Raw genomic sequence first — 144,179 nt, forward strand, 5'->3', positions numbered from 1 at the left:
GTTGGACTCTTAACCCACAGAGCCACCCAGGCACCCCATCACTGAACTAGGAAGGGTGTGGTAAAAGGAATCAAATTAGCTCTCATGTCATTGTTTTCCTTTCTCTTCAAGGCTTTTGATTAAACAAATTAATATTTAATATACATCATTGCTGAGCCTCTCCCAACTTGTACGTGTTACACTGAGGATTTTTTTTTCCCAATTCCTCATTCTAACCATTTTCACCATATTATGAAATTAAGGAATTTGAGTTTTAAAACGTCCAAGAGTAGGGGTGCCTGGGTGGCTCAGTTGAGCATCTGACTTCAGGTCAGGTCATCTCGAGGTTCGTGAGTTTGAGCTCCACATGGGCTTGCTGGCTGTCAGTGGGGAGCCTGCTTTGGATCCTCTATCCCTCTCTTTCTCTGCGCCCCTCCCCTGCTCACACACTCTCTCTCAAAAATAAATAAAAAACAAAAACAAAAAAACATTAAAAAATCCAAGAGTATCACCTTTTCTGTCTTCTTTGGTCTCTGAGGTCAGGTATTAAAGCTTATCAATGATGAAGCTATAGTTTTATATACTTAAGTAAAATTCAGATGAGCTATGTAACTCTTCACACGTTCTTTCCCAATCAGACCCTTTTCCTCTGTAGCTGACTCATTTCCCTTTTCATTGGATATATTACTACAGTCATCATTTTTAGGTCATATGACTATGAAATAAGAAAGATGTAGGTGGCTTTGCAAAATCAAACAGGATACACCTGGCCCTATTAATAACTTAGAGCAATCTGAATTTAACCTATCTAAAACTTAGATAGATGATACCATCTTGGAAGGAAAATACCCCTTGGCTCAGGTGGGAAATGCTGAGAAGAAATATAGCAACATTTTTCTCAGGAAAAAAGTTGTCTTTTTTCTAAATTCATCGGGTTTTGGAATAACTTCTCCCAAATAACTTGTTTTGAAAAGTTATGAGAACCAAGCTCACAATCATTGGAATGGCTACTATAAAATTTTTTTCAGAAAATAAGTGTTGGCAAGATTGTGGAGAAACTGGAACCCTTGTGTGCTGTTGGTGGGAATATAAAACAGTACAGCTGCTATGGAAAAATAGTAGGACAATTCCTAAAAAACAAAAAACAAAAACAAACAAACAAAAAAAAAAAGAATTGTCCTATGCTCTAGCAATTCCACTTCTGGGTATGTATACAAAAGAATTGAAAACAGAGACTTGTTGACATATTTGTACACCCATGTTAATAGGAGCATTATTCACAACAGTCAAGGGACAACCCAAGTGTCCAGTGACAGATGAATAAACAAAGCATGGTAAACATATAACAAAATATCATTCAGCCTTAAAAAGGAAAAAAATTCAGCAATATGCTACAACATGGATGAACTTCGAGGACATTATATTAGGTGAAATAAGGCAGTTACCAAAAATGCAAATATTGTATGATTTCACTTACATGACATACCTGGAATAGTGAAATTCATACAGGTAGAAAGTAAAATGGTGGATGTCAGGGACTGGAGCAGAGGGGAATGAGGAGTTTGTTTAATGGATAGAATTTCAGTTTTGCAAGAGTAAAAGGGTTCTGGAAATGAATGATAGTGATGGCTGCACAACAATGTGAATATGTTTAATGCCACTGAACTGTACATTTAAAAATGGTTAGGATGGAGGGATACCTGACTGGCTCAGTAGGTAGAGTATGCAACTTTGTTTTTAAAGTTTATTTATTTATTTTGAGAGAGAAACTCAGAGAACACTAGTGGGGGAAGGGCAGAGAGACAGAGGGAGAGAGAGAGAATCCCAAACAGACTCTGTACTGTCAGTGCAGAGCCCGAAGCAGGGCTTGAACCCATGAACCCTGACATCATGACCCAAGCTGAAATCAAGAGTCACTCAACCCACTGAGCCATCCAGACACCCCTGGGGTATGCAACTCTTGATTTCAGGGGGTCGTGAGTTCAAGCGCCACATTACATGTGGGGCCTACATAAAATTAAGAAAAAATTCTTTAATGTCTAGGGTGGGTTAAATAAGGGTAAGTTTTAAAAATAAGTTCAAAATAAATTTTTAGTAAATTTTGGGTGGTGGATAATTGGTTTTCCAGCTATAGAGTCATTCCAGAGGTTACAAGAGGGCCTCTAATTTCTGCCAAAGCATGTTACCTTACACATCTAAAATGTAAAAAATGTGAAAGCTTATCTTTATGGAATAGACGTGAAAGTTTATCTGTGTAAAACTGGTCAGCTGACATTTTACTAAAACTCCACCCAAATAAAAAAAAAAAACAAAACAAAAATTAAGATGGTAAATTTTATGTTATGTATAATTTGCCACAGTTAAATTTTTTAAATTTCTTTTTTTAATTATTTGGAAGGCCTAATAAGACCTGACAATTTGTAAAGATAAATGTTTATTTCACTTGTCTTTTAACTATGTGTTTGTTTCTTTGTTTTTTCTGTAAGTGCACCCAGTGCAGAGGCCCAACCTGGGGCTTGAACTCATGACCCTGAAATCAAGACCTGGGCTGAGATCAAGAGTTAGATGCTTAACCCACTGAGCCTCCCAGAAACCCCTTATTTCACTTGTCTTTTAGATAGAATTTGAGCGAATGGAAGTATTTTGGATTTTTTATATTGTTAGAATTTTAGCATTTATTGATCCTCTATTGTAGTGATTTTTTTCTAATGTTTATTTATTTATTTATTAAATGTTTATGTATTTTTGAGAGAGAGACAGAGAATGAGAGGGGGAGGGGTAGAGAGAGAGGGAGACAGAATCTGAAGCAGGTTCCAGGCTCTGAGCTGTCAGCACAGAGCCCGACTTGGCTCTGACTCACGAACCCTGAGATCACGACCTGAGTCAAAGTTGGAGGCTTAACTGAATGAACCACCCAGGGGCCCCGATTTTTTTTTTTTTTTTTTTAAGAGAGAGACAGAGTGCAGGGGAGAGGGGCAGAGGGAGAGAGAGAGAATCCCAAACAGGCTCTATACCCAGTGCAGACGCAGGGCAAGGCTGGGATGTGATCTCACAACCCTGGGACCATGATCCAGGCTAAAATCAAGAGTCAGACACTCAGCCAACTGAGCCACCCAGGCACCGCAACTGTCTATTCTAAACATAGCCAAATAGGGGCGCCTCTGTGGCTCAGCCGGTTAAATGTCCTATTTCGGCTCAGGTCATGACCTCATGTTTCGTGGAATTGAGGCCCAAGTCGGGCACTGTGCTGATAGCTCAGAGCCTGGACCCTGCTTTGGATTCTGTGTCTCCCTCTCTCTCTGCCACTCCTCGACTCACTCTCTCTCTCTCTCTCTCTCAAAAAGATGAGTAAATGTTAAATAAACAAATAAAACAAACATACCCAAATGGAAATACTTCTATCCCTTGGCTCAGGTCATGATCTCAAGTTTCATGGGTTTGAGCCCCTCATTGAGCATCTGCACTGATGGTGTGGAGCCTGCTTGGGATTCTCTCTCTCCGTCTCTCTCTCTCTCTCTCTCTCTCTCTCTGCCCCTCCCCACCCCCTCAAAATAAATAAACAAACTTAAAAAAGAAATACTTCTATCCCCAATAGAAGAATACATACTCTCTAATTGTGCTCTTCCAATGATTGGGAGCTCTCATAACCACAGAGAGCAGGCCATTTCAGCTCCTTGATGTCTACTTTGGTTTGCAACTCAAATTCTCTCTACTTTGCTGCTTTGCCACCTTTAATCTACAAGGAAAGCCCAATGAAATAGTCATCTTACTGCACCAGAGTCAGTCCTACCCTGATATCACCATTAAAATGATTACACATTGTTAATGAGTGTGCTTTTAGTGTCTGTGTTCTAACTTAAACTACTTTTTCTTCTGGTCTTCAGGAAATATCAGAGGGTCAGGGGCACATGGGTGACTAAGTCGGTTAAGTGTCTGACACTTGATCTCAGGGTCTTGAGAATACTTGAATACTCTCTCTTTTACTCTGCCCCACTCGTGCACACGTGTTCTCTCAAAATAAATAACAAACACTTAAAAATAAAAACCATAGTTTCTAGAAAAGTACAATTTGAATTAAGCTTCTTATAAAGATAGTATTTCTTTTTTCTTACTTTTTATGTTTATTTTTTAGAAAGAGAGAGAGAGAGAGAGAGAGAGAGAGAGAGAGAGAGAGAGAATGAGTGGGGGAGGGGCAGAGAGAGGGAGACACAGAATCAGAAGCAGGTTCCAGGGTCTAAGCTGTCAGCACAGAACCTGACTCAGGGCTCGAACTCGTCAACTGTGAGATCATGACCTGAGCCAAAGTCAGACACTTAACCAACTCAACCACCCAGACAAATCTGCCCCAAAAGATAGTAATTCAAAGCAGTTAGAGAATGGGATTTACATATGGTATTGTGACATCTGCTAATCACCTGGGAAATAAAAAAATAAGAAAGAATCCCTGCCTCATATCTTATTATGAGATAATTTCATAAATAAATTCAAATGAAGTAAAGATTTAAATGCCATAAAATGAAACCATAAAAACTTTTTTATAAAAATAGGCTAAGTTAATGTTACATTGTAAAAGCCTTTCCTGAAAATAAAATCCAAAAGCAAAGAAGGAAAATACATATACATTTGATTACATAAAAATGAAATCTTCTGGATGTATGATATATAAATTGTATCCCAACGAGCTATTGAAAATTTAAATCTCCTATATATCCAAACATATTCTAAAGTGAAAAAAACTGGGAAAAATATTTACAGCACATAGGATAGTTGAAAGATTAAGCTCTTTATTTTATGTAGAGTTCACACAAATGAAGAAAGAAAAGATGAACAATCCCAAAAAAAGAGGGGTAAAAAATATAAGTAGGCAAATTAGAGAAAAGCAAAAAATTTTGAAAATAATTTTTTGTTGTTGCTTTGAAAGAAAAGTTTTGAGGGCATCTGATCTTTAGAATTTATATGTGTTGCTTCTCTTTCCCAGAGCCTCTGATCCTACTTGGCCTTTGAATTGCCTGATATCTTTGTACTTTAGAGTCTGGTTAGTTTAATTAATTGGAACCTGAGTTAATGAGATATCAGTGTGACTTTTGACCCTCATTAGAATATGTCACTTCTTGGTGAGGGGAACTGTTTCATACCCCTGAACGCTGGCAACCTGACTCACAGATGTGTGCCATTATTCTCAGGAAAGCTGAGAGAAATGGTGTGTCTGGTTCATTGCAAACTGTTGAGACTACTTGAAGCACAATATCCAACTGAAGATGTTACTAAAATTATCTTCAAAATAAAAGGCATCAACACTATCAGCCTTGGAGTGATGTTTTTACTTAATGTGCATATTCGATTTTCTTTAGTTAACACACACATGTGGAGTATCTAGTGTGTATACCAGATAGACTCTTTGGTTGGACCCTAGCATCAAGGAAAATCATATTTTAGAGAAAGACACAATAAGAGTGTAAAGGTCCAAGGACAGTTTCTAACTTGGCATTTTTTTTTTTTTTTACATTTTATTTATTTTTGATAGAGCACAAGTGGGGGAGGGGCAGAGAGAGACGGAGACACAAAATCTGAATCAGGCTCCAGGCTGTCAGCACAGAGCCCGACGCGGGGCTCGAACTCACAAACCACAAGATCATGACCTGAGCCCAGGTCAGACGCTTAACCGACTGAACCACCCAGGCACCCCTGTAACTTGGCATCTTATACTCAGTTACTACCCTAGTATTAATCTATAAATTTTGTATAAGTTGCTATAGAACAGCTGATATTTCTATAGTGAAATACTCCTTCAATCAAAATTAAGTGTCATCTATGTATCAGGCACTGTCCCTACTCTCAAGAGATAGCTGGAAATATAACCCAGGCTCAGGCGTGCAAGAGCACCTGGCTCCTGGGATCCCAAATGGACCAGGTTTGGCCACTCACCGCTGACAAAATCCAAAGGTAGTGAAACAAGAAAGGAATTTATTTCAGTGAGGCCAGTACTGGGAAGACAGAGGACTGGTCTCTCAAAGACTGTCTCCAAAGCTCCGGGTTTATATAAGGAAAATGTGGAATGAAGGTCAGTGGATACGTGCAAGGTGGGTGGTAAAGATCAGGTCATCATTGACCTGAGGTCAGTCACGTGGGGTCATGCTGATTTAGGGCAGTCCTTGTTGCTTGAGGGGATAGTTTCAGTTCCCCTCATGGGATGCTTTGTCCACAGAGGCTTTTGTCTGAGTTTAGAGATAAGCAGGAAAGAAGAACTTAATCAATTAGAAAGTACAGGCTGAGGTCAAAATGGAGGCAGCTGAAGTCCTCTTTCAGGAAATTATAATTTACAAGATATATATATATATATATATATATATATATATATATATATATATATTCTTCCCCTCTTGACTTTTATAGAAGTCCTGTGAAATAGTCATGAGAAGACAGAAGCTCAGAGAGTTCCAAGAATTGCCCAGGCTTGATGATCAAGTAAGTCACAGAGTCTCCAAACAGGTTTTCTGAGGCAGAGCTCATGATACACAACAAGGATTAACAGTTAGTATCTGACCTTGGAGAGAACCTGGAGATCTGACTTATTTCTCTGTATTTCCTTTCTTTTTCCTTTCCTTTCTTTGCCTTTAGGCAAAACAAAATTTTCATTCTTAGCCAATAGTGCATTTGTACTTAATATTTTGTTTGTTTTTATTTTTTTTATGTTTAATTGATTTTGAGAGAGAGAGAGAGACAGAGAATGAGCGGGGGAGGGGCAGAGAGAGACACAGAGACACAGAAGACACAGAAGACACAGGAGACACAGAATCTGAAGCAGGCTCCAGGCTCTGAGCTGTCAGCACAGAGCAAGCCCCACGAGGGGCTCGAACTCATACCATGAGATCATGACCTGAGCTGAAGTCAGAAGTTTAACTGACTGAACCACTCAGGTGCCCCTGTACTTAATATTTTGGAGAAGCATTTATGTTCTATTTATCTCTTGAGCCTACTTAGGCAATAAGTAAAGGATCTTAAATGATAGTGTAACAACTCCAACATGCTCTTATTGGAATTTTTGTTGTTGTTATAAAACTAAATAATTTCCAGTAGAGCAGAGATGTCTTACATTTTTCTTTGTGTCTGCAATGTGTATTGTAGGTATCTAAATGTCACTTTCCCTTGGGTGTTTCAGTCACATACAAAAAACCTTTTATTACACTGAGCTTCTGTTGTGCAAGAAGCTCGTCTTATTCACCTCCGCTGTTTCCCTCTTTCCCATCTTGGCAAAATGCATATGAGGTACACAATATATCCTCATTAAAACTTCAAGTTGAAAAGAGCAAGAAAAGAGAAACTGAGTTATAAAATTCTTTTTGGATGGATAACAGCAACATTCTTCAAGGTATATCATATTTCAGATAATTTAGTTAATCCCATATTTGCAATTACAAAAACCAGTTAAGGGATCTATGAACTTCTTTCAGTGTTTAGTAAATTAAGATAATATAACTTTCTTTGTGTAAGTAAGCACATTCTGGTTTGGGTTTTGATTTGTTTTGGTTAGCATTTTCTTCTCACATAATCAGCAGTCTGAAAAACACTTCAAGGAGGAAAGAGTTTTGACTGCAGAAGGAAGTGATATGGAGGTTGAACAAGGTTGTTAACATTGACTTTGCCCTTACTTGTCTGATGTTGGCCAACCTGAAAGAGGACTTCAACTCCCTCCATTTTGACCTCAAACTCTATAATTGATTTAAGTTTTTCTTTCCAGCTTATCTCTTATCTCACACAAAAGACCCTGTGGGCAAAGCATCCTTACCCCTTCAAGCACTAAGGACTGCCCCGGGGCCAGCAAGACCTCACCCAGGATTGATCCCAAGATAATGACGACCTGACTTTTACTGTCCAACTGCACGTACACACCGACCTTTGTCCCACATTTCCCTTATATAAACCTGGAAGTAAGTGTTCCCGGCACTTTGGAGACAGTCTTTGAGACGCTAGTCCTCTGTCATCCCTGTGTTGGCCTCACTGAAATAAATCCCTTTCTTGTTTTACCACCGCTTATCTTTCTTTGGATTTTGTCAGCGGCAAGTTTTTGTCTTTGGATTTTGTCAGTGGCAAGTAGCCAAACTTGGTCTGTTTGGGATCCCTGGAGCCCGGTGCTCTTCACCCCTGTGCCCCGGCTACAGTGCCACAAGATTTTGTTGAATACCACAGCTTGAAGAAAATATGACATGTGGTAGCCAAGTTTCTTCCTAAGTGTATGCAGAGTTTATTATTATTATTATTATTATTATTACTTTAAATATTTATTTTGAGGGAGAGAGAATGAGTGGGGGAAGGACAGAGAGAGGGAGAGAGAATCCCAAACAAGCTCCATGCTGTCAGTGCAGAGCTCAGTACCAGGGCTCAATCCCATGAACCATAAGATCATAACCTAAGCCAAAATCCAACCTTGGACATTTAACCAACTGAGCTGTTCAGGTGCCTGTAGAGTTTATTATGATGTGGTCACTCAACAAATATTTGAATGTTCACATTGCGGAGACTCTAGGAATATAGTAGCAAAAAAGGCAGGCAAGGTTTCTGTTCTGAAAATCCATTCTGAAAGTTTTTTTTTTTTTTTCAACGTTTTTTTTTTTTTTTTTTTTTTAATTTATTTTTGGGACAGAGAGAGACAGAGCATGAACGGGGGAGGGGCAGAGAGAGAGGGAGACACAGAATCGGAAACAGGCTCCAGGCTCCGAGCCATCAGCCCAGAGCCTGACGCGGGGCTCGAACCCACGGACCGCGAGATCGTGACCTGGCTGAAGTCGGACGCTTAACCGACTGCGCCACCCAGGCGCCCCTCCATTCTGAAAGTTTTAATCCAAACGAGTGGGGGTTGACTGAATCGCCATGGTGTATTATCCGACTCTAAGCACCCTTTTCTCTTTTACTAACTCTCCGTGGAAAAGAACAATCTAAGCACAGAAAACATGAGTAGTGTCTCATTCTAGCTGATTAAAGGGTTTAGTATCCCTTTCCCTTCTTGGAAAAGTGACCATTCTCATTTCTTTTTTTTTTTTTTTAATGTTTATTTTTGAGAGAGAGAGGGAGAGAGAGCATGAGTGGGGGAGGAGCAGAGAGAGAGAAAGAGAGAGAGACAGAATCCGAAGCAGGCTCCCGGCTCTGAGCTGTCAGCACAGGGCTCACACTCATAAACCGTGGGACCATGACCTGAGCTGAAGTCAGATGCTTAACCAACTGAGCCGCCAAGGCGCCCCTCATTTCTATTGCCTGGAAAGAAGCAATGCCAAGTGCTACAGGCAAAAGCTATATACATGCAACATTAATCAGTTTTGTTTCTGCGCTTTGCCGTTTCCAGGATGTGCCCTCAATTGCATTTTGGAAATATAAGTTGCTTCAACTCTTATTTCTATCTTTTACACTTCTGTGTGACATCAGCAGGGAGTTGAAAAATTTTGTCTGGGAAAGACTAGGCAGTAAATATTTTCGGCTTTTTAGGCTATAGGGTTTCTGTCACAGTGACTCAATTCTGCGGTTACAGTGCAAAAGCAATCACAGATCTACCTAAATTGTTGAGCGGGACTATGCTCTAATAATTTATCTAGGGACACTGAAGTTGGCATCTCACATAATTTTCACATATCATAATATATTATTTCTCTTTTTTCCCCCAACCATCTAAAAAGGTAAAAACCAGAGTGCCTAGGTGGCTTGGTTGAGCGTCTGACTCTTGATTTGGCTCAGGTCATGATCCCCAGGTTGCGGATCAGGCCTCACATTGGGCTCCACACTGAGCATGGAGCCTACTTGAAATCCTCTCTCTCTCTCTCTCTCTCTCTCTCTCTCTCTCTCTCTCTCAAAAACAAATTAAAAAATTTTAAAAACGTAAAAACTATTCTTCGCTTCTGGGCCATATAAAAGGTGAGATTTGGCCCATGAGTCATAGTTGGGCAATCCCTCATATGAAGGACTTGGTGATGTGGCACAGGCTGTGGATTTAATCCTCATGTGGGTGACTGAACCAATGTTGCACTGGTGAACCTGTTGCAGTTTCGAGGTCCACTCAGTTCTGGCGAGTGGCTTGAAGATGCGGGCTATAGGTTGTCACGAGGAGAAGCCAGTAAACAATGCCACTTTCTGTGCTTTCGTTTCTAGCAGAGCTTACTGATGATTGTTCACACTTTCTCTGTCACTTGAGAGTTTCTGAATTCCACTTTTGCAAACCAAGGTGACACCAATTGTAGTGTATTCTTCTCACCCTCTTAGTAAGGCAGGTAAGGCAGAAATCTATTTTGTTGTCATGAAGCAAAACGAGTCACGTAAGCATTTTGGATAATTCTCTGAGAAAGTAGAACAGCTGTGCTGTGCATATTCAATATTAATTTTGAACTTTTTAGTGACCAGGATCATTTCATTCTGTAAATCAAGCAATTCCCTTAGGAATTCTCTAAGCCATTCCCTTAGGTTTGCTCTTGTACCCGGAAAGAAAAGGAGTATTTTTGCTTCCTGTTTAGGTCATTTCTAAGCACTTTTGTAAGACCTAGAACCCTGTTAACCTAAGCACTTCAGACAGCTTTGTGCTATTTTCTTATGAAAAGACATTTGTTTTCCTGAGCTAGATTCTCTTGCTCTTTGACATCTCTTAATTCTCTGCTTTTGAAATGGCTTCATTCTTGAGGTGAAGCTACTGGCCATGGGGCATTTGTAAAGTGTGTTATTCCAGCAGGGCTCTGTCACATGGCTTGTTTCCTAAACTTGATGTTACTGCGTTGAGGTTTGAAGGAATGACCCCTGTTGGATTCTGTGTGATCAATTACACCAAAAAGTTAGTACAAAAGACCTAGGCTCAATCCCATCGTGTTCAAGTCCGACAACCTGGAATCATGCCTGATACTCTTTTTCTGTTCTATTTCTTGACCCGGGCAGTGGTTATATGAGTTTATGTAGAGATTCATCAAATTCATATGCAGTTGTATAGTTTACGTAGAGTATGTGTCTTTACCTTGATAATTAAAAAAAAAAACCAAATTCACTTATCTAAAGCAGCCCTTTCTACTTTCTCATCACCCTCATTCTATTTTTATCCATAACACATATCACCTGCTGATGTATTTTATATAATTAACGTATCATTTTATTTACTATGCCTCTTTCCCACGAGGATGTAAGCTCCACGAAAGGGATGTCTGGGTTTCATTTACTGCTGTATATTAGAGCTTAGAACAATGCTTAAGCACATAAATCTCCACAACGATTTGTTAAATAATGAATTGCTATATTGTAGCTTCAGCTCTGGATGTACTTACAAATCAGTTTTTGTCTGGAACATGAGAGACTCCTCTTTCCCTATAATCAGCACTATGACTAATTTACCAACTGCTTACAAATTGTGAAATGGGCTTGGGGACAATGATGTCAACCTTTGGGTTTGAGAGGCCTGAGAAAATTAAAACTTAAAAGCTTAAGTTACGGGAAACTGAAACCTAACCAAGCTTAACCAGCTTGTTCCGCTTCTGTACAATTGCTTGGCGCGCCCATGTATTCCTGATCAATCATTGTTGCCTGGCACATCCGTATATTCCTGGTCAACCATTGTTACTTGGCACATCCGTGTACTCCTGATCAATCATTGTTGCCTGGCACATCCGTGTATTCCTGATCAATCATTGTGATACCCATACCCCCGGTTGTGGTCTGACCTAAAGGCAGGAACCAATCGAATACTGTTAAGTGTCCAACTTTAAACACCAACCAATCGCAGCTCTGTAACTGTGGAAAATTCCTGATTTCCCCATGACTTGTTTGTACCTGTCTATAAAAGGGGTGTAAAAACCTCTCTCAGGACCTCTCGGCGTCACCGGCAACGAGGGCGCAGAGGTCCAGGTTCGAACCTGCAATAAATGACCCTTGCTGCTTAGCTTTGACTCTGGACTCTGGTGGTTCGTTTTTGGGGGTCTCTTAGACTCTGGGCATTTCATTTGGTGCATTGGCCGGGAAGGCCCCCCCCAAACCCACCAGACCCCAAGTCAACGGGTCATTTCTGAGACCGATCGGTGAGTGAGCCGGCTCTGTCTGTGTCTGTGTCTGTGTCTATGTCTGTGTCTGTGTCTGTGTCTGTGTCAGTTGTCTGTCTGTTTCTGGCTCTCCCGCGCGGGATCTGTATCAGTGACTGACCTAGCCCTGGCGGACGCGCTATAGGGAAGTCAGTCGGGACCAGTAGGAGACGTCCTCTGGCTCCCGTCTGGGGCACTATTTTGGCCCATCAGAACTCTGTTCGGGTTACGGACACCCGTTCTGTATCTGGTCTCCTCTCCAAGGCACTTTCTGTTTGCCGCCGCGCTTGCGATTTAACTTGTCTTCTCTCCCCTGCAGGTATATCCACCTCGCTTCCAGAACATAAACTAACATTTATTTTTTCCTATACAGGCTATGGGACAGAAACAGAGTACACCTCTCTCCCTTCTTCTAGCTAATTTCAAGGATGTCCAGGCTGGAAGAAGGGAGAGAGGCCATAACCTAAGCCTGGACATCCGCCGGTCGAGACTCATCACTTTCTGCCAGTCTGAGTGGCCCACTTTTGGGGTGGGCTGGCCTACTGAGGGCACTTTTTGTTTGCCTATAGTTGCCAAGGTCAGGGCCACCCAGACCAGGTTCCCTACATCCTCGTCTGGCAAGATCTTGTTAAAAACCCTTCACCCTATCTTCCCCCTCCCCTTGCACCCCAGGCCCTGCCCGAAGCGGCCGCCCCACCTGTTGCCCCGCTGGTTGCCCCTCAAGGGGAACGGGGGCGGGGGGTGGGAAGCAGCAGCTGTGCCAGAACCAGGGAGGCTACAGGCAGCAGCCGTGCCAAGCCCTATTGAAAATGTAACCAACCTTAAAGGGCCAGCCGGCCAAACTCGCCGGCGCACCCAGTGTGAGCCAAGCTCTCGCCTCCCCGACTCCACTGTAGCCCTACCCCTGTGGGAAATAGGACCCCCCCGATGAAACGGGCAATCCCCGACTCCAGTATTGGCCCTTCTCCACCAGTGACCTATATAATTGAAAAACCCAAAATGCTCGGTTTTCTGATAACCCTAGAGATCTTATAGCCCTCCTAGAGAGCATAATGTTCACCCACCAGCCTACCTGGGATGACTGCCAACAGCTTTTGCGAATCCTGTTCACCACGGAAGAAAGGGAGAGAATTCAACTTGAGGCGCGGAAGCTGGTCCCCGGGGAAGATGGTCGACCCACTGTTAACCCTGACCTCACTAATGCTGTATTTTCCCTGATTCGGCCTAATTGGGACTACAACACGGCAGAAGGTAGGGGACAACTGCTCATTTATCGCCAGACTCTAATGGCGGGTCTCCGGGCTGCAGCACGCAAGCCCACCAATTTGGCCAAGGTGTACTCGGTAATACAAGGTAAGACAGAGAGGCCTGCCAACTTTTTGTTAATGGAAGCCTTTAGACAGTACACTCCCATGGACCCTGAGGCCCCTGAAAATCTGTCTTTTGTAAACCAGGCTGCCCCTGACATCAAAAAGAAACTCTAAAAAGTAGAGAATTTAGAAGAAAAACAGATCCAGGATTTACTCCGCATTGTTCAGTGGGTATATAATAATCGGGACGCTCCAGAGGATAAGCAGAAAACTCGCCCCCCTAGGCGCCCCCTAGACAAAGACCAATGCGCCTACTGTAAAAAAAAAAAAAAAAAAAAAAAAAAAAAAATGGACATTGGATTCGTGACTGTCCCAAGAAGAAGCAACTGCGCTCGGGGTCAGAGCCATGGCAAACCAAAGCGGCCCCCATCCTATTTACCCAGAACTGAGGAATTCCTGGGGTCTGTGGGATTCTGCCGGTTGTGGATCCCAGGTTTTGCTGAAATGGCCAAACCCCTTTACGCAGTCTCTAAAAACCAACCATCATTTGAATGGTCTGCGGAAGCTGATTAGGCATTCCAAGAGATAAAGAAAACTCTCCTATCGGCCCCAGCTCTAGGACCGCCCGATATCTCTAAGCCCTTCCACTTATATGTGGATGAGCATAAAGGCATAGCCAAGGCAGTGCTAACCCAGCATCTAGGTCCATGGCCCAGACCAGTGGCCTATCTCTCAAAGAAACTGGACCCTGTAGCCGCAGGATGGCCCCCTTGTCTCCGGATAATAGCGGCTACAGCCCTAATGGTTAAAGACGCCGATAAGCTGTCCCTGGGTCAAGAGTTACATGTCACCACACCCCACGCCATCAAAGGAGTACTCAAGCAGCCCCCGATAGGTGGATGAGCAATGCTCAGATGGTCCATTATCAGGGACTCCTGTTAAATCCCTTGCGGACCACATACACCCCTCCCCGAACTCTAAACCCGGCCTCGCTGCTACCCGACCCTGACCTGGACTCCCCGCTCCATGACGGTGCCGACATCCTAGCGCAGATCCATGGAACAAGGAAAGACCTACAGGACCGGCCGTTACCTGATGCTGAGGTCACCTGGTTTACTGATGGAAGCAGCTTCGTCCATCAAGGACAGAGGTATGCGGGGGCAGCAGTGACATCTGAGACTGAAGTGATATGGGCAAAGGCTCTGCCCCCAGGGACTTCTGCCCAAAGGGCAGAACTAATTGCACTGACCCAAGCACTAAGAATGGGGCGGGACCGCAAAGTGACTGTATATACAGACAGCCGGTATGCCTTTGCCACGGCCCATATACATGGGGCAATATACTGTGAGAGGGGACTACTCACTGCTAAAGGCAAAGACATCAAAAATAAAGATAAAATTCTGGCCCTATTGGCCGCTATTTGGGCCCCTAAAAAAATTGGCCATAGTACATTGCCTGGGTCACCAAAAAATAACTGATCCAGTCTCTCGAGGGAATAACCTCGCTGACCAGACTGCACGCCAGGTAGCACAAAACCCCATTCAAGTACTCCCTGCGCAGCTACCAGACCCAGGGCCCCGAGATTTACCCCCAGAGCCTGAATACGCAGAAGATGATCTTATTTGGATGCGCAAGCTCCCCATGACCCAAGTTACAGATGGATGGTGGAGGGACTCTAGAGACCGCCTTATCCTTCCCAAAAAATTGGGCCACGCAATCCTGACAAAAATACACCACTCTACCCATTTGGGGCCCCGAAGACTTCAGGATCTCCTCAGACGATCTCAACTGGTATTAAGAAACATCTCTGACCAGACAGAAAGGGTTGTGACAGCCTGTTCCACACGTCAACTCCAAAACGCGCACCCACACACCACAGCCCAAGGCCACCGAAAAAAAGGAACCATACCAGGAGCCCACTGGGAAGTGGACTTCACCGAGGTAAAGCCCGGCAAATACGGTTATAAATACTTACTAGTGTTCATAGACACTTTTTCAGGATGGACTGAAGCCTTTCCAACCAAGAAGGAAACGGCACAGATAGTAGCCAAAAAGATCCTAGAGGAAATCCTGCCCAGGTATGGTTTTCCAGTCATGATAGGGTCAGACAATGGACCTGCATTCGTCTCTAAGGTAAGTCAGGGATTGGCTTCTGTACTTGGGGCAGATTGGAAATTACATTGTGCCTACCGGCCCCAAAGCTCAGGACAAGTAGAAAAAAAATAAATAGAACATTAAAAGAGACCCTTACTAAATTGACTATGGAGACTGGCGCTAATTGGGTAAAGTTACTCCCCTACGCTCTGTACAGGGTTCACAACTCCCCATACAAGTTGGGCTTTACACCCTATAAAATCCTGTTTGGCCGACCCACGCCTATCATACCTACCTCATTCAATTAGACCAAGATAACAGCCTCTTGTCTTCTCTCAGGGCTCTACAGCGGGTTCATGAGGCCGTGTGGCCTAAACTAAAAGAACTGTATGAGACGGGGCCCCCACCCACTCCTCATCAGTATCGTCCAGGAGACTGGGTCCTCGTCAAGCGACACCGGCAGGAGAACCTTGAACCCAGGTGAAAAGGACCTTACCAAATCATCCTGACGACTCCCACCGCCATCAAGGTAGATAACCTCCCCACCTGGATTCACCACACCCACGTGAAGCCTGTCGACCCGCTGTCTGACCTCGTGGGACACACTGATAAAAATACTACTTGGACTGTAGACCGGAGTAAGAAAAAACCCCCTCAAACTAACCTTGCGCCGTGCCTCCCCTAGACATGTTCAAGATAGTAACCCTTGTCCTACTAGCCCTCAACCTCAACCTCCTGGAGGGAGGACTAAATGCCCCCGTTGACAAACAGAAATTGTACGGAGCTCTGTATAGAAGGCCCTGTGATTGCAGAGGTGGCGTAGTTAGAACCCTTACCCTGCCACATGGTAACAGACTAGTAGCCGGCTCTGTAGGAAGGGGTGGTCACTATTAGCGAAGATACACTCAAACCCAAGACTGTGGGACCACAATTGCTCACTTAACCCAGACCTATGACATCACGGGACCCCCAAAACAGCAGTGGTTATGTGTTGACAAACCTAAGCCCCTGTCCCCCCACAGCAGAATGTCCTCGCTCTACTTTCCAGGAGTCGATGCATAGCTCTTGTTATGACTCCTATCAGCAATGTATAGGGCCAGACAACTCCACTACCTACTTTACAGCTATCCTACAGAGTAACAGGGCAGCAAAAGCTAGTGATAATAATATACAACTTCAAGCTGGCTGCCGTGGCTCAGTTGGAAAAGCCGTCCGCTGGAACCCCCATGCCCATCCCTAGTTTAAACTTTGCAACTGGCAGATCCAAACGAGCTGTGGTTTTTATCCCCCTCCTGACAAGCCTAGAAATTACAGGTGCATTAACTACCGGGACAGTGGGATTAGGAGTCTCCATACACTCCTATCTGGGACTCTCTCGGCAACTAATTAACGATGTCTAGGCCTTGTCAGGGACAATCCAGGATCTGCAAGATCAACTAGATTCCCTAGCAGAAGTGGTGTTACAAAATAGAAGAGGGTTAGATCTGCTAACCGCAGAACAAGGCGGCATCTGCTTAGCCCTACAAAAAAAATGTTGCTTTTATGCCAATAAATCAGGAATAGTTCGGACCAAAATTAAACAGCTCCAAGAGGACCTCGCACGCCGACGAAAAGAACTAGCCGAGAACCCACTGTGGTCAGCACTCCATGGGTTTCTCCCTTACCTTCTCCCCCTTTTGGGCCTCCTACTAGGCCTCCTCCTCCTTTTTACCATCGGCCCTATTATATTCAACAGAATAATGAACTTTATCAGAGATAGATTAAACACCATTCAGGTTATGGTCCTTAGACCACAGTATCAGCTCCTCGACATGGAAAGCGAGTTTGATTAGGTAGCACTGTAGGACCCAAGATTGGGTCCTCAGGTACTTGAGAAAGGGGGGAATGAGAGGCCTGAGAAAATTAAAACTTAAAAGCTTAAGTTACGGGAAACTGAAACCTAACCAAGCTTAACCAGCTTGTTCCGCTTCTGTACAATTGCTTGGCGCGCCCATGTATTCCTGATCAATCATTGTTGCCTGGCACATCCGTATATTCCTGGTCAACCATTGTTACTTGGCACATCCGTGTACTCCTGATCAATCATTGTTGCCTGGCACATCCGTGTATTCCTGATCAATCATTGTGATACCCATACCCCCGGTTGTGGTCTGACCTAAAGGCAGGAACCAATCGAATACTGTTAAGTGTCCAACTTTAAACACCAACCAATCGCAGCTCTGTAACTGTGGAAAATTCCTGATTTCCCCATGACTTGTTTGTACCTGTCTATAAAAGGGGTGTAAAAACCTCTCTCAGGACCTCTTGGCGTCACCGGCAACGAGGGCGCAGAGGTCCAGGTTCGAACCTGCAATAAATGACCCTTGCTGCTTAGCTTTGACTCTGGACTCTGGTGGTTCGTTTTTGGGGGTCTCTTAGACTCTGGGCATTTCAGGTTGAGTTACAGATTTTATTGACAAAGATTTTATTGACAAACATTAGTTGGTTGACTTCTGAGCCCAAAGCTAAGAAGGCAGAAGAATGGGGAATATCAGTTCATATTTCTCACTCTCCCAAGATTGTTGAGTTGTTCAGTATTATTTTGTCAGAAGCCAGAAAAGGAAAATAGATAAGCCATTGTCTCCCTAAGCAAAATTGCTTGTGCTATAGTTGAAATCTTTGACCTTGGAGTCAGGTAGGAAGAATTAGCAAAGCAAATCTTTTTTTTTTTTTTTTTTTTTTTAACGCTTATTTTATTTTTGAGAGAGAGAGTGCAAGCAGAGGAGGGACAGAGAGAGTGGGAGACAAAAGATTCGAAGCAAGCTCTGCAATGTCAGCGCAGAGCCCAAGGTGGGGCTCAAACCTACAAACCATGAGATCATGACCTGAGGCAAAGTTGGACGCTTAACTGAGCCACCCAGCAAAGCAAATTTTAAGAAATGTGATATAGTGAAATGGACAGAATGGAGGAGATGGTCCCTCTAGACCTAGAATGCTCTTGTTGATTTGAAAGGTAAAATGCAGGGAAAGGATAAGGAACATACAACTAAAAAAAGATATTTGTCTTAAGGTAGAAGTACAAGAATGGAGACAAGAAACATGAAATGGGTAGAAGATTTTGAGAAGTACAGGACCATGAAAACGGTGATAAGTAAAAGTGCAAACTTTTCAACTATAAGCTTAATCAAGGTAGGAACTGGCATGGTTGGAAATAACATTGATTGAATAGTTATTATGTATTTAGCATTTAACAGGTTTTTCTCATTTGATCCCCACACAGATTTTTTTTTTTATTTTTCAATGTTTATTCATTTGGGAGGGGGGGCAGAGAGAGAGGGAGACACTGACTCCGAAGCAGACTCCAGGCTCTGAGCTGTCAGCACAAAGCCTGATGCGGGGCTTGAACCCACAAACCATGAGGTCAGGACCTGAGCTGAAGTTGGACACTTAACTGACTGAGCCACCCAGGAGCACCCCCACAATAGGTATTTAAATAGGTATTATTAGCTTTATTATTTTATGAGAGGTCAGGAAATTGACTTTCAAAGGGCACAAAATGTATTCACAGATGGAATTCCTACCCAGTTCTGGCTTCAAGGACAAGATTATCTTCCAATGAGGTGATAACTCCCTCTCCTGGAATGCTTACAGTTATTACCATCTGTGCCATTCATCATCACAGTATTTTACTCCTTTGTTATTTATTTGGTCTCATCACTCCACTGCCTGCAGGTTTAGCTCCCTAGGGCATGCAACACCCTTCCCAATCTGACTCCCACTATCTTTCCAATCTTCTTTCTCTCTTCCCATTCTAAGCCATCCTTGGTGACAGAATCAGTTTTGTCCAAAGCTAGTTCTGACCAAAACTGTTGCTTCAAAACCTTGGCTTAACTTGTTACTTTTCTGATAAAGTTTAAACTCCTTAACATATTATGTTTCGACTTACCATTCCAGACTCCATACCCATTCCAAATAACCAGAACTTCAGTTACACCGAACAAGTGCACTGTTCTCTGTGCAGCACTATTCAGCACCTCCTCAGTAATCCCCATTTGTTGCCTTTCCTCAACTCCTCCCCAGCGATCCCACTTTCCTGTACCTTCACACAAGTTCTTTCTGCTCCTTGAAATGCACTTTCTCCTTTCTTTGGCTGGTGAACTTTTGCTTACATAGTATCAATATTTGTTTACATTGTATGCCAAATACTACCTCCTTGATGGAGCCTTTCCTGGGGTGTTTTACTACCCAGCTTTGTATTATTTTGACCATCTATTTATTTTCCCAAAAGTCTATGAGCTCCCCAAGGGCAAGGAAACAGACATATTCATCTATGTCTTCAGAGCATGGCATACAATATATACTCAATAGACGTTGTGAACAGTGAATTACCTAACAATTCTTCTACAAGGCTAGTACATCCCTCCACTAGATTACACACTTTTTACATTAATTTATTCCTCAATGACTGACAATAACCACCGACAATGTTATAAAAAAAAAAAAAAAAAAGGACTTTGCTCTGCACTCTTCCCACCAAGGCAAACAAAAGAAAAATATCTCTGGTATCTCAGGTTAATATTAATAAGAAATTTGGGTGATGAATATATTACTAAGAAGCACAAAGAAATACCCGAATAAGTGGAGAAATAAATCATATTTCTGAAGGAGAATACTAATTAGTATAAATATACTGATATTATCAAATAAATTCTTAGTGTGGATTAGTTTCCATCCAATTCTCAAAAGAGGTTTTGGTTTTTTGTTTGTTTGTTTGTTTGTTTGTTTTCATTTGAGTTCCAAGACCAGTGTTTGAAAAGTTCATCTGGAGGGGTGCCTGGCTGGCTTTGTTGATAGAGCATACATCTGTTGATCCCAGGGGCCCTGAGTTTGAGCTCTGTGTTGTCTGTAGAGTTTACTTAAAAAAGAAAAAAAAAAAAAAAAGAAAAAGTTTGGGGCGCCTGGGCAGCTCAGTCGGTTAAGTGTCTGACTTCGGCTTGGTCATGATCTCATTGTTTGGGGGTTGGAGCCCCACAGTGGGCTCTCTGCTATCAGCACAGAGCCTGCTTCAGATCCTTTCTCTCCTCTTTCTGCTCCTTCCCCACGCACGCTGTCTCTCAAAAAATAAATAAACTTAAAAAAAATAAAGAAAAAAAGTTTATGTGGAGTGTTTATTGTGCAATTATTTCAACTTTTTTAATATCTGAGAATTTTCATTATTATGTGTAAAAACAGTCAATTTGGAAGAATGTGTAGGCAGACCAGCAAGGAAAGTATTACAAAAGGATAGTGAATGTGGGTGTGGGCTTGCTCCATCACATTTTAAAATGTTATTTCAGTAATCAAAACTAGAACAGAAGGGGGCGCCTGGGTGGCTCAGTCAGTTGGGCATCCAACTTCATGCTCTCATAGTTCGTGGGTTCGAGCCCCGCATCAGGCTCTGTGCTGACAGCTCAGTGCCTGTAACCTGCTCCGGATTCCGTGTCTCCCTCTCTCTCTGCCTCTCCCCTGCTTGTGCTCTCTCAAACAAAAAACAAAAAACGAAAACAAAACTAGAACAGAAGCGAGACAAATCAATGGAATACAAACAGATATCCTTGAAACAGATCTTAGGATAGATAAGTCTATGACACTTTCGTTATATTTGTTAAACAAACATATATACAAAGCTTACTGTTCTAGATTCTTTACATATACCTACTCATTGATACTTTAACTAATGTAACTAAAAATCGGTCTCTGGAGCCAGACTGCCTGTGTTCAGATTCTGTCCCTGCCATTTACTAGCTGTGTGACCTTGAAAAAGTTACTAAACTTCTCTGTTTCCTTAGGTACAAAATGTAGATAATAACTTAACCAATCTCATATAATTTTTAAGAGATTAAGTTAATATTTTATAAAGGATGCATCACAATAGGTAAGAAGTAATATCATCAATGGTGTAAGAAAATTGGATAAAAGTACCTAGTTGGAGTTTTGCCTCTATAAGATACTGAAAATAAATTCCAGGATTTAAAGAAATATATCAAAAAAAAAAAAATGAAAGCATAAAATATTTAGAAGAAAACACATATGCATATTTAACTAATTCTAAAAATTGATGACTTTCTAAGTAGAAAGGGAAAAAGAAATAATATATCATAAAAATTAAAAGTTTAAAAGGAACAAGTTAGAAAAAGAAAAGACTTAGAAATAGAATAAATGGGATAAATGACAGGTAGAATATACTTTTATCTCAACTTTTATAAATCAGGGAAGTATTATAGAAAAGAGGAAAATTACATAAACAATTTACAGAAGAAAAATACAAATAGTCTAATGGCTATAATTATGTAGAAAAATGTTCAATCTCACAAAGGAAGGCCATTTAAACCAATGATGTATTATTTTAAACTAGTAAATATGGTTAGGATTTAAATACAGAAATGCTTGGGGTACCTGGGTGGCTCAATTTGCTGAGCATTAAACTCTTGATTTTGGCTCAGGTCATGATCTCATGGTCATGGGATCAAACCCCCTGTTGGGCCTTGAGTTGAGTGTGGAACCTGCTTGGGATTCTCTCTCTCCCTCTCCCTCTGCCCCTTCCCTGTTCGTGCTCTTTCTCTCTCAAAATAAATAAATAAACATTAAAAATAAATAAATGGAATGCTTAATGTCAACAAATGTATCACAAGAAGGCACTCCTGTAAAGAATAAATTTGGTATGATCTTAAAAAAAATATTTTTTAATGTTTATTTATATTTGAGAGAGAGAGAGAGACAGAGCGCAAGCAGGGAAGGGGCAGAGAGACGGAGACAGAATCTGAAGCAGGCTCTGCCAGCACAGAGCCCGACGCAGGGCTTGAACTCACAAGCAGCGTGATTATGACCTGAGCTGAAGTCAGACATTTAACTGACTGAGCCACTCTGGCACCCCTAAATTTGGTATATTTTGAAGAGCATTTTAGAAAAATTCATTGATTTTGAAACTGTTCATATATGTTGATCCTGTGACCTATTTGTTATGAGTTGAATTGTTTCCATCCAAGAGATAAGTTGAGGTCCTAACCCCTTGTACTTCAGAATGTAACTTTATTTAGAAATAGGGTCATTGCAGATGTTATTAGTAAGATGAAGTCATGCTGGAATAGGAAGGGTTATTAATTCAATAGGATCAGTGTCTTATAAGAAAGGAGTATACCATGTGAAGACAAATGCACAGAGAGAAGACGACTGTGTGGCTATGGAGGCAGAGATTGGAGTTGTTTATCTACAATAGTGCCCCCCTTGTGTGTGGGAGGTATGTTCCAAGATCCCCTGTGCATGCCTGACATGGCAGATAGTATCAAATCCCATAAAAACGATGTTTTTTCCTGTGCATACCTATAACAAAGTTTAATTTACAGGCTAGGCACAGTAAAAGATTAACAACAAAGATTAATAACAAAATAAAATAATTATAATAATGTACTGTAATAAAAGTTACATGAATGTGGTTTCTCTCAAAATATCTTATTGTACTGTACTCACCCTTCTTCCTGTGATGAGGTGAGATGATAAAATGCCTATGAGATGAGACAAAGTGAGGTGAATGACGCAGGCATGTGACGCAGTGCTAGGCCGCTATGGACTTTCCCAGGATCCATTAGGAGGATCATCTGCTTCCTGCAGGTGGTTGACCTGGGGTAACTGAAACCACAGAAAGTGAAACTATGGATAAAGGGCTTATAAAAGTACTGTATCAGCCAAGGAATGCCAAGGATTGCCAGCAAACAACACAAGATAAAATTAAAAAGGCAAGAAAGAATTTTCCTCTACAGTTTTCAGAAGGAGCAGGGCCCTGCTGATTTTGGACTGTGATTTTGGACTGTGAGACAGTAAATTTCTTATTTTAAACTACCCAGTTTGTGGTAGTCTATTATGGAAGCCCTAGGAAAGTAATGCACTATCCTTGGGGAATAATTAATATGAATAAAAATATATGTTCAAGAGTACTTATTGAATTATTCATAATTGCAAAAATTTAGAAGTGATCATAATGTATAAACAATACTGGCATTATTAAATGAAATAATTTATAAGGTAGAATATTATGGTGACAATAAAAATCATATTTTTGAAAGTCTAGGTAAATGTTTTATGATATAATAGTGAGAAAGGGCAAGAAATAACAGTATATTCCATATGATTCAAATTTCATTTTAAACTTTTTTTTTTTTTTAATTTTTTTTTTTATTTATTTTTGGGACAGAGAGAGAGACAGAGCATGAACGGGGGAGGGGCAGAGAGAGAGGGAGACACAGAATCGGAAACAGGCTCCAGGCTCCGAGCCATCAGCCCAGAGCCTGACGCGGGGCTCGAACTCACGGACCGCGAGATCGTGACCTGGCTGAAGTCGGACGCTTAACCGACTGCGCCACCCAGGCGCCCCATTTTAAACTTTTTAAAAAGTCCATCTATTTATTTTTGAGAGAGAGAGCATGCATGCAGGGGAGGGGCAGAGAGAGAGAGAGGAAGAGAGAAGATTCCAAGCAGGCTCTGCACTGTCAGCTTCTGACATGGAGCTTGAACTCATGAACCATGAGATCATGACCTAAGCTGAAATCAAGAGGCTGATGCTTAACTGACTGAGTCACCCAGGTGCCCCTCAAATTTTATTAAAAAAAAAAATCATAAATTACAGGAGTCTCTGGGTGGCTCAGTTGGTTAAGTGTCTGACTCTTCATCTCAGCTCAGGTATTGATCTCTGGGTTATGGGTTCAAACCCCACATTGGGCTCCACACTGGGCTCTGTGCTGCACGTGGCACCTACTTAAAAATAATAATAATAAATAATTTAAAAATAAAAATAAAACTCATAAATTACATGTTTATAGGGAAAAAAAGCTGGTGGTAAGGGCGCCTGGCTGGCTCAGTTGGTAGAACATGTGACTCTTGATCTCAGGGTAGTAAGTTCAAGCCCCATATTGGGAGTAGAGATTACTTAAAAATGAAATCTTAAAAAAAAAAAGCTGGTGGTAAATTCTCTAAAGGTTAGATTTTTGTCTATAATTTCTACAGTTATAGCAAAGTATAGATGTTAGAAATGTCAGAAAAAAAAAGAGACAGTCTATATAAATGTGATGGTCTCAGGGGCAAAGAAAAAGAATAACAATAGTAATTTGCCTATTTACCAGGATCCATACAATGTACTTGGCATACACAATTTTGTTTAATTTTTATTTGCTTAAGCAAATCATTCTAGTCACATCGGTAGTAATGGACAGAATTGAGTTATGTACCCAGGCTGCCTAATTCCAAATTCTGTGTTATTTATTATCCATTCTATGTTGCCATATACTATTCACATTTTTGACCCTAGAATTGGATTCCTAGAAAGGTACCCTACAGACGTACTTAAAAAATTTTTTTTAATGTTTATTTATTTTTGAGAGAGACAGACTGAGAGTGGGGGAGCAGCAGAGAAAGAGGGAGACACAGAATCTGAAACAGGCTCCAGGCTCTGAGCTGTCAGCACAGAGAATGATGCGGTGCTCAAACTCATAATGGCGAGGTCATGACCTAGGCTGAAGTCAGATGCTCAACCAATTGAGCCACCCAGGCGCCCCTACCCTAAAGACATACAAAAAAAAAAAAAAAAAAAAAAAAAAAAAGCCAACAATATATAGTGCAATGTTAGAAAAGAGAATAATTTGAAACAATATAATTTTCTAACAATAGAAGAAATGACTATAGTATGGTTCACCTTCATAATGGATTATCCTAGACTTTAAAAAAAAATTTTTTTTAACGTTTATTTATTTTTGAGACAGAGAGAGACAGAGCATGAATGGGGGAGGGTCAAAGAGAGAGGGAGACACAGAATCTGAAACAGGCTCCAGGCTCTGAGCAGTCAGCACAGAGCCCGACGCGGTGCTTGAACTCACAGACTGCGAGATCATGACCTGAGCCGAAGTCGGACGCCTAACCGACTGAGCCACCCAGGCGCCCCAACTTAGACTTTATAAAAGATAATGGAGACCCTATGGATATGAAAAAAATATTTCAGATACAATATTCAGTAAAAGAAAAGCAGAATACAAAGTGGTTATATTCATTGATTGCACAAACATAAAAATATGTATGTATAGGAATGCAATTGAAAGTAGTTGTAGACTGTGGTTGTAATAGATTGGATACAATTTTTTCCCTCAGAATTGGTTAGTTTTTTAAAAATTATCTGAGGGGTTCCTCAGTAGCTCAGTTGGTTGAGTGTCCGATTTCAGCTCAGGTCATGATCTCCTGGTTTGTGAGTTCGAGCCCCACATTGGGATCCCAAGAGTCTGCTTGGGATTCTCTCTCTCCCTCTCTCTCTGCCCCTGTCCCTCCCTCCCTTTCTCTCAAAATAAATAAAATTAAAAAAAAATAAAATAAATAAAAAATTATCTGAAAAGAGTTTTTTCAAATAATCACCTTCTCAAAACACTGGCCCCCAGTCCAGTTTCTTTCTTTACCAGCACCTCTTCTGCTCAGAACAGCTTTCCATTTAGTGTTTGCTTCTGTTCAGCTCCACAGCATGATCTCTTGCCACTCATATTCATGTGAACAAGGTTGACCCAAATAGAAACTGCACATTCCTAAAAGTCACTTGACCATTTCTTCTATCTGTGCTGTGACAATGTTGAGCTGCACATTTTATTGAATAATTTGTCCTCCTTTTTTTTCTTTGCAAAACAGGGTCTCCCTCCACCCCATTATAACAGTATTTGAGCATAGCTGTAACCTTTATACACCTGTATGCTGCCATTGGTCACAGGGTTTCTCAATGTCAGCATTATTGACAAGTGGGCTCAGATAACTTTTTGCTGTGTCTTGTGCATTATAGGATGTTTAGCAGTATCTCTGGCCTCTTATTACTAGATGTCAGTAGCATTTCCCCCCAAAAGTGTGACAAACAAAGACATCTCTAGATATTGCCAAATGATCCCTGAGGCTGGGGGACAAAATCCTGGATGAGAACCACTGGACTGAAGTGGCTTAAGGTGAGAACGTGTGGTTGGCCAGTTATGCCCTTATTTCACCACCAGAGGTCTCCCTAGACCCCATTATGGTTCTAATCTGGAAAATCTAGGGCTATGGCTACCACCAAATAGGTTGATTTCATGACCAGATGGGTGATGACAGCAAAAGGTTTACAAACAAAAGCATTTGATCAATCTCCTGTGCAGAAGAATTCCAAATAAATAATATAGATATTCCATTCTAAAGGAGGGGAGCATAAATCCCAAAAGTGTGGGCTATATGCAGTGACTTCCTGCCAAAGAATATAGTATTGAAAGGGTAGTGGGGAGTAATAACAGTGGAGAGACCTGACAAACATGACCTCAACCAGGTGTTTGAGGTCAACATCAACACTGATAAATTATATTGATAGTATGTCCTTTGATATGATGTGATAAAAATGGCACTGTACCTCTATGACCTTCCTCCCCAAACCCCATAATCTCAGTCTGATCATGAGAAAAATATCAGACAAATTCAAATAGAAGGGCATCCTACAAAATACCTGACCAGAACTCCTCAAAGTTGTCAAGGTCATTAAAAACAAGGAAAGTCTGAGAAACTCACAGTCAACAGGAGCTTGGAGACACGACAACTAAACATAAGATAGTCTCCTGGATGAGATTCTGGGATAGAAAAGGACATTAGGTAAAAAGTAAGGAAATCTGAATAACTATGAACTTAAGTTAATAAAAATTATCAATTTTGGCTCATTAAATTGTAATGAATGTACCATACTAATATGAATTGTTAATAAAGGGAAATTGTGTGCAGGGGCAGGATTATATGGAAACTCTGTACTGAGCTTAATTTTTCTGTAAATCTAAAACTGCTCAAAATTAAATCTTTTGACTTAAAAAAAATTTTTTTTAAACGTTTATTTATTTTTGAGACAGAGAGAGACAGAGTGTGAACAGGGAAGGGGCAGAGAGAGGGGGAGACACAGAATCTGAAACAGGCTCCAGGCTCTGAGCTGTCAGCACAGAGCCTGACGTGGGGCTCGAACTCACAGACTGTGAGATCATGACCTGAGCCGAAGTCGGACGCTTAACCGACTGAGCCACCCAGGCGCCCCAAATCTTTTGATTTTTTAAAAAGCATCTGATCAAGCACTGTTTTGGTAAAAGAAATGAGAAAGTTTTGAAAATGGTGTGTTTGCTAGGATTCTGATGTCTGATCTAATTAGAAATGCCACCATCATGAAGCAATCAAGCCCCTCACTTTATGCAGGAGTATCAGGTAAGAAAGACAAAGATTGGTACCAAAGACAACTTAATGGAATAAAGGAGCCCAAATACTTAATAAAATTCTTGAAGATTATTTCTATACTAACAAGTAGATAAATGTGGCACAATCATATAATGAGAATATCAATTCTCATTATGTTGTATCTCATTGATACCCCTTTGAAGTTTGTACTATATTCCAGTACTGCATTCAACTGAGGAAGACTGAGTCTCAAAGAGATTATACCTTTGCTCAAGATCATAGAGCTACTAAGTAGCAAAACTAAAATTCAAATTTTTACATCTGATGTTAAAGTTTTTGCCTTTGACTCCTGTGCATTCTTTTCTGCCTATATTTGGCAGCTGAGGTTATTAACCATCACTGTAGAGTAAGTATTGCATACTTAAAAGAGTGCTGAGCAAAAAACAGAAGTCTGGGTCCTCAGCTCAGAATATCAATTTCCTTACCAAAAAATTATGGATAATAATACCTGTCCTGCTTACCTCATTGGGTTATTTTAAGAGTCGAATGAAACAATCTATGAGAAAATGTCTTGCAACCTGTGAAGTGTGGCCTTGTATCATTAACACATTTTTTACTTTTGCAGCTTTTTGCAAATATGTCTGTGAGCTAATTGCAAAATGGAATGTGAGCAGATGATTGAGTGGAGTTTCAGAACAGAAGGCTTACAAGAGAATTGTGTCAGGTTCAAATACTCCTTTTGAATGCAAGATCTTAAGTCTGTGGTCCTCATCACTGACTGCACTTCTCACCTGGGGAAGCTTTCAAAGGCATCCATGCCTACGTTGTTCTGCCCCAGACCAATTAAATTACAATTGCTAGGGGTGGGGCACTGTCAGTGTTATGTTTAAAAAACTCTCCCAGTGATTCTAATATGCCATGAAGGCTGAGAACTGCCATCCTAATTGATCTAAAGTCAGCTCAGTTCCATGGGACCCACCATACCCTTTCTGCACAGGCTGCTCCTCACTCCTGGAAATTGCTAGAGTTGGAATATTGCCATCAGGCAGCGAGGCTAATATAAAAGTCTGGTCAGCCAAGCTGCTAGGACAGCTAATGATATTGTCGTTTGACTAAAGGAAATGGATCTATTTCAGTTTCATTCAAAGAAGGAAGTGTCCAGTCTGGGGGTGGGGGTGGGGGGTGGGGGGAGAGTGCCACAGAGGCTGGCTAAGCAATTATTTAGGGCTCTGCCACAATCACCAGCCAGGATAGCAGAGGGTCTGCTCTGAGCCTTTGTAAACTTGGCTCTGCAAGTTAGTTTATCTTGGCTATCATGTTGTCTGAAGAGCCCTTGTTGGGATCCTGGGCCTTGCTGCCTATCAGACCAAAGCAACAATCAGCTTACAAATTAGTGTGTTAATAGTTCAAAACCTGAGGCCATAGAAGAAAAAGCTCTTGAGCAAGAATAACATTAGGTGTGCTACAGAGTTAATGTAATTCAGAGCTAGAAACGCCCTTCTTTTAGAAACAGGCCCAGTTTCCTAAATGTATTGCTCCATGGGACCTCCAGTGAAAGAATTTTGATTACAGCACCACCATGAGAGAGTACCAAGATGGAGAAGTCATCTGGGGGAACTGAGGGTCCCTGTCATCTAGGGTCTGGGCTACATCTTGACAAACCCAGGAACTCATTGTGTCATAACACTCAGAGGTGAGCAGTCTCTTAGGGATAAACCCACATTAACCAAGCTCACAAAAAGTCCAATCCTGAATTACACAATGATTAGACATTAATATTGGATGGTACATTCTCTACTTGTAGGAAAGACAACACATTTGAATCATAAATTAAACTTTAAAATCAAGGATACAATTAAGAAATTAGGTGATCATAAAAGATAGTATCATCAAGCTATTGTACTGGATTCATTCAATCTCTCTGTAGAGGTGACCAGTTAGGTAGAATGAAATGCTGGCACCTTCTGTCTGGATTACATTGGAGAGTCATTGACAAATTCTTGCTATTCAGGGGTCACTTTTTCAAACCAGGGGTCTCCACATTTTTCTGGTTGTGTTTTTCTTAGCAGGAAAACACAAATAAAAATTTAAAAAATTATAAATCCATTTTTCAAATCATCTGCAGATAATTTTGAATTTTTTTTTTTTTTGGTATCATCTTCTTGTCAGACCTGACAAGAATGTTATTGCTTTTACTGAATAACATATCTGACAGCTTATATTAAAGGTAAGAGAAATGTCAGCCCTACCATTTTATTTGCTTGTGTTTTAATTATTAGTATCATCTTTAACTTGTGGTTTCTTTGAAGGAATTTTGTTAAGCCCTTGTCCACTTTGTGAGAGTTAACTAAGTGAAAACTGAATACTGTACCATAATATAATCTATAAGTCCATTGAAAAGGGCTTAGTAAACTGCAAGATTCCATACCCTGTGCTGAGAGGCAAGCATGAGTGAGGCCATGGTCAACCTCCAGTTGTGGAATTCCCATTCTTCACTGGGATACTTCAGTAATGAACGAGGCAGTTCTTCAGACAATGTATAATACAATGCATTCACTCAGAGCCTAGAATATTTTACAGCTTTGGATACAATACAACACAATGTAATACAATACAATACAATACAATACAATACAATACAATACAATACAATACTATAGTTCTTAGAAATTAGGCCCTTAATCCTTAATTGGACATGGGCAGTCCTTAGTCTCTGTCTCCCCGTTTGCTGAGTAGGTGAGTCTTTTATGTAGATGTTCAATCTGTTTCATCATATTTTGATTCTCTTTATTGATATGTCTTGAGGGGAACTTTATCTGAAGTTTTGGGGGTGCCTAAGGACTATACTGCTCTATAAGAACCATAAAATGAGAATGAGGGAGCCATAGTTATCATATTTTACTATTAGGAGAATGGTTTTATTTAAATTCAGAAGCAAAACAGCTAAACTAGTTTCAAACCCCTCTCTTCAGAGACTTCACCTACAGGGTTTCCCAGGAATGGGAAGCCTTCTGCAGAGTTTGAAAATGACAGCCCTAGAACATTAAAAAATTGGTTGAGATGGAATTTTGCTATAATTAGTGCTGTGTTATAGGTAAGTCTGCAGGAACTAGAGACAAGGGGGATCCCATGTACAGTTTGTTTGCAATGAATTAAGAATAAAAAAAAATTCTTTTTAATTTTTTTTTTAAATGTTTATTTATTTTTGAGACAGAGAGAGACAGAGCATGAACGCGGGAGGGGCAGAGAGAGAGGGAGACACAGAATTGGAAGCAGGCTCCAGGCTCTGAGCCATCAGCCCAGAGCCCCACGCGGGGCTCGAACTCATGGACCGTGAGATCGTGACCTGGCTGAAGTCGGACGCTTAACCGACTGAGCCACCCAGGCGCCCCAAGAATAAAAAAAAATTCTGATCCATGTTTTATCCTAAAGATATTATAGCATAGAGTTTTAGAATTTGGACTCTATAGTCAGACAGTGTGTGTTATTCTTTTCATTTCCTCCATAGAGAACTTAATTTTATTTTGTTTTTCATTTTTTAATTTATTTATTTTTGAGAGAGAGAAAGAGAGAGAGAGAGAGCATAAGTGAGACCAAGGGAGGGACAGAGAGAATCTGAAGCAGCCTTCACACTGACAGCAGAGAGCCTGATGTGGGGCTTGAAATCAGGAACTGTGAGATCATGACCTGTGCTGAAGTCTGATGCTTGACTGACAGAGCCATCCAGGCACCCCGATTTTATTTTTTAATAGGTTAATACATACATGTGATACTATATGGTAAGGTTCCCTCCCATTCCTAACCCTCCCTCCCCTAGTTCTTCTCCCCAGCAGCAACCACAGATACAAGCTTCTTGAGCATTTTTCTAGAGGTGGTAAAGGCATATTCAAGCATACTTGTATATATACTGCATGTAAATATATATTTTAAAACAAATGGTGGCAGGGGCTCAGTCATTCAGTTGGACGTCTGACTTTTGATTTCAGTTCAGGTCAAGAACTCATGGATCATGGATTTGAGCCCCGCATCTGGCACTGTGCTGACAGTGCAGAGCCTGCTTGGGATTCTCTCTTTCCCTCTCTCTCTGTCCCTCCCCTGCTCGTGCATGTGTGCGCTCTCTCTCAAAATAAATAAATAAAACTTAAAAAATAAAACAAAACACCCCCCCCCCAAAAAAAAACCCAAAACAAATGGTGGCATACTTTATACAATTGCTCTTTACTGTGCTTTTTTTTTTTTTCCATTTAATTCTTGGAATTGGTTCACTCTTCATTCATTCAACACATATTTATTAAGCACTGTGATAGACTGGAATATTGTTCTCTACTCCTCATGATAGGGTTATACATCCTGCTCTCTGCCCTTTGACTTCAGAGACTCTTCCAGTTAGAGAAGGTATAATATACTTCTCTCTTGACTTTGGTTTTGGCCATGTTTTCTGGCCAATGGATTGTGGGTAGAAGTGACAGTGTGTCATTCTAAGTAGAGGCTTTAAGGGGCATCATATGCTTTCATGTACTTGTTGAAACTACAGTGGTCCATAAATGAGCAGATACTAGAAGCCAATTTAAACCTAACCTGTGACCCTCAGCCTAGAGCACTGCCACCATAGCTGCCCTACATATCCACAAGGGGAAAAAAAAACATGTTTTTGTATAAGGCATTGATATTTTGGGGTTGCTTGTTATCACAGCCAGGAGCAAATTAAGGCTATTATGTGCTCAAACAGTATTCTAGGTGCTTAAGTTCATTGGGAATCAGACAAAAATCCTCACCCTCATGGAGGACCTACATACGGACCTGACTTTTTAATGGCTGCATACTATTCCTTTGTATAGAGGCATCGTGATTTATTCAACCAGTCCTTTTTTTAAATTTTATTTTATTTATTTATTTTGAGAGTAGGGGCGGGGCAGAGTCTGAGAGGGAGAAGAAAATCCCAAGCAGGCTCCTTGCTATTAGTACGGAGCATGACCTGGAGCCCGAAGTCACACACCATAAGATCATGACCTGAGCCAAAATCAAGAGTAGGACACTTCATCAACTGAGCCACCCAGGTGCCCCTCAACCAGACCTTTACTGATGGATTTAGGTTATCTCAAAGCATCAGTCTCAAAAGTTGAAAAGCAAATTTCCAAAATAAATGCATAGAAAGCACATATCAAGTCTTAATTTAACTTATAATGAAGAACCCACCAGGAGGACAAAGTTGGTTCGAAAGAGAATATGAAAGTTGAATAATGTAGTCAATGGATAAAAAGAAATTCTGAAATAAAATTGTTAATTTTGATACAAAACTGGCTAATGGCCTATAGGGTAAAAATAATTTTTGAGGTTTTCTTCTACTGGACAGAAGAAATAATCATTCCCCATTGTCAGTTTTAGAGAGTTGTAAAATGTCTGGGCTTTAATCAACGGTAAAATTACATTCTCCGGAGACAGTTTTTGCTAATACTAACAATGCTACAATATCCTTTTATACTCATTTTTGTGTGCATGTGTGAGCATATTTTAAGGAAAAGTTTCTAGAAGTGAAATTTCTGAGTATATTAATTTCTACTTTTGAGAGAGGTTACCAAATTGCCCTTCATAGAAATCATACCAATTTACCTTATTTCAAACAACATATGAATGGCTGTTTCTTCATATCTTTTCTACACAATGTTATCGAAACTTTTGCTAGCTGCCAATCTGATAGAATAAAAATAGCACCTCATTATAATTTTAATTTAAATTTTTTCTTACTATTACTATGATTGATTGAATATTTTTTCATATCTTTATAAGTTATTTCTTTTTCCTCTACTATGAACTGTCACTTCATTATCTTTGCCTTCAGAAAAATGAGGCTTTATCTGTCATATGTGTTCCAAAATTTTTTTTCACAGTTTCAGACATATTTTTAATCCTATTTTCTAGCTATTTACTATTTACTAGCTGTGTGACCTTGGGCAAATTAATTAACATCTCTGAGCTTAAGTTTACTCATTTGTAAAATAGGGATAATAACATAGTCCTCAATCCCATATTTGAAATTCTGGGATACAGATTTTAATAATTTTTTTTAATGTGGGCACCTGGGTAGCTCAGTCGGTTGAGCATCCGACTTCAGCTCAGGTCACGGTCTCACGGTCTGGTCTGTGAGTTCAAGCCCTGTATCAGGCTCTCTGCTGACAGCTCAGAGCCTGGAGCCTGCTTCAGATTCTGTGTCTCCCTCTCTTTCTGTCCTTCCCCCTCTTGCACTCTGTCTCTCTCTCAAAAATAAATAAACACTTAAAAAGTTTTTTTAAATAATAAAAGAATAATTTTTTTTTAATGTTTAGTTTTGAGAGAGTGAGAGTGGGGGGAAGGGCAGAGAGAGATCAAGACACAGAATCTGAAGCAGGCTCCAGGCTCTGAACGGTCAGCACAGAACCTGATGCCAGGCTCAAACTCATGAACCAAGAGACCATGACCTGAGCCTAATTCAGATGCTTAACTGACTGAGCCCCCCAGGCATCCAGGGATAAAGATGTTTTAAATTCTAGGAGCTTTCAGTGTGCATACACTGTATGTAACGTAAAATCCCAGGGAGTGGGAGCTCTTCAAGCATTAATATTCCTATAAGAAACATATGAATATACTAGATGGGATTAATAAAGCCTGTGAATGACCTCATGTTAGTTGAAGTTTGCCATCAAATGAGCTGCATATGTTTTGTTTTGTTTTGTTTTTTTCTTAGAAAGTGGAGCATGGGAAAAATCTGCCATGGTTTATTATATTAGTTTGTTGAAAGTTAAAAAATTTTGTGCAGAAGAGAGACCTCCTCAATGGTATTGTAACTGGTTGGGAGATATATCTACTGATTAGACAAATATTGAGACTAGCCCACATGGGAAGGACTGGGTAAGAAAAGATACTCCATGAAGATGCTATTAGAAGTTTGTGAAAATAAAGTAAGGAAAATATAATTGCTTGTATTCTGTCATTTTTTTTTTACCCTACAGATTTTAATTATTGAACACTACTGCTCTGCTTTTGTTCCATATGAGCTCTGTCAAACTCACTTTTGATTTTCAGACTTTTTTGGATTTCGAACTGTGCTTAGGGTATGTAGACCTGTGGTATCTTCCTCTATAAGGTGGTTGTGAAGATTGGATTAAATTAAACAATGCATGTAAAGTGTCTATACCAGCTCCTAGAACATAGGAAGAGCAAGATAAATATTATTGTTACTGTTGTTTTTAAGATGGAAGTGCTAAGCTCTTATAAATCTTGTTTCCAGGCCCTTTAGCTTGGCAAAGGGTTTTGCTTTGCTTGATGTTCAGATACGTTTCCTTGTAAAGGTGACTGAGATATTTGAAGAGAAGAGGAGAGAAGCATTTTTATTCTTTGATGGTAGGGAATAAAGAGAATGACTGGACTTTGAAGCCAGATAGGTCAGGGTTCAAATTCCATACGATCAGCTTTAAAAAAAAGAGAGAGAAAATTACCTATCTTCCAGGTTGCTTTGAGGATTAAATATAGCTAGATAGAATAGAAACTGCTCTGTACACAATATGTGCTCAATAAATAATGGCAGTTTTTTGTTAGGGTATGTTCAGGAGGGCTGAGGTACAACACTTAACCCATTTGCAGTCTGAAAAGCATATAATCAGCCACTTTCATGACAGAAAATGAAGGAGTTGGACAAGGATCAGAGAAAGCATTTATTGTACATAAAGAAACAAAGCACTGTTACCATGATCTGTTCACAGGAAGATGGCACCAAGCCTTCCTCTGTGATGTAATGTCATGGGACTTTGGGGGTGGGTGGGGTGGGGGGAGGAGGAGGGGATATAATGAAGCCTGGGATGAGCAACTTCCCCTCCCCACACAGACAGAGGGCAGTGTTTTCCCAGGTGATATGGTAGTGTGAAAGCTTGTAGCCTTTAACCTCCAGGAACTTTCTATTGTACTGTGATTTTAAAATGTAGGTTGCCTCTATTACTATAGGATACCCTGACATTTCAGGTTTAATGTTGTCATACTACAAAGTAAGACTGCTATCTGTTGATCAGTATACTCTGAGGACCGATGCTATCCATTCCCGCTTGGATCCCTACTGGATTCAATTCAGATATAAACCTCAAGAGAGGGCCTACCATGTGCCAGGTGCTGAAAATACAAAGACATCTGATAAGGTTCCAGCCCAGGAGGCACTGGCAGAAGGGATGGATAACTGATAACTCCTACTAGGGAATGCAAAGTGTTGAGTGATATAATAGAGCTATGAATAAAGTGCTGTGAAGGTACTGAGGAGAAAAAGAATGAATTCTTCTAGGGAGGTTAAGGGAAATTCCTCCAAAGGAGTGACATTTGATCTGATCTTTGGACTGAGTCATTAAGCAAAAAGGCTTTGAGATGGAATGATGAGAAGAAAAAGCAGAGGGGGAAGGTGGGGGGTTAAGGAGAGAATAATGTTCTAAGTGAGAGAAACTGTGGAGACAAAGATGTGAGGCTGTGGACATGTTCATTCGTTTGTTCAGTTAGTTACTGAACAAACAAACATTGGTTGAGAATCAGACACTCTTCTTGGCACTAGGAATATAACAGGAAGCAAGACAGACCAAGGTCCCTGATGCTTTCATGGAGTTTACACTTTAGAGCTGGATGGGACAGAAACAGAAGACGAATAAATAAACGAACAAGGTAATTTCAGAGAGTTATATGTGTCATGAAGAAAATAAGGTGGGAGAGAGTATGATAGAAAGTACTCTGGGAGGGGGAGCAGATTGGGTAGTTGGAAGAGGCATTTGACCTGAGAACCAAGTAGCAAGGAGGCAGTCTTCTGTGGCAAAGTGTTTCCGGTGGAAGGAACAGCAAATAAAAATACTGTTAACAGGACTAGGCCTGGTGTTATTTGAGGAACAGAAAGGCAGCCATCTTGACTGTAGCAGCATGAGCAAAGGAGCTGCAGGGGAAGACCAGAGAGGTTGGCAGAGCTGGTTAGTAGGGCCTTATGGACCAACTTAAGGAGTTTGTTTTGAAAAAGTACCATTTGGTGTTGTACAGAGAATGGATTGGAAGAAGGGAGATCAGCTGTTGGTTACTCTAGGCAAGAGATGTGGGTGGTTTCACCCAGGGTGGTAGAACAGATAGATAGATCTTTTTGATCTATAGATCTGAAGATATATAGATATTTTTGAAGTAGAGCTGACAAGATCTGCTGATGGATTGGTGTGGGGATGGGGGAAAGGAACATGTATGTAAACATATGAAATAACAACGATGTGAATGTGGCAACAGTGGGAACATGGGACTGGAGAGGTTGCTGGAAAAGAATGGCTGTTAAGGCTTTGGGAATGAATGAATTTGGCCTTATGCAGAGGAGACAAGGGTACTGGGCCATTGACAAAGCCATACTGATAACCTGTCTGGGAAGCCAGGAACATCTCAAACTTTTACTGTCCGGGATTTTTTTTTTTTTTTTAAAGAGCTCTTTGGTAAAATCTGAACAACTTTTTGACTTTCCCTACATTCTCTCCATCTCATTTTTTGCCCTACAGGATAAATATCTGTCTATTCTCATACACTGTCCATTGGCCCCAGCTTCTCTCCTGGGTAGTCTTCAGAATTCTACCATCCAAGTGAAGCAGGAAGTTCTGCATGTAATAGGCACTGAGTATGTGTGTACAGAGGGGCAGTCAGAAGTGTTTGCTTTCAGTGAGGGACAGAAGTCGCTTCTACTACTTGTTCCACTTCTACCCTCATGCTTAGCAACTCACCATGCTTGGCCCTTTTGACTGGGAAGAGGTATGATCAGGCTTAGTAAATATTTTTTGTTGTTGCCATTGGCTGGCTGGCTGGTTCTATTGTCTCCTGGTCCTACTGTCTGATTCCCTTCTCCAGTCCCCTGCATACACACAGCAGGCCTGCAGGGGTCCTCAGATCTCCCTCTGAACCACTGCACCAAGCTTGTCCTCCTAAGCTAATGTTATCTTTTATTTAAACAGAAACAGTAGCCACCAATCTTGTTACATAACATCCCAGTATCCTAGGGTGTTAAACTAATGCAGCATCTACTGTTGGGAAGTGTTGATCTGGCAACACAAAAACTCTCTAGAATATTGCTGAAAAGTTGTAACAAGTTTGACTTCCTGGCTTTACTTAGAATTTTGGAGGGGAAGGGACTTTAGAGACCAGGCTATCTGGATCTTTGTTTTCAACTGTGAAAACTAAGGCCTAGAGAGACAAAGAAATTTGCCCAGGGGGCACATCGGGGCTAGAAATCAAGCTCTTGATAATCTAAAGAATCCATCACATTTTAGATAAAGGATTAAGTGTTAAACCTTTCTTGTTTGTGATTCTTTCTTATCTGAAAAGGTTTCTTTTTTCTTTTTTTTCAGCTTTAGGCTTTCCAGGTTTGTCAAATGTGAACAGTGATAGTGACATGGTGCTCCGGATTACACACCCAAACTGCAAATTTGAGACTGATACATATGTATGATGCTGATGAATTTGAGGTATTTGTGTTGTTTTTAACAAACATTTTACTGACATTAGGACTGGATTCACATCCAACCATACAAGGTATATTAACTGAACACAGTATGAATGCAATGTATAGTATCTGAATCAAATATATTTTAAAGACAGCTGGATGGAGTTGCAGGTGAAGCTACAGCCACCTGGGGATCTACCTCAGTAATATTCTTAGTTTATGTCCAAACCAGTATATGAAAGGGAGTTGAAGTCAGCGGTATCTCCAGAGGCATCTCACATCCTGAGAGCTGCTCAATAAAACATGGGGTTTCCTACTGCTCTCTGGGGAATTGCAGAACTTTAGTGGTGAAGTGAAAAGGCTGGGCTGCTCTCTTCCCCTGACCCCTGCCAGCATTCTTTCTCAAACTGACCTGTTTTCCTGCAGGGAGACTGCCCCACTCCACCCACCTGGTGCCTTCCTGGATTTCCTGACTGCCTGGGCTTATTTTTTAACCTTCTCTTACTTGAAAAGCACCACTTCACTGACCCAGAACGTGGGCTTCTCCCTCTGTTCACTGGCCATTCCACTTTTCTGGGCTAGCCATCCGCATTTCCCTTCAAAATCTTTGGAAAATCGGCAGCAATAGGGGGCTGGGCGCCTTCCAATTCCCCTCCACGTCTTTCCTACTTGTAACTCGCTGAAATTACTAGCAGAGCAGGGAGAAGTGGAGAAATGGCTTGCTTCTGAGTAGGGCCTGGGCTGGGTTGGCATTATTTTATTAAATTCAATCGGACCGGGTCCTGAGAACCTCTTAAGGTAACTTAGGCTCTGAGTTAGAGATGGCTAACGTGTAACGAGCGGGTTACTGTCTTGACCCTACAAGCACCATTACAGCTTCCCCACTCCTATTCCTAGGTTCTAGGAATCCCAGCCTTGACCTGCGGACAAACCCCAAACACAAATAAAAGGTCTCCCCTCAGGCACTGAAAGCCCACCCTGCTCAGACCCGGCACTCCGCACTCCCCGCACCCCAGCCCGGCCAGCGCCGAGGGGTGGGGGTGGGAGGCTGGGGAAGCGGGGGGCGGAGTTCCGTCCTTCGCTGATTGGCTCGGGGAGCATGGGCTGCGGCCGAGCCGGGCCAACCCGCGGCGTGTTGCTATGTGCTAGGGCGAGGGGATAGGCGCGGGGGCGCGTCCGTCACAGGGCAGCCCCCGGCCCCGACCCGGAGGGATGCGGAGTGGCGGCGGCGGCAGTGGCGGAGACTGTGGCTTTAAGAGCGCGCCCGGAGCCCGGGAGCCAGCCGGGCGGCCCTCTGCTGCTGCGCACCCCCGCAGAGCCGAGCCCCGCGCTGGCCGGACGGGGCAGCTTGCTGCCGGGTGAGCGAGCCTGGAGCGCGGCGCGGGCCGGGCGCGCGTGGGCGTGGGGCGCGCTGTCAGCGCGGGCGCGGGGCACCCGGCAGTGGGCACCGGTCCCGTGGCCCGTCCGGCCCGGCTCCCGCGAGGTGCGCTGCGCCCCCGAGGCGAGGTCCGGCGTGGGGTGCCCGTGGAGGCCGCGGGCGCGAGGGGCGGGAAGCGGGCCGCCGGGGCCACGTGACCGGTTTGTTTACAAACACTGCAGGGCCCGGGCAGCTGCCCGCGGCGGGACCCGTGGTGGCGCGGGTCCCCGGGTCGGGGCGGAGGAGCTGTGCGAGAAGCCGGGCAAGTAAGTCTAGGGTGCGCGGTTTGGCGGACGGGACTTGGACACCGGGTCGCTGCTTCTTAGCACAGTTTCTGTGCGTTCGGGCTCCGTGGGGGGTCGGGAGAGGGTGGGCTTCGGACGCTTTCTGTCCCCGGTGGCGCTGGGTCTCCGCTGGAGACACTGGGTCCGGGGCGTCGCCCCCGGGGCTCCCGCCTGTGGGGGACTGGCCGCCCTCGAAACTCCCAGGAGCGCTTGGCCGGCCCTGGGCCGAGGTAACCGCAGCCGAGTTCCTGCCTGGCCGCTTCCCGGAGCCTCCCCACTGCCCTTGCCAAGGGGGTGGGCGCCGAGTTCTCTCCTGCCCGACGGAATGCAGGGGCCTCTCCAGCGAATACCTCCCAGGAACTGGCGCTGAGGGGCAGCCCTGACCTGTCACTGCTTTAAGTTCACCCTCCTTGGCCGCCGACCTCTTGGGTGTCTTTAGTCAAGTGGTGGCTTTTCTCCCGTTGGGGGTTGGGGTAACCACCTGTTCTTTTGGACCCAGCCCAAGAGACTGCCACCTCTGACTTCACTCTCAGCATACAAGCACTTAAAAAGCCACGTGAGTGAGTGGCCTCCGTTTTTTTTTGTTTTTTTGTTTTTTTTGTTTTTTTTTTCTGCTGCAAGTAGCGGACCCTCCCACAGTCTAACCGTCACCGCCGTGAATGGCACACCAAACTGCTTCTGGGTTTTATGGGGCTTTGCTTTCTGGCCTTCTTGTCAACTTGTTGTCTTGGAGTCTTGGCTCTTTTAACTGAGTACTTGCTTCTGGTGAGTCTAAAGGCTAATCTAGCTACTCATCCTCCTTTCTTTGCCCTTCCTCTCTTGTTCCTGTCTTCTGGCCCAGCAAGATGGGTTTCCCTGACCCAGAGCATTAGGCAAGCCGCTTCTCTGTATCTCATTTGGTGAGGGAACGCTGGCAGAGCAAGGAACTCAGGGGGTTTAGAAGTTAAGTGCCTTGACCAAGGTAACTCCTGTCACTGGCTCTGCAGTAGGACTTGACCTCGCATGCTTGACGCTCTTCAGTAGTCTCCTCGTTGTGAGAACTTCAGGCCTTGCCATCAGTGGGGTTGGCTTTCCTTTGACTTCATCATTGCCACAGGATGCAAAGATGGGCCAAATCTCAGTTGTCTATTCTCCCCTCATCTCCTTAGCACTCAATACTAAGGCTGAGTCTTGCCCCTGATGAGGAACATTTTAATTCTTCTGAATTGTGACATGAATGGCTATAAGTTCTTTACCAAGGAAAAGGTCCAGCCTGAGGAGAGTTGTGCAAACTTCCCTTTGGCACCATCCCTTATCCCCATCTTCATGGTAAAGGTCTCAAGCAGGGGTGGGGGCCTTGGGTTCATCCCCCTCCTTAGCTCATATTGGTTTAGGATTTAATAATAGAATTTCTGGGATCTGTCTTGATATCTTGTGTTTGAACTAAAATAAGAAAGCTTGGAGTTAGGGATGGAAAATGGAAAATAAACATGCACAAGAGTATTATTTTCCTTCTTTCCTCTAGGAGAGTGGTTTTCAAACTTTGGGGTCCAAAATAAGGAATACCTTTTGCATCTCTGCACTGAGGTCCACACCTGCATGAAGTTCTAGGAAATAATTGCCCTCACTACCTACAGTGTGCTCCATATATAGATTTTTCTTCTTAATTAAAAAACAAAAACAAAAACTCAACTGTTGGTCATGGCCTGTTAACTTGATTTCTTGACCAAATGGGTGAATGGGTGATGACCCACAGTTTAAGAAACATTGCTGTAGGACAGAGGTCCTCAAACTTAAATGTACATAAAGATGAGCTGAGTAGTATTAAAAATGCAGTCTGGGGGCACCTGGGTGGCTCAGTTGGTTAGGCGTCCAACTTTGGCTTAGGTCATGATCTCCTGGCTTGTGAGTTCGAGCCCCGCATAAGGCTCTCTGCTGATAGCTCAGAGCCTGGAGCCTGCTTTGGATACTGCCTCTGTCTCTCTTTGCCCCTCCCCCATTCATGCACCGTGTCTCTCTCTTTCAAATATAAATAAACATTAAAAAAAGTATTTAAAAACTGCAGTCTGTCAGTACACTCTGGAGATATTTTTCTCAGTGGGTCATGAGATTGTGATATAGGTGGTCAATAAGAAATGGCATAAACTGGATATGAAGTGTGCAATGCCTTAGTCAAGTGTGTGACCCACTCTATACAAACCCAAGATCACTCATCTGACAGCACTAGCTTAGGCTTTGAGAAGTCTAAGGGCATAGTGTGGTTTGCTTTCAGCTGTCATGAAGCCTTGGCCATAAGACCCCCCATCGCATCCACACCACCCTGCCCAATCTATTTGAGGGCTGCTGTGTTCTGTACCCCTGGATGTTTCTAGGTGCGTGGGGTTGGGGTTGTGAGTAGTTCTGATGAATCTGCTCTACTATTCATAGATTATGTGACTTTTTACTGTTTTAATGATTTTAATAGTTTTGAGACAGTGACATAGTTATTATGCCTGGGATGTTAACAATTGGCCAGCAGAAAATGTTGATGCTGTTTAATAGCTGGGTATTCTAGGCCATGTGGCCTGGGGGAAGGGCAGGTTGGTGATTTTTGGAGGGGGTCTGGGAGAGTCAGGGCCTTATCTGTCAACAGTTGTTAATAAGAAGGGACATAAGTTCCCCTGACCTCCTTGCCTACCTACCTCAGCCCTGGTTCTTTCCTGTGATGATAGCTTGGCTTCTGCGTGCAGGTGAACCTTGTTAGTTACCCAGTTTCTGTTGCTGTTACCTCTATCTCAGCCGTCAAGCACAAACCTGATGTATCCACATGTTAGATGTTTTCCTTTATTGTGTCCAAACATGTTGGTAAAAGAAATTTCCTTGAATTAATCAAAGCTGCATTTAGCTTCAAATAGAACCCTATCCAAATTCAAATTCAACTATGGTCCTTCCTGCCAAAGATATGGTTTATATGGGAACACTAACTGTAGGATTGTTGAAATTGATAATATTCAGTTTGGTCAAACAGCTTACATTTGGAATATTTAGTTTTGAGCCAGTAATAAAAAAGAAAGCAACAAATGCATGGCAAAGGATAGGATATCCTAGTATAGAAAAGCAGAGGGAAGAGATGTCCAGGTGGGACTCAAATGGAGGTTCAGGATCAGTTTCCTTTGTAAATTATCTTGGCATTTCCCTAGGGTCCATCAACAAACCACTAGGTGCTCTGACAATTGCATCATTTAGCATGAAAGGGTATTAAGCTCTGGAAAAGGAAGCATCTTTTTAAAATGTAGCCTCCTGTTATGGGAAGTCAGGGCCTTCCGGCTAAAGGTATTTTATTAGAGTTGATAGTTTTCAATGATGTCATCCTTAACAAAAGATGATATTTACTTGCATCTTTATATATTTTTTTAAGTTTACTTATTTATTTTGAGAGAGAGAGAGAGAGAGAGAGAGAGAGAGAATCCCAAGTAGGCTCTGCACTGACAGTGCAGGAGTCGTGAACCCTCAAACTAAGATCATAACCTGAGCCCAAACCGAGAGTCCTGGGCCTAACTGAGCCACCCAGGCAGGTGCCTCTTACTTGCTTCTTTAAAGGACCACACCTACCTGAATTTCCCTGAGATTTGTGAATATAGCCCCTGAGAGTTTAAAAATAAATTGGATTATGCTACTCCCCTGTTTATAGTTTTCCAGTGGTTTCGTATTGCCCTTCAGACATAATCCAACTCCTTTCCCTGTAGGCATTGCACAACCTATCTCCTTCCCCCAACTCCTCTCTCCTCCTCTCCTATGTGGCTGGTCCACTCTGCTCCAACTGCACCAGCTTTCCTCAGGTTTCTAAAATCTGGAAGGTTTGTTTTTGTCATTGGGCCTTTATACTGGTAGTTCCTCTTTCCGGAATGCCTTTCTATAATTTTTTACATGATTGGCTTCTCTCACTTGGGTCTCAGAGAGCTCCTCTCAGAACAGCTCCTCCTTTCCCTGCCCCTCAACTTTATTGAATCTCCTTAACTTTGTTTTTTTCAAAGAACTTTAATACCATATGGAAATACATTGCCTACTTGATGGCTAGATTGGAAGCTTGGGAGTTTCTCTGTCTTGCTCACTATTGACAGTACCTGGTGTGGGTAGCATTGGATAAATATCGGTTGGTGGAATGGGTGAATGACTAAAGAGAGCCAATGGTTTGAGTCTTTAAGAATATGAATAATACTTAAAAAAATGTTTCCTTACTTATTTTGAGAGAGAGAGAGCACGTGCAAGCAGGGGGAGAGGCAGAGAGAGAGGCTAGGTGCCTCCCTTGCAGGCTAGGTGCACTGTCAGCACGGATCTCAATGCAGGCTTGATCCCACCAACTGCATGATCATGACAACCGAAGTCAAGAGTTGGACGCTCAACTGACTGAGCCACCCAGGCGCCCCAATACTTTTATTTTTAAGAGAAGAGAAAAATAATTTTTCTCTTCCTTTTCCTGGGGTGGGCAACTGTTCTCTTGGAATTTATTTTAGGACTTCTGCTTTTCACAATATTTTTCACCCTTTTATACTTTTTATAGGTCTCTAAAAGCTCTGTTGTCATTTTGTTGTTAATAAACAGCTCTTGCCTCCCCTAGTAGCTTTATTTTGTTTTTACTGTTCTCCTGACAAATAAGCATTTCTACCAGTAATCACATTTCATCGATGCAAGGAGGCACTGTAAGCAGGACTAGAGGAACCAGGAAGATTGGGATAATTAGCTCTGTGACCTTGGGCAATTTGCTAAACTTCTCTAAATCTCTGTTCCTTTTGTAAAAAAGGTCTAATACCAGTTACTATCACAGAATTGATGGGAAGATTAAATGAGAGAATGTATGGGAAACTGGGCACATACACACTTGAGTTAGCTTTTATTTATTTATTTACTTTTGAGAAAGAGCTTCAGTGTGTGCATACCTGTGCACAGGGGAGGGGGTGAGAGAATCCCATGGCTCTCTAGGGCCAGCTCAGATCCTGACTGGGGGCTTGATCTCACAACTATGAGATCATGACCTGAACTGAAAACAGGACACTTAACCAACTGAGCCACCCAGGCACCTGCTGTTAGCTTTTAATAACACTCATATCAATAGGTTTCCCTCCTCTCTTTGGCAGGAATTCCCAATCCATTGATTTGGGAATGTGCAATAAGAGGCAGAAAACCACCAGATCTTTAATTAGTGCCAATAAATGAAGACCAAACATGTCACTTAGATCTATCAGAACCAGAACAGAAGTTCGAAATCATCTCATTGCAAATTGCTGCCCAACTTAAAAAAAAATTTTTTTAAAAATGTTTGTTTTTGAGAGAGAGAGAGTGCGCGCATGGACACAACACACACACACACACACACACACACACACACACACACACACACACACACAAAGTGATGGAGGGGCAGAGAGAGAGAGGGAGACAAAGAATATGAAGCAGGCTCCAGGCTATCAGCACAGAGCCAGATGCAGGGTTTGAACTCACCAACCACAAGATCATGAACTGAGCCAAAGTTGGACACTTAACCAACTGAGTCACCCAGGGGCCCCCTACTGCCCAACTTTTAATAACACCCATGTGGAAGAAGTCATATTTATGCAAGTTTTTGGAAGGACATGTTGTCTACCTGTTCCTCTGGCCATTCTTAGTTTTATCCTTGGATTAAGCTGGCTTACTGAAAGGTGCATATTTGGGCCATATTACCTCAGCCTCTTGAGTTATTTTCACTGAAATGAACTTTCACTGCCCTTTGCTTTCCTGGAGGACGTTGTCCTAAACAGCTTTATATAACTTGCTACTACATTTCTTATAAGGGTTGATGTAGTTGAAGTCTTAAGCTACAATTTCACTTAGTGTCCCCTTTAAAAAGTTAATAGGAAGAAATTTCTTTCAGGAATGAGTGCCAGAAAAAACTTTCCTCTCCTGAGGAACGGGCATGATATTTCTTTTTGGGCAATTGGAAATGTATAACTTATCATGTTTCTCTTTTTGTTCTGGGTGCCAGGAGGCACAGAGCCAAATTTGTGGCCTGACTTTAGTAACTATAGGGCCCTACATCCTAATTTTTTCCAGTGTTAAACTTGTAATTTTTATTTTCTCTAATTTCAAGTTAATGATTTATATTTCTCTTTTAATTGGATATATGCTGGTTTGGGTATTAAAATCATTTTAGATTTTACATTTTAGAGATATAAACATTGAGGCTCAAATAGGCAAAAAGGACTTGTTTAAGACACAGAGCTAATTAGGGCAAAGCAGAGACTGTAAACCATACATTTTGTTTCTCAGGCCCAGGGTTGTTTCTACTCCTGTATATTTCTGGAAAAATACCAACTCTTGAATAAAATACCAAATACCCCATAGTGTCTTTTTATTTATTTATTTTTTACATTTATTTATTTTTGAGAGACAGAGTGAGACAGAGCACGAGCAGGGGATGGACAGAGAGAGAAGGAGACACAGAATCTGAAGCAGCCTCCAGGCTCTGAGCAAGCAGTCAGCACGGAGCCTGATGCGGGGCTCAAACCCACAAACCGTGAGATCATGACCTGAGCCAAAGTCAGACGCTCAACCGACTGAGCCACCCAGGTGCCCCTGCCCCATAATGTCTTGGTCCTAGGCAAAGCCTACCTCCTCTCTGTGATGGGGCAAAGGAGCATTCTGCCAGAGAGGTGCAACACTGCCACTCACATTCCTGGTTGGGTCAGCAGCACTGTGCTCTCCTGTTTCCTGAGCTACAGCCTTCCCCTGTGGTCTTGAGAATGTGGTATATCCAGATTTAGTGGTTTTGATCTGAAACTAGATTGCCAGCTCAGAATGAAATTAGTCTCTAGTGGCTCAAGTTCCCTTGCCTATTTTTTGTTAGGAAAGGAAGGCTTGATATCCATATGGCACATGTGTTCCACTGAGGCCCAAACAGGGTCTTCTGGGAGTGAACAGTCGTTGAGTTTGGTTTGACTGAAGAAAGTGGCATTATTTTATCTGATAGGAAATTTAATCATAGGAAATATTGACCTTCCTAATGATTTGTTTTGTTTTGCTTTCCCATGCTGTTCTGGTTGTGAGTACCTGGGGCAAGAGAGGGTAGGCTTTGAGCACATCCTGCCTGAGTCAGGAAAATTTTGATTCCTATTTTGAGCTACAGAAGAGGAACCTCTGGCCTAAGGCTGAAACTGAACCTTGGTTTTACTTTGTTTTCCTGACTAATAATAATTCAACAGATAATATGGGACCTTTGGGAGATAAAGATGAGTTAAGATATGGCCCCTGCCACATATACTCTTAAGCATATACTCTAATAGGGTGATTAAGGTGTATGTGTCAATAAGGTACCGAGAGTTTGAAGATACAAAAAGAAGTATAGGCATTTTGGAGATGGGGCTGTGAAGAATGATGAGGATTTAAACATGCAGAAACACTCCAGGGGGAACAGTGTGTGCAAAGGCACAGAGGTGTGAACATTAAGAGGTAATGTATGGGGAATGTTCAGTAGGCACATGAGATGTTGGAAAGAGAACATTGGGATTTTGCTTGGGCTACTATTGTTACAGTTTAGAGTAAGTTCATGGAAATGGACTGTGGCTTCCATTCACAGAAGAACTCTGTGAACCGTGGTTAGTTGATACAGATAATAGGCATTCTCCAAAAATGGGACTATCCCTAGAGAATCTCAAACCTGGGTGCCATAAGGATTTCTAGGCCAACCAAAGGCCTACAAAATCAGAATTTTCAGGATAGGGAATCTAATAAAAGCAAGCAAATTATAACCCTCCCCCTCCCCTCAATTTCCCATTTTTGTAATGGAGCCCAGCCCCACACACATTTCTGAGGTCTGGAAATCACGGAGGTAGTAGATATCCCTAGCAGAAACCAACTACTAAGCATCTATGACCTTTAGCCTCCTTTCCCTTACTGTATTTTTACCACTTCCTTTTCTTTTGTTCGTATGGCTCCTGTGTGTGTCCTCCATTATATTTGCCTCCTGTTTATCTCTTCTTTTACCACTTTGGTCCTTTGTGTGTGGGGAGGTCCCTCCCTAAGTTGATCCACCACCAAGTGGACCATAGGTAGAAATGAATTCTCTTTCAGTATTTGCTGTATTAAAGGTATAAACATATGTATTATGTATAAATGCAAATTAAATGGGGCTTTCGGTTATTTTGACTTACATGATTCTTTGTTTCCTTAGGATTTGAGGAAAAAAGTATCCCTATATAACTGCAGCGTTAAAGCTAAAAATCCATGAGCAGGAAGATTTGATAGGAACTGAAAACTAGCTATTGTGTCTGATCTGTTGTCCTATCTTCTGGTTGAGGTTATTCCCTTCCCTCATTTGTTTTCTTGTATTTCTGTAATTAAAAGTTGAAGCAGTGAACCAACCCTGAGAGTCTGAAGATGTTTTAAGAGAACTTGACATTTTTGTTTGCATTATAACTAGTTGATTTAGACTCTCCCTCTGGAAGATGTTCTGCTTGTGGCTCTAATGAGCTCAAGGGCCAAGGATACCCATCTTTGGACTCTTCTCTGACTTGTCAGGATTAAAACATCCTTGGGTGGGGGTTGTCCCAGGATTCAAATCTTGGTTCTGGTACTATTTATTTATTTATTTAATATTTATTTATTTATTTAATTTATTTTTAAAATTTACATCCAGGTTAGTTAGCATATAGCGCAACAATGATTTCAAGAGTAGATTCCTTACTGCCCCTTACCAATTTAGCCCATCCCCTCTCCCACAACCCCTCCAGTAACCCTCTGTTTGTTCTCTGTATTTAAGAGCCTCTTATGTTTTGTCCCCCCTCCCTGTTTTTATATTATTTTTGCTTCTCTTCCCTTATGTTCATCTCTTTTGTATCTTCAAGTCCTCATATGAGTGAAGTCATATGATATTTGTCTTTCTCTAATTTTGCTTAGCATAGTACCCTCTAGTTCCATCCACGTAGTTACAAATGGGAATATTTCATTCTTTTTGATTGCTGAGTAATACTCCATTGTATATATATACACCACATTTTCTTTATCCATTAATCCATCAATGGACATTTGGGCTCTTTCCATACTTTGGCTATTGCTGATAGTGCTGCTATAAACATGGGGGTGCATGTGTCCCTTTGAAACAGCATACCTATATCCCTTGGATGAATACCTAGTAGTGCAATTGCTGGATCGTAGGGTAGTTCTATTTTTAATTTTTTGAGGAACCTCCATACTGTTTTCCAGAGTGGCTGTACCAGTTTTCATTCCCACCAGCAGTGCAAAAGGAATCCTCTCTCTGCATCCTCTCCAACATCTGTTGTTGCCTGAGTGGTTAATGTTAGCCATTCTGATAGGTGCGAGATGGTATCTCATTGTGGTTTTGATTTGTATTTCCCTGATGATGAGTGATGTGGAGCATTTTTTCATGTGTTGGTTGGCTATCTGGATGTCTTCTTTGGAGAAGTGTCTATTCATGTCTTTTGCCCATTTCTTCGCTGAATATTTGTTTTTTGGGTGTTGAGTTTGATAAGTTCTTTATAGATTTTGTATACTAACCCTTTAAATGATGTGTCGTTTGCAAATATCTTTTTCCATTCCTTCTGTTGCCTTTTAGTTTTGATGATTGTTTCCTTCACTGTGCAGAAGCTTTTTATTCTGATGAGGTCCCAGTAGTTCATTTTTTCTTTAGTTTCCCTTGCCTCCGGAGACGTGTTAAATAAGAAGTTGCTGAGGCTGAGGGCAGAGAGGTTTTTGCCTGCTTTCTCCTCGAGGATTTTGATGGCTTCCTGTCTTATATTTAGGTCTTTCATCCATTTTGAGTTTATTTTTGTGTATGGTGTAAGGAAGTGGTCCAGCTTCATTTTCCTGCATGTCACTGTCCAGTTTTCCCAGCACCACTTGCTGAAGAGACTATCTGTATTCCATTGGATAATTCTTTCCTGCTTTATCAAAGATTAGTTGGCCATACATTTGTGGGTCCATTTCTGGGTTCTCTATTCTGTTCCATTGATCTGAGTATCTGTTTTTGTGCCAAGGTTCTGGTACTTTCTAGTAGAGTGACCTTGGGCAAATTGTTTAACTTCTTGAGCTTTTTCCTCATCTTTTAAACAAGGGTAATCATAATAATGCCTGCCTCCCTGGGTTGTTAGGATTAATTGAGATAATGCATATCAAATACTTGGCCCTTCATAGGCTCAAAATAGGAAATTAATAAACTATAGAGTCCTGGAGTCTTACTGATAGTTGTGCATGGCCTCAGATGACTTATCCTTACCTCCTCCCCTCACTTCCCACATTTTCAACCAACCTTTCTGAGCTCTTCCAGCAAGCCAGGCTTTGGGCTGGGTATGAAGGATGATTAACCAGATGTGCTCTTTGGCCAGGAATGGCTCACAATCTAGTGGGAAGACTGATCCATAAACAACTAGCTTTGTGGAGGATGTTTCTTAAATTATATGAAAAAACTGCACTGGCAACGTGCATGGTGCCCCTTGATAGGCTAGACCTGAAAGGAAAAGAAGCTGTAATTCTTACTAAAACCTATCTGCCAGTCCCATAACAGGAGAGATCCAGAAATTTGCACTAGAATCAGTTTCTCTCTCCCACCCTACTGTCTCTTTTCTTCTTCAATAGATGGCAATATGAGATGACAGTTTAATAATTCCTAGGACAAAATACATCCATCTTCGAGCTGGTGATGGTTGGGACTTTAGACACACAGGCATCTTTTTGAAAATGCTTCTGCCCTTTTTTTTTCTCTTGAGTTTGAAGTTCAATTTCCAAATTCCAATTGTGGAAAGGCGGGGAGCCCAGCCACAGATGTCAGAGTCTAGAGTTTTGGATTTATTTGAATTGGGAGATTAAAGTGAGGAAGCCAAAGGCATGCTGAGAGCTGAACAACAGAATTGTATTGGCAGATTTGAGATGGATGGTTTATAACTAATTGGGGCCCCAGCTGTGCCCTGGGGAGTAGCAGTTAAAGAGAAATCAAGGTCATACAGTGCCTGGGATCCAAAGACATTCATTTATTCAGTAAATAATATTTGATCTTTGAGAGTGTGAGCTACAGATGAAAATCAAATAATCACCTCAGTAAAAGTACAACTGTAGCTGTGAAGAGTGCTGGGAGGAGGAATCTGTGTAGTAGGGGTTGGTGGAGACAAGGGGGAGGGTTCCCTGGCGAAGTAACTTTTAAAGATGGGCCACATCTCTTATCCTACTTTCCAAAATGTTTTCTTGATAGATCTTCTAAATAACTGTTTTACATTGTAGTTCAAGTGTAGCCCTGTCATGGGGGCAAAGCAATGGACATGATCCCTCTCTGGATCCCAGATCATGAGAAAAATGTATTGGTTTTGTTTTAACCAGGATTATCTTCTCTGAGCATGGCCAAATACCAAATGAAGGACTGATGCTGAGGGTGGCAATCTCTGGGAGCTGAAGGAAAAGGGCAGATGTGGCCCTCTTTTGTGCATGGACTAGAGGCAGGGTGGAGGGACCGCTTTCCTTGCTGGCCTGAACCAAATCTGATGCTTAATTTTTCTCAGACTCAGACTGCCCTGGGGCTTTTGTGGGGACCACTCTGGGAGAAATAACTTCCTGGGTTGGAAGTCTGAGGGTTTCTCCAGGGGTCAGAAGTCAATGCCAGTGTGGGGAGGGTCCCTTGGGAAGCTACCCAGGGTGGTGCACAGATGGTGTGAATGGCCAGGGGAGGCAGAATGGGGAACACTTCTGCCATCAGACAGAAGCTGGGTAAAACCATCAGAGGGTCTGTCTTGTTGTGTGTTGCATTGGAGATATGGCTCCATGGGACTGAGTATCATGTGCCATCTGCCAGTCCATGTGGGTTGATGTCACAAGAGTTTGCTGGCTTTTTAACTTTGTGGAGCATTAATGGTATTTGAGTCCCATGTAATGGCCAGAATTAGATATTTTAAATGCACTGGATAGTGTTTTAAATAAGATTAAAAATATCAGCTTTACAGGGAAGCACAGTTTCACTGATGGTCACTCATTTTACTCAGTTAATTACCATCTATCAAGTCCCTCTGGAAAAAAGAATAAAAGACTCTCTGATGTGCCTGAGAGTAGGAGTCCTAGGGAAACCAAGGGACAGTAAAGACTGGGCTTGTGACTGTAGGAAGTTCCCAGTCTGGAAGACACACAGTGTGATAGAGTACCATTCAGGAGACAAGTCTTTTGCATGCTGGGAAAAGGGGGCCACCACCAATGCTTAGGGTCTTATCTGGGTATTAAGGGATGAGTAGGCATCTTCCAGACATCGAATACAGGTTAAGGCTTTTCAGGAGTCTAAAACAACTTGGGAAAAGGTAGTGCACAAGCTTAGTCTTCTGGGGAAACAGGTTTGGAGGAGGTGGGAAGGTGATGGTGAAGATAAGGGGAATCAGCCCAGTTTCTTGGTGCCACCTGAGGGGTTGGACCTCATCCTATAGGCTGCTAGGAAACCACTAGAGGTTTTGAAACATGAGAGAGATGTGATCAGATTGTGTTGTATAAATAGAATTCTAGAATGTGCTGGAGAGGTAAGAGCTGAGTCAGGGAGACCAGTTTAGGATGCTGTCACGTGAGTTCAGGGTGAGAGAGGGTAGGGCTCACACAGTGCTGCTGGCTGTAGCTGTGAAGATGGCTATGGGAGGCTGGTTTGCAGAGCCAGAGCCAATTGTCTAGGGGACTGATAGAGTATGACATAGAAGCAAGAGAGAATAAAGGGTCTTTCCTGCTTCGGTATATGGGCCTTCAGGAGAAGGGAGCAGAATTAGGGTAAAGGTGGTAGGAGCCAGGAGAAGGGGAAAGATGGTGCTGGCTTTGGATGCATTTAATTTGAAGTGTCTTCCTAGAACAAGTTAGAGGCATCCTATAGAAAGGGACCCAGGCTTCATGACCAGAAGGCAGAGGTTTAGAAGACTTGGATATGGATGAGAATGTCTATGGGGAGCAAGCAGTCAGGGACATGGTAGAAGCACCTCCAAGGAGGAGGAGGAAGGAAGAAGAGCAGCCAGGGAGATTGAGGCTCAGTGAGAGAGAAGAGCCAGGAGAGGCATGATAGGCCATAAGGGGAGAGTTTAAGGAAAAAGTAGCCCACAAGAGAACTAACTGAATGCAACACCAGGGCCAAATAGTGTTAGCATTAAAAAATATTAGTGTTTGGACTTGGCATGTTGGAGGCGCTGCCCATGTTTTTGTTACTCAAAAGCCTGGTTGTGATAAATGATATTCATGGATCTTTGCCAGAAAGCTCTGTAACTCTTCCATTCCTCTGGAGAGTCTACATCACTGGATCCAGCCAGACCATCAGAAAGCCATGCTCTTGGGCTGCCCTGATTTGACCCCCATGTAGAATCCCTTTTACTGAATTGCCCTTTGGTGTTTGTTTTGCTGTGCATTTTCATGGAGGGACCTCTAAGAAATAGTCTTGCAAGAGTTTCATAGTGGGAACTATTGCTTTTTGCTGAGGATCTTGTCCACTGTGTTCACTGCTCATCATCTCTACAACCCACAGGAGAAAGCTCTCAGAAAATAGCCTGAACAACCAAAATGCTTTTATTTTGTAGGAAATGTCAACCTTATAAGTACTGATATTTTTCTTCTGCCTTGCTTACTCGGGAGCTCAAAGCCAAATTTGCAATTGAAATTTAGTAAATATTTAGCAACGTTAACAGCATGCATTTCTCTGTCTTAACTCTCCTTGTGTTCTTATATTCCTCCTACCCTAATTTTTTTTTAATTTAAAAAAAATTTTTAATGTTTATTTAGTTTTGAGAGACAGAGACGGAGCACGAGCCAGGGAGGAGCAGAGAGAGAGGGAGACACAGAATCCGAAGCAGGCTCCAGGCTCTGAGCTATCAGCACAGAGCCCAATGTGGGGCTTGAACTTGCGAACCATGAGATCATGACCTGAGCTGAGGTCAGACGCTTAACCCACTGAGCCACCCAGGTGCCCCAGTAATTTCTTAATCTATGTTAAAAGTATATGCTTTTGTAAGTTACCTTTAATCCTTTTTGGAGATGTGAGTTGTGTAAGAAAAAGAAGGAAGCCATTGATGAACATTAGCCAAGTGTCCTTGGTAATGAATCTTCAGACAGATTGTTTGGGCTTTTTATATTATTATCTGAATTGTAGAAACAAGTAATATCTGATCTCTTCATAGCTAGTAACAGCTACCTCTATCTAGTGTCTAGTGAATTACATGCAAGTTTCAGGATGTTCAAGGGGAACTACCTTTTTCCTATGCAGATGTTCTAACAGATGTAAGCCTCATGTGGCGACCTCCCCAGGTAGATAGAGTGCTGAACTAAGGGCCTTGTGGTAATACAATGCTTCGCTAACAGATGTTGCAAAGACACCATCCAACAGCCATTTCTGAGTGGACTCTGCACGACTGGTATGTTCTGTGACCTCGCTGAAATCAAGGTCTTAGCAGAATAAAGGATGGTGGATGGATTCTGTGCTCTGGGGCAGGATTCATCTGGCAGAGACATCATTACAATATGGAATCAGGACTTTAAGAGACAAAGGAATCCTAGAGATCATGTAGGATTACAAGGACAGATAATCCTTGTGAAATCAAGCCTCAGCCCTATGTCCAGGGTAGAGATGAATGGTTAACTTTGTTTATGAGAGTGGTTCTGGGTGCCTGGGTGACTCAGTCCGTTAAGCGTCTGACTCTTGATTTCAGCTCACGTCATGATCTACCGGTTTGTGAGATTCAGCCCCACTTTGGACTCTGCACTGGCAGTGTGGAGCCTGCTTGGGATTCTCTCCCTCCCTCTCTCTTCTGTGTCTCTCCCCACCTCTCCCCTGCTCTCTCTCTCTCCCAAAATAAAAAAGTAAACTTTCAAATTCCAAAAAAAAGGAAAGAAAGAAAGAAAAAAAAGAAATAAAGAATGGTTCCTTGAAGATCCAAGCTGGCTTTTATTATCATCTGAATGAATTTGAAGTGCTGCCTGGGTCCAGTTCTACACAGTGGGTAACTAGGAATGATGACATTGATTTTCCTGTGTGCCTTGCTCATCAGCTCCATGGTAGTTGTAATAGGGGTATTTCAGTAAAGTTTTCACTAGTGGCCCCATTGTGGGGTTAGTTGAATCAGGGTGGGCTACAGAGGTAACTTTTCCACAGCACTAAGTGATAGAATGGTCTGTTTGGAATGATATAGCAATAATGTTAGATCCCCAGCTAAGCCACAAAAATCTACTTAAAGCAGTGTACCTTTAAGTGGATTAATTTAGGCCCTAACCCTGTAACCACTTTGAGTCAATGTGGGAGATAGGAACACTGCCCATTTGGGTCTTGTGAATAGAAACAGTTCCCGTGCTTTTTCTCCCTTGCTGGTAAGGATGATTACAGCTAATTAGGGTTATCGAATGCTAACTCATCCAGGTGCTATGCTTGAATGCTTCACTTGCAATATCTCATTTGATTCTTTTGTCTCCTCCACAAGGTAGGTGCTGTAGTTCTTCCCTTTCAGGCAACTTGCCCAGTGGTGATGCAGCTGGTGAGAAAACCCGAGACTAGACCCAACCAAGTCTGTTGCCCTCTAGATCCTGTAATCCCTCACCAGTGGACTAACACCACCAGCCACTTCTCTTATTTGATGATCCAGGAAAACTGGGTCTCTCTACTCCCGGGTCTGGGTTCAGGACCTTCCTCCTGGGATAGAGGCCTTCCACAGCCATTATCTCTTTTTCCTCCCTCCCAGTTCCAGAAATGGCTCACCTGGTCCTTTTCCACTGCCACCTCTATTAAGGGTTTCTCTCTCAATATATGTGTAATTTAACCTAGCCCCCACAAAGGCAAAGAATGGAGTTGGATGCCAATGACAGGCCTTTGATTAATGCCCAGGACTTAGAACATCTTCTGTAGCCAAGGACCATAGTTCTGAGCATCTCAGCACAGGATCTAAGTGGGGGCTGTCAGAGGAGAGTAGTATTTCATGGGCCCTGGGGACCCAGAGTATCTTTGCCTCCTACCTCATTACTTTGAGGGGGAAAGGAGGGACCTCAATCATGTCTGCTATCCACACAGGGGTGGGTGGTCTAGTCAGCAGTCCAATGGGAAGCGGAGGGAGTTCAGTTCAATAATGGCTGCTACTGGGGCGCCTGGGTGGCTCAGTCGGTTAAGCGTCCGACTTCGGCTCAGGTCACGATCTCGCGGTCCCTGAGTTCGAGCCCCGCGTCGGGCTCTGGGCTGATGGCTCAGAGCCTGGAGCCTGCTTCCGATTCTGTGTCTCCCTCTCTCTCTGCCCCTCCCCCGTTCATGCTCTGTCTCTCTCTGTCTCAAAAATAAATAAAAAACATGAAAAAAAATTAAAAAAAAATAATGGCTGCTACTCTGTGCTCTCTGCTGCTGAGTCCAGGGAGCACAAAAATGTGGTCCTTGTCCTTGGAACTTACCTCTGATGGAGGATACAGAGGTAGAAAAGGATAATTTTGGTTCCTTAAGACGGAGGTGAGCACAGAGGAAGAACCAATAAGCCCCATGTTGGGGGTGGCACTTGAGTGGAGTCTTTTTTTTTTTTTTTTTTTTTTTTAAGAGCATGAGCAGGGGAGGGAGGGTGCAGAGAGGGAGGGAGGGAGGGAGGGAGAGAGAGAGAGAGAGAGAGAGAGAGAGAGAGAGAGAGAGAATCCCAAGCAGGCTCCACACCCAGTGGGAACCCCAACACAGGGCTCAATCCCAAGACCCTGGGATCACAATCTGAGTCAAAATCAAGAGTTGGATGCTCAACTGACTAAGCCACCCAGGAGCCCCTTAGCTGAATCTTAATGGACAAGTTAAAGGGCCTAGTAAGAAGAGGTGGGAAGAATGTGTCAGGCTGAGGGAATGGCATCAACAAAACTGTGGAAGGGTGAAATGCAAGTATGGTGTATTAGAGGGAACTAAGAGTTTGATAGCCAAATCTGAGCACTTAGGAGAGTCCCTGACACATGGTAGACCCTTAAATGTTAGTTTAAAAAATGGGAGTATAGAGTATGAGGTGTGGTAGAGATGAATCTGAAGCAGTTTGTGGGTGTCAATGGTAGATGGTTATCAGTGGTAGTACACACTAGGAATTTATTGTGTACTTACAGGTGCACAAGCTGAGTATTAGTTAATCTTCACAGAGTCTTATGAAGCTGATATTATTATTCCTGTTTTCTAATGAGGATGGTAGCATGGTTCAGAGAGGTTAAGTAAATTTCCCCAAGGTCACACAGCCTGTAAAGGTTAAAACAGATTTAAAAACCCTGAGTATGGTTCTAGAACCCATCTTAACTACTGCTCTGTGTTGCTTTTCTTTTTCTTTTTTTTTTTTTTAACTTTTAAAAATTTTTATAAAATGTTTATTTTTGAGAGTGTGAGCAGGGGAGGGGCAGAAAGAGAGAGAGAGGGACAGAAGGTATGAAGCAGGTTCTGCACTGACAGCAGAGTGCCCAATGTGGGGCTTGAACCCACAAATGCACGAACCATGAGATCATGACCTGAGCCAAAGTTAGACACTGGATGCTTAACCAACTGAGCCATCCAGGCACCCCCTCTATTGCCTTTCTGAAGGCCTTGGGAGTGACAAAACGGTCAAATCTGCTTTTTAAATAGGTAACAATGGCTGCAATACAGAGGATGGATTTGAAAGGGAAAAGAGGCTCAGGGGCCTGCTAGGGCTGTATAAATCAGAGATGTGTTCTTGGCAGTCCTTTAGGGCGTGTAGGAGCATGGCCACTGAAGAACCCACCTCTTCGAAGGACCTCAGTAGCAATTAGGGAAGCACTTCTGTGGCTCCTCCAGTGTCATCCATCACCTCCTTGTTGCCTTGAAAAGTCTAGGTTTGGAGAAATGTCACCCCAAAAGTGCCATCTCCTGTGCTGCCCAAGGACAAGTGAGAGGGTCCTAATGGAAGTGGCGATATAATCCTCAAGCCTCTTTTTTCTTTCTTTCTTTCTTTCTTTCTTTCTTTCTTTCTTTCTTTCTTTCTTTCTTTGTAGCAGCATCTTTTTCTAATTGACCACTAAAAATAATAGCTATAATTTGGTATAATTGTATGCCAACACTGTGTTCTGACATGTCATTTGCTGCTCATGACCCTGTGTATGTTGGTATTTGAGTTGGGGAAGCTGAGGGTCCAGTGGTTGAATAAATTGCTAAAGGTCATTGAGCTAGAGAGGAGAAGGAATGGTTTGTGATTCCACAGCCCACTTCTTTTCCAGGCAGTCTTTGCCTACCCTCCACCAAAGTACCCCACAAAAACAACAGACTGGTGCTGTCCTGTGGCTGGAGGTGTTACTTCCCCTAGTGAGTTCCACCTTCTCAGTTTGTGTGGTCCCTTGTCTCCCACCTCATTCATCGAGTTCTTTCATGGCTTCCCTGGAGAATTTGTCCCTTCTGCCTCTCCATCCTGGGGACATTCAGAAATTTTTCTTCTGAGTTCCAGCCGCGGTTGTGGCTCCTGGTGGAAAAGGCCTGTCAGGTGGGACAGCCAGGTTTGCTGTGTGCTCCCTGTGCATTTGGCTCTCAAAGTGCAGTATCTGGGGTCTTTGTTTTTAATCATAATAGTTCACATCTTTTCTTTCCATGCTGATCAGCAGGAGCCAGCTGGGGCTGGTAGCAAATCTTCCTTTAATTTCCATTGTGATGGATTATTGCTTCACTTAAAATGGTGTTTAATTTGTACATGTGCCCTGAGGCTTTTAAATATCGAGCTCATTTGATTATTGTTGGAAATCAATTTGGACTCCAGTATGTTCAACGAGTTGGACTCGTGAAACCCCATGGAGCTTATGGCCCCATTACAGGTACCAAAGTCCAACAATCAAAATGTGGTGAGTTCTGCAGCCTCATACCCTAGTTTCTTCCCTTAAAGAAAAAAAAAAAAATCCATCTATTTTACCTTCCTTCCTAAGAATTGACTCAAAGACACAGCTTTTAAAATTTTCACTTAAGAGGGAAGAAGACAGTAATAGATGATTACTTTTTGGACCTAGCTGTCATCCTTTTTTTTTTTTTTTTTTCTGTGACAGCCTACTGTTTCTCTTTTTAGACACAAGGACCCTCTCTTGATTCTGCTTCAGCTTGCTTTCTACTTACCCCCTCTCATTACTTCCAGCTTGCCCTGTAGTGCTTGGACAAGATGCATATTTCAGCAAGCCACTTTTTCTTTCCTTGCTTTTCCTTTAGATGCCTGTGAATTCCTATGAAAAGAGGGAGAGGAGCAGAATGAACAGCAAAGTCTCATGCCTGCTGTTTAGGCTCCCCAGGGTTTCTCTAGTACCAAGCAGCCTGAGATATTGCTTATGGGGTCAATTTTTCTTTTGTCTTTTTAAGTTCAGAACTATGGTATGCAGTGAATGTGTGTGCATGGGTATGTGTTTGTATGTGACATGTTCACATTGAGTACAGACTATAAATGGTTATTCCTCAGAAGGAGCTTTGAACAAGTTTTGGAATTCAGATTTGAAGCTGAGCATAACCAGAAACCCCTGTGTACAAACTTTTTTTTTTTTCCTTCCCCTCTCGTTTCCTACAGAAGAGAAGTGAGAGAAGAAATAATTCTACTCTGGGGAAATGCATAATTTAGAAGCTGTCTGCATGTATAAGAAAACAGACTCTGTGGCTGCTCTATAAACCCAGACTGGCAGCCAGGGCTCGTTGTTTCCTTTTCTTCCTTCAGTGTTTGTATAAGACTGATGGGACCCACGCTCCTAGTGCTCCCCACTGGGCAGCTAAGGCTGTGGACTTCAGAAGCTGGCCTGGGGCAAGCCTTGAGCTCATTTCCCTGCTTGCCTTTCCTATTTTCTACCCTGACCTACCACCCCTTTCTTTCCTGGAGATAACTGCCCTTCCTGCGAGTGAAACAGAGATATTGGAAAGTTCAAGGGTATTTCAGGAAACCTAGGCAGGGTACTTGTCTCTTTCTACCACCCTGTAACACCTCAACACCCAACACCATTGGTCTACCATGGGTTTTTGTTTTGACCAGACTCACCTTACCTGCTATCAAAAGATGTCCATGGTGAGAAGGAGGGGCTCTGGGTCCAAGGGGTCATGTATCTTCCTTCCTCATCTCCTCTTATGGCCAGGCCTAACTCTGAGGTAAAGCTAGGGAAACTAATTCTCACTTCCAAATTCTTCCAGGTATTTCTGTACTGTTCAGTTTACCCTGATTTCACATCTTTAAAAATAGTGGTGGGGAGACCAAGCAGGGAAAACACTATACCTGGGCCCCTGTAAGTCTGAATCCCTTCAGTAGTTGGACACCTCATGTGTAATTGGTCATCCTGAATGTGGAGCCACTGTTGTCCTTCAGCCTAATGCTGGCCCATGCTGTTGGCCATTCAGGAAGATATACAGAGTCCTAGAGGTATAGTGAGGGTATAGTGGCTCTCAGTGACTGCTGTGGTGGGAAAGATATCAGGGAGGAGGGCAGCATCCCTTTGGAAGATTTGGTTAGTGAGGTTTAGGGGAAAAAGAGGACTATGATTTGCAACGTTCTCTAAACATCCAGATGGATCCCAGACACAACCCAGAAGATCTGATTTTATTTGTCTTCCTCCCCCGGCTCTCTAAATAATTTTATCTTCAAAGCATGATGCAGGCATTAATTAACACTGTGGCTCTCCTGGGAGGTAGGCAAGTGGGAACACCACCCCTGTTAGTGAAGCCCAAGGAATAGGCAGGCAGGTTCAGAAGCTTTAGGTGGGGGAGCCAGAGAAGCAGGGTATGTATTGAGGTTTTGCCCTCAGACCTTTACTTGGACATAGCCTGGAAGCCACCCACTTTCTCAGTGTCCTTGGTTCCTAGTAGAATAAAATTGCTGAGGCAATGGCGGAAGAGATGTTTGGCACTGTGGGATGACTAATGGGAACTTTGAGGGTTGAGGAGAGATTCTGGTAAAATTCACTGTCATTGTGAATTTTAGATGCAGGAGTCTGATTGTGCCATTTGTTTCATTCATTTCCTTGCTTGCTTTTCAAACAAACAAACAAACAAACAAACAAAGTACTAAGCATCTATTTCTGGGCAAGGTATGGCAAAAGAGCTTGCTAACCATAAGGGACCCTGCTGGTTGGGAACTTGATCCTTTGTATCCCATGCTTGATCCATAAAGCAAAGGGTGGGATGGAGCATGGTGGTTTCTGCTGGTAGTGGTTTCAAGTGTTGGAAGACTCCAGGTATCTGGAAATGGATGAGACATAAATCTGTGACTGTTGATGTAGTGACTTTGTAGAGGCTGAACTTTGCCTTTTCCTTTAGCCATATATCTTGGTTGGCTCAGAAGAGGAGGCCCTTAGGAGTCTTCTCCCTGGGGCTACAGGTGGCGCATCCTTAAGCCTGGCCTCTTATAGGGTCCCCTAAGAATGGTGATCATGCCCATTTCTGAATGTTGGTGGAGGGTAGGTGGGGTGGCTGTTGAGTACCCTGAGTTGATACTGAACCTCCAACTCTAGAAAAGCAGCGACACTGGGATCTCCAGTAGTTTCTTTCTCATTCATTGGGCATCTTGGCAATGATGACAAGAGACAGAGAAGGGGTCATTTTTTCCTATAAATGTTGCCCTCTCTCTTGGGTGGCAGTTGGACTCTACTTGCTTTGCACGAAGCCCTGTTCCATCAGTTAATGATATTCCCCTTATCTTGGCACTGCAGGCTGCTGAGAACCAGCCCTAGACCTCTGCTTGAGGGTCCTTCCTCTGAAGACATCACCAGTGTGTGGAGCGTGCCCCACACCCACCCCCTGCTAAACCACGGCCTTTACCTGTGTCTTCCGGTGTTTCCCGTGCGACCCATCCTGTGGGAGTGCCTCGTGGGCCACTCCAGAGTTCACTCCACGCTCCACGGCGCCAATGGTGAAGATGACAAGATCCAAGACTTTCCAGGCATATTTGCCTTCCTGCCACCGGACCTACAGCTGCATTCACTGCAGAGCCCACTTGGCCAATCATGATGAACTCATTTCCAAGGTACATGTTCCCTGCAGGCCTTGCTTGCCCACCCCGGGTGTGGGGGGCATTTCTGGCTCATAAGGTTGCACAGGTTTATAAACTCTCCCAAAGAGCCTGGGATATTTGTGGGGTTTTTTGTTTTGTTTTGTTTTTTGTTTTTACAGGTTCCCTTCCTGGCTGTCTCACTCAACTGAGAAATAACTCTGAGTTGGAGGGAGAGTGTACTAGTTTAGAATGTAATTTTGGAAATTAAATGTCATCCCTGTTGGTGGCTGGGGAAGTTGGTGGCTCACAGGCCAGAGGGGAGAGGGGCTGAAGAGTGATTGGAGCCTTTCGCTAGGCTGGCTTAACTCAGGTTGGCAGGTGAATGCCGTGTAGAGGGCTGCATGCCTGGAAAGTGAGCTCTAAGAAAGTTGGTAGGGGCAGGATATCTCAGAGGATATCTCACTTCTTAGCTGACATGAGAAAGGATATTGCCTGCTAAGCCCCCTGGGAAGGTTACAAGATGACTGAGTTACTAAAACGGGTGTCCTTTGGGGAGGATCAAAAGTGGCTTGGTAAAGAGCTGACCTTGTCCTGTGGGGATCTTTAGGGCTTCTACATGAGATAATATGGTGTGACACTTGATCAAAATTAGAAGAAATAATGGAACCTTATTTTCCTGGAAAAGCATTAGCAACTGCTTCCTAAAGTTGGGGCAAGGAGATTATTAATAAATCAATAAACATCCCAGTTGTTCAATCCAGGAACTGGCTCCTTCAGGCAACATTCTCAGGGTAGCTACCTCCCTCCTGGCCCTAAATTCCCATGAGAGGAGAAATGGGTTTTACTAGGCTGCACAAAAAGGATAAAGATCATGGGGACCTTTTCCCTCTAAAAACCATCCTTCCTCAGAACCGGGACTTTATGCCATTAAATAAAAAAACAAGCCAACCTGTAATCATACCCAGACTAAATTAAAAAAAAAAAAAAGTGCTCTTGATCTGTTTACAAGAACTTCTAGAAAAGGTGGCATCACTTTTCCCTGACTCTGGCTCGATAGCCCAGCCAGAGAGAAGGCTGGGAGATGAAGGGTCAGTAGTTCTAGAACAGTCCCGTCCAGCTGGCTAATTTGACAGGAAGTGAAGGAGTCTGTTTGAACAACCATGTGTGGTTGTGGGGCTTCTCAAATCAGGACTAAGAATGGAAGTCCTCCTTCTAGGCCTATTCCAAGATCTAGGGTTACTACAGAGTTTGAATCCTGGAGCCCTCAGAGTCTTGACCTCTGGCCCGCTTTTACTTCTCTAGGTTTCTGCTAATTACTTTCCTTTATGCCATTTATGTTCCAGCCAGCCTGTAGCTCCCTTCTCTGTCAATAGACTCGTCTTGTCTCAGATTCAGCTTGAATCTTTTGGGAACCCCTCAAGTCTGGAATTTTGGATGTGGGGAGGCTGTGTCAGTGAGGAAAGAGAGGATCAGTCCTCTTGGCTTTGGAAGGGGGCCTACAAGCTTGGAGGGAAAATGTGAGCTGTCCTATTTCTGGAAATCTCCAGGGAAAAATGGAAGTCAAGACATCCTTTTAATACCACGAGAAAGTGCTATGTATCATAAGAAATTGAGGTAACAATAAAATGTATTTTAGCACCTTCTGTGTATTAAAAACTGCGACTTGACACTTTGTAAATGTTATCTCACTTAACCCTCATAAGAAGACTTTAAGGTAGGCTATAGTAATCATTTTATGGATGGAGAAGTTGAGACTCATACAGGCTGTCCAAGAATGCAAATTGGAGGCTTAAAGGAGAGAGAGCAATTACTTTGAGTGTGTTCAAGAAGGATTTCTGGAAGGGGTGGTATTTGAGCTGGGTCTTGTGAGATGTACAGAAAGGAACGTGTGGAGATGGTAGTGGCCTTCCACACTGATGTTTGGAGCCTGGTATTCAGGGCCTTGGACAATCTGGCCTTTTGAGTTTGATTTCTTGCCAGTTCGTTGCTTTATTTTCCAACCACTTGGAACTAAGCAACATCCCTGAATATGCAGATGGGGGTATTTCAGTCCTCTGTGCCTCAGCCAACAGCATCCCTTCTTCCTCACCTCTTTCCTCTCTCCCAGGAACTTTTATACATTCTCCTTCATCTGGGACCATATCTACTAGTTTGGTGTCTCTGGGTTAGAACCTGACCCATGGCAAGAGCTCAGTAAATGAACAGATAAACAGATGGGTGGATCCTGAGCCTTAGGAGAAGACCAGTGATGAGCAAAAAATGTCTTTGTTGGCCTCATGTCCTCCTTCCTGCCCCTTCTGGGGCAGAAAGGCTCATTCACAAGTCCAGGCCAAAGTCAGCACAGGCTTCAGTTTCACTGGCCACAACCGGTGCACAGATGGGGTGCATTAGAGCTTGATGATTTAAAAAGTTGGGTTAAATGCCTGGCTGTGGGGAGAGGGTGAGGGAACTGTGGCTGGCACGGCACAAAGATTCCTTTATTTCATTCCGCAGCCACCCCCAGCATTAAATAATCTATAGATTCTTATGCAGGTCCACTTAACGGAAAGATCACTGCCCCAACCCCCTCCTTGGAAAATGGGCCTTTCTTTTCATTTTGTTTCTCTCTTCCATTTAAGAAAGTTCAGGGAGAGAATGTTTCTCCTGTTCTCCCCTCTTGACATAATCTCCTATGCGGTTTCAGAATCTGCCCAGTGGGAGTTAGGAGCTGGGAAGCAGATAACTGGAGCAGCAGTGTAATTAAATGATACTTTGTACTTGTAATAGAGCCTTTCATCTGGAAGCCTGACATTCCGTTGTTTGGTTTAAAAAAAAAAAAAAAAAAAGTGAGTCTGACTTCCTTATGGAGAAGTGAACACAAAGGTCCAGAGAACTAAAGCTCGGAGTATGCGGCTGGTAGAGAACTGGGAACAGAGTCAGGACTTTGGGCTCCCGTGGAAATGTGTAGTTGCAAAGTTTTGAACAATTAGGGTCTATACTGAGGTGGTGGAAAGAATCCTGCACCAGGCTTTCCACCGTCCTGGCTTGCTGTAAATCCCCAGAGGCCTCATTGCCTGGAATCAACTGTCCAACCTCTGAGTCTCAGTTTCTCACTAATAATTTTTTTTTTTTTTTACATCTATTTATTTTTGAGAGACAGAGACAGCATGAACAGGGGAGGGGCAGAGAAAGAGGGAGACACAGAATCCGAAGCAGGCTCCAGGCTCCGAGCTGTCAGCACAGAGCCTGATGCAGGGCTCTAACCCACGAACCGTGAGATCACGACCTGAGCCGAAGTCGGATGCTTAACCGACTGAGCCACCCAGGCGCCCCTCAGTTTCTCACTAATAAAAGGAGTGAAGTAATATTTGCTGTGTGTAATGCCCAGTAGCTAGCACTTCCTGTGTGCTTACTATGTGCCATCTCCATAACAGTCCTGGAAAGTAGATATAACCATATTTGAAGGTTCGGTGAGGAGGTTTACCTCATTGGGTTGTTACGAGGCTGGATGAGATCATGGGTGTGGGGGTGGTTGGCAGATCACAAAGCTCCTATGCAAATACATAGTGTAGTCCCTTTGCTTCTCTTGGTCCAAAGCGGGATTGGGGGTGATGGAGGGGATTGTTCTTGCCTGATACCAAGCAAATGTAGTCTAGCTAAGGTAGTTTCACTTTAGAACCTGGAGCCCAGGAGTTTGATTTAAGAGGAAAAGGCCATAGAAGAGGACGACAGTAAAGTTTGTGTGTGTCTGCACAAAGGTAACAGTATTGCTCTGTAGGATGGGGGTGGGGGTGCTCTTTGAATTGATGACAGAACTATCTAGGGAATGTGCTGAGGCATCCTACATTTTCTTAGGGGGTGTTGTGGTCTAAATGCTGGAGTGTTTGCATGCAGAGGTATTTTAAGTTGGCATGAGGAATTGCTCACATTGTTGTTTCTCACTTCACGGTGCAAGCCCCATTATAAAAATATACTGTGGTTATCAAATAATAATAGTTTCAGTTGGAACAGCTAGTTGCCCCAAGCGGGAACAATCGAATGCTCATTGCAGTGGAAACTAGCTATTATGGAAGCCTGGATCTTCACAAATTTTTTTCATGTAAATTTTCTGTCTGAGATCCTTCCTTTGTTTCTCTCCTGCCACCCTATCACCGTTTGATGGCATCGTGGAGCAGGATATTTGGGAATGGTGAGTTGGATTAACCTCTCACAAACTCACTTTGGGGATGATGGCTTCATTCCAAGACCCAGTTTGCTCTGGTCCTTGGAGGGAAGCTGTTGTAGGAGGCTGCAGAGTGGGTGTCCAGTGCAGGGGGAAGGTAGAAAGCTGTTTATTGCTATGTCCAATCTTCAGGTCAGATTATCTTCTGGTGGCAAATACAGAACTCCTAGAATTGCAGATCATCTAGCCCAGCCTCTCTTCATGAGGAAACAGGCTGTGGGCAACTTAGTGACTGGCCTGAGGTTCCACAGCCTCAGAACCACACATCTGTATTTCGTGCTCCCTCAGCTGTGCTCTGTGTGAAGAGCTCTGGCTCTTTTCAAGCCTCCTTGTGAGGCTGGGAGTTTTTAGGAGGCCAGTTCTTTTTGTTCCCTGTAGGGTTCCATTTGCCTTACAGCAGTAGCATTTTGGTTTTCCTTGCCTGCTTAGATGTAAGGTACAGCATTGCTTTGAGAAAAGTGGTGGGGAGGAGGGTGTTCTGAGGCCATGTATTGGTCTAGTGGCTACTGAGAGGCCCCCTCTGCCCGCCGTGGCTTCTGAACCTCTGCTTCTGAGCACTAGTGTTCAACACCAGTGATTCTCAAAAAGACTAGTACCCATAACACAGTGGCTTATAGGTAGTGGACATAGAGGGGTGCTGATGTGGAAGTCCAGAGATCTGTTCTATCCTTTCCATTCTACTCGTCAGGGATGTGTTTCTCTTCATTTACACCATCCACCAGCTTGTCTTTAATGTATAATAAATATCCTGGAAAGTTCGATGTTAAAAATAAATATAAGAATAGAATTTCTAAAAATCCACTCATTTCTTTTTCTCTAAGTGTCTTGAAAATGTTATAGTGAGGGGCACCTGGGTGGCTCAGTTGGTTAAGCATCCAACTTGGGCTCAGGTCATGATCTCGCGGTCCGTAAGTTCGAACCCCGTGTCAGGCTCTGTGCTGACAGCTCAGAGCCTGGAGCCTGTTTCAGATTCTGTGTCTCCCTCTCTCTCTGATCCTCCCTCATTCATGCTGTCTCTCCCTGTCTCAAAAATAAATAAACGTTAAAAAAAAAATTAAAAAAAAAAAAAAAGAAAATGTTATAGTGAGCTTTGGATTGTATTTAGTAGTGTTAATGACAGCTGTGTCACAGCAAGCAGTATAATTCATAAAGAATATATATAATACGATGTGGCTCTTGAAGATAATTCTGAGCTTTCCTAACTAGCAAAATATATGTTGAATTCCAATTTTATTAATTGAAAGGTTTTTGGTGTCCAATGGATATGTGACAACGATTCTTAAAAAACTGTAATGCAGTAAAATTAGTATTTCTATTCTAGCAGGAGGGGAAAACTAGATTATATGTAAACCTATAGATGTCTATAGCATAAAAAGTGAAATTTTTGTTTCTGAAATAACGTGACCTATGATTGTACCAGAGTTGCCGATGGGCTTTAAGAAAAAGGATGTCAGTAACAACCATGTTGGTAGGACCCATACCATAGTGGGTACCTTTGCTTCTTTTGCAGTGTTTGTTGGTTTCCTAAACAGCATTTCTGAGGTACAGCAAAGGCAGAAGTGATAAATTATGGAAGAGTTCCAACATAAACCAATAAGCCCCGTTTAAAAACACATTCAATCAATTTAGCTTTTGCAAAACCTTAAATCACTGACTTCTTTTTCCCAACTATCTGACCTTTGAAAGCCCTAATCTTCTGATGAAGTGATAGTTCTGGAGGAGTGCAAAAGGGCTGTCTGTTGATCACTTGGGAAGGGGTGACAGATCTTATACAGAAAACCTCCAGACAAAGGGATATGGTTAGATTACAGTGTTCCTTGGTGAAAAGAAACCATTCGAAGCATGTAAGGGATAGTATATTATGGTATCTTTTCTCCATTGGGACAGAGAATGAATCACTTCAGTGTAGGATAAGTCATAAATTATTGCTAGGATAAATTGTATAGCATGATTGTTCGAACATAGAACCACCTTCACTGGATCTCAGAGGCCACTGGGAGGTGGGGGTGGAGGGCAGTGGGGGCTGTGCCTGTACATGCAGTTTTGTCTCATGGGCACTGTTCTGTAATTGCACATGTACTAAATATGTACTCTGTGTAGCACTCTAGTAGATATTATAATATTACCCTCAAGGATTTTATCCTCAAGGAACTTGGACTCTAGCTGGGAGATAATAGGTTCATAAGTCATCCCTTCTTGAAATTTGTATTTCACCTTATGTTTATCTTAGGGTGCTTATCACAGTGTAGCAGCACATATCTCCATTAGCTTGTGAAATGCTTGAGGAGATAATTGTGATACCATCTTTGTTTCTCCAGCACTCTGCACAGCTCCTAAAGACTGGTAGATTTTCAGTGAATACATGAACAAATGATGATTATTATTCCAAAATAGAGACAGACATAAGAGGGTCTTAATTTGGAGCTCATGGACTGGCTTCAGGGAATCTCTGAACCTGTATGTTCAATTCTATGTGCATATCTGTTTTTCAAGAGAGGGTTCCGTAGCTTTCTGCAGGCTCTCAAAAGTTGTTGATCAAAAAAACCCAAAAAAGACACCATTAAAATCCATCTGTCTAGGAATTGAAGTTCTGGGAAGACTTGGTAGAAGAAGTGACATTGAGGTGTGCCTTGAAGCAAGAACCTGGACATGTGGAAATGGATGGGGAGGGACCAGTAAAAAGAGCAGCGTGAACAAAGAAGTGCAGGCAGGAAGCATGAGGGAGCAGCCATTCCTGTAGGTTAGATATTGAGGAGCTGTGTGAAAACAGGTCGAAGGAATTGAAGCCAGACTGTTGGGAGAATAGAAGTCCTGGCTTTATACTGCTGGCAATTGGGTGCCACTGAAACTTTTGAGCAAGTAGTGACACAGCCAGAAAGAGCTTTGCTTTGAGATGGCAAATGTCACAGTGTGGTAGGTGAACTACTAACGAAGAGACCAGAGATGGAGGAACCAGTGTGTGTGCATTGCAGTGATCTACAGGTGTTTGGGGCACATGGAAGTTATTCAGTGAAGTTTTGTTGAGCATTGCTTGGGAAAGAAATATAAGCATTCTAAGGTTTAAAATATTCTATCACTTGTAGTCATGAACAAGAGGAATTGAGTTTAGGAGGTCATACTCTGGATGGGAGACAGACCTGGCCCATAGTCATACCTGCTCCCTGTGAAAATTAATGATCTAGGCACGAGTAGAATTGCTCACCAGTTTATTGTAGAGGAGCTGCTAGCGACCAAGTCTGGTGAATCATCTGTGGATTTTTTTTTTTTTTTTTTTTTTTGCTACAGACTGCAGGCAGCTGGAGCATGAATCTGCTCAAATGTGATCCTTTCTATGTGGTTGCTTTAAATACCAAAAGGAAATGTTGACTTGAGCTATGAGGCGTACCCTGAAAATTAACTCTGTGGTTTGCAAATGCCTGTAAGGTTCCAATCATAAGATTGGTTTGTACATTAGTGTTTTGGCATTCAATAAGGAGGCTGATGATTGCAAGCTTGTGTACTTAAGATCCAAAGAAACTCTTTTCAACAGGGTGTCTTTCCTGAGAAACAAGAAGTAGGTACAGGACCCCTGCCCTGTGTTTTTATTTGAGCATTGGCACTCCCTCTGTCTCTGGAATAGTAAAGCTGCACCAATGCTGGTTTGGCTGTTTTGTTTTTTGGGGCCTGACCAGAATCCACCGTCATATGCTGATTGTTCAGTTCAATAATCTTTTTTGGATTTCAAACAACTTGCCAGGCTCTGGGCTGGGTGCTAGGGATAGAGAGATGAAGCCAACATGATTCCTGTACTTAGAGTGTTATCTTTGAGGTATTTGGGAGTGTAAGGCTCACTGTGGGGGGCAAAAGAGTGTTACAGATGAGGTTGTGTTGGTAACCTAAAAAAAAAAAAGAGGATGAAAAATCTACATTGTTGCTTTACTACTATTTATTGAACATCTACTGTGTGCTAGGGGGCCCTTTAGACATTTTCCTTATTACTCCATCACTTACTTTACCACCTCCCTTCAAGGTGGGAATTAAGCGACTTTTCTAAGGTCGTAGGTTACCAAGAAGCTGTGTGGGATACAGGTCTAGATAGGTCTATGCCTTCTTTACCATAGCTTGACAGTCATGACCTAAGTGGCTCCTTTTGGCATCAACTGTCTTCTGGTCTCTCATTGATATTGGTGGTAAATCCTACCCTGTATTCCCTCCTATCATTTGCCTTGTCTGAAAAGTCCTTCTTCCTTTCTCTCTATTCACTCTCTACCCATTTCTGAAGACTAGTTTAAGTATTTTCTAGGTTGTCTTGCTGGACTGTAGGAGTCCCTCCCTCCACCGAACGCCTATAGAAGTTCACTGTCTGGTTGTTCATTTGGTAGTTAATAATGACTGTCTTGTAATAATATGGTCTGTGTTATTGTGGTTATGGGCACTTTTTACATATAATTGTCTTGCTTCCTAATAAGATTCTAAATGACCTGGAGTCATAGACTCTCAGAACATTAGAGCTAGAGGGGCCTTTGAACCTAGATGTTCCCCTTCAGCTCCTCATTTTACAGATTAGGAAACCAACGACCAGAGAAACTGAGTGCCTCTTGACTTTGTACTTTGCCACCTCCTCTCTGCCATACCACCTACTGCCTTACATATAACTCGTGGTTGTAGATGCTGGAGGCAGGTCTAGGGGAGAGGGCTGATGGCTAAAACAGAAGCATCAAGGTGTATGATCTTGGGCAAGACTGTGCTCTGTAGCTTTCCTTTTTCTTCATCCATCCAAATGAGGTGTTAGATTAGACTGTCATTAAAGTGTTCCATCCCTCCCTTTTTCTGATTCTAGTACATCATTATCAGAAGATAATGCAAGGCAGCATAACTTAGTGGTTAACAATGCAATCTCTGAGCCAGACTACCTGGGTTCAAACCCTGACTTCTTTCTTCACTTAGTGGTTATGCAAGTTGAATAATCTCTCTGTGTCTTAATATCCTCATTGGGAGAATGGGATTACTGTTAATATTAGATACCTGTAAGGTTTTTGTGGAAACGAAGTGAGGTGATCAATATAAGGTACTTCTCAGAGTGCCTGACATAATAGTAAATGCTCCATAAAGGCTGATACTTGCTATCTATGAATACTCATTAAGCAAAACCAAAGTAGCAAACATTCCCAGATCCTGGCACCCCTAATAGTCCTGGTAAACAGTTCCTTCCTTTTGTCTGAGTCTCAGCTATTAGCCCTTTAGCTATACAATTACCAGTGGTCTTCTGAGACCTCTATAAACACTGAATCTCTTGCTCCTTATAATTCCAAAGGGACTAGCAGGTTTCTGGAGGTGATTAAATAACAGTGGCAGCCTCTGCTCTTGGACAGGCGGGGTTGGGCTTACCTGCAAACAGCTGTCAAGCCTCTCCAAAATTTAAATGGAAAATCTGCCCCTGCCCCCTTCCCATCTAAGCTGTCAGATGGCGAGTTTTCCTCTGACCCACACGTCAACCAGTTACAGAGACCTTAGACTACTGTGACAACAGCAACCCAGGCAACCTGGGTGTTGGAGCCATAGCTGAGAATTGCTAGTCAGTCTGGTTCACCCTGGGATGCTTCATTGGTGGGGGGTGGGGGGGGGGGAGGGAAGGGGGATGTGGAGCTATTTTCATTATCTTTAAAAAAACAAACCCCAAAAGAATCTCTGATACCTTTGTTTGCAAAGCACTCAGCCAGCTCCTGAAGGGAGGGTTTGACCCGGTGACCCAGAGCATTGTCTCTGAGGTCAGGGCTGCCTAACCCGGGGAGCTTTAGCTCTCTGCTTCCCTCCCCTCCCCTCCCCTCCCCTCCCTTGCTTATTGCTAGTGGCTGGAGTGTGACTCAGGGAAGGAGGGGGGAGGAGAGGAAGAGAGGAGGAGATGGCTCCACCAGCTGCTGCTAAAAACAACAACATCTAATCAGTCCATGAACTCCCTCCCCTCCCAGACCAGTGATGAGAGAGGCTGAGCAGGTGGCACTGGCTCTCCCCTCCCTTCTGCCTCCAACACCTTTGGGCCTTTGAAGGGACAACTTATATTGTCAGAAGGAAAATGATCTAACTTTGGGGGTCCAGGAAACTCCTTTTCCTCCCTGTTAGGGCTGGTCCCAACAACAGCATTTGCTTTAACTCTCCAACAGATACCGGAGGGGACAGAAAAGTTTTTCCTTGCCCAAACAAAAGATCCCAGAATGAAACCTCCTGCACTGAACCCTACCATTTGTTCCACATTTAGCGACTCCTCTCACATGTTAGATATTGGGAATATAGTGGCAAACAGATGTATGCTTTGCCCTCAGCCACCTTGTGCCCAGGACCCTTTGGTCACTGGAAAGCCCATTATCTGCAGAAGCAGCTGGTGGCAGTAGAAGGGATCCCCATTTGTACCTGGTACCCAGGGCTGTCTGGGGCAGCCAAGAAACCAACATTTCCATATTGCTTTCCATCCAATTTGCCTAATTTCCATGAGATGCCCAACTGTGCAGAACTTTTTTCTTCACCGTCCCTGTCCTCTGCTGCAATGTCAGCCTAGGCTCTCCCAGACTGGTAAAACTGCCAGCTAGGCTCTTGCAGCTCGAGGTGGCCGGAGAATTAGACCCACTGTTCTCTGATGTGGCTTTGGAGGAATGTCTGTTCTCAAGAACAGGCCTCTAACCATTGGGTGCTGGTTGCTTTGTTTACTTCTGAAAGCTGCACAATTTTACCCTCAGTCCCTCCCCTCTTGATGCAGAATGTTCTAAATGACAGGTAGGGCTCTGAGGAGCCCTTTAAAGACCTCTCTTCCCACCTCCCCCTCGCCCAGACAAATTCACCCAGGAAACCAAAGGAGAGGGGAAGTTGGAGAAACCAGACTTATTGGAGCTCCTTAAGTTCCAAGTCCCCATATTTCTTGATCCTGGCTTCAGCAGGAGAGAGAAAAAGCAAAGTGTATCTGTCGGGGAGGAAAGGTCCTCCCTGTCTGTCTCCTTCTGTGTAAAAACAACAGGCCAGTCTGCCCTGGGCACTGTGGGGGCAGGTACTGGGTAAACACACAGGGAAGGAAAGCCGATAAGATAAGGGCTGACAAATCTAGGTCACCAGGCTGCTGCCAGGCACCTGTATGACTGGTCACCTTGAAACTGACAGGGGGGAGGATGGACACAGACAGGCTGACCTCCCATTCCTTTGTTTATTTATTTAAAAAACATTTCCTAAGCACCATTATATGTTAGGCCATGTGCTAGGTGTTTCAGGCCCCTCCGTGTCTCTGTCAGGCAAAATCTCCTGAATCCCAGGCCTGTAACCAGTGCTAAAAAAAGAAATGACATCATGCAAAAGCCACTTGGTCCACTACCTTCCAGGGTGGGGGCAACCAGTCTCTTGGTAGAAGGGAGGGGCCTCTTTGGAGTCTTCATTCCCTCTTCCTGCAGCTAACTGGTTGGCAAAATTTTCTGCAAAGGCCAGATAGTAAATTTTTAGGTGCTGCTGGCCATATGGTCTCAGCCATCCAACTCTGCAGCCATAGAGAATACATAAACAAATGAGCATAGCCGTGTTCCAGTTAAATACTTCTGAAACAGGTAAGAAGCTCAGTTTGGCCCTTGCACATTTGCTGATTCCTAGGCTACAAGATGGGAACCAGTTGTGAAATGTATGTTGGAGAAATATGTTTATGTGATTTCAGGAGGAATCTAAAGCCAACACAGTGGTTACATTTGCTATAGATAGTGTAGGAGCTGACACACTGTGTTCATTGACTAGTTCCGTTTGACACTGTGTTGTCAACTGCATAGGCCAAACTTCAGCCCAGCCATCTAGCACCCATAGGTTCCCACCAAAGGTTACAAGCTGACCAAGCCAGACAGAGCACATATTTTCACGCAACGTCATCACTGTAATGGGAACACAATGTGGGGCCCTGCAGACAGAGTCAGTGGCGTCACTTTAAAGTCCTGAATGAAGGGTCAAGCCACCTCTGTTCTAGGCCTGGCTCTACCACTAACTCTTCAGCGTGGCATTGAGTAAGTCGCATAACCTCTCTGACCACTCAGCACATACTGAATATGAGGCACTGGGAAAACTGCAATGGACACATGAAAATGTTTGCCCTTAAGTAGCTCGTGATCTAGTGGGGAAGACCAACAGGTAAATTATTATAAGATGTAGTGAAATACAGGCTTTGGGGAGTGGTTATTCAGGATGCTTTAGGGGCAAAGAGCAGGATGAATTTTTTCTAAGTGAACAGGAAAAGTCGGTGGAGGGGGCAAGTCCATTCTGAGCAGAGGCAGAGAAATCCTCTAGAGGAGATCAAGCCTAAGGAATCACAGGAAGAGATGGAGAGGGTGAGAGAGGGAAGCAGGAGGTCAGGAGGTGTGGATTGCACAAGGCTCAGAAGGCCCAGCTAAGGAATTTAGATTCAGTTTTGTATGTGTAGGGAGCCATTGAAAGCACTTTTTAAGCAAGGGAATGATAGCATTTGATTGAGATTGGACTAGAATATTATAATATAGCCTAGTTCATAAAGTCAACTCCTCCAGCTTCTATAAACTGTATATCCATGAGCTCTGTGTGAACAGGAATGTTGATATTGTATAAAGTTAATAAACCCTGATAATTAAGCCAGTGCTGTAATTCACAGCCAGGCTCATTTCCTCCTTGTGATGCCTTCAGTTAATCAGAAGACAGATAAATCATTGGCGGACACCAAACCTTCATAACTCTGAGAAGAGGGCCTTTCAAAGTTCCCTGGTTTGCTGGGCCAGGTACTCCCTTTAGCCCGACTTTCTTGTATGGCTTTCTTGAAGCTCACTGAGTCATTATAAGCTGGCAATTGCACCCCCACTTTTATGAGGTTTTCTATTATGTTAAAGTGAGAACTGAGTTTCAGAATTCATGTGGCTTTTGGTGTAGTCATGGGGTTTGGGACAGGGCAAAGTGAAGGGGAGAAATAGATGGCTTCTGTACTTTCCAGTGTTTTAGCATATGCCTGAATGTAGTTGAAACTGGCCTTAGAAAATGGGGATTCTGAGCAGAGATCCCCAAATCTGACAGCACATCAGAATAACCTGGGATAAAAAGACTGATCTTCAGGACCTACTTCCAGAAATTCCTATTCTGTAGGTCTGAATGTGACTGGGAATGAAGGCCCTGCCTAAGGGAAGGAAACAAGTCACCTAGGATACAGGACTTGAAAAGCATTCACTCTTGGGGCTGTACAAAGGCAGCACCTCAGAGCAAGGGCCTCCTTAAAGATGCTAGGTGCTGGCTTCCTGGCTTGCCTCACCCTAGTCCCAGCCTTCTCCTTGCTTTGAAGGTAGCCAGACATGCTGGCCCTAGTGTTCACTGTCTACCTTCTAGCACTTTCCACTCCCTGAAGGCACAATTGGTGGTTTTGACTAACATTTGTTTGAAAAAGAAGAGAACTCTTTGGAGATCTTCCTCTAATAATGATGACAGTAGTTATCATTTTACTGAGTGTTAACTAAATACCAGTGCAGTGCTGGTATTTACATCTTTTGTCTCACATCTTTTGTCTCATACTGACCCAGAGAGAGATGTACTACCATTGTTACCATTTTGGGATGAAGAAAGTGAGGCTTAGACAAATTGAATTGATCAAGGGGAACCAGTTAGGAAAGGGTGGAACCAGAATTGGAATTCAGGCATGACTCCCAGTTCATACCCTTCAGTGCTCCACCACACTGTTTCTTGCTCTAAATTAGCAGAGAAACCCAGCCCAGCCTACTCTCTTGGTGCTTCCCAGGCTGTCTGCCTGGCTCAGAAATCTCCAGGTAAACCCCTATTCCTGGGGTCTTGAACTTGAACCAAACATGACACCCTATGGAACATCATACCCTATGGTCTCTGTTGTTTTTTTTTCTTTTTTTAATGTTTATTTATTTTTGAGACAGAGAGAGAGCACGAGCGCACACACAAGTGGGGGAGGGGCAGAGAGAGAGAGAGAGAGAGATGTGGGGGAGACACAGAATCTGAAGCAGGCTCGAGGTTCTGAGCTGTCAGCACAGAGCCCAATGTAGGACTCAAACTCATGAACCATGAGATCATGACCTGAGCCAAAGTCGGCTGCTTAACTGACTGAGCCACCCCCAGGTGCCCCTCTGGATTTTTTAAAATAGAGTTTTTTGACCCATAGAGCCATGGCAAGCAGGGGAAGGGATGAAGGAAGAGCACAGGTGATTCTCAGCAGGGGAAGAAGTTATTATTTCTTAAGCTGTTTACTAATTAGCTCCTTTTGCTCCTGAAACCAAAAAGAAGAACTCAAGAGTCAGCACGGCTCAGAAGCCCTAATTAATTTGTGGTCCAACTGGGTCAGGGAGAGTGACCCTGTGCAGTGGCTTTTTTCTTTTCAGGGACATGTGTGCCCCAGCTCACCAGGGCAGAGTTCCATAGCACTGAGGGGAGGGATTCCACCCCCCACCCCCCACCCCTGGGAGTTAGATCTCCTGTGAAGCACATGTCTGCCTATTCAGTCCCTTCCTCCCTGACCCTCTGGCTGGGCTCCTGCTGGTGTTAAGTTGCCCCAAATACTCAGTCTCTTATTTCACATCGCCAGGCAAAGATCCCACAGCCAAGGTGCCCTTTCGGCTTAGCTTTCCCATTGGCTGCTCACTGACAGATAAGCTCCTAAGAGGAGGCAAGGGGGAGGGAGGAGAGGTGGGTAACACCTGGAGCAGACCCCTTTGTCCTTTTGTCATTCTGCACAAAGCATGGGTGCTACGGCTCCCTGCTATTGTGTTTGATGGGGCAGGCCCTGGGTGGTGGCTCGCTGCCTAGCTTTCATCTTTTATTGGTACAACTGTACATATGCTTAGGCTTTACCTAAGGGTGGAAATTGGAGGCTGAAAGTTTTTAAGTGTCAAGAGACAAGGAAACTCTGTATTCAGTGTGTGGGCTGGAAGAATGCAGGAGCTTCTGAGCCAGGCTCTCTTTCTGCATAATCTGCTATGGCCATGGCCTGCAGACTCCCTGTCCAGACCTTGCAGAGATGTTTCATTCCTTGGGCTGGGTGGAACTGAGACGTGAGTACTGCTCCTAGTCAGGAGGGGGATGAAGCCAGCGGACAAAATGTTCCTGTGCCTGGACGACCAGCCACAGCACAGCCTGGGTCCCTGGGAATTAAGATGAAACCTTTCCTCTTTCTTTAGCCAACCCATATCTTGAGTAACAGATGAGTTACTGCCAGACGAAGTGGTTTTAATTTACCTTTTTGAAGAGATAGATGCACTTAAAATAAAAATGAGCAGGAAGTTTGCACAGTTAGCATTGCCAGTCTCACTGCTGTCGGGAGTGAACATGTGCTCCTGGACTTCCACAACTTCTCTCTTCTCTGTCACTTGCAACCAGAGCAAATCCCTGGAACCTGGTTATAGGGATTGTTATGTTATGTGGAGTTGCTCTATCAGTCAGGAAATTTCCTCAAGAAGAGGTCCTCAACTAGGGCCTCCAAATACAACCCTGTAGGTAGGTGCCAGCATGACAGAACCCAAGAACTGGGCATCTATGTATAAGTTGGTCTTGAGTATCCAGAGACTATTTAAGAATGTGTACAGAAAGGTAGCAATTAAATGTTTGTCTTGGAAAAAGCCTGGCTTCTGCATTCTCCCAGGAGCCCTCGCCTAGGGAAGATGATTAAAAATAGATCTGAGTAGCACTTCCTGCCTGGCAGATGGCTGATAGCAAGTGCTAGGGCTTGCATCTAGCTGACCTTTCCTTTCTGAAATCTGCTCTGTGTTTCCATGATGCTAATTGAGTCCCTCTCTAGACCTACGCAAAGAGCTGGCTGCAAAAACAAAAACAAAAACAAAAAAACCCCAACAAGGTTTGCTGTCCTGGCTGGGCTCAGTTCATGGAGCAACTTGAAAGTGCTGGAATTCGCATGGAAACACCCACTCTGTGGTCCAACTGGCTGGTCCTTGTTTAAAAACTAACAAGTTCTGCTTTCAAATTTGCTGCCCAATGCTGTTAAGGATCCCACACCCTCTCCACCCCCATCAATAAGAAAAAATTAGTGGAAAGGGGAGTGGTAAGAATGTCCTATGTTAGATGTGTACACAATAGACAATGCTTACACTCACTTCAAAACAAAGTAGATGCCCAAAAGAGAGGCAGGGACTTCTTGAGATCTGGCTTTCAGGAGTGGTTCTATCCCCCTCAGCTATCTTTCCTCACTTATAAAACACTGATAATACTTGAGACAGTGCCCTTAGGTGGTATCAAACTATGGAAGACACAAGATATGATTGCAAACATCTAGGGACCACTGCTGGCTTCTCAAGGAGTTATTACCCTCTTCTAGGAAGGGGATGGGGATATATGTAGATGGGTTGTGCTGAGGCTGTGCTAAGTGCTCATGTTTCTTCAAATCTTACTTCCTCTCCAAGGAATGCCCCTGCTAAATCTCCCCCCCCCCCCAAATGATCTCATCTTCTTCAGTTCCATTCATGTTCTCAAAAACTCCTTTAATGTCCATAATGTGTCACAAGGATACACATTGTTTTATACATATTTTGTGTATTTTAGTCCTGTTTTCTAGTTAGCTAGATTATAAGCACCTTCAGGGCAGATCTAGCTTGCTACATTCTTCTTTGTGCCCAGCCAGATCTGGGGCACAGCTGCTCATTAAATATTTGTTGATTTATAATTATGGAGGCACAGTATTCCTCATTAGGATCATATCACAAGATTCTAAGCCATACCCTTACTATTGGACATTTAGATTTCCCCCCAGTTTTTATTTTATTTTATTTTTTAATGTTTTTATTTATTTTTGAGAGAGAGAGACGCAGCACGAGCAGGGAAGAGGCAGAGAGAGAGAGAGAGAGATGCAGAATTTGAAGCAGGCTCTAAGCTCCAAGCTGTCAGCACAGAGCCCAGCGCAGGGCTCGAACTCACAGACTGTGAGATCATGACCTGAGCCAAAGTCAGATGCTTAACTGACTGAGCTAGCCAGGTGCCCCTAGATTTCCCCCCAGTTTTTAAATCATAGACTACATTCATGCGACACAAAACTGTTTTGCCCAGGAGATGATTTTCCAATGCCTGATATCTCACAATATGTCTGGGGCTTTGGTTTTGGCCAGGGAAGAAGGTTGAGCACCAGAGTATGTGAAAAGGTTTTAAGTTTCTATGTCTTGAGGATGAGAGTCCTAAAATAGGAATTGTCAGATAAGATAGGCCAGCTGATGAACAGAAAAGACTTTTTATGCAGATAAACAGGAAGTTTAAAAACATGAGAGAAGAGGTCTAACTCTGAGTCAGAAATGCTCATTTAATATGTGAGGCGTTTACTCTCTTGAGAAAGTGGATTCACACAATGTTCACCCTCGAAAGAGACCTTACTCAACCCCCTCATTTCACAGATGATGCAACTCCCAGTTCAGAGGATCAGGGATCTGCCCAAGGACATCATGCAGTTGGAGGCAGATGATCTAGCCTTGCCTGACAGGGGCATGAGTGTGTAGGATGGTTGTTGTGACCCAGTGTCGTGTTCTGTTTCTAGAAGGAATACCTAGAATCACCAGTGCCCGGCATTAACACTTTGACCAGCACCCTATCCTCATTTATATGCTCTTGTCTCTTTCGTAAGAGCCCTTTGGCTGTGATTTCTTCAAGCCCACCATGATTGTCTCTTCCCTTGTAACTATTTCTTATAACTCTACTCCTAAACCTAGTCCGTGTGTGTGTGTGTGTGAACATAGGGATTAAATGTAGATGCATGCTACTGTGCTCACTGGAGGAAAGCCTGACGTTGGACAGAGTTCCTGCCACAGTGGGAAGAACACGTTAGTCTACTTTATAGTGTATGCAACCTGAAGTCCAATTGTTTAAAGCCTTGCGCTATGATTAACATTTCCAGGAGAGCAAAGTGTTGAAGGTATTTAGAGAACAACTAGGATGGAATGAAAAATGAGGTTTAGAAGATAGTGGAAAACTTGGTGAGGGTTAAAACCACACCACATACAGAAATTTGAAGGAACTGGTAGAAGGAAGGGTACTGCCATTTATAGAAAGCCTGTTCTGTGCCAGGCGTTTCACTGTCTGTGAGGTGGGTATTGTTCTGCCATTTGGCAGATGAGGAACATGAGACCAGAGAGGTGAACATATCCAAGAGCACATGGTAAAGAAAGTGCCAGAACTGGGAATTGAATCTAGTTCATACAACTGTATAATTCTTCCATTATACCAGGCTACTAAGCTGGGAGAAGTTCAGCCCATACAAAGAAACCTTGATGCAAGCAAGATTATAGCTTTAAAGATATCACTCCAAGTGTTATTTGGCACCAGAAGATATAAAGATGGAGCATTCTGGGAACTCTCAGGAGATAAGAGTTCAGCTCATATGAGGAATTAGGGACAGGCAGAGTGACTGGCAGTAGAATGGGCTTCCTGGGGAGGTAAAGAGTTCCCTATCCCTGGACAAGGTTTGATAGAAACGTGGGTGACAGCCATGCATCAGATGAGTGGCTGACCTTTGGAGATCCTTCATATCCCAATGGTCTATGAAATTAAAACTGGATACGGTCATGTGTATATTTTGTTTTGTTTTGAGATCTTTTGCTATACCAAAACTGCAATCCACTGCAGGAGATTCCTATAGAATGCTATTAGTTAAGTCTTTCTTTCTCATTCTTTTTTTTTAGCTAACTCCCCAAGCATTTTTCTGGGTTCTCTGCTCTTTCCTTGTTGTGAAGTCCAGGTGCCAAAGAAAGGATTTTAATGGGCCTCTTTGCTTTTAATTATTTGTTCTCACAGCTTATGAAATGAGAATCATTCACTCAGTAGTGAGTGCGGAAGGCTGTTTTCATGTTGGGTTGCAAAGAACATTCCTTTGGTGGTCTTCAGTCAGCCTTAAGCATTGTAGGTTTACACATTTAATTTTACCTATGTACTGAAGAATGGCCAAGTTGTGGTGAAGCAGTTCATCTAGCACAACTCACAGGAAGCTAATTGGTAGACCAGAATTCTGATTTGTTAATTTACAGTGGAACAGATAATCCTGAAAGCTCAGACTATGTGTTATCTTCCTTGAAGGTAAACCCACTTGAGCGAGAGAATTAAATTTAGGCAGTTGCTAAGTAAATATGGAATCAGAGCAGAGGAAGTTGAGTAGCCTAAGAGATTTTCATCAATTCTGACAACTTGATCCATCCTTCTTCATCAAAGAGACAGATTTTCCAGGTGAACACACTCTAGAAAAATCTTGGGACTTGGAATCAAAAGCTGTAGATTTATGTTCTGACCTTGACTTACAAGCTTTGTGAAACTGGGAAAGTCACTTGAACAGCCCTGGGTTTCAGTTTCCTCTGCTGTTTTACAGATTGAATTAGTTAATGTGTGTGAAAGTGCTTTGTGCATTCTGATGTCAGTATTAGTCTAATTCTGTTAGGCTCCTTTCTTTTAGTGAGTCACCTGGACAACACCCTTGTTATCCCATCTTCATTCTCCCTTAGACTTTGGAACCAGACTCCCTGGTCTCTGTCATCTATTTGTTGTTTGACCATGGACTTAATTTTCTCATCTGTAAAATGGGGACAACGATTGTACCTACTTCATCAGATCAGTAGCAGATTAAGTTACTTGGTTTATGTAAAACAATTTGAATCTTGCCTGGCATATGGTAAGCACTATATACATAGTAAGCACTGTATACAACTGTACTGTTATTATTTCACAATTTCCAATTGAATGAGCCTGCTTAATTTCTTCTATAAACTCTCCAATTTCACTACAGTGATTGCTTGTTAGAAAAGGTTTTTAGAGCACCCCCACCATAGTGTGTGGCTTCAGTTTCTGAAGCCTTTTCTGGTCTTTTTGCCTGGATTGGTTGCAGGGGAAGACTTACCTTGAGAGTCTGAGGTTTTACCCACTGACATCAGATATCTTTTGTAGTGTGAGGACATTTCATTTTCTGGTGTCTAGTTGGCTTTGGAAACAGAAGTATAGATTGAAACATAAATCCAAAAATTGGTATTTGTCCTTCCTAGGTATATTAACTTGCATTATCATCTTCTTCTTCTGCTTTTAATGTTTGTCTATTTTTGAGAGATGGAGACAGAGCATGAGCGGGGAAGGGGCAGAGAGAGAGAGAGAGACACAGAATCCGAAGCAGGCTTCAGGCTCCGAGCTGTCAGCACAGAGCCCAACGCGGGGCTCAAACTGACAAACCACGAGATCATGACCTGAGCCAAAGTCGGATGCTCAACCAACTGAGCCACCCAGGCACCCCCAACTTGCATTATCTTCTTAATTTTAGCAGCTCATAGTGAATTATTTTCAGAGACCTGATGGTTTTGAGAGAAATTTAAGTTCCATTATTTCAGCCCCCTTAAAAGTTTTAGTTTTATATTTGAAGTGAACTGCAGAGGCCCCAGTATTAATGACTGCCTGCTATTACATTCTGATTCCACTACCTCTAGTCTCTTAACTCAGAGGTCAGTCTCCCCAAACAGACCTAGTGAGGGTGACATGTCCAGCTTTCTTCTGTAGAGAATGGAGTTTGTCTGATTATGGGAATCCCCTGCTCTTTGTCTTTCTGAAGAATGCATGTTTTCTGTGACTTCTCTATGGAGAGCAAGGAGCCAATGCAGGATGTTGAGAGCTGGCGGCATCTGTTTTCCCACTGGCTGCATGTTTATATTGGCATCTACTGTCCTAACCCTTTGCCACAAACTAAGGGAGTCTTATCTGCTCTTGGTTCAACAAAGAACAGCCCCACGGCCCCAAACCACATCTGAGGCCCTTAGAACAACTTGGAGAGGTGTGGGAGAGGAGCTGTGGGGGTCTGTGGCTGTAGGGGGTTTGGTAGAGAGTCTGGGGAAGCACTGGTGAGACAGCCCAGCTCTTCCAGACTGGTCCAGCAAATCCCGTTTTACATCCAGAAGGCCTGTGGTGGTGTGAAAGGAAACAAACATTTATTAAATGCTGTTTCATGAGCCAGGCACTGTGCTTTACGTACAGGCATTCATTTAATACAACATCCTTTTGGAATAGGGCGTTGTGTTTCTCCCTTTTGTGGATGGGGCCCTGAGGCTCAGAATGACTTGCTCAAGGTTACACAGCTTGCTCCCAAGCCTGCATCCTTTCCACTGAACATCAGGCAGACATGACACCATGAGGGAGCTGACTTTGCAGGCTCTTTATGCCATTCTGTTTCCATTCCATTTCTCTATTCTAGGTCCATCCCTAAAAGCAGTCTGTTTCATATAGGCCAACAGGAAGGTGAATGTAAATGGTCTGATCGTTAAATGACTTAGATCCCAGAATATCCCCCGTTAAGCAATAAAACGTGGCGCCCAGACCGCTCAGCACCTTTTGTGTCTGCCATTCGTTGCTTGCATCATTTGCATCATGTATGCTCCCATGCCCTTGGAATTTTATGACTCCACACAGCAGATATTTCCTCCTTTAGAGCCAGTCCTTTCCCAACCCCTCCCTCCATCTGTTTAGGGAATGTGAGAGTGAACGGAGACCTACAAAACTTAGAGCCAGGGGAGGAGGCCTGTAGGAGGCCATGCTTCTGCCCCTAGTCAGTGCACATGACTTTCTACCCCATGTCAACGTTTCTAGACAGATATGTGAAAGCTTTTGGTAAACGATAAACACATATAAATGGCTTTGTTCTTTCCTCATCTTTCCTAGTGACCTGTGTCCTAGTGTTGAAATCATACAGAGTCAGGAAATTCTTCCCTTATAATTAACCCAAGTCTCTCTTATTTCCATCTATGTCCATTTCCTTGTCTGTTTCTTTCAGAGAAAATGGAAGAAATCCCCTTTAATCTTCTTCCCTCTTAGCTAAACTCTCCTAATCTCTTTAAGTTGCACTTGGGTTCTAATTCTGGAAGTTTTCATCATTTTCATTATTCTTTATTATGTGCTTTCTCCATGTGCTTCCTCAAGAGTGAAATCCAAACAGGACCCAGTATTATTCGCCATGGGTTTCAGCTCTTTGGAATGGAGCCTATGGCTTACCCTGACCCTAAATGGTAAGCTCCACTGGGCTTGACAATGGATGGAAAAAGAATGAGAGAGGAGAAAAGACTGACCTGGCCTTCCCCAGCAGAGTGTCAGACCTGCCGAGGTGGGATGTTTAACCAACACCCCAAGGGCAGGGGGTTTGCTAACCCTCCTTTGTATCTCTACCTAATACTTCTGCTACCTTCTTGCTGAGATAGTATATAGTGTGGTATATAGTGCCTTCAGCAAATACGTGGAGACAGAGGGTAGATTTGTGGTTGTCAGGGTTGGGGCAGGGGACATGGAAGTTGACTGGTACAATATGAGATTTCTTTTTGGAGTGTGGAAATGTTCTGGAATTAGATAGTGGTGACGATTGCACAACCTTATGAATATATCAAGAGCCACTGAATCATATAAAAAGGATGACTTTTATGGTAATGTGAATTATATTTCAGTTAAAATGAACTCAACTTTATGTTTGTACTAATAAGTTCTTTTATAGCTATATAATAAAAATAAATTGTAACAGCAACAACGAAATATATATAAAGCCTTGAAGTTTATGGAGAACTTTTTTTCATACACAGTATCATTTATTTCTCATAGAAAGCTGGTGTGAGTGTGAATACGATTTTATTGTGCCCATTTTACAGATTAGGAAATCTGGTCTCAGAGTAGTTAATTGGCTTGCTCAAGTTAGTGGCTGTAGCTGGTACATGGCAAAGCCAGGGTTCAAACTCTAGCACTCTACTTCTTTGAAGCCCATGTAATTCGCACTGCCTGTGGATGGTAGGATGGAAAAGCAAGCGCTAAGTGCTTTAAAGAATTCACAGAACATGACTGGAAAGGATCATGGGGAGCTTCAGTCTTATCCCTCCATTTTTATGGAGACATTGAGTTGCAAAGAGTGGAACATTTGCCTTTTGTCATAATAGAGAAAGGGGGAGATCATAGTTACCAAAGAAAAGGATTTTCTAAACACAAGTAGATTAGAATCGGCCTTTTCATCTCTCTTTTCTAGGCTTCTGAACAGGCCAAAGAGGAAAGATAGAGAACTGAACTTCCTTTTACTCTGGACTTCATTTACCTTGTTTTACTTATTATCCTCAGAACCCTTATGAAATAGGCATTGTTTCCATCCACTGATGTAAAAGATGTGGAAGTTGAGAGAGGCTGAATAATTCTCCCAAGGTCAAGTAGCTAATAAGTTGTAGTTGTAAAACCAAGATTTGATCCTGATTTTCTGATGCCAGGACTAGATCCTCTTACGAATGCACATTTGCTCCTCACTCCCAGATATTGCAGTTGGGTGGACATCTGTGTCCTTCATCTCCTGAGACAACACATGCTCAGTTGAAAACGGTTGGCCTTCCGAGTGAGAGAAGAGGGCCTATGTTGGAGAGGCTCTGCTTCATGCTAGGAGGACTTCATGCTTGAGTCTGCTCAAGCATGAGGACTTGTGCCTGTACCAAGGGGAAGGAACCCACATGTTTGCTCTTTTGCCATTCCTGCTCCCCCTCCAAAAGTATTCATTTTCAATGGTCCTCCTACTTTTGGAAGGAATTGCTGCCTTCCAGACTTTCAAAGGGGCCAGAAATCAGTGGTTATGGATACTAAACAGGAAACTCAAAGCGCTTTCCGTTCCTTTGAGCTGGCTGGAAGGGCTGGGCCTAGAACTATTACTTTCCTTTAAAGGACAGAAGAAAAGCGTTGTGTAATTTAAACACACACACACACACACACACACGCACACACACACCACCACCACCACCACCACCACCACGAACAACAACAACAACAACAACAACAACAACAACAGAAAACCTTTCCTGGAGTCCTGAACACCAGCCTTGGTTGATACACAACATGGAAAAGAGCTGTCTTGTTGCCTAGCAGTAATGACAGCAAACAAATGTGTCTGACAGTCTGTTTGGGATCTCCTGGGCTGAAATTCTGTTTGCTTCATTCTAATTGCTTCCTTAACTTCCTTTCAGTCTCCCCACCTTTGGTACCACCCTCCCTCAAGAGAGTGCCAGGCTGTGCCTGGTTATGCCAGGCTGGGCTGGGCCCCACAGGATACAGTGACCCAGCCAGGGCTATTCTTGTCTCTGTCTATTTGCAAGATGCCTGTTGTTCTCAATGGCTGTTTTTCCCATCATAAATGTTGACTTGGCAGAGGCCCAGAGTGGAAGCCATGGTAGAAGAGCTTCCCAAGTCTTGCCCCAGGAAATTCAGCTGGTCCTGAGTACCAGGCTGAGGAAACAGGTGCGCAGTTATTCAAGGGGTACCTGAGTAGATATTGCCTCCAAGACAGCTCATTGCAGAGTGTGGGCCTCTGCAAGCTGACTTTCGTAGAACAGGCCTGGAGGAACCAGAATGGCCCTGAGAGGCACCTCTGGGCCTGGCTGTCATTCTTTTCTATGCCCTGTGTCCTCTCCCACCCCTACTCTCTAGGGCTTCTAAGCTATGCCAGGCTAGAGGAAATTAGTCGTAGGTCCTGCCCTGAAGTAGACAGAAACCCCCGGAGCAGCGGTCTCCAAACTTTAAAAAAAGTTTTTTTTAATGTTTATTTATTTTTGAGAGAGAGAGAGAGAGAGAGGGAGAGAGAGAGAGAGAGAGAGAGAGAGAGAGAGAGAGAGAGACAGAATGCAAGCAGGGGAGGGGCAGAGAGCGAGGAGACAGAATTCGAAGCAGGCTCCAGACTCCGAGCTGTCAGCATAGAGCCCGACGCGGGGGGCTCGAACCCACAAACAGTGAGATCATGACCTGACCCAAAGTCAGACGCTTAACCGACTGAGCCACCCAGGTACCCCCAAAACTTTAAAAATCACATACCACTATTAGTAAGATGTTTGAGTATATACTCCTAATATATGGATATTTAGCTTATAAGTGGTATCATGTACTTCTATGTAATATATACATTAGAAACATATATTCAAAGACATTTTAAATAATTAATATAATTTAAAAGGAAGAAAAAACAATTACAAATATGTTTTCAAATCTTATTTATTGAAGGTATGGTTTAACATGCTCTTTTTTAAAAAAAATTACCGTTAATCACTTTCTGATACAGTTAATTCTAAGGTATGTCTTAATGAGAGTATATTTCAGTGCTTCAGTTAAACAATTTCCCTTGTCAAAAAGTCCCTTACAAAGAAAGGTAGGTTCAAATGCAACATGAGCATGTCTGTGCTTATGAAAATCATGATTCCTGCAATCCAACCCATTTTATCCAATCACACAAAGGTTTTTGCTGAACTTCGTGCTTGCTCTTGCAAACTTGCAGAAAAATATTTTTTAACAAGGCTTCAAACCCCTCTGAGACTCTTTGTTTGGAATACTTTTAAGTAGAGTATTAGGAAATTGTTTATAATTCCTAATTGTACAAATATAGAAACACAGAGTAGGGGCGCCTGGGTGGCTCAGTCGGTTAAGCGTCCGACTTCGGCTCAGGTCATGATCTCACAGTTCGTGGGTTTGAGCCCCGCGTTGGGCTCTGTGCTGACAGCTCGGAGCCTGGAGCCTGTTTCAGTTTCTGTGTCTCCCTCTCTCTCTCTGCCCCTCCCCTGTTCATGCTCTGTCTCTGTCTCAAAAATAAATAAACACTAAAAAAAGAAACAGTGTACAGATGGGAGATTTCAGAGACGACTTACTTTTATTGGCTTAATTTTTTTTTTTTTTTTTAATTTTGCAAAGTAAAGTTCACTCTTTGGTATAGAGTCTTATGACTTTTGACAAATATATGGTCTTGTAACCCCCATAATGAAGATCACAATTCCATCTCCCATGTTACTCCTTATAGTGAAACTCTCCCTTTACCCATAACCTTTGGCAACCACTGATCTTAGTCTGATACATTTCAAATTCATCCATGTTGTTATGTGTATCAACAGGTTGTCCCCTTTTATTAAAGACTACTATTAAATGGGAGGTATCAGTTTATCCATTCACCAACTGAGAGACATTTAGGTTGTTTCCAGTTTGGGACAATTATGAATAAAGCTGCTCTGAAAAAATTCTCCTCCAGGTTTTTACATGAACATAGATTTTCTTTTTTTTTTTTTTTTTTTTTTTTGAACATAGATTTTCAATTAACCTGGGTAAATGAAACCACAAAATTCTTGTCCACAGTGGCTATGCTGTTTTGCAATGGATAAAAGACTTCCAGTTGCTACACATTCTTTTTTTTTTTTTTTTTTGGATGTTTATTTATTTTTGAAGGAGAGAGAGACGGAGTGTGAGCAGATGAGGGGCAGAAAGAGAGGGAAACACAGAATCTGAAGCAGGTTCCAGGCTCTGAGCTGTCAGCACAGACACGGGGCTTGAACCCACCCACAAAAGTAAGATCATGACCTGAGCTGAAGTCAGCCTCTTAACCAACTGGGCCACACAGGCGCCCCTACACATTTTTGACAGCACTTGTTTTTGTCAGCTTAAAAAGTTTTCACCATTCTAATAGGTGTGTGGTGATTTCTCATTGTATTTTTAATTTGCACTTTCCCCAATGACTAATGATGCTGAGCATCTTTTCATGTGACTGTTTGCTATCTGTTTATTTTGGGGGAATTCTGTTCAGATCTTTTGCTCATTTTATATTTTATTTAAAAAATTAAAAAAAAATTTTTTAAATGTTTATTTTTGGGAGACAGAGTGGGGGAGGGGCAGAAACAGATGGAGACACAGAATCTGAAGCAGGCTCCAAGCTCTGAGCTGTCAACACAGAGCCTGACGTGGGGCTTGAACCCACGAAGCATGGGATCATAACCTGGGCCGAAGTCGGACGCTCAACCAACTGAGCCACCCATGCGCCCCTTATTTAAAATTTTTAAAACGTTTAATATTTTTGACTAGGTACAGTATACTTTATTGATGATATATGATAAAGTAGGGCTCTCCAAGTCCCTCCCCTTTTTCAGAGGGTCTGGGATGGAAACTGGAAGTCAGGAGATTCTCAAGTGTGTTGGGGGATGAGTTGGGGCAAGGACTCCTCAGCAGCTGAGGGCCTCTCTCTACTTCTTCCTCTTGCTGGGTCTGGTGGTCCAGTGGGCTCTTACTCCTTGGAGGCCTTGTGGACCATAAGGCCCACCATCTGGTGGCTATAGCCAAATTCATTTTCATACCAGGAAATGAGATTGACACAGTGGTCATTAAGGGAAATGCCAGCCCCAGCATCAAAGATGGAAGGGTGGGTGTCACTGTTAAAGTTTCAGGAGACAACCTGTTCCTCACTGTAACCCAGAATACCCTTGAGGGAGCCCTCTGATGCCTGCTTTACCACCTTCTTGATGTCATCATATTTGGCAGCTTTCTCCAGGTAGCAGGTCAGATCCATTATTGACATGTTGTAAGTGGGGATAGGAAGTCCATGCCAGTGAGCTTCTCGTTTAGCATAAGGATGACCTTGCCTACAGCCTTGGCAGTACCACTGGAAGCAAAGATGATGTTCTGGGCAACCTTTTGGCCATCACGCCACTGCTTCGCAGAGGGGCTGTCCATAGTTTTCTGGTTGGAAGTGATGGCATGGACTGGTCATGAGTCCCTCCACAATGCCAAAGTTGTCATGGATGACCTTGGCCAGAGAGGCCAAGCCTTTGGTGGTGCAGGGGGCATTGCTGACAAGGTTGAGGGAGTTGTCATACTTCTTATGGTTCATATCCATCAGACATGGGGCATTAGCAGAAGGGGCAGAGATGATGACCCTCTTGGCCCCAGCCTTCTTCATGGTGGTGAAGACCCCAGTGGACTCCACAACATACTCAGCATCAGCATCACCATATTTGATACTGGCTGGGTCTTGCTCCTGGAAGATGGAGATGGGCTTTCCATTCATGACAAGTTTCCTATTCTCAGTTTTGACTGTGCCAGGGAATTTGCCATGGGTGGAATCATACTAGAACATGTAGACCATGTAGTCGAGATCAATGAAAGGGGCATTGATGGTGACAGTATCCACTTTGCCAGAGGTAAAAGCAGCCCTGGTGACCAGGCACCCAATATGGCCAAATCTATGTATTCCAGCCTTCACCATCCTGTCTCGAATGTTGCTGGCACTGTACCAGAAGATGCCAATGTCTGGTACATTGGGGAGAATGGGGAGAAGCAGAGAGTTTCTTTTGCTCATTAAAAAAAAAATTGACATTCATTTTTGAGAGACAGAGAGAGAGAGAGAGAGAGAAACAGAAACAGAGCATGAGCGGGGGAGGGGCAGAGAGTGAGGGAGACACAGGATCTGAAGCAAGCTCTAGTCTCTGAGCTGTCAGCACAGAGCCCGACAAAGAGCTTGAACTCACTAACTGTGAGATCATGACCTGAGCCCAAGTTGGACACTTAACCAAGTGAGCCAGCCAGGCATGTCCTCTTTTGCTCATTTTAAAAATTGGGTTTTTTCTTTCTTATTGTTGAGTTTTAAGCATTCTTTATATATTTCAGATACAAACGCTTTGTCATATATGTGATTTCCGGATATTTTCTCCCAGTCTATGGCTTAACTTTTCCTCTTTAACTATTTTTCAGAGTAAAAGTTTAAAAATTTTGATGAAGTTCGTTTAGCAGTCTTTTTCTTTTATAAATTGTTTCTGGGGTAGCATCTTTTCTAACACAAAGATTTCCACCTGCATTATCTTCTCAATATCATTCGTTTTGAATCAATTTTTATATAGTCATATCAATTCTAAACTACAAAGAGCATATTAAATGAAAACATTGCCAAATACCAGTTCTCTCCATAGCACAAATTCCCTTTGAAAACAAGTTACATTCCCATTCCCTGTTAAAATGTCACCTTTACTTTGAAGGGGTAGATTTAGCGAATTTATTCTTTGGAAAATATCGCAGAGTACCGTACTACTGGCAGCTACTTTTTACTGCAAAGCCCAGCTTGGAATGCTCATCTTTTTGCAGAAGAAAAAGGCATAACTTATCTTTACATTTTTAAGTACTTTGATATAAGCGTGAACCTCTTTGTGGTGCTCTATCCTATTACAAAAAAAATTGCAAGGATCCTACTGTTCAAATATCCTGTTTTTACAAGCTAAGTCTCACTATTGTCATCCTATTGCACAGAAACAACAGTATTCACAATATGCTAAAAGCACAGGCTGAAGGGTACCATTGTCAGTGCCACACACACATTCAGTGAGAGCCCCACACCTCCTTGTAGATTTCTGTACACAGATGGCACATACTAGCCCAGGGAAGATCCCAGTGGCAATCTCTATGGCTGTTTGTTGAAACTCTGGTTTTGTTTGTTTGCTTGTTTTTAGAGATAAAAATAGTTTAAAAATTTAGTGTTTTTTCCCTACCCTGATTGTCTTGTATATGTTCTGGGAATACTACTACCCTGGAAAGTCTTACAATGCTGCCTCTCTCCCTGCATTCCTGCCTATGCCTAGACATAGTAGATAATCTATATTTCTTTGATAAACAAATTTGATAAACAGATTTCTTTGATAAACAAATCCATCTGTCTGGTTACAGATGGTGGAGCTGTGTTGCTTTATGTTGTCATTTTCCTGTCTGCTTTCTTCTAGCATTTGTTTTCCCATAGCCCCATTTTTCTAAGCACTGAACTTGAAGTTCATAACAAATGTTTCTTAGAGGATGATTCTCCTGATTATCCATAACTTAGAACCATGGAATCATAAGAAGTATAATTTTGGAGCTGTGAGGGGACTTGGAGGTGGACTAGTCTAAATCCTTTATCAAAAACCAAATATAAAGGAATTTTGTAAATCCATAGAATGGAATAACTCAGCAATAAAAAGGGAAGCATCTTTTGATAAAATGCAACAACATGGATGAATATTAAAAGAATTATGCTGCATGAGAGAAGCCAGACCAAAAAACCCTACAAAGGGTGTGATTTTCATTTATAAGAAAACAGAAAATACAAACTGTAGTGACAGCAGCAGCTGCCTGTGGATGAGTGGGGAAAGGGACAAGGAGGGGAGGAAAAGGCTATATATGATGAAGACAGACAAGAGGAAACTTTCGGGTCCATATTCTTGATTGCGGTGATGTTTTCACAGGTACATACAGATAGTACACATTAAATATGTACAGTTTAAGGATGCCTGGGTGGCTCAGTAGGTTGAGTCCTATTTTGACTCAGATCATGATCTCATGATTCATGAGTTTGAGCTCCACATTGGGCTCTGTGCTGTCAGCCAAGAGCCTGGAGCCTGCTTCAGATTCCGTGTCTCCCTCTCTCTCTGTCCTTCCCTTGCTCATGCTCTGTCTCTCTCTCTCAAAAATAAATAAATATTTAAAAAAATATGCACACTTTATTATGTCAGTTATACATCAATAAAACTGTTTAAAGAAAACAAGGCAAACAGAGGCAATTTAGCTGTGGGATAAATAATAAAACCTACAGTATGTCAGATCATGTGCTGTGTGGTAGGGGTTCAGAGAGACAGTGAAGAAGACATGGCCTGTACCTTCAGGCAGCTCATGATCTAGTGAAGGAGTTAGAAAATAAGTGGATAAATTAGATCCAGTATGTGAAGGACTAAGAAAGAGGAACAGACAAGGAGCAAGAGGTGTCCAGTACATGGGTGCCAACACGTGCGTCTTCTGGGGGGAGGGGTCGGGGAAAGCCTTACGAAAGAGAGGAAGCTGAGCCCAGGCCTAGCATAGGTCAGGTGGAAGAGCCTCCCCATCTGAAGGAATATCGTGGGCAAAGTTGTTGAAACGCAAAATTCCAGGAATTGCACGTGGTTCGGCCTGACTAGAGCAAAGGACACTCCAGCAAGAGAAGAGACCGCAGAGGTTGGTGGGGCCAGATTGTGAGGCTTTTGCTACCCTGGCAGTGCTTGGGTGCCTAGTGCTCCAAGGTTGAACTAACAGGTTGTGCAAATCCATAATCTGTGTCACAGGGACATGTCTCTTGCAAACACGTGGCACAGACCTCCAGATTTTGAGGCTGGGACACTCATTCATGTTCAGTTCCAGTCTGGAGCTCTTATGTTCCTCAGGAATGTTCCAAAACCCAAAGGAAAGAAAGCTGGTTTGGGTCTGAGCAGCAGCTGGGGAACATCTGCATGCTTCTTGGAGCTCCACCTGAGAGCAAAGGCTTCTGGTACATTTTTCTGTTGGGCAACCAGCAATCTAGCTGCCCCAAAGGCAGTTTTTCCACAAGTCAAAAATTTTGTCTTTCTTTCTGGCTGGCAGCACTGATCCCTAAAGTCCTGCATTTCTGACAATGGCTGTCTGGTGTGCAGTGATCTGTGTCCTGTCTGGTTCTCTCCTACCCTCTGGTCATCTATTAACCAGCCACCACCGGATTTCTCCAGCCACTGAGCAGTAGAGGTCATGAGAGAGTCCCTTATTTGTTTGTTTTTAGAGTGGTTTTCAGAGAAGACTGGGATGTTTGATGCAGAGTACGATTGTCAGACCGCATTAAAAATGCAGGCAGCAATGCAGAACACGGATGGCTCATGTCAGCCAGACATTTCAATGTAACCAGAGGAGGAAAACACAGATAGGGCCTGTGTTAATGGAAGTAGATGCCAAACTGTGTGGCAAGTCTGGCTCATGTTTCCTCTATTGCCTGCTACCCCTTCAGTTGGAAGAAAGAAGCTCATATTTAAGCTAGAATTTAAAATGGGATTGCTGCTTGATGAGCATTCCTGTGACCTAGAGATCAAATTGCTTACACCTCAAAAGGAATTTAGGAGGATTATAACTGTCATAGCAGTTAGAATCTCCCAGAAGTGAGGAGTGAGGTTTAGTGGTTTATTCTTTCTTGCCTTGGGATTCTTTGCTGTCTTCTGCAGGGTTAGACCAAGAGGGCAAGCAAGAGCGCACACACTGATTTCCCTAGCCAACTCAGAGGAAAGCTGTGGCCAGCACAGATGCCTGAAACCAAGATCCAGGAAAGGCCAATGTGGATTATCTTGGGGGTATTAATAAAACAGATGGTGTCAGGAGGGAAGAAGTTTTCAATTCTATTGTGGAGTTTGGTTTTTGTATCTCCTCACCTGGGCTAGTGAAAACAGTCCAAGTGTGAGCTGGCCCAAACTCTTAGCTCTGTTTATTCTGCCCTCATGTCCTCCCCCATGCTGTCTGCCAGCTGGACTATTAAATGGCTCAGTGCTCTTTTTTTGCTGTGTCAATCCTGGAAGGTCATGATTGTTGTGATTTGAGGCTGGTTTTCCAAATGGGTGGGTGAAATGGATACCTAACTGTCGATTTGTTTTCTTGCATTTCAGTCGTTCCAAGGAAGTCAAGGACGAGCATACCTCTTTAACTCAGTGTAAGTGTCTCTGAATGGTACATCCGTTGTTTGGTGCAAATTTTGCAGGGTGGGGAAAAAGCAGCCCTCAGTGTTAATTCAACACTGGTCCCTGCCTTCTCTGCCACAATAAAAGCCCTGTGGAACATTATTCTCTACAATTGGAAGCCAGTTATCTTTGTGGATATATATATATATATATATATATATATATATATATATTTTTTTTTTTTTTTTTTTTTTTTTTTTTTTTTTTTGCAGCATCTTTGGCTAAAAAGTATACATTTACTACCCATAGTAAGAACATAAGAGGATCGGAGGGCTATATAGTCTCACAGAGAAGAAGTTGAAGTGATTCTGAGAGCCTCATCATGGAGGCTTCATAACCAGGTCTAACCATGGTCATAACCGGGTCATAACCATGAGTCATTGGAGAAGAGGGGAGGTCAAACAACAGACCCCGATGTCTGCTGCAGGAGCTCAGGCTAGAGGAAAGGCCCGGTTAGTGAAGAGTCCCCCTGACTGCAGCCTGTAGGGCCTTCCATCATTCCTGGGCACATCATTCATAGCCTCTTACTTGGGAAAGGAGGATGAAGCTCGCACAAGCGTGATAAACTGTGAGAATGGAAATCTAGCATGTTCAGCTTGAGATAATATGGGGCTCGTTCATCCTTGTAATTGGGACAACATGGTGCTCATGTCATGTTGCCATGTTTGGCTGCATTCAGTCCTCAGTAAGCTCTGAGCTGAGGACTCAGCTCATGGTCTTCACAGTGTGGCCGTCTGTTTGTCCCCTTGGGTTAGAAGCATTAGTTAGAAACATTCCAAGCAAAGTCTCAACCATGAAGACTATTTTTCATAGGCTCACTGAATCAGAACTTGCAGATCTCAAAATCATTTCAATGGTGATGTTTCCACGTGGTTACCTTTTCAGGATTGTTACCACTCTCAGTCTTAAATGATGCCCTTCTTGGTGTTGGCTTCTCTTGAGGCATCTGTGCTCAGTTGTTTTTTTTCTTTTTTTGCTGCAAGCTCAGCTTGAATGACTGATGATGAATGTGTGACTAACTACCCGTTCTCTCTGTCCCTTGGCACAGAGTTAATGTGGGCTGCGGGCCTGCAGAAGAGCGAGTGTTGCTAACAGGATTGCATGCAGTTGCAGACATTTACTGTGAAAACTGCAAAACCACTCTGGGCTGGAAATATGTAAGTACTGAGGAGTCTGGTTGGCAGTGAGAGGGAGGAAGGGAGAGCCTCATGCTAAAAGATTTCTTTCTTCCACTGTCTTCCTATGGCCTTGTGGGATTATTTTAGGCCAGGACAGGAAACTGGGCCCAAAGAGCAACTCCTGGCACGCTCTTGTCTACCACACTCTTCTTCCCTTTTCTCTGATAGTCCCCTTCTACTCATTCCTTCACACCTGCCCCTGAGACAGACACACACACGTGCGCGCGCACGCGCACACACACACACACACACACACACACACACACACCTGCTTTTCAATTTAATTAATAATAATAATAATAATAGCAGCGTATACCATTTCCTGACAGCTTACTGTGTTCCAGACATACATTATTCTATTTATATTCACAGCATCCTTAGAAAGTAGTTCATATTTTAATCCCTATTTTATGGATGAGGAAACTGAGGCTTAGAGAAGTTAATGGTATATCTAATGTTACCTAGCCGTTACGTGGCCAAACCAGGATATAGGTGTCCAGGAGTCTGACTGTGGAGCCCATGCTCTTTGCTCCAGTAAATGTTCTCAGAACATGTTACCCAGGCTCTAGGCTCTATGCTAGGTATCCTCAAACGTTAATTAATGTCCACTGTCAAATATAGTCATGGATGGACTTTTCCTACTAGACGTTCATTCCTTTGCTGTTTAACTCAACAAGTATTTTTTTAAATATGTATTTTTGAGAGAGAGAGAGAGTGCAAGTCGGGGAGGGACAGAGTTGGAGTGGGGGATGCAGACAGAAGATCTGAAGCAGGCTCCCTGCTGACAGGAGTGTACCCAATATGGGACTCGAACTCATGAACCATGAACTCATGATCTGAGCCAAAGTGGTGGGGCTTGAACTAATGAACCATGAGATCATGACCTGAGCTGAAATCAGATGATGCTCAACTGACTGAGCCACCCAGGTGCCCCTCAGCAAATATTTTTAACATCTTGTTGGTACTTCGGATGAGCACTTCACCGGGGTGAGAGGAGGTATAGATGTTCAGTGAAAATAAACTTGTGTTATTGCTATTTTTGGCAGATGTTTTTATTATTGGCAAATATGTTCATGTGCTTTTTTCTGCCCTATCATTGTGGGAATATTGAGAAATGAGTCTTCCTGTCTTTGGGAGGACGATTTATTCCATGTAAAATGCCATAAATTCCCTGTACTGTCAATTGCACAGGGTCAGTGTGAAGCTGGCTCATATGACCTGCAGTTAGTTAGACAATAGTTAGCTTTGGAAGAGCCTGGAGGAGTGGTCAGAAGTTCCCGCAGAGTGCAGTTGTAGGTTGCAGGACTTTGGGGAAGGCTGTGCATTAGGGGGAGCCGGGAATACAGGGAAAGCCTCCTTGCCTTCTCCGGTGAATCTAAAACTGCTCTAAAAATATGAAGTCTATTTACTTTAAAAAAATTTTTTTTAAAGTTTATTTTGAGAGAGAGAGCATGAGCAGGGGAGAGGTGGGGGGGGGGGGTGTAGAGAGAATCCTAAGCAGGCTCCACACTGTCAGTACAGAGCCTGACTCAGGGCTCGATCTCACCAATTGTGAGATCATGACCTGAGCCAAAATGAAGAGTCAGACACTTAACTGACTGAGCCACCCAGGCACCCCTAGATTCCATCTTTCACATCTCCCTTGAAATGTTCAGAATTAGAAAGAAAGATCCTAGATGGTATGTTTCATGATGGCAAGATGGTCACAGATCCCTACAGTTGCCTTGATTTGCTCCTTGTGGGAAAAACTGGTCCTGGCTATTCTGTTACCCCTGCATGGCCACTGGCCCTCTCTGGGTGATCTGGGAGCCACAGTTCTGGTTTTGAGGATCTAGAAATTTTCTGCCCTTCTGTTTTCCCAACCTTTTTTGTCATCTTATTCCATTAAAGATGTGCAGGATTATAGACGGAAGATAAATCTGAGTTAGTTGGTTTTGCTCTTTACTTCGCATAAAATGATTCACTCCTTTGACAAAGGTTTATTAAAAGCCTTTGTGTTGGATACAAAAGTAAATGAGATCTAATCCTTACCCTCAGGGGTGTTTATAGTCATCATATGAGAGAGGAAAGCTACAGGTAGACATAAAACAGCTTGACAAGTATCGTGATATCACAGGACGATATAGAGAAGCATTCATCTCCCCAAGTATTTATTGATTACCTCTCATGTCCCAGGCTGGTGCTCCAAGCTTTCATTCCATTATTTCTTCTCACCCTCACAGTAATCCTGTGAAGTACTTTCACTTATCCCAGTCTTATAAATGGAAAGTTCTCAGTCATAAACAAAAGTGGTTAAGTGATGCTTCTGGTGCCAGGAAACAGAAATGGGGTTAGGTCTGGGGGTTTCTGTAGACTTCAGATCTAGTACTCTGTCCCCTGGAATCCAGTTATGACATTTTGCAAGTGCCCTGTGGCTTGGGGGCTATTAAATGTTTTTTTCTTTTGGCTTTTTTGTTGTTGTTCAATAGAGATATAGTCTTACTTTCCTAGTTTTCTTTCTACCTCCCGCCTACCCTGAACATGCTACCATGGAACAATAGGTCGTATTCTCGAACCACATTCCTCTATTGTGTACACATCACACAGCGTGCGCGTGCGTGCACACACACACACACACACACACACACACGGAGTCAAGGAATAATGAAGTGTCAGGGAAATTACTGCTGAGCCCACAGCTCTTGCATGTGTGTGATGTGTTTGCACTTTCTCTCTCAGGGCCTCTCCCCTCTCCACTTTGTGGAATGATTCCTCTCTCAGCAAGAGACTCAAGTCTGAGCTCTCATTCTGGGACCCAAATCCCTGGAGCTCTAGGACAGAAGATATAGTTCATACACATGCTGCCCAGAACCTATGGACAGTAGGGTTTAGCTACTTACTAATTTGGAATACTCAGAACAGCAGCTGATATCCACTGTTTCTGCACACCAAACTTAGCCATAATGACCGTGATGACCAGTGTTTTTCTGATAATACATTGAGATATTTTTATTCATCTATGCCTGTGAATAAAATATCTCTTTGATCCTATACCTATGCAGGGCTTTTTTTTTTTCTTCCTATGGGACTTACTAGCCTGAGAGCCCACCCACAGTGCCATAAATTTAGGATGGTAATTGGCCAGGTGGTTTATATTGAGTTTTTCCTCCGGAAGCCTGGCAGCTGGGGTGGGGGGGTGGGGTGGGAGTGGGGGCTTGAGGGCTGCTGGGTTCTTCAACCTGGAGTTCACATAGCTCCTTTCTCCCTAGAGAAAGGCAGTGAAGGAAAAACAGACTTAACACACATGACACAGAAACAGAAAGATAAATAAAAAAGAGACCTATTTGACTTCACCATACTTTGGTCTCTCCCTGAGTGTCTTTTCTCTAAGTGTAACAAAGTACAATTGAGAATTAGAACACATAAACTTCATAGATACATCATCCTTAGAGCAGATTTCTGATTAGCATCTGAAACCAAGTTCCCCTAAGATTTTACACACACACACACACACACACACACACACACACCACACACTCCATAGTTACTTACTGAAGACCTATTATATGGCAAGCAGTCTTCTAAACATAAGGGACACAGCATTGAACAAAATAAATGAAAATATCTGCCTTCCATGTAATTTATGTTGTAGTAATGGGAGATAATATGTAAAATAGACCTGGAGGTTATATTGTATATTTGAGAATGATAAGTGCTATAGAGAAAAATGAAACAGGAAGAGAGGGGGAAGAGAGAGTTCTGGGGTGGAAGTTGTGCTTTTAAAGTAGAATATTCAGGAAAGATTTTACTAAGATGGTGACATTTGGGCAAAGACTTTTTTTTTTTAAGTTTATTTATTTAGTTTGAGAGAGAGAGAGAGAGAGAGAGTGCAAGCAGGGGAAGGGCAGAGAGAGAGAATCCCAAGCAGCCTCCTCACTGTCACTGTGGAGCCCAACAAGGGGCTTGATCTCATGACCTGAACCAGAATCAGGAGTCAAGTAACCGACTGAGCCACCCAGGTGCCCCTGGGCAAAGACTTAAATGAGCAAAGATCTTGAAGAAATTCTATGGTAAATATTGAGAAAGTACTTACAACATTTAAATTGCAAAATATTTAAACTCCATTGTAAATGTTGAGAAGGTCCTGGTGCTGCCTCAGAACTGTATTAAGTGAAGGCGACCTGGCATGTTTGCATGGTGAGAATTCTCCCAGTGAGTCTGGCTGAAGCTCGTCCTGATCCCTGTCATTGACCTGCCTTTGCTCCTGTGCTACAAAAAAAAAAAAAAAAAAAAAAAAAAAGTCACCTACTTGTCTTTGGTCATTTGGTGTCTTTTCTCTTCCTTTGTGTCTCCTAGGAACATGCCTTTGAAAGCAGCCAGAAATATAAAGAAGGCAAATACATCATTGAGCTAGCACACATGATCAAGGACAATGGCTGGGACTGATTGGAGGGTATCCACCTACCCCAGTGTCCACGTGAACGCCATCCAACCAAACATTCTACCCAAGCGTGAGAGAGTGACTGAACACTTGGTTCCATCCATTTAGGGGCCTTGCCATCTGGGGCATTCTCCCACCCTGAAGCCGTCTTTCTGGTGACCGGCCTCTAAATCGCTGTCTCTCTGTCTCTTTGCTTTGTATCTGTTTGTGAGTTGATCCTGGCTTCTCTCTGTTCTAGTGTTGGCTGAAAACAAAACAACGAAAGGAACAGATGCCTGACCGCATGGGGCAGCCCACCTTGATAAGGGCCCTGGGGCTCATTAAGAGCTGCTTGATGGCCTCTTGTCAGGAGAGCAGTGGCACAGCACGGGGGTGCAAGGAAGAAGGAAATGGGGAGCCGTGAGGGTCCCAGGGCTGGTCAGGGGACGGGACGTTAGAGGTAGGAACAAAATTGTGCTGCTCCTGGAGTCCTGGTAACTTAGGCTTGAAATAATCGACTTGTCTAAAAGGACAAAGAAAAAAAATACCTCATGACTGCATTCTCTCTGATCAGAAGCTCTGTTCCTGAACCAGCTGTGTCCGGTTAGCATGTGAGCACAAGAATGCGCCCTAACTAGTGGGACAGGGGCCTGGTCCTCCTGGGTCCAGCTGGGGGTGTCCTGGCAGCAGAGAGTGCAAAGCCCAGATGGTTTTGATAACTCTGATGCCTCAGTGCCCCTTCAGGTAATCTTCTTTGGCTCTTCAGCCACTGTTGGTGAGAGGATGGGAGACTGCCTTTTGCAATGGGTGCAAGATCCAAACATCCCAAAGGCTTTGACCACCAACCAAGTAAAATCAGTAATTGAGAACAGGGAACAAAGGGGGCTGTAGTTTGGGAGCTCCTACAGAAATGGCTCAGATATTGGGCCAGAAAAAAAAAAAAAAGTAGAACCAGCTAGCAGTTCTGTCTGACCTTTTTTTCCTGACCCTTAATAAGAGAAGAGCATTGTGGCAAGGAAGGGGGTGGGGTGGGGAAATGCTGGGAATAGTTTAGATTTGAGCCATTACAGGTTAGTGTATATTTCCACTTTGGTATACAATGGCTTCAGTGAGATCAGCAATTCTTTGTACATAGAGTTTTGGTTGTTTTTCTCCAGTTCTATCATTGTAGATTGTGGAAAACAAAGTCCCAAGGCTTTGAGCTTAGTGATAACCCAGCCAGTAGATTCCTCATGCCCCTAGCTATTCTCCTCGGACTTGAATGCTTTGTGTGGAGAGAAATTGTCAGAGTGGTCCAGCAGTGGGGAGGGCTTAGATATGATGTCAAACATCAAGTTATAAATTCTGATATTAGCCCCCACCTCCCATCTCCCAAACCAAAGTTGATTATATTAGGGAAGTGGGGAACAAATCCCTATAAGGCTCATGAGAGAAAGGAGTTTGTTACAGTTAACCGACACTATGAAGTGTTTTCTACAACACTTCAGCCAGTACATGGTGCATGACCGAAACTCATTTAACTGAGTTAATTTTATTGCTTAGACTGAAAATGTAATTATTGTTAAGATATGTGCAGGTTATGTTAGAGTATCTCATTCTTGAAAGGGGGCTGATCCCATAGAAAAAGTTCACCTAAAAAGTCACAAAAAGAATGAGTTCATAGAGGCAAGAATCTATAAAATTGAATAATCAAGATTCAAGCAGCCAACCCAGAACATTTCCAGAATTCAAACAAATTCCTCTAGGGAGTGATCCATGGTGGAAATGCTTTTTTCTGTCTCTGTGTGCTGATTGCAGAAGGGGGACCCGAGGTAGGCGTGGTCATGCCCTGGAGGTAGTGAACTGCAGGACTGACAGGAAACCAGGTGGCTCCAGGTTTAGCTGTAGACCACCTCTGTAAGACAATTAAAAAAAAAAAAAAAAAAAAAAGGATTCTTAGAAATTGAATCTTGTTCCCAAAGGCTTTTAGTCCACATGTTTCAGTATTTTAGTATCCTGGGGAGGTTAAGTTTTCCCCACATTGCTAAAAAGCAGAATGATGTTCAGAAGGAGTATTTCATTTCCACTCCCAGAGAAAAAGGTCTTCTGGCTCCCAGGGCCAAGGTCTCAATAAAAAGCATTTTCTACTTTCACATTCCTAAGCTGGCTTGCCAGCACAAAAATTATAGATCCCTCTTTCTGTCTCCCTTGAAGGTAGTGGCCTTCATTTATGGATTTTGATAAGCCCCTTTGCTCGGGGAAAGTCCTGACTATTGATACTCCTTTTCATAGAAAGAAAATGGGGGTTAAACATGGGTAGGTGTTTTGTCTGTGAAACTAAAAATGGAGTGTGGTGATATAGAAACCAGACATGGGGTGCCCTAGAATTTTCAACAGGGAGAAGAGACCCATGTGCCACTGTTGCTCCTTGGGGATGAGGCCTCTGACTGTTGCATGGATCAGAGCAGGCTTCAGTTAGACCCAGGTTCTGGTCTTTCTTTCTTTCTTTCTTTCTTTCTTTCTTTCTTTCTTTCTTTCTTTCTTTCTTTCTTTCTTTCTTTCTTTTAGCTATTACCCATTGAGCATCCAGTGGGTGCATGGCGCCGTACTTGGTGCGAAAGATCTGAGTAGAATGTTGGTTTTTCCATAACTACAGAGGAAAAAAACACAACTCATTAGGCTATCCCTTTGTGTCAATGAAACCAAAAGTGCTTCTTATAACTTTATCTCCATTCATGGCTTGTCTACCTAATGTCTAGCAGTATTGGAGAGACCGCAGCTGAGTGATGGGGACACATCAACTCATGGCCTCAGTCAGTTCATTCTTTAATTTCCTCACCAAATTATTGACTCAGAGCATAACCAAAGACCTCATCCATTCACCCCTGGCAGGTTCAGGGAATTGGAGTTTGATGGTAAAACCTAGGCAGGGTGCAGGGAGTAGCAGGGCAGGGAGAGGAGGAGTGAGAAAGGAAAGGCATGAAGTTCTATACCTCAGCCAGCAGCTGCCTTCATTTGCAACTGAAATCTAGCCAGCAGACCCTCTAGTTCCATCTCCCCTATGCTGCCCTAGGTCATGTGGCATTGGCAGCCCTGGGTTACACCCAAACCCCCAGGATGTTAGTCTCAGGCTGCTGATGGGTTGATTTGATATGAATCAAATACAGCCAAACTTGATGGCCACAGATTGTCAGCTGGGCCTGACTGAGTGCTGCCCCAACTCCTATGACAGCAAGATCATGGAGATAGGATAGAGTAAATCTTTACTGGTGGGTCATTGTGTGAAAAAGAGGTGTCCCCTTTATAAAAAGATTTTCAAGTGGATATATATATTTAAAAAGTTGCTTGTGAAATATACTTTTGTAAATAATATTTAATTTTTTAAATAATATATTTGGTGCTGTTTTCTCAGATCCCCTGAGAGCACTTTTTATTTTCATTTTTAAATTCTATGGTTTCCTCTGCATTTCTTGAAGTATATTTTAAGGGAAATAGTGATCATCAATATACTCTTTTTAAAAAAAGATCTGTATCACGTTAGTCTGGACTGAGGCAGTAAAGCAATGCCTCTCTGCATTTCTTTCCCAAAGGAACAGACTCTGCACTACATTACCAGGTTGAGAATTGAAATATTTTCTTGTACCAATATTGGCTAGAAAAGTAAATAAATAAAATCAAATTTAGTAACAACTTAGTGATTCCTTTTGTTAGAAGAATTTCCAACAAATTGGGATCTTGTTTTTAATGTGTGTGTGTGTGCACACACGCGCACACTCATGCACACATGTGTGTAAAAAGCACTTTGGATTGTGCCTCCTGTTTTTTTTTCTTTTTTTTTTTTTAATTGGGGACGCTATATCTACAGTTTACACCTTCGGCACATAAGACTTTTCTTCTCTTTCTCTCTGGTGGTTTTGTTTCTGAGTGGACCAACAGTGCAAACCATGAGGATTTTGTTTTTCTGAGCATGGAGCTATTGCCAGTTTGCTCCTCTTTCGTTGTGTGCTCAACTTTCACAGATTGTAAAGGAAATCTGTTGTTTTGTGAAGATCAGAGTCAAATCTGTGTTTCTGAGATGTGAGTATACTCTTTATGTACCGTAGGGTTCCCTTTGTTGTAAAAGCCACCTCATTAACTGGTTTGGGTTAAAAGAACATCAGTAAAATCATACACGATACCTTGTAGGTAAACAGCTTATTTTATTTTAAGATCAGATTGCCTCAGGTTCAGGAAGACTCTAGGAAATCTTAAACCCAATCAACTTATATATTTTAAGAAAGAGTCTGACTCTTAACAGAAAACGTACTAGTGGTCAAGGTGGAGGAAAGAGATGTTTAATCTTTTTAAGCAAAATACAGTCATGAAATCTGCCATCAGTGAAAGGTAAAGCCAAGAAGAAACAAGCTATAATCATCACCAAATTGGATCTGCCCATATGTTTTTATATAACATTTTGGTGAAAGTGAGAGTCGGTTCCCTTTTCCAACCTGCAGAGACGATCTTTCGATAGAATAGAATCTGTCTATTTATGCTTGTGTTTACAAACTGTATTTGTTGGGTTTGGGTTTTGTTATTTTCTTTATCTTTTTTTTTTTTTTTTTTTTTTTTTTTGGTGGCATTTTTCAGGTCACTTTGCTTCAATAACAAAGATAATTATTTTCAAATAATTTGTCCTCACTTTTTCCTGTATTTGTACATAGTTATTCAGTATTAGAGAAAAGTGCATTGTTTCTGTCATATTTCAATCTGTGTTGGTGCTCATTTGAGAAAATAAAGTTTTCAAATATTTGGAAGGCTCATCTAGTCTTAATTGACCCAGCAAGTTTTATCTTGACTTTTAACATTTAAAGTAACTGAAAAGCCTGCAGGAGGTCATCTGTCTAACCCCATTCACAGAGCTGTCAACTGAGACCCTGTGGGATTGTTTTCTCCAAGGATATTTGGCCAGTTAATGAATAAAAATCAGGTCTCCTGCTTATCTACAAATGTTTCTCTTATCTTTGGTATCAGAAATGCATGAGTGACCTTTAGGATTTCTGTCTACTAACCCCCATATTAGACTCTCCAAATTTTTCTGCTTATACAAATTTCTTTGGGGGAAATTGGATTGCATTAAATGAAGAGATAAAAGAATTGTAAAAAAACAAAATTATGTCACAAAGAGGCAGCATTATCTCTGAATAACTGGCTAACAAAGGGAAATGAGTATTCAGTTATAGTATACAGAGAATCAAGTCTTCTCACTCACTGAACAACTATGAAACATATATTAGATTCTAGGCGCTGGGTGATGGTTCAACCATTCTAATAAATCAGCTGTTTTTGTTTGCCTCCAGGATCATCTACATGCATAGCTTTGCATAACCAGTCAGTGTAAGTAATTTTGTATTCTGGTGCCTTCATTTAACACAGTAAATATTTTTGCCTACACTTGATTTTATACCATAACTTTTCCAAAAGCTTTTCTCCATGGCTTAGAGAGTTCTCACCTTGGTTGGGCAATTTAAATAGTGAAGAAAGAAGATATTAAAACCACACAAGTGTGTACATATTCGTGTGTTTTCGTATTGGTGAAATTATTTTAAAAGTCTGTTCTGTGTAAAATAAGAAATACCTTATCTACTTCCCATGAATTTTTACTTATGCATTCTGGGCTGAGCTGCAATTGACTTTTATTTGTCCTTGAGTATATTATCTTATTCCTGTGACCTGTTTTGCTTCAGTGGATGTGTCTGTTATCATTTCATTCTTGTTTGCCTTTGGCAGACCAGGAGGAGAGAAAAGATAATGTGTGCTAGATACAACCAGCTTCAAACCAGCAATCCTCACACTTCAAGCTCTTACACCTCAGGGGCTGTCCAGGAGATCAGGCTGGGGAAAGTGAGGGGAGATCACTGATGTTCATGGAGTGCTTGGCTTGCACCACACCTTCAATTGGGCACTTTGCCTACGTGACCTCATTTAAGATCCTCGCAGTGAGGCATTTCCTCACATCATCCCAGGAGTCCTCACCACCCTATGGGAAAGTAATGACAAATGCTGATTATTCCCATTTTATAGATGATGAAATTGAGGTTAGGAAGTTTTCATGGGAATGACAGGGTCAGGAATCATAGCCTGGCTTCCCAGCCCTATGGTCTTTCCCTACACTGTGTTCCAAATTTTAGCACCTCTTTTCCTTCAGCCTTCTTAATTCTTGTATGGCTTCTTCACAGGATGCTTTCTTAGCCTGCCTGTCATGACTGCTTAATAAGTAGGGGTTCAGGGAATGTGAATTAAAAATTAATTTAAGCAAAGCCACGAAGGTCACTGCTGCCTGAAAGGTATTGTGTATCCCATAGCTGAGTGTAAGCTGGGCTTTGTTGTTTTCTAATACCCTGCAATAGATCCCATGTGTAATCCCTGGCCCCTTGATTAATAGTACGTACTTAATAACTGGTTGGTGAACATTGAATTAATGTGGACGGTGGAGAACTAACAGCTTTCAAAATCTGTTTAATATGTTAGTATCCGTACGAGGAGAATGGAGAGGAGGTTGGCATTAAATGCTTCCTACACAAGGTAGGTAAATGGTTAAATCAGGAGCAATCAGTTTACTATTTGCATTTATTTATTCAACAAGCATTTTTTGGACATCTATTATGTGCCTAGTTTAGTCAGGCAACTAATCCTTGGGAGCAGAAAATCAGTGGTACTAATTATGCAGAGTGGGAGAACAAAGGGTTATGCATGGCTCTCCCTAGTTGGCCAAATATCCAGCCACATCAACCACCACCCTCATGGGCAGCTGTTTCCTGCAGAAGTAATTGCTCATAAATCCTTTAATCTGAACCTAGAGCAGGGCACAGGGCATTCTCTGGAGTCAGTGAACCTGGTTTCAAATACTGGTTTCACTTAGTAAAAAGATAATCTATGTGCCCAGTGCCTGGCACATAGTAAGGACTCAGTAATAAAATGGCTGTTATGATTACGGATTGCTATTTGAATTGGGAGTGAAATGAAGAGGACTGTTGTGTTTTATTTTTATGTACATTATTTGCTTAATTTTGCAACAATCCTATGAAGCAAATACTCCATTTTACAGAGGAATAAACTAAGGTTCAGAGCATAAATAACATGCTCATGGAAGAGCTAGGATTTGTAAATTCTTGTTCTGATTCGAAGCCCCCCACCCCCTCCCAATCTGTGGCCCCAGCCTGCCATTCAGGAAACAGGAATAACTACCAAATAGGAAACTTACTGGCAGATCAGACCAAGCACACACCCAAACTATCATGGAGGTTTTGTTTTCTCCTCTTGTATTCTCCCCCCCTTTTTTTTATGAAATAGAAATTCTGTCTTTTCCATTGGAAGTCAAGAGTTCAAACCTCAGGAAGAATTGTTATACCTTTATTTTATATGATTTCAGGCCTGTTGATTGTAGGGCTGTGATTTTAAGGAAAAAAGTTGTTGCGTTCAGTTGTTCAGACTGATAGAAATGATGAAAGTAAAAAACTTGCCTACGTAGAAGTGACTAAAGTACCTTACATACCACACCATCTCTGTGGGGCCATTCAGGGCTAACTCTCCAGGCCAGCTTGGAACAAGCCAAAGATTAAAAGTTTGCGTGTCATGAAGAGACTTCTAATTCCCCTCTAGGTGATACAGGATCTTTTTTCCCCCTAATGTTTATTTTTTGAGAAAGCGCACAAGTGGGGGAGGGGCAGAGACAGGGGGACAGAGGATCCAAGCAGGCTCTGTGCTGACAGCAGCGAGCCCAACATGGGGCTCAAACTCATAGACCATCAGACCATGACCTGAGCTGAAGTTGGACGCTTAACCACTTAACCGACTGAGCCACCCAGGTGCCCCATGGGATCATTTTAATGAGAGACAGGATAGCTGGGAAAGCTGAATTTTTTAAGGCATTAGAAAATTATTTGAAAACTATGACAGAACTGTTAAGTTATATTTATATTGAATTAAAATCATGCTAATGGTTTATTCCAAGCTCAGAAATAAGCAGGATAAAGTAGAAAGAAGGTTGCCTTTGGAGTTGGACAGATGGGGATTTGAAGCCTGACTGCATGCTTATGTATTGATCACTCTGAGGAAGTAACTGCAATTCTAGGGACTATCTTCCATCATCCATGAATTTAGGGATACCAGCAACCATACTCAAGTTATTGTTAGGATCAAATAGTAGCCATAATGTGTCCAGCACATTGACTCAATCAAATAGGACTTAGCAAGTGTCACCTTTTTTTTTTTTTTTTTTTTTTGGCTGAGTATTGCTAGCACTATAGTGCTAGTTAGGATCTAATATTCATCTCTCCACACCACCTCTACAAAGGAAGAGAGGAAGTTAAGTCACCAACACTTGGTCATGAGTTTTATGAGCAGACAAACTAGAACACAGCACCTAGGTGATCAGGCAAGTAGTTGGTCCCTGCACCATGCACTTGCTTTTACTTCCAGAGTATGTACATTTATGGAAAGAAAAAAGGAAGGATATCAGCTAGAAAAAAACATCCTTGAATTTTAGAATCCTGTTTGATAATTTTCATGGTAACCATCTTTATTGGTCTTCAGTAAAGCATAATTTGCTTTTTATTCTTGCATCCTGGTCTGATATGCAGGCAGCATGCAGAAGAAGCAGAATGGTCTCAAATCTTGCTCACCTCCCCAGCCTCCCCTGGACTGCCTGCTTCTCATTCTGAGCTCATTCTCCAGAGCAAGGCCATGCAGGCACAGCAACCAAGCAGGGATATTTTATTTATGGCTTCAATAATGGAGTCTCTTGGGAAAATTTTGGTTTCCCATTCCGAGAAACAAAAATTCAGTCACAGTATGTTCTTAAAATTTATTACTGTTTGTTTTTTTCCTACCATATTCTTTGAGCCACCTTAATAGACTTTAAAATGTCCCTTCACAAAAGTAAGATAATTTGACCTGTCGTTCATTTGGTTGGTACGTTCTGTACCAGGCCAGCACAGTGTCAAAGATTAGGAATATAGGTTGATAATGTTGCTGCTGATGACATAATCCAATGTGGAACATGCCATGTGTATTACCGAAACTGCTGCCAGCCCAGCAGGAGCTTGTTTTGGCTTTGTCCAGTTCCCCGTCCCTTTTTTCCACTGCTATTGGAAGAACAGCACCCACTTTTCCTGGAGGCACCCAGGTTTGAAGTTGTTTCCATGGTGACAGGACATACCCAAGACTCAGGTTTCATTTCATTTTTTTTTTTTTTTAACGTTTTATTTATTTTTGAGACAGAGAGAGACAGAGCATGAACGGGGGAGGGGCAGAGAGAGAGGGACACACAGAATCGGAAGCAGGCTCCAGACTCTGAGCCGTCAGCCCAGAGCCTGACGCGGGGCTCGAACTCACGGACCGCGAGATGGTGACCTGAGCTGAAGTCGGCCGCTTAACCGACTGAGCCACCCAGGCGCCCCTCATTTCATTTTATATCTCCATGATATTATAAAGAAATAGCACCAGTGAGAATGCCAGCCATCTGAGGGAGGAGGATTGAGGAAAGGAAGAGCCACTGACCTTCTGGGGCCCTACCTATAGGAAGGACCTGTGGGAGTTTCTGTTTAACAAGGAGGTGTGGGTAGCCATCTTGCAAAGGAAAGGCCAAAGTTACCACAGAGATAACTGGTTTGGACCTGTTGTGTCCAATGCATCACATATTTCATCTTGCCTTGGGTAGACCCAGGTGTAGCCTATGGGTGATTTGCCCTAATAAGCTATGCCATGAGGCTGGCAGAACTCAACATGAGCATGCCTGTAAAGATCCTTTCTGTAGGCAGGAGACTAACTGGCATGTGGGACTAAAAAGCAGTCTTCCAGGCTAGATTTAGCTGTGTAACCTCGGATAGGTTGGTTACCTTTTGAGGCTCAGCTGACTGATCTCTAAAAGAAAGTTGTGGTAAGAACTAAGTGTGATAATGTACATCAAGAGCTGAGATGGAGCCTGGCACCCCAGAGCTGAAGAAATGTTGGTTATTGTTGCTATCGTAGTGGTGAAGGCAAGGCAGGGATGTGTGGTTTTCAAAGTGGAAAAATGCATGTGAATCACTAGACAAATAAGAAGAATTAGAATAGGATGTTTTATAATGATTCTTTTTCTTTGCATGCATTTTCTAAGCATATTTTATTTTATATTTCTTTACATGTGTCTTGATATTTGGCAAATAGTAAATATCCCCCAAAACTTACACATTCTTTCAACAAGTATTTCTGAGCCAGACATTGTGCTAGAGATAAATAGACAGGGTCCCTGCCCTCAGGAAGTTTCTTCAATCCCTTCAGGGAGTACTTATTTAACAAAGGGGAGTGGGTGGTTGCCCAAAGAAGAAAAGATCAGAGCTACCATTGCAATTACTGGTTTGAACTGGAAAGTATAGTTATAGAAAGGCTTCCCAGAGACCTCTTGCTGCCTGTCTAACACTGGGTCCCTCTAGCTCTTGACCTAGGCCTGTGCTATGGTCCTTACCAGATTGTCTGTCTCCTTCCCCAGGACTCTTCCCAGAGTCCAGGTACCCGGACTCATTACAGTTGAAAAACTAGCAGCTCAGTGATGTTGGATGAACAAATATTCATGTGGATGTAAGGATGGTCATCTAATAAAAGAATTATTCCTTTCAACCTCGACATAAGAGGAGACTAGTGATATTTATGGACTGTTGTGGGAGAAAGGAAAGATTGTTTTAGCTTTTACCTTCATTCCATTGGAAACAATAAGGTAAATGAGACAGAACTTTAGAAGATAGAAAAGGTAACTAAAGCAGGCATGTGTTTCACATCTCATGGTGGGAGTGAAGGTTCTCAATGGTTTCATTCAGTCAAACCAAAGTACAAGGGGTGGGGAGCATGGGGGCTGGCAGTCACTCATGTAATAGCAAGGAAAAGGGTTTCTCCACATGGGGTATGTTGGACAAAGAGCTGAGCAACGTTTCAGGCACAAACATGGATCATTTCAACTGGTTGGTCAGAGAGTGATGTACTATCTGCTGCCCAAGGAAAGTCCTCAGCACTATGGCCTGGTGAGGCCACATGTGAGCTAATTCAGTCATAGGTTGGGCAGTCAATGAACATGAACTCTAATTCTTTCCATGGGGTCTCTTTAGGTTTAACCTTTTTACCTCCAGACCTCACTAATCTCTCTGACTACTTTCTTTCCCCCTCTCTCACCCCTAATCTCTTTGGGTGAGGGAATCGTTTTCAAGTGAGAGAGGTGGGGAAATCTTGCTTTCATTTATGGTATTTTCTCCCAAATGCTTTGTTCTTCCCTGGAATCTTTTTTTCTTACTTTTGATGGCCTAGGATTTCGAAACTCAAAAGCCAAAGAAATACAAATAGCTTTTCAAGTCAGATATAGTTTACAGATTGCAGAATTCACCTTCTTGAGGTGTACCTGAGTTTTAACAAATGAGTACAGTCGTGTAACTAACCATCACAATTAAGATATAGAATATTTAAATCACCTCTAAAAGTTCCTTCATGTCCGTTTTATAGTGATCCCCCTCCTATCTCTAGCCCCTGACAACCACTGATCTATTTTCTGTTCCTGTAGTTTTGCCTGTTCAGAACACCTTATAGTATGTAGCCTATTGAATCTGTCATAATACTTTAACATAATTCTTTAGAGATTCATCTCTTATTGCATGCATGAGTAGGTCATTCCTTATTTTTAAAAAAATTTTTTTAATGTTTATTTATTTTTGAGAGAGAGACAGAGTATGAATGGGGGAGGGGCAAAGAGAGAGGGAGACAAAGAATCCGAAGCAGTCTCCAGGCTCTGAGCTTGTCAGCGCAGAGCCCCATGCAGGGCTCGAACTCACGACCCATGAGCTCATGCCCTGAGCCGAAGTTGGACACGTAACTGACTGAGCCACCCAGGAACCCCAGTAGGTCATTTTTTCTTATTGCTGAATAGTATTCCCTTGTATGGATATACTGCAGTATATTTATCCATAATGGGCACTTGTATTGTTGCCAGTTTCTGGCTATTATGGAAAAAGCTGCTATAAACATTTGTGGATAGGTTTTTGTGCATATTATGTATATATTTTTACCATTCTTGGGGAAATCCCTCAAAGTCAAATTGTTGAGTTATATGGCAAGTGGTTGTTTGTATTTAGAAGGAACAAACTTTTTCCAAAATGTTTGTGCCATTTTGCATTTCTACCAGCAGTCCATGACAGTTCCGGTTTCTCCACATGCTTCTCAGCATTTGGAATTGTCTGTTTGTTTGTTTATATTTCAATTGAGTCATTCTGAGAGACATAGATTCTCTCTCTCTCTTTTTTTTTTTCCTGATTTCTGCTGCCACATTCCTCCCATGGGATAAATGTACAAAAATTCTTTTCTGACCAAACAAGGTAAAGAGTGGGAAAGAATTTAAAAGTGACTTTGCATTATAAGAACAAACATACCTTTTGCTTCATAAGAAAACATACATAAAGAATGAAAAAATGAAGATGTGAGAAAGCAGGTACTGGGAAGAGGGACCAGGTATAGGAGCTCATAAGCTCTCCAAAATGATTGCTTTCTGATTAATCCATTTAGAAAAACCCACTCTCTCTCTCTCTGGGCATAGATTATAAAACCAAGCCCTTTCTATTAATTCTTGTTTTCTAACCTAGTGTCCTTTAAACCAGAAAGGTGAGCTTTGCAGAAGGATGGCTGCGATGACAGCATTGCTAAAATAGCTACATGTAAAATAATTATAAAAGATTGCACATTCAAAAGAAAACTTCACCCTTAACCCCAAATTATGTTCTTTCTTTCTTTCTTTCTTTCTTTCTTTCTTTCTTTCTTTCTTTCTTTCTTTCTAGAAAGTGATTTGCCATGAAGCCTTTGAAACCTTTTGAGGAATTATCTTGTTCTTTTCCTTGTTACTCCTCATTCACTTCATTGGCACACAATGAATACAATTTATAATCTTGGCCATTTAGTTCAAGATCCCCGAGATACTCTTATGACATCTAAAAGAGGCTGCTAGGGGCGCCTGGGTGGCTCAGTCAGTTAAATGGCCAACTTCAGCTCAGGTCATGATTTCGCGGTCCGTGAGTTTGAGCCCCGCGTCGGGCTCTGTGCTGACAGCTCAGAGCCTGGAGCCTGTTCCAGATTCTGTGTCTCCCTCTCTCTGAACCTCCCCCGTTCATGCTCTGTCTCTCTCTGTCTCAAAAATAAATAAACGTTAAAAAAAAAAAAAAATTTAAAAGAGGCTGCTAGAATCAGCATCTAGGAAACTCAGGTCTGAAACAGAGACTACAACCCCTTCTTTCTGCATGAGAATTGAAAGGAAGGCATTTCTTCCAACCATGTGTGGGATACACACCGGGGGGATCTGTTTATCCAGGTTGCTTCTTGTACACCCCTGTGTGGCCAACAGGAGGAACAAAACAGCCTGTAGTCTACCCTGAAAGTCTCTATATCCCACTTCTTTTCCTCCTTCCTTCTTTTGCTGTTTGTATCCAGGCTGCCTACACCAATCACCTTTTTCCAAATGCAAGGGAGAGCAAAGGGGTAGAAGGGTGGGAGTTTTGAAGAATTCAGGTAATCTGCTGATTGGTTGGCAATGCTTACTTTTGGTTTCTAGGCAATAAATCATGACTTAGAAGCAGAAAGCCACTCCCAGTTTCCGCTACCATCTGGATCCATATTCCCCAAGGTCCTGTGTCCAAGGTGACCCAGTACTATGGTAAATGCAAAACCTGCTAAAATTGAGTGTCTATGTTTGAGAACCAGACTCTAGACATTTGGTTCCATGAGTGATGGTGACATAATGGGGTCAAGTGAAGCTGTCAGGAAAATAGTTACTAATAATAGCTCATATGTATTGAGCACTAGCTCTGTGCCAGTCATCAAATGCTCCATATGTTCCTTTTTCATTAGCCTTCACATTAACCCTATAATGTAGGCCCTATTATTAATTCAGTTTTAAAGTAAAAACAAACAAAAACAAAACCACCCCCCCCCCAAAACCCTTAGGCTTAGTGAGATGGTGACTTCCTACATGCCCACAGCTAGCAGATGGTAGACCCGAGTTTTAAACCTAGGTAATATGACTCCAAAGTCTCCATTCTTAACCACTCTATAACTATAATCTGAGCCCCACTGCAGTAAAAATCCCCAGGTAGATAAGTCTAACAATGGGAAAGTGTGAGAAAAAAACGTTTCCCAGGTTTTGAAATCTACTTCTACTTCGAAAATCAATTCATTTCAACAAGTCACTCATTTATTCACTTAACAATGACTTTTTAACATGTACAGATGCTGGAGATACAGCAGTAACAAGGTAACTATGGTTCCTGCCCTCGTGGACCTTACAATCATAAAGAGAGACAGTTTTTAAAGAGAAAATTGCAATGAAAAAAATGGTATGTTTCATCAGAGTTATGAAGGGGCAATGCCAAAGAAAAAGAAGAGGTTTCTAAATTTGGTTATGAGAGTGAGAAAATGCTTCATAGAGGAGGCATCTTAGGAGCTGAGTCTCAAAGAATATAGAGGGATCACCGATAGACAAGGTATATGCGCAGACATGCACATATGTAAGGGAAGGTGTGGTGTTGCACCAATGAGATAAGAAGGAAGCATTGTGGGCAGAGAGGGCAACCCAACCCCAGTATTCACATTTGAGAGAGCACACGTTTGGTGATGCCTGTAACAGGGTTCAAGGTAAACAGCAGGAGAGGAGGAAGAGGCTGCATAAGGTGGGTGGAGCCACGTCTTGAAATGCCTTTTAAAGAGTTTGGGTGTTTTGTTTTGTTTTGTTTTGTTTTGTTTTGTTTTGTTTTGTTTCTGTTTGTTTGTTTATATTTTTTAATGTTTATTTTTGTGTGTGTGAGAGAGAGAGAGAGACAGCACGAGTGGGGGAGGGTCAGAGAGAGAGGGAGACACAGAATCTGAAGCAGGCTCCAGGCTCTGAGCTGTCAGCACAGAGCCTGATACGGGGCTCAAACTCATGAGCCACCATATCATGACCTGAGCCAAAAGCTGAGGCTTAACCAACTGAGCCACCCATGTGCCCCAAGGAGTTGTGTTTTAACTCATGGGCAGCAAGAAGCTATTTAAAGATTTTGAACAGACACATGACATGACCGATGGGCATCAAATTCCAACTTGGTCAGTTATGGAAGGAAGGAGTAGAGAAAGGCAGAGAGGGAGATACTTTAGGAGGATGTGGTAATATTGCAGATGAGAAAAGATGCAATGTCTAACCTAGGGAGGTAACCATGGAGACAGAGAGGAAGAGCTGAATGAGAGTATGATTAATAAGGCAGAATCCACAGGACTTGATTGTTCAGTGAGGTGGCATAAGGGCTACCTACACAGGCTATGTGGTTTCAGATTGCATTGATCCCATACACTTCCTAGCAGTGTGACTTGGCCAAGTTACTTAAGCCATCTGCCTCAGCCTCCTCATCTGTAAAATGAGGATAATAATAGGATTTGCAGCATAGGGTTGTGGTAAAGATCAAATGAGATCTATGTGCCTAGAACAGCATCTGGCACAGTAACTGCTCAACAAATTTTGTATTTTCATTATTTTAGTGATAGAAAGTGAGGGATCTAAGCTGGGTCCCAGGTTCCTGACCTGAGTCACTGTACCAACATGAGCTAGGTGTAGGATACTCTCCTTGAGAAAGCTGTAGTCTAATCGAACACCTACTAGAAACACTGTGGAACTGATTGTACCCTAGTAGGCCCCAACTAAGATTTGCTGTTCTTGTTTAGCCATGAAAGTGATACTGCTGAGTAGCTCTAGGTTCTGGGCTGCCTGATTCACAGCAATATTTTCTGCCTTTATTCTGATCAAGTTGTCCCAAAGATATTTTTCAAACATCAAAAATATTTCATGTGATCCTAATGCTTTGAAAGTAATCCCAGATCATTGAAAAAAGTACTAGAAAATACTCCCTGGAAAGGTAATTTCTTCAAATATATATATATATATATATATATATGTGTGTGTGTGTGTGTATGTATATATATGTGTGTATATGCAGTATATATATGTGTGTGTGTATGTGTGTGTATATCTTAAAGCTTTCTAGAACTTACTATATGTTTTTCCTCTAGTCACTTTATTATAAATGATTTTCAGTAAGTATATTGCCTCCAGTCCATACATCCATTGATCCATCTATCCACCCACGAACCCTCCATCCACCCACCCATCCATCTATATCCACCCACACACCATGTGGTATGCATAGAATTTGGAGCCAGAGGGCACCTGGGTGGCTCAGTTGGTTAAACATCGACTTTTGATCTCAGCTCAGGTCTTGATTTCAGGGTTGTGAATTTGAGTCCCATGCTGGGCTCCACACTGGGTGTGGAATCTACTTTAAAAAAGAGAGAGAGAGAGAGAGAGAAGAATTTGGAGCCAGACACATCACTGTTAAGCATTACTACTTAGTAAGAGTGATGCCTTGAGGCTGTTATGTCAGTTCTCTGAACCCAGTTCCTTGTTTGTAAAATAAGGATTCAAACAAGTATCTCCTCACAGTTCTCCTGTGAGGATTCAATGAGACAATGACTATAAAGTATGGAGCACAGCACTGTGCATGTACTAACACTCTACTACTGGTAGCTGCTTTTATTACTTTGCACGCCAGGCATTGCGCCAGACACTGAGCATACAGCAGGGAACATGAGAGTTAGGAACGCTGCCCGCCTAGAACTTTCAGTCTAGAGGAAAAGAAAGATATGAAATAAGTAATTTTTCCCAGACAATCCCATCTCATTATATAGCACTACTATCTTCCCAGCTTACTAGGTTCAAAATCAAGACATCTTTGATTCCCCTCTATCAATCCCCACCCCCATATCTAACCCATAGGGAAGTCTTTTTAGCTCTACCCCTAAAATATATCTCAAATCTGGCCAGATTGCACCATCTCCAATGCTACAACCTGGTTCAAGCATTCATCTACCTTTCCTGGAGTCCTGCAACAACTTCCATAACTGGTCTCCTTACTTTCACTCATGCCCCTTATAGCACATTTCCAAGAATAGCCACAGGAATCCTTACATAGCATAAATCAGATCTTGCTGGTCCTCTGCTTAAATGCTGCAATTAGAATAAAATTCAACCTTCAAGGCCCTACATACTCTGGCACCTGCAGCTTCACTACCCACAACCATGTGGAAATTCTTTCTGTACCTTGAATGCATCCAGCTTGTTTCTGCTTAGGGACTTTACACTGAGGTCTCCACTGCTTAGGACGCTCTTCTCTATATCTTACCATGTCTGGCTCCTTGTGTATCAGGTCTCTAGTCAGATGTCATCTCAGAGAGGCCTCCTCTGGCAACACTACCTCATTACCCCTGCCCCTCATCACTCTATTCTCTTACCTTGTTTTATTTTCTTTATATCATTTCTCTGTCTATCCTTCCTTCCTTCCTTCCTTCCTTCCTTCCTTCCTTCCTTCCTCTTCCTCCCTCCATCCCTTTTTTTCTCTTTCCTTCCTCCTTCCCTCTCTCCCTCCATCCCTCTTCTTGCTATTTTTCTTTCTTTTTCAATCTCTACATATAGCTGGTCTCATGAGGGGCAGGACTTTGTCTTCTTGCCTCCATATCTATGTGCCTTGAATAGTACTCAGCACATAGTAGGTGCTCCATAAATATTGTTTAAATCAATGATTAAATGACTGATTGAGGTAATTCCAGCAACATGTGTGATCACAGGAACAATACTACTGGGGCAGCAGGGTGACAGTTGCTCAACTATGTATTGGAAAAGATTTCCATCTGTCTGAGAGTTAAATTCAGTCCTGCCTGATAGAAAGAACTTGGACTAGAATTTTCTCAGGATTTCTTCCAATCTGAGATTCTGGGATCCATGCCCTTCACCATGTCCTGAAGTATCCTTTCACCTGGTTTTTAGCAATACACAGATTAAAAAGCCACGGTGGCCAAGTGGTTGGTGAAATGGAGATCTGGACACCATTCTTAACAGGGCAATCAGTTCCTTTCCTGAAAGAGGCACTGCCAAGATTCTACACAGGTTATTTTATAGCTGATATAATAACAAAGACCCCTATTTGTAGTGCATCTACTGTAACATTCCATTCATCTGGCATACCTCTTGACTAATTCTTATAACAACTCTTCAGAGTAGGTGTTATCCTCCTTCTCACCTTGCATATGTGGAATCTGAGGCCCAGAGAAGAATCCTTACTTGTCTACGGTCACAAAGCTGGTAAAAGGGGGAGCTGGGATTCAAACCCAGGTCTTCTGGCTCTGATATCTAGGCTGGTTCCACAACAGTCTAGAGACCAACTCCTTAAAGTAGGGAGTAGATGGTGTTGATACAGAACTAGCTAATGCTAATTTAGGAAAAACAATCCTGAGATAAATAGAGTTATAGAAAGAAGACTTCTTAATTAGCCTGCTGGCCCAGCAAGAATGGTGAGTTTTAGCTCCTGTAGGTCAGAGCTATTTGGCATCTGGGGATTCAAGGGCAGGACTATAGGGACCAAGGAGAAAACTGTTTTCAAAAACAAAGAAGGGCTTCTGTGAGCTGCGTCAGGGAGGGCAGTATGCTCATAGTGATGAGAACATGCTGGGGGACAGGAACAAGGAAGAGGTTGTAGGGAAGAAAAAAATGTACCAGAAAGGTTCTGGACAGAAGACAGATGGGTGTGGGGGTGGGGGAGAAAGGGAAGAGAAGCAAATTCATCCACAGCAGGAGATCTAGAAGAACCATTTTGTAGCCCCTGACCTTCTCCCAGAATGTTCTTCACTGCATCCCTGGCTGAGGTACACTTTCATTCTTCTTAGAGCCTTTCATTAAAAGACAAGGAAACTTAGCTGAGCAGTGAGGGAAGATCTTCATGGGCAACTGCCATGGAAATCCCAAGTCCTTAAATGTCACCTCCTAGAGATGCCTTCCCTCATCTAAATGAGACCCCCCCCCCCCCTAATTCTCTATTACTGTACCTGATACTTCTCTCAATAGCATTTCTCACAATTTATAATTACATAGTTAGTAATTTTCATGGACATTGTCTGTCTCGCCCCGTAGGGCAGAGACCATCTTTGTTTTATTTGCCAACGTGTATAGAACAGCACCTAGAATGGTGCTGCTGTTCTAGAACGGTGAGGTAAATGTTCAAGAACTATTTGTTAAGCAACTGAAGGAGTGAATGGTGTCTGGGCGTCTGATCCTTAGATCGAGTGGTCTCTGTGGCATGTGAATAAATTATGGTTTACTCATCCCCTCAACATTGTACCTATAGATAAAATCAGGTTAGAATTAATACCAAGGATAGATTCAAAGAGGAATTAAGGATCATTATCCAAGAGATATCAGGGGAAGCCCTGCTCGTCTGCCTACTGAAGTGAAGGGAATTCTGGGCTGCTTTTATGGAAATGAGCCTTAGTCAATTTAGCCCCAGCTCTCTCCTCCCCTACACCTGTCCCCTGTCAGTGCCCACTTGGGGGCAGATCATGGGGGCAGGTCATGCTAGGGCTTGCCCCACTTTGCACTGCCAGGAGCTCTGGCTGTTTCCCATCAGATATATGCTGGTTGTTGGCAAGAAAGAAGGAAGCAAGCTGTAGCAGGAACAAAGTCCGCCAGCCTCCCCACCCCCACAGACTTGAAGTAGTTGGTTGAAGGAAGCCAGCTGGTACCAGGTTAAAGAGACCATTATTTGCCATCTAGTAAGCAAGTGTTTTTTGCGGGGAGGGGTGAAGTTTATTTCTCAGCAGGTTGGAAAACAGGGCATGCATGATACTTTGTTTCTCCTTTGGCCTTGCTGATAGCAGAGTTCACTCTTGAGGTTTGGTTGACCTGGTTCTTTTAAGGGAGACCCTGAAATATAGATAAGCACATGGTAGTGGAACAGACAGATGCCCTTCCCTACCCATCGCCTACCCATTCTTCCTGATGCCATCCTTTGTTTACGAACTGTGACAAATATTACTAAGGAAGATAAATGGAGCCAGGAGACTCCTCACGGTGACCTCAGCAAGTTGCACTGTGGGCCAGACTAGGCCTCAATTTGGGACTTCTGAGTGGTATGAATCTAGAGAAGGGAAACAAAGTTCTAGTTGTTCTTGTGAGCCTTCATTATCAGAGATGTTTACGTCATGAGTCCACACATTTAGAGATGCTGGTCTTTTTATTCCACTAGTGTGAGAGGCTTGGACAGTCTTGGTGTGCCCTCATGCTTCCTGCCTTTTATCTTCTGGAAAGGAAATTAAGAGTTTATTAATCACCTTCTGTATTCTAGGTACTATACTAGGCATATTTTCCACAGTTGTCTCAGTTCATTTGCATTAAAACCATTTCAGGAGAGATTATTATTATTCCCTTTGTGAGAAGTTGGAGGTTCAGAAAAGTAGAATACATTTACTAAGCCCTCTTAGCCAAGAGGCTGAGTCATAATTTGAACCCAGGGTGTCTCACTCCTAAACTTGTGTGTTCTTCCAATTTAGGGTTCTCAAAGAACAAAAATGCTGGAACACATTACAGGATGACCTGACTACGTTGCTTAATAGTATCAATCTATCACTAAAGGTTGTTCAGTGTGTCTGCTTTTCCCGGGGAGAGACAGAGGAGGAGGGAGAGGAGAGTGGAATGAAAACAATTTTTTTGCTGGCGTTCAATCTGCTCTCAGCACCTTGTCCCATCCAGACAATCAGAGCCTCTCTAAATAGGCCACCTTATTATTATAGTGTTGGAGGAAAGGTGACCTGGGTGAGGACAAACCCCAGCTTGGACCAGAACTTCCATTCAGGGTAACTGACTACTCTTATTGCATAAAAGCCGTAGTTTTGCCGCCCTGTCCAAGGCTCCAATAAAATGAAAGTTATTCCGAATGCTTGCCTCCCACCCTAAATTGGGGGCAGCTCAGCAAGACAGAAACCCCAAAGCAGTGACTTGTCCTGGAGGCCAATGACTTAGTTACCCCAACCTGTATCCAGCTGCTCCTTCTGCAGAAATCAAGCCCCCAACTCTGCCTTCTGGGACCAAGTGTGAGCTCTTACCGGCCCTCGGCAACACAACTCCAGGAAGTTTGCTGCTTCCTTATTTGAGATGTATTATTAAACTGTAATCATACTGTGAGTGAAGCCAGCCAAAGCAGTGGCTATTAATAGGGAGGCGAAGAAAGCTGACTCAGGAGGAGGCTGACTTAGGCTGGACGGGAGAGCCTGGCCACCTTGGCCTACAATCCTCAGTGAGAGGTCAGCAAGAGAGAGAGAGAGACCTGAGCTCATTTTGTTCCTGGGCCGGAGTCAGCACTATCTGGGTTTCTCAACTTTGGCAATAGAAACCCAAGCGGTCCCGATCAAAGGGCTATGTAGCCATCTTTCCCAGGTCCTTGGGGAGTCTCAGGGCCCTGAGCACAAATAGCTGAAATAGCTAAGCCGCAACAGAGCTGTAACTCATCCCTCACAATGTGACTTGGAGCAGGGCCGTGGAGGGCTACCTTCTGAGGCCTCCCTCAACCGAGAAGCCAGTGCTGACCCAGCCCTGCACTGGCTAGAGCTCCCCATTGGCAGAGATGTCAGAGTAGGGAGATTCTATTTCTGGCTTCTCGATAAGGCTTGGGGAAGTGGCTGTTACAGAAAGGTGGAAGCAGAGAGGTGAAGATCCACAGTGAATGAAGGGCATGGTCCAGAAAGGCCTGATAATGTGGCAGAAAGTTTTCAACAGTTTCTGTAAATGCAGTGCATTTCTCAGGGAGTTAGGGCTTCAGCCATTTGGTAGACTCACCATCACCTGGCAGCTGGAAACAGGATAGATTCTAAAATCTGGCGCATGCTATGCCATAGGAAAAATAGAACTGCTCCCAGATGCTGGGTTCATAGTATCCCTTACTCTCTACCAGGCACGGAACACCTGCTCTCTATGCTGCTACAGTGAGTCCCACCAGCCCCATCAGGTGGCTATTATTATCCGTCTTCTCAGAGGGAAAAAGTGAGATTCAAAGAGGTAAAGTGACAGTCACAGAGCTAGAAGGTGACAAAGATAGGACTGAAATCTAGGTCTGTCGGTGGCCTAAGGAAAGGCCACGCTGTAGCAAGCTGCCTTTGTGCCTGGGCACGTAGACCCAGTTGTCCCTCCCTCTGCTGCCACTCCAGTGCCCTCACTGAGTCAGGGTGATGGCAGTCTGTGTGTGGGTTGCTGGGAGGTGCTGTGATCTCCTCACCAGTCTTTTGGCTGCTTAGGTATGTCTATGGGTATGTTTCCTCCAGATGGAAGATTCATCTTGGTTCCTGATCTCTGAAGAAAGAGAGTCAGATGGAGATAGGATATGGAAGATTTTTCCTGTCCCTCCTAAAAATATTTACGAAGCACCTATTAGGCTCAGCTCTGGGTGGCTTGGCCACTTTCAGACTACAGAACAATTTAATGTTGATCTGGTATTTTTCTCACATGTACTAGGAACCATCCGCATGTGTATAATAATAGACACCTTAGACACTTAGATCTATAAAATACTTTTTTTACTGGTAGGGTGGACTTTCCTTCCACTGATTGACTTTTTAAAATTTTTTTTAATGTTTATTTATTTTTGAGAGAGAGAAAGAGACAGAGTATGAGCCAAGGAGGGGAAGAGAGGGAGGGAGACAGAATCTGAAGCAGGCTCCAGGCCCGACGCAGGGCTCGAACTCATGAAGTATGAGATCATGACCTGAGCTGAAGTCAGACGCTTAACTGACTGAGCCACCCAGGCGCCCCTCCACTGATTGTCATATGGGTCACTTCCTGAAACTGAAAGAGATCTCCAGGATCCCAGACACCAGCTCCTAAGCTCTAGCAAGTTCATGAGGGAAGAGTTTCAACTTCCAGTTATCAGGGAGCCCTAAACACAGAAGTGGACCAGACCAGGCTTACAGGAATTTGTTCATCATTTGATAGCACATCTTGAGGGGGTTGAAGAGTAATTTCCAAGCCCTCCTGCAGTAGATATTCTAAGCTATTGTTTGGGGGTCTTAGGTACTCTTTTGGTCAATTCCTTTTTCTTCCTTTTTCAAAAGGTAAACAAATAGCCTAACAGTAATAACAGTCAACAGGATGGTGGCGTATATCCAGGTTCAGGCTACTTACTGTAGTCAAAGTTAATTAATTCACACTGTACTTTGAACTAGGTCACCTGCAGGTCTGTGCTGAGGCCTGACCTGGCTGACAGGGGAAGGCATTTCTAATCTGTCTCTTGGTGTGCTGTCTTGGGCAGGCAGGTGGAGAAGGGGGTATTTTTCACCTTTGCGTGGGATTGTCTCTCCTCTTCTCCTCCCGGGAGGTGACCATTTTCAGATCTGTGGGTGGGGAGGAAAATCTTCTCTTCCAAAAATAATCTCTTTCTGCAGTGGGGTTTGAAGCTGGACTGAGCTGCCTAGCGCTATTTTTACCCAGCTTGCAATTCAGGGTGTAAATAGCAACTCTGGCTGTTTTTTCCCACAGCTGACAACAGAGCCAACCTCTTCAAGGCAGAGGCATCCTAGCATTTTGCACAAAGGAAACAGAACAAAGGTTGCTCTCGGGCCCAGGGAATGACCCTTGACCATTAGGTCAGCGTGCAAACAGGGGTGGCATCTCCATGGTTGTGTGATCTCTGTCACTGCTGTAAATACCAGGCCCCATGATACCTCCTCGGCGGAGGCTGATTTAAAGAAGCACAATGTAGAGTCACGAGGGAATGGCAGGCCTGGAAATCTCTCTGCCTGAGCACGCTGAGGGTTCCAGGCGCTTGAGCAGCTCTAGGCCACAGCAGCTCTTGCCCTTGCTCTCCCTCTTGCATTAGCAAGCACTTCTTAAAAGGTTGCTGCCCTTGGAGGGTTTCTTACCCCAGACCCAACAGATCAGGAGCTGAGGAAAGACAGAAAAAAAACACCTACAAGGCTGTCCAGATGACAGACTGTCTCTAAACATATGTGCCTCCCATTTCTCAAGTGATTGGAGGCCTCGCTGTCTTCAGTATGAGAAAGTGTCATTTAGAGGTCATGGTAACGGGACTCGCTACCTCCGTGCTGCATGTGAGCAGAAGCTGTGAGAAACTAACCAGAGCCTTGGGTTATGGTTCCAGCTGGCCTGGATGAGGTAGGAAGCTCAGCTTCCCAGGCGCCCCCTCATTGGTACTGTTGATGAGTGGGATAAAACAACAAAGACAGAGGTGAGCCCATCACAGTTGGCAATTCTCAACTGATTCTCTTCTGGGAAACAAACAGACTTCACTGGCTTTTTCCTGAGGCCAACTTTTTTACCCACATCTCTTTCCCTGGGCCTTTTTGGACTGAAGTTAGAAAGGAGTTATGGGTCAGCAGGAATGCCCTTCATTATGAATTACACAGCAGTTCTTCATGGAAATGCTCATTCCCTTCCTCTGGGTACACACCAATCAATCATTAATCAATAAGAGACTTTCTCAAATATCTACTGCATACTCGGAACTGGGCATTTAGAGACACGTTTCAAGTTTCAGATTCTTCCCGCAGATGACGTCTGGGGTAAGAAAGGGAGTAGAGGACAGGTAAGCAGCTGAGTAACCCCCAAATCTGCTTTCTTGGAAGTGGTTTCTGTGCAGCTGCTTGGAATTGATTCTGGGCAGCTGTTAAATTGCAAAACTCACTGCCAATTATCAATAGCTAAAGTGGCATTGGAGAGCTTTTGATGGTAAAAATAGGGGCAGGTAAGAGAGGAGAAAATAGCTTTGCCTTTGAGAAGAGAAGATGGGAACATATTGTCTCAATCTGCTGTGTTGTGGGTTTCCACTGTTAGCTTGGGTTCTGTCCCAGAACTGGCCAGCAAAACCTACTTAGTGACCTCCAGCAAAAAGTCCACCAGGGAGCTGTGCAGGATGAGATCAAAGCTTTGTCTTAGCAGCCAGAAGAGATTCGTGCTGGGTTCAGGGCATCCTGGTTCTCACTGCTCAGAGTGGCATTAAACAGCCAACAGCACAGTTTTCAGTAAAACTTGTTGAATTTTAAATATTTATGTACCAAATGCACCCTATGTGCCAAATATCTAGTTGATCTGGTAATTCTTTTGTCCACCAAACTTCAGATTTACAAACGATGGTTTTGGGGAAATCCCCTTGGAGCCTTGATGGTAAATGTTTACCTTAAAAAAATTAAAAAAAAACCCAAAACACTAAAGCAGGAAAAATGCCCTGGTGAGTGAAACCAAAAGCCTGAGGCACACAGTCACATTTGCAAGACTGACCATTTGTTTTGAAAAATGCTCCCAGCCCCACCCTTGACATTGGGGAAATTTGGAAGGTGGTAACAGACTTCCTGTCTAGTATTTCCCTAGATTTCCTGGAATCCACTTTGAAGGACTGTTTCCCTTGTGTCACCAAAGAGTTAAATGTTGGCTCTGCTCTCCTGGTGACTAATAGGCACCATGTGGCTCTGAGATCAGCGAGAAAGAAACTGACAGTCGGTGTGGGAAGTGTGTGAGGTTTCAGTGCTCTTGAAATGCCTTTGATGGGCATGGGGAGTGCACACAAGGGTTGTTGCCACCTAGTGCCCCTGATTGTGTCATTTTAACATGAATTCTTATTTCTTCCTATGAATTTTGCATGATTTAAAATGAAGATTTCTAACCCCTGCTAGAGCTTGGTATTACTGTGGTGAGAGTTATTCCATGGAGTAGCTAATTCTGCTACTTTGAAAAATAACCCGTTTTGATTAAAAACAAGGCAGAATCCACTGACCTGACCAAATCATAGTTGACATGTGTTAGGGAGACTTCCTACTCTTGCTGTTTTCATCTTTGTGTGAGGAGCCCAATTAGCATAACACTCCTGGCTCCTCTCCACCCCCTCATTCTTCCCTGGGAAGGAGGAGTGGTTTCATATGACTGGTGAGTTTGCAAGGAGAAACTGTGTCTTATACTCTCTTCTCTTTCTTTTTTACTGCGGGTCAGCGCTGCTCCCCCAGGGTGCAAAGGGGAGACCGTTCTGGCCCAGCTATCACTGAGTGGCCAAGTCTGTCTAGTTCTGAGGATGAGTATTGGGAAGCTCATTTGTTTGACAATATAAGCCACGTTCTCTAATATCAGCTTTATTAGTAATAAAGGTTATTTTTGGTCCTCACCTAGCTTACAACAGTCCTCTAATTCAGTTCAAAACTCACGGAGAAGTGGGGAGACTGCTCTGTTGTGGGCTCTACACAGATCCCAGCATATTTTCTGGGAGATTTGCTGGTAGCTAGAAATAGCTTTGTGTTGAGGTGACATCCTGGCTCCTAGTTCCATGTCACTACTTTCCTGTTGAACGCCGGGTTCCTTCGTAGTCAAATGAGTAAAGGAAGTTTATAGAAGGTGTTCCTCCCAGCTGTACTTATTGAACACCTACTATATGCCAGGGGATACAATGATCAAGATAGACAGGGTCTCTCCTGTCACATAGTTTATAATGTAACTAGGGTATATCAATGAGAAAGTTTAATGTTCCAGGTGAAATAAGACAGCTTCAAACAGGCTAAAGCAATAAAGAGAATTTATTGGCTCACATGATTTGATCCAGGACTCCAACAACAGGGATCCATTTCTTGGCTCTGCTTCCTCTGGGTGGATTCATTCTCTTGTCATCACATGATGCACCCGCTCCTCTCTCCTGCCAGCATTAAGCTTTTCACTATGGCTGCAGCAGAAATAAGACATACCATTTACCAGGCTGAAAAGAGTCCAAGTCCCAACATTCCCTGCAAACTCCCGAGGCCCACTCTGATTATACCATTTTAAATCACAGGCCATCCCTAAAGCTGCGACTGGGCTCAGTGTGATAGGATACACAGATGAGCTTATAGCCGGTAGAACTCATCCCTAAAAGAAAGAAAGTTGGGCCCTTCCCACATGGCACAGAAATTTGGAGACCTATTAGGAAAAGAGAAGGGGTGGCAACTGATAATTGCCCATGATAGAAGGAAAAGACAATAAATAGTAGATAATTCTGCTCTGAAGGAACAATTCAGCCTGCAGAAAACATTCATTACTACCTGGTGAGTCAAGCACAGGTCTGGGAATCCAGAAATTTGTGTTCCAATTCTGTGTAGGATCCCAATATACAACAGACCCATAGGAAAGTTCTGGAGGTTAGTAGACTTTGCTTCTTTCGTTAATATTATTTTTTTTAATGTTTATTTATTTATTTATTTATTTTTTAAATGTTTATTTATTTTTGAGACAGAGAGAGACCGAGCATGAACGAGGGAGGGTCAGAGAGAGGGAGACACAGAATCCAAAGTAGGCTTCAGGCTCTGAGCTGTTGGCACAGAGCCTGACAAAGGGTTTGAAGTCAAGAACCATGAGATCATGACCTGAGCCAAAGCCCGACACTTAACTGACTGAGCCACCCAGGAGGCCCTATTTTCACCTTTCTTACTGCTCTTATTCTGACTCCTATCACAGTCAATCATTTATTCATTCAATTATTCAGTTAGTCATTCATTGAACATTTATGGTAGGTTTTTAAAAAAAATATTTATTTATTTTGAGAGAAAGTGTGTGAGTGGGGGAGGGACAGAGAGAGAGAGAAAGAGAGAGAGAATCCCAAGCAGTCTCCATGCCCTCAGTGCAGAGCCTGACATAGGGCTCAACCCCACCAACTATGTGATCATGACCTGAGCCAAAATCAAGAGTTGGACGCTTAACCTACTGAGCCGCCCAGGCGTCCCCATGGTAGGCTTGAAATGCACTAAGTACTGTGTCAAAGACCAAGATACAAAACAGTGTGAGACATGGCCACTATATTCTAGGAGCTCAGTTCCTAGAGGAACTAGACGGGAGGAGGCATATAAAAAATAATTATAATATAACATGAGAAGTGCTATAATAGAAGCATGTACCAAGTGCTTTGAGGTGAAGTCTTCACAAAGGAGATGATATTTGAATTGATCTAAAGATAACAAGAGTTTTCTGGGCTGAAACTGTAGAGCATCTGGAAAGTCCCTACAGGAGGAGCCAACATTGTGTACTGAGGAAACGGTAAGGAGTTTGGAGGGATCTTAAGGTATGTAGGGAGAGCGTCAGAAGAGAAATGGGGTAAAAGGTAAGTCACATAGAGCTGTGTAGCTCTCGATGTGGGCTTTGGACTTTATTTTACAGATAAAAGGGATTTGTTGAAGGACTAAGTAATGGAAGGGCAATATTAGGTTTGGGTTTTAGAAAGATGCTCTAGCAGTAGTCTGCAGGAAGGGTTATCCTGGGGAGGGATTGGAGACAAAGAAATCAGCAGAAAGGTTATTTCAATAACCTAGATGAGAAGTGATAAGGTCTTGATAGTTGAAAAAGAGGGAACAGAATGGGTTCAAGGAAGACTAAAAAAAAAAAGAATGGGTTCAAGGAAGACTTGAGAGATTGAACAGGAAGACTTGAGAACTGATTGATGGGAGATGATGTGGGAAAGGAAGCAGTTAAGAATGACTTAGAAATCAATAGTCTGGGTAGATGAGGAAATGAGGGTTCCATTAACCAGAGTAGTGAGTAAAAGAACTGGTTTGGGAGAAGGGATGATGACATTGTACATGTAAGATGTGTGCATGACATTCAGGTGTGAGAGCCCTGCTGGCTGGTAGAAACATCTGTCTAGAGCTGACAGGAGAGATGGAGGCTAGAGGTTGACCAGGGGATAGGTAGGTGCTGAGGCCATGAAATAAAATAGCACAGACCACTAAAGGGCAAAGATTTTGAGGGCATTAGGAGTTTGATAATCCCCACAGGCCCTGGCATTGTACTTTGCACAAAGCAGGCGGGATCTATGTAAAAATCTACAGATACATTATAAATATACCAATTTGGAGGTTGCCAGTAACAGCTAGATGTCCTGAGACCTCCAATTTGGAGGCTCTGCAATTCTAAAGACTTATTTTAGGGCCACACTGGCAATAAGAAGAATGCAACTAGCATACTAATATTCAAAGAGATTCTAGCCTTCCACTAAATTCCATTTTAAAAATTACTGTTATCATCTTGTGTATTTCTTTGCATTTGGTCTTCCAGAGAAGATGCTATAAAATGAGGAAGCTGGGGTAATACAGCTTATCAGAATAAGGGAGTTCAGTTGCAGTTGCTGGAACATCGAAATTGGTGTCAATGTGTTTGACCTTTAGAAAAGTCATTCTGAGGGCAGCTTCATGGTGTTTTAGGAATTAAGCAATGTCTTCCTCAAACGTCACACAAGGTTACAATTCTTTTGCACTTGCTCATTCTTTCAACAAACATTGAATTGTTTGAGTTTGTTCTAGACATTGTTCTACGGACGAAAGACATCCTTCCACCTCTCAAAGAGCTCACAGTCCAATACAATTAAAATATATTGTGAAGTACGGGACACCTGGATGGCTCAGTCAGTTAAGTGTCTGACTTCGGCTGAGGTCATGATCTTGCAGTTTGTGGGTTTGAGCCCTGTGTTGGGCTCTGTGCTGACAGCTCAGAGCCTGGAGCCTGCTTCAGATTCTGTGTGTCGCTTTCCATCTGCTCCTCCCCTGCTCATGCTGTGTCTGTCTCTCTCAAAAATATATTTAAAAAATTTAAAAGTGTATATATATATATATATATATATATGTATATAGTGAAGTATTGTGATAGAGGTAAGCACTGAGTGCAGCTGAAGACAGAGAGGGGAGGAAATGAGGGTGGCAAACATGGTTAGAGAAGCCTTTCCAGAAGAGACAGTGCCTCAGCCAGGTGATACAAGGAGGGGGATGAGGTTCCAGATCAGGAAGAGAATAACTGGAAAGGCAAGGAAAAACAGACTTCCTAATGGCTGAACATGGAGGGGAATGGCAAGAGATGATCTGGGAGAGGTGGACAGGGACCTCACCAGGCCCTGATAAGCCCTTCTGTGGAGTCTGAATTTTTAGCCTGAAAACAATGGACAGACACTGAAGGATTCTTATAAAGGACTTCAGAAGTCTTTTGCTTTTGGTTTTTGTCTTATTTCCCACTCTCCCTCTGTCTCTCTCTGTTTTGACTGCTTCTCTTCCTTCCTTTCTTCCTTCATCCTTCCTGCAAGCATGATTTTGGAAATTGCAGGTGATCTGGCCTATACTTAAAGATTTATTTATGTTTTGTCCATGCTTGAGCTGAAGAAAAAGAAGGAGTTGTAGTTCTCTAAGACCTGAATTTTGATGGCAGTAAGAAGAAAAGTAAGAGGATCCCAGAAGTAATTAATAACACCCAGAAACTCTTCTTTTATTCAAACTTGGACATGCCAATGTTCAGTTTTAAGGAGGGGGCTATTATCTCCAAGGTGTGGCCAGGAATCTTAACTGAAGAGAGATCTACACTCTTGCTACTTAAAATGGGTCCCTGGACCAGCAGAATCAGCAGCACCTGGAGCTGTTTAGACAAACGGAATTTTAAACTTCAGCCCAAGCCTACTAAATCAGAATCTGCGTTTTTAACAAGATGCCTCCGTGATTCCCATTCACATTCAAGTTTGAAAACCCCTGAGTTACAAAAACTGAAAAACTGCTTAGCTGGTAAATCTTATGTCACCATGTTGCAATCTGTGTTGTTTTAAATGGCTGTTTGATATGTAATCAGTTTGTCAACCTCTATGATTATAAATTTATGTCCAAAAGTAAACTCAATCAGGGGTTAAACTATTTGTACTCCATTGAACATTTCCAAGAAATCTCCTTGGAACCAATGATGTTGAGATTCCTTTAAATAAAGGGCTTGCCATAAGAGACTCTTAAAAACTGAGAACAAGCTGAGGGTTGATGGGGGGTGGGAGGGAGGGGAGGGTGGGTGATGGGTGTTGAAGAGGGCATCTTTTGGGATGAGCACTGGGTGTTGTATGGAAACCAATTTGACAATAAATTTCGTATATTGAAAAAAAATGCAGGCTATAAACGAAAAAAAGTAAATAAATAAAGGGCTTGCTCTCTAACTGATGGATGAAAATTTCATTTCCCCCCCTATTGTGACAAAATATGCATAACGTAAATTTACCATCTTAACCATTTTTAAGTGTACAGTTCAGTAACAATAAGTCCGTTCACATTGTTGTGCAACCATCACCACCAGCCATCTCCAGAGCTTTCTCATCTTCTTAAACTGAAACTCCGTGTCCACTAATAACTCCCATTGCCCCTCACCTGAGACCCTGGAAACCACCATTCTACTTTCTGTTTCTACGAACGTAACTATGCTAGGTGCTTCATGTAAATGCAATCATATAATATTCATCCTTTTGTGACTGGTTTATTTCACTTAATATAATGTCTTCAACATTCATCCATATTGTGGCTCATATCAAGGTTTCCTTCCTTTAAAAAGGCTGAATGACATCTCATTGTATGTATCTACCACATTTTTTGTTTTTGTTTTTGTTTTACCATTCATCTATCCATGAACACTTGGGTTACTTCTGTTTTAGCTATTGCACATAATGCTGCCGTGAACATGGGTGTAGAAAGATTCATTTCCATAATCAGCATTCACATCAGGCATGCAGCTCCCCTCTCCCAGCATCTCCACATTGTTTCCTAGAGGTGTGCCACAATAAACATAAAATTCACAGTTAATGGATGTTCTCAATGAATTTTCTTTAACATATCAGGTCTCTAGTTGACTCCTCATTAAGGAAAGGGAATTTGCTCTTGTTGGGAACGAAATGTCTGTTCCGTTTAGTGTCTCTGTCTGGGAGCAGTGGCCTCCTGAATATAAACTCAGAGCCAGAGCAAGACATTAATTTGTGAAGCTCAAGTATTGATTTGGTGATGCCATTCTCTTCCCCTGATGCTATTCCTATCAACTCAAATTATCTCTGTGAATACAGGAATCTTTTTTTTTTTTTTTTTTTCTGGGTGTACTGGGCAGCTGGTGACAAGCTGCTTGCTGGTAGGCGGTGACGGAGCTGCTCCTGGGCAATTGAGGCCCTTCCTACTAGAGTGGTGCTGGTCAAAGGAATTTGCAGCCCTGAAGCCAAAGGTGACACCCACTGGGACAGATTCGGCGCTCCATCCTCATGTCAGTGACCCACAACGGTGCTCAGAGAAGGGGAAGAGTCCCTGAGCTTATGGTGGAATCATTCTAAAGAATTGTATAAAAGGTGTTATTTCCTCAAATTGATCATATTTCATTTCTGGAGTCTCCAGTTTACCTGTGCTGCTTCAGAAAAGCCTGACAGGCTCTCCTAATGTGCTTTCCCTCAGGCATCCAGTGGGGGCGCTCTTACACTCTCCATTTCAAACCCACTGTTTCACCCTGGGGTCAACTCTGGGTTATCAAATACGTGTATGAAGAGGAGAGGGTTACTATCACACCAGCTCATTTGGAAAATAAACACTGAAACTCTGGATTTCATTTCCTGTGCAATCACTTTTGCTTTGCAAACTAAACCTAGACATAAAGACAGGAACGCCACAAGTTTCCAGTTTTCATGTTAATTCTTGGCCCTCCAGGATGATTAACTTTATCTAGAAACTGAAAACACATTTGGGCTAATCTTTTATGAGATCTGATTAAGAGCTTTACAGGGAAGATTTGCACCACATTAGAAAGGCTCAAGCAATTTATGAGAGTGCACATGTAAGGAATTTCCTTTTACCGGATTATAAAAGAAGAGCTAGAAATCACAGCCAACTGTACAAGAAAGGAAAGGGTAAGGACCTGCCTGTTTGAATCCAAAGGAAAAAAGTTTGCATGTTGGTGAATGCTTTTGAAGAATTCCCACAAGAACCACTGACTAAACCAAAAGACCTAACATGTGTTGAGGTCATATGCATGTGCAGCCACAGCAGAAAGCAATATGTAATAAGGACCCCATGAAAGTCTGGGGACATGCATAAGATAATAAAACATATGTAGGCCACTGTCCTGCCTAGAATTTCATTTGCCTCCTCCCAGGTTTTATCCTGATCTCTCCACTTGAAATGCCGGAATTCCCCTGTCCTTTCCCTCTCCATTAATACATGCTTATCAGAATCTCACCACCTGACACCTCACAGACACCTCTTAACCATAATAGTTCTTTTGTACCCTTTCGAAATGTGTGTGTTCTATATGTTCTAGAGCACCCTACATGGTGTTAATGACACATTTCTTACTGGTCATTCTCAAGACATTTTTCACATATGTGGTTTGTGCTCTTAAGCTAGTCCATAAGTTCTTTGAGGTTGGGACCATTTAAGGGTGTATTTCTCTAGGGTGTTCTAAAGCAGTGCTTCTCAAGCTTTACTGTGCATGGGCATTGATAGGGGATCTTGATAAAATGGAAATGCTGATTCAGCAGGAATGGGTTGGGCCTGAGATTCTGTATTTTTTTCTTTTTTTTTTTTAATGTTTATTTATTTTTGAGGGAGACAAAGCATGAGTGGCAGAGGGGCAGAAAGAGAGGGAGACACAGAATCTGAAGCAGGCTCCAGCCTCTGAGCTGTCAGCACAGAACTCAATGTGGGGCTTGAACTCACAAACTGTGAGATCATGACCTGAGCCAAAGTTGGATGCTCAACCAACTGGGCCACCCAGGCATCACATGAAATTCTGTATTTCTAACCAGCTCCCAGGTATTGCTGCTGGTCAGAAGACCACAACTTGAGTAGCAAGGCCCTACAACACTCAGAATTGTGCAATTATATAAGCAAGTAAGACTGTATTGGTGGTGGTAGTTTCCAACAAAATTCTTCTTCTGAGATCTGACCCCTTCAAGCAAATGCTATCTCACAGTAAAGCCTCTTCCCCTCTGGCCATGAGACAGTCCTCTAAGCTAATCGAAGCCTGAGGACATGATTTTATTATAAAGCAGTTGTTTGAATCTGTGTTTAAATTCTAGGAGTATGAGTGGATTTTACTAATGTAATTTAAGAGGATTGGTGAATTATTTGGATGTGCCTGGCCTAGCCCTGATATGCTAGGCCACCCTTGTTAAGAGCCACATTGATACTAGCTGGTCCCATAAAGGTGAGCACACACTAGCCTGTATAGAGTGTTGAGAGCCATAACTCCCCTTCTGGATAAGGGGCCCTCACTTTTCTCTCAGATGGGTTAAGTCAGTTGAGACACAACCAAAGCTTACTTTTGTTTACCTGTGTCTAGTGAAGTCTCTGTTTCTAATAAAAAGCCCTGCTCTGTCAGAGGCAAAGGACCCCATCTTAGTTTCACCTTTAAAACTAGAAAAATTAGTCTTTAACTATACGAAGCAGATTTTTAACCAGAAGGGACAGACCAGAGGGGTCTAGCGAAACTGCAAGAATGTTTGACTAGTCTCATGGCCTGGAACCAACAGGAGGACAGTCAAGCCTCTGTCTATAAAATCAAGGTGTCAGACTTGAAGATTCTTAACATATCAGGGTAAGGCACAGAGGAGACAAGAAATCCACACTTGGCTACCTGACAGCACAATGTGACTGGGAGCCTCTTAGTAGGCTCTTATCCTCTTGCTGGTTTCAGCCCAAATGCTTGCCCTGATATGGTACTAAGTTATCCTTTCCTAGACAATTTGGTGCCTCACATCCACCAGCCTGATACAGAAAGACTTGCAAAGATATGCCCTGTGCTGCCACCTAATGGTTCCAGTTCCATCAAGGCGATTCTTCAGCACCATTTGGATATACAAAATCTCTCGGCCCTTTGTAAAAAAATATAATGCACCAGCAATGAGAACCTAACAGGACAGAATAAAAACAGGATACTTCCAGGTGCCACCTCATCAAGAGAATCAGGGACTATGACTGTAAGGGTTTTTTTTAATTTTGTAATTTCCTCCTTTGTTATTTCCTGTCTGTTTCCCTGTAATGATTAACAGTAAAACTCTAAAAACAAAAAAGGCCAAGGTGTTTGTGTTCAAGGGCAGCAAGGAAGCAGGGAACTGGGGAGACAGCACTCCAGGGGTTGAGGTAAACAACTCCAGGGGATGGAGTGGGTGGAAGGACCTGAATAGCTGGAAGGGAAGCAGGTTGAGTCCTCAGGCTTGTTTGAAAAAGGAAAGAGGGGGTGGAATCAAGTTGTGTTCTAGTTGGAATGAAGGCAACGGTCTTTTTTTTTTTATATATATATTTTTGTTACATTTTATTTATTTTTGAGAGAGAGAGAGAGAGACAGAGACAGAGATAGAGCACAAGCAGGGGAGAGGCAGAGAGAGAAGGAGACACAGAATCCAAAGCAGGCTCCAGGCTCTGAGCTGTGAGCACAGAGCCCAACCTGGGGTTCAAACTCACAAACCGTGAGATCATGACCTGGACCAAAGTCGGACGCTTAACTTACTGAGCCACCCAGGTGCCCCGAAGGTAACGGTCTTAACATTGTCAATATTTCCTGTTTTGTCTTCAGATGTACCAGTCTATTTTCAATCCAAGAGAATGAAGCAAATGTATAGCTGTCAACTTGTGTGATAGTTGAGGGGCCTTTGTAGCTAATGATACTCCTAGAGTAATGATCCTAAGTACAATTGTCTACAGAAGGGCCAGGCAGATAAGGTACCTGGCTGGGGTCAGCCGTAAGACTATAGTGAGTGGTTGGAACTGTGGTGAACTGGAGAGCATTTACCCCATCTGGGGAGGCAACAGCTACTTGGCCCCAGATGGTTATGGCCCTATCCATTTGTGTACCCCCCATTGTCTGCCTGATCTTTCAAATCTTCAAGAGAAGCTGGAAATTTCGATTATTATGTAAAGTCTCCTTATTTTTAAATGTTGGCAGCTAATGCTACTTTAAAAACAAACAACAGTAACATCATGTGGGCCAAATAAAACATGTCAATGAGACATATTTAGCCCAAAGACCAACTCTTTGAAAACTTGGACCTAGAGCAGTTTGCATTCTGGAATCTCAAAGCATTAATATGTTCTTTGTGAGGCATATGGTCTGTCAACAGAAGCAAGCTACCATCAAACAAGCAAATATTAGATAAATTGGGGATGTATAAAATGCTTTGTGTTTAGATTTGTTGGTTTCTTGATTTATCATATCCAACTAAAAAGCCTTGAATATAGTCATTCAATAAAGGAAGAAGCATTTATTGAGCACCTAATATATGCTAAGTCACGATAAATAAAACTTTTTCTGTAAAGGGCCAGGTAGCAAATATTTTAGGCTTTAAGGGCCGAACAGTCTCTATCACAACTACTCAGCACTGCCAGCTGTAGTTACAAAGCAGCTTTAGACAATACATAAACACATGGGTATGTCTGTGTTCCAATAAAACTTTATTTAAAACAGACAGTCCAGAATTGGCCCATGGGCTATAGTATGCCTATCTCTGATCTAGAAAATCTAAGCAAATTTGAAGCCTAATGCGACAGTTTTTTTAAGGAAATCTACATGTTTATGCTTTGCCTATTCAGACAAGAAATTAGGGTGATAGCGCTAGGATTTTTAAGTTGCATTTGTAGGTAGGTTACCCCAAATAGATCTCTATTATCATTTAGTATAATACAAGCTATCATATTTGTCCTATAAACATATACAAGTTGCTATAAACATTGCAAATAATGCTGGTTCAACCAAGCTCAGTTAGTTTACCAAGACTGTCTGAATACGAATGTAATTTAGGGTAATTTTTCAGAAAGGGAACTGTTCACATGACAGAACAATGAATAGTTGACTGAGCTGGTTAACTCAATGGAGTGATTCAATTCCTGTTTTGATTGGGTTTGAAACTGATATGAAGAAGCAACATAAAGCTGAGCACACCTGTTTGTCCCCTGAGTGCTGGGACTGCTACTTGAAACTTTCAAAATGATGTTATAAAGAGAACAAATGAAGTCGTATATTGCCTTTAGCTTTATATTCTCAAAGAAATAATAGTACATAGAAAATGCTCAAAAATTTTTTTGCTTTAAAACTTCTTTGACCTCGGCCACAGCAACTTCTTACTCAACATGTCTCCAAAGGCACAGGAAACAAAAGCAAAAGTGAACTATTGGGACCTCATCACGATAAAAAGCTTCTGCACGGCAAAGGAAACAATCAGCAAGAATAAAAGGCAACTGACAGAACGGGAGAAGATATTTGCAAACAACATATCAGATACAGGGTGAGTATCCAAAATCTATAAAGAACTTATCAAACTCTACACCCAAAAAAACAAATAGTCTAGTGAAGAAATGGGCAAAAGACATGAATGGACACTTTTCCAAAGAAGACATCCAGATGGCTAACAGACACATGAAAAAGTGCTCCACATCACTCATCATCAGGGAAATACAAATCAAAATCACAATGAGATACTACCTCACACCTGTCAGAATGGCTAAAATGAACAACTCAGACAACAACAGATGTTGGAGGATGCAGAGAAAGAGGATCTCTTCTGCATTCCTGGTGGGAATGCAAACTAGTGCAGCCACTCTGGAAAACAGTGTGGAGGTTCCTCAAAAACTTAAAAATAGACCTACCCTATGACCCAGCAATTTCACTACTAGGTATTTATCCAAAGGATACAGGTGTGCTGTCTCAAAAGCGCAATGTTTATAGCAGCGCTATCGACAATAGCCAAAGTATGGAAAGAGTCCAAATGTCCACGGACAGATGAATGGATAAAGAAGATTTGGTATATACATATACATATGTGTATATATATATATATATATATATACACACACACACACACACCAATATATATATACCATATATATATATATATATACCCTATATATATATACACACCATATATATATATCATATATACACCATATATACCATATATATACCAAATATATACACCATATATCACATATACATACACACACACAATGGAGTATTACTTGGCAATCAAAAAGAATGAAATCTTGCCATTTGCAACAATGTGGATGGAACTAGAGTACATTATGCTAAGCGAAATTAGGGAAAGACAAATATCATGACTTAACTCATGTGAAATTTAAGATACAAAACAGATGAACATAAGGGAAGGGAAGCAAAAATAATATAAAAAACAGGGAGGGGAACAAAACATAAGGGACTCTTAAATATAGAGAACAAACTGAGAGTTGCTGGAGGGGTTATGGGTGGGGCCATGGGCTAAACAGGCAAGGGGCATTAAGGAAGACACTTGTTGGGTTGAGCACTGGGTGTTATATAAAGGGGATGAATCACTGGATTCTACTCCTGAACTCATTATTGCACTATATGCTAACTTGGATGTAAATTTAAAAAAAAATAATAAAAAATGTTTTGTTTTATGAATGGAAGGCAACAGAATTTGGCCATGTTAACATCTTTAGATGTCACTTTTATGAAATATAACTAAAGATGCCTAGCTATTTACATGCTTGTAGATACTGTGTACTGAGTACCAAAAGCTATTTGTAGCTTCCTTCTCTGCTTTCTTCTACTGTAGACTCCCTTGCAGGGAAGGGGACATGTGTTCCAACTCTGGCCAAGATATAAACACAAGTATCTGGTTGGGGCTTCTGAGAACGTTCCTTCATTCGGTTTGGCCTCCTATCCCTTCCCTCTTCTTCCTGACCTAGGACACAAATGCAACAACCTAGAGGTTCAGTAGTCATCTTTTAACATGGGACAAAAGTGACAGACTAAGGATAGTGGAATAGAAAGAAGGAGGAAAGCTTGATGATATCATTGAGCAGCTTCATTAGCCCTGAACTGACCACCTTGGCTTTTTTATCATATGAGGAGAAATATAGTCCCCATGGGGTAAAGCCGTTGTCTGTCTTTCTATAACTTGCAATCCGACTCAATTCTGTTTGGGTGCTACTTAGAGTTTCCTTCTATTTTTATACTCCATCAACATTGCTCAGGAAATGAAATTTCCAGCACCCAAAGCAGTTGTATTAATTTTCCAGCTCTTCATGTGCCACTTTGAAAAGTTGGTTTGAAGATATTTAAAATCTTGTTACAAGCTCAAAAATATATATAAAGATAAAAATTCATTGGTATTCTTAGGAAGAAGTCCTATTACAATACATCAAGTTTAAAGAAAACATTCTACAACATAGCTTCTAAGAATATTAAAGGTATTGTCAACAGATTCTTTCTATACTTGTTTTAGGTAGCAAACACTTTGTGCCAACAAACTATCCAGAAAGCATTTAATAATATATAAATATGGTCTCTATTTTTTTTGCATTTCGTGGCCCCCAAATCATTATATTTTGTGACACATACATTAGCTAATATTATAAAGCTTGGGTTTTAGGAGCACTCAGTTGCCAAATTTGGGGCAATTTGGGCTTCAAAAAAATTAATGATGGTAGGGGTGCCTGGGTGACTCAGTCAGTTAAGCATCCAACTCTTTTTTTTTTTTTTAATGTTTATTTATTTATTTTGAGAGAGAGAGAGCGAGAGCAGGAAAGAGGCAGAGAGAGAGGGAGAGAGAGAGAGAATCCCAAGCAAGCTCCATGCTGTCAGTGCGGAGCCTGATGCAGGGCGTGAACCCATGAACTGTGAGATCATGACCTGGGCCGAAACCAAAAGTTAGATGCTTAACGACTGAACCACCTGGATGCCTCAAGCGTCCAACTCTTGATCTCGGCTCAGGTCATGATCTCATTGTTCGTGAGTTAGAGTCCTGTGTTGGGCTCTGCACTGACAGCACAGAGCCTGCTTGGGATTCTCTCTCTTTCCCTCTCTCTCTGCCCCTCCCCACTCGCACTGTCCCTCAAAATAAATAAATAAATAAATAAAGTTAAAAAAAATTAATGATGGTAGTGGATTATAACACACTAAATGAAATGTAGAAAAACCTGTGTTCACAGTGATTCAAAAGCATGCCAGCTTGTAAATGTAGATGAATATTAGAGTTTGCAGCTGCCAGTATAATAATTGTGTCAGGGTACCATCATTAACAGATGCTAAAGCTACTGAGTGAAAGGATATTGGGGAACAAGATAATCATGTGGCTTCAAAGTAGCATCTCAGAGATCAGTTAATAATTCCAAAAGGAAAATGTATCTTTACCATTGCACAATCTGGTAGACATCACCTTAACCAAGCAATCAAACTTTGGCATCACCAATAGTTAGACAATGTGCAGCTTCTGATCTTATGCAGTAAGAGGTACACAACACCCCTTATGCAGAATTCTTGTCTGAATCTAAACATAAGGAAATAGGAAAATCCAGCATTTGGAAAAGACTTGTAAGACAACTAGCCTAGTTTCTTAAAAAAGTTCAATGTCACAAAAACCACCAAAAGGCAGAGATTTTTCTAGACTAACAGGGAGTAAACGGATAACAACCAAATGCACTGTGTAAATCTTCTGCATCAGAGGAGAAAAAAGCCTGCTTATAAATGACATTTTTAAAACCATTGGAGAAATTTGAATATAGACATATATTATATTAAATTATATCATTGAGCTAATGTTAATTTTCTGAGGTGTGATAGTAGTGGTATTGTGGTTATTTAGTAGAATTTCCTTTTTCAAGAAGATCCATATTTTAGGAATTTAGGGTTTATACAACTTCATCCTACTTTTTTTTTTTTTTAAAGATTTCATTTTTGGGGCGCCTGGGTGGCTCAGTCGGTTAAGCATCCGACTTCAGCTCAGGTCATGATCTCACGGTCCGTGGGTTCCAGCCCCGCGTGGGGCTCTGTGCTGACAGCTCAGAGCCTGGAGCCTGTTTGGGATTCTGTGTCTCCCTCTTTCTCTGACCCTCCCCTGTTCATGCTCTCTCTCTGTCTCAAAAATAAATAAATGTTAAAAAAAAATTTAAAAAAAATTAAAAAAAATTAAAAAAGAAAAAAAAGATTTCATTTTTAAGTAATCTCTACACCCAACGTGGGGTTTGAACTTACAACCTTGGGATCAAGAATTGTGTGCTCTACTGAGTATGTATAGTGTGTGTGTGTGTGTGTGTGTGTGTATGTGTGTAGACGCAATTATGGCAAAATGTTAATAATTAGTAAATCTATGTAAGGATTTAGGATGTTTATTTAGCTATTCTTTCAACTTCTTTGGAGGTTTAAGACTTATCAAAAAAAGACAGAGGAAAAGTCTTGGACTTTCATACTATACCTAGGAATTTTAAGAGTATTATCATGACCAATTGTCATAGTCACCTTCTGGTAGATATTAAAATAGGCTTGCTAGACATCCTAATGCAAGGTCTAGGTGTCAGATAAGGATTATTCGGTAAAATACAAGCCAGACACTATTTTAGGCAACCGAGATACTTAAATGAACAAAACAGCAATCTCCTGTTCCCGTGAAGCTTATATTCAAGGAGAGGAGTGGTGGAGACAGACAGAAACAATAATAATAAGTAATAATAATAAGTAATCAGTGAATTGTGTAGTGCTATGGAAAAAAATAGTGGAGGAGGGGTGGGGGGAAGTTGGGGAATATTAAAATGGAAACTTAGATAAATAAATGAAAGGAGCACAAAAATTGACTTAAGGGATATTGAGATAATGTCCAAATTTCCTACTATTCTAGGATACGCTGGCTTGGTTTCACCTGAAGAGTCCTGCTGTTCTTTCTCACACAAAGCCATTCAATTGTACTGCAGGCAGACTAGGCTGAGTCCTGCCTGGGGTGATCACCTGGTTTGACTGGACTAAGGAATTTCCCAAGAATGGGACATTCGCTGCTAAAATTGAGACGGTCCTGGGTAAACTGGTATGGTTGTTCACCCTGATATTGCTACTTTTCACTTGTGTGAGCTTGAGCAAATCATTTAGCTTCCCAGAGTCTTGGTTTCCTCATCTGTAAATAGGAGATTATACATGTGCTACAAAATGGGTGAACCTTGAAAATACTATGCTAAGTGAAAGAAGCCAGACACCGACACCATATATTATATAACGATTCCGTTTTATATGAAATTTCTAGGATAGGCAAATCCATAGAGACAGAAGGCAGATTAGTGGCTACCAGGACCTGCAGGGAGGGGGAAATAGGGAATGACTGCTAAGGGGTATGAGATTTCTTTTTGGGGTGATGAGAATGTTCTAGCTTTAGATAGTAGCAATTGTATAGCTCTGTAAATACACAAAAAACCACTGAGTTGCACATTTTAAGAGGGTAAATTTTATGGTATATGAATTACATCTCAATAAAGCTGTTATTTAAAAAAAGCAAAACAGGAACACAGAGTTACCATATAACCAACAATTCCATTCCTAGGAATAGGCAGATCTATAGTGACAGAAACAAAATTACTGGTTACCTAGGGCTGGGAGGAGTGGAGGAAACTGGAGAGTGACTGTTAATGCGAATAGAGTTTCTTTTTGGAGGGATGAAAATGTGCTAAAATTGATTGTGGTAATGGTTACACATCTCTATCAATATACTAAAAACCATTGAATTCTATACTTTAAATGGGTGGATTGAATTGTATGGTATGTGACCGATACCACAATAAAGCCATTAAACAGGCAATACAGTAAAAATAGTTTAGGTTAAAAAAAAAAAAGGAGATTATAATACCTGTGTGAGGTCTAAATGAATCTTTGCTCTCATAACACTCATACCCCCTCCCCAACTCACACTTTTTATCACACCAAATCATCATTGTGTGTGCCTTTTTCTTGACCACTGAGCTGAGAACCCTTTGATAACAGAAACTTTCTAATTCACTGGGGGCCAGTTTCCTGGACATGTAACCTATGCAGTCACACAAGACCCCATACTCAAAAGAGCCCCACATTTGGTTCAATGCTCTGCTGTCACTGTCTTGAAATTCTTAATTTCTGAACAAGGTGCAGGCACCCCTCATTTCCATTTGGCACTGGACCCTGCAAATTTTGTAGCTGTCTGAATCCACCTTTGTACCCCCAACACTTCGCGTAGTACTGATGCTCAGTGGGTGTTCGATAAACGTTGATTCTTTTTCCTGGTCCCAGTACCCTGGGACGACACTCAGAACAGCACACTGACCTTCATATAGATTTATCCAAAGGCTCCTATGTGCCAGGAACTGTGTCAGCACCTGGGGACCCGGGGGGCAGGGGGGTGGGGAGCCAAAACAGGCAGCAGGGAACTGCTCAGAAGGAAGCTGTTCACGCAGGTAGATGTGTCCACCTCACCACTTATCTCGGAGGGCAGTGACAGCATTTCACTCATTTCTACTTTTAGTTTTAGAAAAACACATCACCTTGGGACCTGATTTTGCGAGTTCTGCTTTGTTACAGGTAATAGGAGACTCTGATGAATGAGGATGGGACTTCAATTCTTTTCCACAGTGTGAATAAAAAGTCAACTCTGCCTTTTTTGATATGCTTGTGGTCTATCACATTGACATCTATTTTTAAAGAGATCTGTCAGCACCTTTTAATTCAGTCAGTTTCTATCTACAAAACACATTGTTAGGCACTGCTGCTGATAGGAAGATGGTAGCTGGATCTTTTTCAGCTTGTCACACGAGGTCTTTGGATGATTGTGGTGAGCTACAACATCAAGGGGGGTCAGTGGAAAACAGCAGTCAAAACTCTGAAATTCCTGACAGACTTGGCTGATGCTTGCTAGATGTTCTTTATTATGGTGAATTCCAGGGGCAATTCCCTAATCTCTCTAAACTTCGGTTTTTTAATCGGTTAATACAACCCTGGTGTCAAAGGGCTATTGTAAAGATTAAATGAGATAGTGCACACATAAATTTTGGCACAGTGTCTGGCACTTAGTAAGAAAGCTACAATAAAAACAAAGCCTCAAACATCCTGTGAAACTGTTGTTTTGCATCTTAATGGCTAAATAGTACTGTTTCTGGCAAACAGCCACACATCATAAAATAGCTCTGCCTGCAGCTGCTGTTCCTCCAGCGAGAGGTGAAGGCAAACAACTCTAACCAGTATCCACCTAATTCTTTAAAGTCATTGAGGTCTTCTTCCTCCCTCTCAGCCTTGGTGGTGACCCCATACCTGGCTCCCATGCTCCTGAGCACAGTGTCTATTTTGGGGAAGGTTATCAAGGGGGCCAGAATGTCTGCAGCTGCTGGTGCGGGCACTAAGAGGACAGAGTTTGACCTGTCCTGGCATCTTGAGCTTCTTGAGCCCATCCTCTCCCAGCGCAGTTTGCTTACTAAGCACCTAAAAACCTCTCCCATCATTGGCCAGTCATCAGCAGTGGCTGCCACCAGGGAGAAGGGCATGACCTCAGCAAGGTAGCCTTCTTCAGTTGAGGAAGGGCAATTCTTGGAAAGATGTTTATCTGAGAGCTGTCAACCAACTCTCCTAGCAGGTGGGAGAATGAGTGCTTCTGTCCTGAAGCAGGGAATCTAGGTAGGCAGCATGCCACAGAGTTTCTGTTCTAAATCCTAGCCATTTCTAGGACTTCTGGAATGAGGATTGGTGGGGGGAGGATAGAGAATCATGAGATATGCCACCAAATCTCATTTGATTATCTAGGAAAATTCACTGAAAACTGAATATACTACAGTTATGTGTATTTAACTAAACAGAGTTGATCCAAGCAAAAAATTTCTAAACACATCTACAAAAAGTACAAAGAAGTCTTTACCATAAGATATCCACCATTTATAAGATTGTGTTTGTTTTCTTTTAAAATCTTTATTGTTGTTTAGACATAATGTTCACATAAGCAAAAAACAGCAACAAAAAAGAGTTGGATTCTGGAAATTGACAGGACCAAGTTTGGTCCCAGATCCATGGCTTATACTCTGAGTGATGTCTATTTAGTGACCTGTGTAATCAAAATAATATTAC

General features: G+C 42.5%; 1 protein-coding gene and 1 pseudogene across 2 annotated transcripts; one reads left to right on the top strand and one right to left on the bottom strand.

Moving 5' to 3' along the window:
- The first annotated feature begins 39,249 nt into the window (after positions 1-39,249).
- Positions 39,250-104,437, top strand: YPEL2 (yippee like 2). Of its 2 annotated transcripts, none has more exons than XM_019431066.2 (5): positions 39,250-39,439; positions 61,368-61,681; positions 94,022-94,065; positions 95,142-95,250; positions 99,607-104,437. In XM_019431066.2, exons 2-5 carry the CDS (start codon positions 61,565-61,567, stop codon positions 99,694-99,696), a joined length of 360 nt encoding a protein of 119 aa, XP_019286611.1. In that variant the 5' UTR covers positions 39,250-39,439; positions 61,368-61,564; the 3' UTR covers positions 99,697-104,437. The 2 variants fall into 2 exon arrangements, with proteins under 2 accessions (XP_019286611.1, XP_053748916.1); XM_053892941.1 differs by lacking the exon at positions 39,250-39,439 and adding an exon at positions 39,636-39,764.
- On the bottom strand, positions 88,861-89,838 carry LOC109256107 (glyceraldehyde-3-phosphate dehydrogenase-like; annotated as a pseudogene).
- Positions 104,438-144,179: the final 39,742 nt, after the last annotated feature.

This window comes from Panthera pardus, unplaced genomic scaffold (assembly GCF_024362965.1).
Source record: "Panthera pardus isolate Hobbes unplaced genomic scaffold, ASM2436296v1 HiC_scaffold_3, whole genome shotgun sequence".
Classification (NCBI taxonomy): Eukaryota; Metazoa; Chordata; class Mammalia; order Carnivora; family Felidae; genus Panthera; species Panthera pardus.

Bases quoted from the DNA above. Each gene is read 5' to 3' on its own strand.
- YPEL2 (XM_019431066.2), top strand. From the start codon at position 61,565: ATGGTGAAGATGACAAGATCCAAGACTTTCCAGGCATATTTGCCTTCC. The intron at 94,066-95,141 runs GTAAGTGTCTCT...CCCTTGGCACAG, and splicing joins GCATACCTCTTTAACTCAGT to AGTTAATGTGGGCTGCGGGC. The intron at 95,251-99,606 runs GTAAGTACTGAG...TGTGTCTCCTAG, and splicing joins CCACTCTGGGCTGGAAATAT to GAACATGCCTTTGAAAGCAG.